Genomic DNA, 121,279 nt, shown 5'->3' on the forward strand with positions numbered 1-121,279 from the left:
CATTTAAAGCTGTTAATGTTTTTTCACAATCCTCCGCTCGCCCATATCTTTCCAGTAGTTGAACAATGTTAAAAGAAACAGCTGTCATTATATATGAAGTCCACTTAAATCTTTTGAAGTTCATTTTCTTGTCATTATTCTTTTCTGTCTTTGAATGTTTCAAAGGAAAGTTTCCTTATTCCATATTTTCTAGAACATGATAATAGTTATTGCTGGAAAAGCTCATGATATAAATATTTATATAATATATGCTGTCGTTTGTTCGGTCAGTGTCATTCTTGCGTCTGCATGTTCCCTCAGGAGGCTTTGAAACCAGACACTGTGTGAAAATACACAAATAAAGCCAAACATATAACTGTGAACACACCCCAAAAACATCTGAACCACACAACAGTGGCATAAGTTATTAGCCGCATGACACAACTGTAATGTAATATACATACAAAACAAATTCTAGCTGCCTTTATTGTCCTGAGGCACCACATTAGACTTCAGAGGTTCTTTACAAGGCCACCTGTTGCAGTTCAAGTGAACACAGGTGCAAGCTTCACCTGCAGTTACATCTAATTGGTTGATTACCTAGTGCCAACATGTGGCCTGTGTTAAAACTTCAGTTGTTCTATGTCATTGCAGTAGGTGCTCTCCGCCTGAGCAACCGGAAGTGCATCTCCAGTATGGCAGGTGAAGCTGGAAAGGGACGCCGGTCACCTCAAATTGTAGCAGTCATATTAGTCCTGAGCTGTTTGGCCCAGAGTGCAACTTGTTTTAGCTTGGGATGGCTGACTGAAAACGCTAAGCAGGGCAAAGTCGCTAGTGAGGCCACAGTGATGGAAGTGAGGACTGGAAGCATTTTCTTCAATGGAAAAGAGCTCAAGTCCCAGTCTGCCTCTGCTGCTGCCACAGGGAATGATGGATTGCTGCACGTTAACATGGATGAATCAGGTGGCTCAGGTGAGAAATTGTTGGCAAATTATTTGCTAATGTGATGTGTTGCACTTTTTTTCACTTTTTTTTTTTTTTTTTTCTTTGTAGTGATGTTGGAGCCGATGTTTCAGCTCAAGAACATCTCGGCCAATGAAGAAGCATGGAGGCGCTTAAATCTTACTCTGCACTGTGTTTCGGACAAGATGAAGTTGAGAGCAATGGGAGCTGGAGCTTCTCACTTAAAGCTAGACATGGGTATTGAAACACAACCAAGCGTGTATGATGCCAATTTATGTTGACGCACTAAGTGTGTGATAATTTGGCATAGACTAATGGGCCCATTCTCCTTCTTGTAGGCAACACCAGTCCCCTGCCTTTGACCCAGGTGCCTGAAACCTGCCGTTTCTCTGTTAAGCAAAATGCACTGGGTCTTGTTTTGGAGGTTCCCTACAATGGATGCAATGTGACACAAGAGGTAGGACTTTAGTCTTCACTGGCTCAAAATGGTTATTATACAGGTTCTGTCAGTATGTTTTTCCTTGATCCACTTGGACATTGTCAAGATGCTTCACATGATTTGCAAAAGTCTGCTCCAGTTCCGGTCCTGGGTTGGCTCCCTGCATGTTTTATGATCGGCTCATCAAAACCAGACAGTCATTTGCATCTAGTGTGTTGTGGTGGGGAAATGTCAAAAACATGCAGGACAAGTACCACTGATGGAAAAACATGACTGAGTCTTCGTTTTGTATCTAATTGCACCAAATTTTATATTGTGGTATAGTTTTATGCTGTCCAAGGAGGGTTGGTGTTGAACATGAATTCTGATCATCAAGATGAATATCATAATCTCAACTGCTTGTGCACTGTTTCAGGATGGCAAGTACTTGTTGCCAATGCACTGGCTGGACACTCTGGTTAAACTCACCTGCCCGATGTCGACAAGTTCTGATCGGACATCTGCTTCGACGACCCTCAAGCCTGATCAGCAGCCATGGCAACTTCCCGTCCCTCACGGGCTTCAGAGCCTGAATCGTCGTAAGCGTCAGGCAAACCAGCCCCTGCCAGTCTACGATCCTCGTCATCCATATTATCACTATTGGTGGTGGTACTACTACAACATGTATATGATGCAACAAACACCAGCTCCTAGCACTGCTACCACTACTGCCACCCCCAGCACAACTACATCTACAGTCACACCCTCTCAAACGATTCCTCCTGCATATCCTTATGTGTACTACCCTTACTATTACCCCTATTATTACTACCCTCCATATACACCAGTGATGACTACTACAGTGCCACCGACTACTACAGTGCCACCAACTATTACAGTACCACCAACTACCACTGACACATCTACCGGTGGAATGACCACATCTGCTCCAACAACTGTTCCCACGACTGTTCCCACAACTGTGCCCACGCCTGCTCCAACAACTGTTCCCACGACTGTTCCCACAACTGTGCCCACGCCTGCTCCAACGACTGTGCCCACGACTGTTCCTATGACCATGACCACGCCCGCTCCAACGCCTGCGCCCACAACTACATCTGCCCCTAAAACAACCAAAGCCTGCACCACAAAGCCCACTGATGGCCAATATCCAGGCACAATGAAACCATTTGTTCCTTTTGAGCAGTCCCAGTTTGTTCCATATGTCGTCTACAAGAAGGATGGTAAGGTGCCATATGACATGAAATCCATGCCTCAAGCTGGCCACAAATCTGGACCCGAAGCTCGAGCACAGCCACCCCCACATCCAGACTTCAGCTACTGGCAGTCTGCACCTTGGTTTCCCCAACAAACAGGTCAAGACTTTCATCAGTTGGTCTGGCAAAATCTGCTCCCTAAACAGACCTAACTCCAGATGGTAAGTTCGGCTTGTGATTCATGTTTGCATCAATATTTCATTTTTAAGAATTGTTTCTCAACCATAACTTGCTTTCTTTCAGGGGCTGGTGTCCTGGTAATCTGAACATTGAATAAACCTGTTTTACTTAGAATTGTCTCATTTATCCCTCATTTGTTACACACCTATTCCCTTTAGTGTCCTATGGCATTAAAGGTAGGGAAAGTAATTGTGAAAGTGTCTCATTCACTAGGTTGTCAAATACTGCTGTTTTTGGTCGGTATTCATCCAGATGTTCTTATCCAAAGTCTCGTATTCAACAACCTGTCAATGAGACTAAACTTTCTCCACAATTGCCGTCTTTTTTTTTTTTTTTTTTTTTTAAATCTCTTGGCACGGCTCGTGTGTGTGTGTGTGTGTGTGTAGTTGTGGGGCAGATCTGGTAAATCCGACTAAAGATCCCATGTGGTGTGTGTGTTTTTTTTTTTTTTTTTTTTTTTTTTTTTTTTTTAAATTCCTTTCCAAGCCACAATTTGCAAGTGTCCTGCATAAATTTGCTTATGCACAAGTAAGACTTATTTATTTATTTATTTATTTATTTATTTATGGGTCCTTTACAAAGTATGGAAGCCGAGAACGGCCATGGATTTTTCTTTTTTTATGCGCTGTTATCTTGTGATAACAACTTGTCTTGTTATCTCAATATAACAAGGTTGTCTTCTCGTGATTACGAAATAATGTGTTCGCCTTGACAAGAGCTGCCATGAACGGCTTCCGTAGCCACTGGCTATGGCTGTAGCCTACCAGTAAGTTGCACTTTACATTGGTTTGTTTACTTGACTGGGTTTGTTTAGGGGCTGCCAGTTAGCAGATGAGAGGCTGACAAACTCCCATTTATTCAGCTGCTTCAGGTAAGGAAACGTAAATGTAGGCTAATGTTAACTTGGTAATGTAATGTAAAACATAATTAAATGTTTATTAATATTACGGAAGCTGTTCGTGGCAGCTCTTGTAGGTTTACAAGATACTGGCGCAATGCTGCAACTAGGCTGTTCATTGGAGTCACATTTAGTCTGCCCCCAAATTAGTTTTTAAAGACACAAATACTATTCTATCAAATTTTAACAGGTGAAAAAAGCAGGTAAGGGTTATTTGTATTATTATTATTATTATTATTATTATTATTATTATTATTATTATTATTATTATTATTATTATTATTTTATTATTATTTTTTTTTTAGGGGGAAAAAAGTTGTTGGGATATTTTCCTTTGCTGAATTTAAGATCGTCTTAGGCTAGAGGGTGACCTATGTATGGTACATGGGTTTGGCAAATTTGGGATATTGAGGCTGTCTTGACTGACCTTAGATTCAACGGACTGTTGAGGTGTAATTCACAATCATTCCAAAAATGTGATATCATGCCGGATGCCTCCATTCAGTGCTACATTTATTGAATTTTGACTAAAATTCACTCTCACCCAGATACTGCTCAGGTTCCCAAGGCTCATCTCTTTCTGCTCGCTCCAGTGAAGCTGCCAAAGGAAGACTGGTTGTCCCTGACAGCCTGGAGATGAGTGAATGTTTATGAATACAAGATGGTGTTGCAGAAAAATCTGTCTGGAATTAATTTGGAATTAATTGGACAGGTCTGATTTTTAGAAAAACAAATTTGGCTACTTTTAAATCTTTGCTGCCTCTATACACATTATTTTCTGAAACATCCCCCTCACTCTATATACTCAGAGTGCCTGCACACACACACACACACACCCTGTTCTGTCTGTTCCTATATACTTCCACATGGTGCTCTCTCCTCTGGGCATGCTGTGACGACACACATGCACACAAATCTACACACATCACTGAAACTAAGCCACACGTGACAACAGCGAAATGTGTAACACCGGTCTTTGAAAGCAAGGATGCGTGTCTGTGATTTTTCCTCGTCATCTATTGCTGCTCTTCGATGTTGGCTGCCTGGAATTATGGAACCCTGAACTCAGGAATATGAACTATTTTGCAGAGGAGCAAGACATCCTAAAATCCAGCCATTTAGCGGTCATCCTTCCGTGTCAGTCCGGCGTGGGAGAGACGGACGTCCTTTAATGCAACAGCCTGCAGCTTTGGTTTCGCTGTAATTTCTGCCTTGGAATTTTTATTTCAGGCATCTTTTTTTCAACTAGGGTGAGTCCTGTAAACAGCATGTGTTTTATAAATGATATTTTCATTGTACCAGTGATGGGAATTTTGGATAAAATAGCATGGTATGCATTTGTAGGTCATCTAAGTTGAGCAGAATTTGTTTTGTTGTGATTTCTGTTGAAACAGACCAATGAAAAAGTAAAATCAGAGACTGAAACATGACAGAATAGGAACAGAGAATCTACAAGAGTAATATTATGACCCAGAATATTGCTTTAATTTCATGTGGAAGTCCATTCTGAATTATATTAATCAATTTTAATCATGTGATCATAGGACACGCTGAAATGTCATGGTGCATTAAAGGGATCGACACAGCCTGCATTCAAACCGTTGCTTTCAGTCTCATATCTGTCTCCCATCTCTGAATATCTTCAGTCCATCTGTGGCCCTATTCCCAGCCAGGGCACTTAGTCCCTCCCCCAACCCTGACATTTTCCTCTACCCACTCCACACAGTTTATCTTTATGGAGGACTATGATGTGGACATGGATGAGGAGGAGGAGGCGGGAGAGGTCTTCATGAGAAAGGCCACGACAGGCCCTTGGTGGGAGGACTGTGGAGATAATGGCAACTGTGACATCCAGGGAGGAGGAAGAGGCTGCATGGTGAACAGCCGCAGTTGGGCCGAGGAGCTCCAGGATATCTTTACACCACAGGCAGAAGACTCTTACAGCGAAGGGCGAACCAGACTGTCCAGCATCTCTGTGAGTTCATTGTCTTTCTCTTTTGTGTGTTCAGGCTGCACAAGCACTGAATTCCTCAATCTGAGTCCCGACGAGTTCATTTAAACTAAAAGAATATGCAGGGGAAATCCAGGTTCATACAAATATTACATTGATTAAAAGATGATGACATAGAACATCATGCTCAGGATGGGAAGCTAAAATATCACAGCGCTATGTTCCAGGTTTCAAGTCCAAAGGGAAACGAAGGAAATCTGAAAAAAAAGTTTTAATTTGACATTGAGCCTTAACTCTAAATAAAACAACATGTTTTATGATCTGTTAGCTTCCATCAGACGACATGTAACATAGCATTAAATCACTTCCTGTACACATTACTGTTTGACAGTATTTCATGATTCAATAGGAAAAGCTTCAATTAAATCTAAAATATCAACACACATCTTGCACACATTCATATAAGCCTGGAGGTAAAACATGCTGGATTTTATCAAACGGTAACGGTAGCTAGGAAGTGGTTAAATGCTAACATAAGCTAATGGGTTATCAAAATGTTGTTTCACCTTGAAACATGGTCCAGTGTCCCTCCAGATTTTCACTGTTCATCATCGTTTTTCGGTGAAATGATAACAATTTGTCAGATACCCTTTGTTTATACGACTTTCAACCGAGAAAACCTTGCTTTCGAGATTCCCACCCTGAATGTGACATCAGAGAAGAATGGCCGCCATGTGATTATGTTCTATGTATGCTTATACACCATTTTTTATGTCTATCTTTGTTGCGCCACGTTACTTTGCTTGAATCAAGCACTGCACGTATGAACAGTGAGGGAGTTGCATGAAGGTATGCACAGTGGCAGGCAGGCGTTCAAAATCCTGTACTGTCACACCAGAATCCCGGCTTTGCATCCAGTGTGTAGTTGAGGCAACAAAAGCTGTTGGGGAAAGGAAATTCAATCTGTAGGATTCACTCTGATGTTAATGTCTGGGAAAGATCATCAATTTGGTCACATGTTCAGTGTAACAGGAACAAATTTTATCTTTAGGATTTGTGCACATGGACACAAATTTTCTATTTTCAAACACATGTAGGCTGTCACAAAACATGAAAAATTGAGCCTGTGTACACGAACCCTATAGAGGAAATATTGTCACTATTTCACAAGTAGCAGTGGGATAATGATGCCGCATGAATCGCCATTAGAGAAATGCAAAAAGGGCAGTGAGGGTGAGGAACATGGCCTCTGACGCTGACGATGGATGAAAGATGACTCAAAAATGTAATGTCGTTTAATGAGCGCGCTGCTGCATTGTGACACAGCACAGTGGGAACTAACTGTGGGTCTGTGCACGCGCTTTTTCTCTGTGTGTGTATTTTTGTTTCTCCTCGCACGTGTGGGCACGTGCACCCTGTGCTGCCTTGTCTCTCTTACAGCTCATCACACTTGAACCTGTGATGTGGAATGAGGCCTGAGGAGATTCCCTTTTGGAGACAAAACAAACAGAGAATGTGAAATTAGAGATTCACAGCTCGGCTCTGGGGCTGACGAGCAGATGCGGACGCCATGTCGGTGCTGCTCAGAATGCTGACATTTATTAGAGGAGCTGTTATTGATCACCCGTTGGCCCCTTTAATGGTTTTGTTTTCCAGTGTTGCAGTGTCATTTATCAGACTGAATGTTTAGCCCTGGCCTATCGCTCACCTGGCCACGCAACCAATCAAATGCCCTTGCTTCTGTAAATCTATAAGGTCTGTCCCGTTATCAAGATTTCTAGCAGCTGCTATTATAAAAAGACGGATGAAGAGGGAAGAAAAAGCCAAGTGAGGAAGATGGAGGAGCAGATAACAGATCAGGAGAGCAGTGGCAGCACTGAGCAGCTCTGACTCTCCCCTCCCCTCCCTCCTCCATTCCTCTCTCCTCCTCCGCTTCCGTCCCTTCCCACTCTTTCCTCTCCCGCTTCCCACATTCCCCCCCCTTCTTCTTCTTCTCTCTGCTGCCTCCAGCCCTCCCCTCACTGTTCTCTCCACCCTCCCTCCCTCGCTCTCCTGCACGGAGCTGCAGTATATGAGAGGGTCTCCTGGGTCTAGCTTCACTGCAGTGTAGAGAAGGGCAGGGCGGCAGTTTTAGTACGATGCGCTGAAGGATGGTGCACCAGGAGAAACGCGTTTACCAGGTGTGTGGATCTCTGTTTGTAATGATTGTGCGGGTGTGGTATACGTAGCGTAATATTTACAGGTATGCATGATGGGTATCCACCCTGCTGTGGGTGAATCAGCCACAATGGATGTGTGATTGTGAGGTGGCGTGGGTGTGTTCATACGTGATCTTTACCTGTGTTTCTACATTTCCTCAGTTTTTACATATGATCGTCTCTCATATAACGTGTCATCGTATCAAATGAATTGTTCAGGTTTTCATAATTGAAATCATTCTACATGAGGTGCGTGGGAGGGTAAAATAGGTTGTGTGTGAATCTGTATGTGTGTGTGTGTGTAGACAGTGTACTGGTAAGGATGTCATGATGTCTGAGGTGGATGAACAGGAGGAAGCGAAGCGCTGGTTGGACGAGTGAAGGCGATCAACTGCGATTTATGTTCTTACATCACAGACTCGTGTAATGATGCGTCACAAAGGAAGATGAGAGGGTGTCAGTGCCGGGACGCTTTTGTGGTTATTTGGAGACAAGAAGCGTTGACACAGAAGAGAAACAGGCCTAATTTTGGAAGCGTTTTTCTATGGCAACACAGGTTCACACACTCGTGTAGGAAGTGGTGGGACATGTAGACACAATGCCATGGAAGCCAGAACAAGAAAATGTGCATCCTTCAAGGGAAAAAAAGAAAGAGAATTAAAACCCTGGATTTTGGCTTAACCTAAAAAAACAAAGACAGCTGAAATGACAAAAAGGGACAAAAAGAGAGATCCAAAGGCAGCTGCAGAAAGAGGGCTGAGATAAAGTGAAACTGATAAATGATTCAGGGGCATAAACTGAAGAAGCAGAAGAAGAACGAGAAGGGGAAGAGAAAAAGGGGACAACATTAGATAAGGACAGTCAAACAACATGAGATTAGAGCAGAATGACAAGGCAGATTTCTAATGTTTTCTCTGTAGGTAATGGCTGCTGTCTGTATTTACAGGCTGTAAATGGACAAGTGAGCAAAGAATGACTGTTACTGATGAGTTACAGCAATTATAGTCATGTGGCTGCAAGTGATTACCAAAGATCTCAAAGATTTGTGAATTGCTGAGGAAAAGTGTCTTCCTTTCAGACTAATCAGAGAGAAAATGTATATGTTTATTTTTAGTATCTCTTCTGGAATGTTTGCAAATTGGTAGTTGGTTAAAATTTTAACTCTATTCATATTTTTTTTTAGCAAAGATTATGTGGAATTTCACAAAATGTATCTTTAAAGGTCGTTTCCCCATTTTCTTCTTGTACTCTGAGCCAGAAATCTGTACGTACATGCACCAAGGGCTCCAGATTACCTTTTGTCTTTAAGGTTTTCACACCTTTAAGGTTTAGTTTGTATGTCATCCATAGCCTGATTCATGCAACATTTTATTCCTTAAACAATGGTTGCTGACAGTATTTTCTGTAAACCTTTGACTCTAATATGTAGACAAAATAAAACAATAATGTTGAACCTGGCTTATTCAAAGCACAGATTTTTGTCATGGAAATGTGTGCAAATGAGCGCACATTTCATGAGGTAATGTCTCGTTTGCATATTTGAACACAACATTTCAGAAAACATGAAAAAATAATTACTTGTCTTCTGGTAAGTTATCAACTGGGGAGGTTTGATGGTGGTATCTATAAGTGCAAGAAACAATAAATATAAAAAATAAACCTCCTTTATACATTCAAGCCTTCGTGTTGAAACTGGAATCCGTGTGGTCGCTGCTCATTAGACGCTGCTTGATTAATCCATCCATCAATTTTTCATCCTGGACAGGTTGTCAGCCTATTACAGGGATAACACATAAACAAATTCATTCATTCACACTTACATATAAAGTACTGAGCAAATGTTACTGATTCTATTTCAGTTGATCTGCATGACTCTGAACTGTGGGAGAAAATCGGACCACCTTAATCTGCCAGGCGATATTCATGATGGAGAAAACATTTTATATCATCATACGCAGAAAACAGAAGATCCTCCTTTTACACTGACGTAGCATCTCCTTCATTTATACTTGATATTTTTGGGCTAGTTGATCTGGAGAGAGAACAGGAAATGAGAGGAGGAGGGTTACATAATACATGATGTCTGTACCTATTATTTGTAGAGAAGAATAAAGAGTCTAAAAGCAGATTTTGAGTGTGAAGTGTGTTACCTAAGCTTTGTTAATGTAGTTACATATAGTTTTTATACAGTAATAATGACAGCGTCATATGTAAAGCCCGTGTCTGGATTATATTCATGTGTGAAAGGCAGGAAATTGGATTTCATGACTCAAATTTTCTCATATAAACCCACGTTCATCCCTCCTCTTCAGCTCCTCTTTCTTCTGTTTTCCCTCTTTCATCCTCGTACCTCTCCACCAGCATCGGTATTCAGTACAATACACGTATTTATAGCTTTAATTTAACCAGCCAATTTAATATTTATTCCCAGTAGTATTCCCTTACTCCATCAATCAAGCAAGAGATGGAAGTACAGCAGCAACAGCGGCGCTAATATTCTTTATATTCACGTATTTTATTCTCTTTTTCTCTCTGATAGGCCCAGAGGAACGAGAGGGAGTGCATCAGGCAGAAACTTGCCCTTGGCAGTTTCTATGACGACGAGCCAGTCATCTACACCAGCTGCAGCAAAAATGGCCTGTCCTCCCGGTGGGTTTGGATCCGGTGTTTGTGTGTGTGTGTGTGTGTGTGTGTGTGTGTGTGTGTGTGTGTGTGTGTGTGTGTGTGATCACGTTAACGGTTTGATCAATGAAGGCTTTTGAAGGCCGGCACCTTTTAGATGTTCTCCCAGAATTTATTCTTAGACGGACGGCAGGTAAAGAGCCAGATGCGGCCTAGATACGATGAATTATTGAGTCACAGAAAACAGTGTTAATCTATTTCAAAGCCTGGATATGAAATTAACGTGTGTACCTGAGTGGGGACTGCAGAGGGAAATTAGCTCACAGCAGATGTTGTGATGCTTGTATAATGAACCTGCTCTGATATACCACATGACTCCCCAATATAAAAAGCATTTAATGATATACCTGCCAATCATACTTGCAAACTGATATATCAATATCAGTCTATTTTGAGGGAATGGGCACTGAGACGAGGCACTCGAGTACGTACATAAAGTTACATCCTTTGGACTGTCGCGGCTAAATCTGACCCGAGTCCTTCACAAAGAAATCCACAGTCCAGCAGCTTTAAACACCTTAAAAAAAATTGTCCACAGACTTGAATAGACAACACAGAGAGACGGGAAAATGGTCTACATTACAATATGCTCACATATGGCCAGTAAAAACAGGCTTCATCCATGTAAATTGCTACAAATTGTTACATAGAGGCCCTTTAAATAAAGGTGTGCCTCAATTGTCAATGATATTTTTTCGGCCCATTTGCTGCCCTTGATATCATCCGTAATTCATCGCCAAGCTGATGACAGACACTTGTATCTCTTCAAAGGCAAGCTCCAGAAAATTACTTTGATGTTACTGCTGTTTTTCTTTTTGGCGAGGTAAAAAAAAAAGCCTTTTAAATATGTAGGATCCCCGATTATTATTTTATATAATTGGAGTGTGGCATTCAGTTTCTGTTTTAGACCTTTTCATGTCTCATGAACATGTGCGTAGTTTGAGATCCTCGGGGGAGAGGTCGTCTGTCTCTGCAAGAGTCCAGGCTGAAAACTAAAGGGGACAAAGCCTAGACCCATCAGGGCCTCGAGGTGCTGGAACAACACGCTCAAGGAAATAAGGCTGTCTGAGTCAGTTTGATGTTAAGTCTCTTCTAAAAACACACCCTGAATCAGGAAGCATATTCTGATTTTCTCTGAGCTGCCTGTAATTATTATTTTATCAGTTTTATTTTTTCTATCATTTTAAAGTTATAATTATTTTATTTCATTCCTGTGTTTAACAGATTTTTCCCCCCTGTGAAGCCCTTTGTTCTTTGTTTTGCACTCTATAAATAATAGAGTTAGAGTAGTTAAAAGAATATGTCAAACCAGTGGAGGAGAAAAAGTGAAAAACTGTCACACAGCTAAAAATAGGGCTGTTTTTCATAGCTTTTGAAAAGTGGCTTGTCTGATTTTTAGCACTCACTTTATCGAAGAACACATGAATCAGAAAGAACAAAATGATCGGACTGGCCTGCTGGTTTCGTTGGTATACTGTAAATGCGAGTGAGACCTTTTTTTGTAAGTCCATTTAGAAAGCATGAGTCATTTATTGCAGAGTGCAGCATGGTGCAATAACAAGGGTTAAGTACAGTAAGTACAGTTATCCTGTTTGTATATTGGACTTGGCAGCAGAGAGGCAGAGAAAGAGAGAATGAGTGACTCACGTAGGTGACGGACATGCAGACTGAAAATGAAAGGTTTCCAAGAAAGCCACAGTATTCTGTTTACAGTCAGTCCAAAGGGAACTGACATTAGACTCAACAGTTACTAAATACTTACTATCCAGAGGCAGAACAAAGAAAACCAAGAATGGAAAGAGGAGGCACACAGGAGGTGGCACAGTGGTTAACCTCTATTGCGTGATAAGTTGCTGAGAGAGAAACTTCAGCTTCATGAGTCAGATGCATTTTTCTCGTGGGATAAAGTTTAGATGTTAAAAATGTCAAAAATTAGATGATTTCCGGTGCAAAATGTGCAACCAAAGATTTTCACATTTTTCACAGTATTATTATTGTTATTATTATTATTATTATTATTATTATTATTGTTAGCGGCTGTGGCTCAGGGGTAGGGGAGCCAGTGTCTTCTTAAGACCTTCCTTTTTAGACTAGCTTGTGGCTGAATTCTATTTATTAATTGTTTTTTATTCTGCTTAAACCAGGCTTTATTCTATTCATATATTCACTTACTATTCATTTATTTATTTTGTTTTATCTTGTTTTACTTTCTTTATAATTTACTTATTTATTTTATCAATTAAAAAGCAAATTTAGACTCCTAAACTTCTTTAGTATTTTCCCATTCTTAGTTGTAGAGTTTTATTATTTTATTCTTATTTTACTGCCTCTAGTGTCTCCTCAGTGAAATACATCAATGATAGCATTTCCTCAGTTCCACAATACCTGTTGTATATGAATGTATGAATTACATTAAGTTGCTTTGGACAAAAAGCATCTGTTAAATGTAAATGTCTCTTTATTATTATTATTATCATTATTATTATTGTTATTGTTATTATTATTATTATTATTATTATTATTATTATTATTATTATTATTATCATCATCATCATCATCATCATTAGTGGTATTATTATTATTAGTAGTAGTAGTAGTAGTAGTATTTATTTTATTATATCTTTTAATTATACCTTTTTATTTCAATTTAACATTTCAATTCTACATTATACTTCAAAATAACCTCTATAAAAGTTCAATAGTTTTAGTTCAAAAGTTTTAGTTTAATTCATTATTTTTTTAATTTAAAATTGATTGAATTTGACTTGCTGTGTCAAGTTTGACTAAATGAAATTTAAAGGGCATCATTTTCCATAAAAACGGATATTTCATGTTTGTGATTTGGGGTTTTCGGATGCCCACAGACACATGTAATGGAAGGAGTTGCATTACACCAGACACAATGTGGTTAACCACAGCCACAGATAGCTACAACACAACTGATTTCCTCTGAGCTTTGACCTCCAGTAACTTTCTGCCACTTTGACTTTCTCATAAGAGGGGGCGTTTAAGTCAGACAATGTCAGACACCAACCCCTCCTTCTTCGTCCTCAGCCATTCTTCTGACTGTTTTAGGAAGTTTGAGGGAGTGCAGTTCTGTCTGTGTTCCAATTGCACCTGAAAGAGGAAGCGATGCCTGATATGAGTCCGTGGCTCTGATTGGTGGACGTGGTCATGGGACCTCCAGAGGAGGTAAAGGGGCACCCTCTAGGCTTTAGTTTTAGGTGGAAATTCCACCGCCACCCTGTCAAGTTTGTGAGATGTTGTGTGATTAATTGTTCTCAGGGGGAGGTGTTACTGTGGGTTGTTAGGTTCTTTCAGTCAGAGTATCGTGATCTGGAATTGGATGAATGGTGTTTTGAGCTCTTGGAAAAGCTGAGGTTTGAGGTTTCACTGCTGTGGAAGGCCTGATGTCATGTTTTTGGCTGTTCTTTGTTAAGTCACAGGCTGTGATGTTGGCACCGATACACTTTGTGGCCAATAGCACAAAGCAAAACTCATATGTTATAAATCGTTCCACAACCGATGGGTACTGATATTCTAACAATATTCTGATGACAGCCCCCACAAGACTTCCCTCAACATTACTGGAACACGGTTGAAAAGACTAACTCCTGTTCAACTACAAGAGCATTAGTGAGTGATTCAGGCTGGGCACTGATACTGAGTCATAAGACAAGTCACTGAGGACAAAGCAGTGTGAAAGTCATTCAAGTTCAAACTCAGACTCCTTATAGACCTAATCTATGTTGAAACAGGACACCATCTTCCTCAAAAGGTTGCCACTAGATTAGAAGCACACAAGTGTATCATGAAGCTTAAATACATGCTGTGGCATTAAGATTTCACTCAATTGGCACAAAGCAACCAAGCCAAACCATAAACTGTACCTGAAAAGTACACAAAGTATCCATACAGTGTTGTTCTTTTAAAGTAAAAACTGAATAACAGGGTGCCACAGTAGCTCAGTTGGTCCCATGGCGACCCATTTACAGAGGCTCTGTCATGTCATCCCCTCTTCTCATCCCCTTTCCTGTAATCTCTCAAGCTGTCCTCTCAATAAAGCCATTAACGAAGGCCAAAAAAAATGAATTGCAATAATAATTTTAAATATATATCAGCTTGTCATTATTGTATGGAGCCTATTAAGGGTCATGGTGAGAATCTTAAATGACTACTTTAGCGTTACCTATTGCGTGGGAACACAAAAACATTGTGCTCGGTAGTTCAAAGGTACTCGCAGAAGAAATTCCGCCACGTCCGAGGAACACAGTCAAGTGCTGATTTATCTGGGCTTCTGGCACATCATGCATAGTACAATGTACCAAGCTGGTAAACTTTTTGAAGACTGTGTTTTTATTTAATTTTTTCTGGAAATTACAATAATCACCTCAATTAAGCGTGCTTTTTACTATGCATTTTTTATATATGCTTGAACCTCGTGTCCAAATAGTTCCTGGCCTTTCCGCTCTCCACTCCTTTATTCATCATTAGACATGCACAATTTATTAAAAAGTGTTTTAGATCATATTTTTGAGGATTAATATAAAGACGTACATTCCTGTCACGTCCTATGTCTTGTGATTTATTTATTATTGCTTGCATTGTTTTTCTTTGTTTGGGTGTAAACAAAATAAGTATACACAAGCAGTAATTTCCCATTCTGTCCATTGGTTTCACTCTGACTCTAAGACACATTAATTGTCTTTAACTGAAGATCAACATTTCCTCTTTCCTCTTTGTGTTCTTCCTCTCAGACTGCAGAGTGGAGTGAACCTGCAGGTGTGTTTTGTGAATGACAGCAGCAGTGACAAAGACAGTGATGCTGAGGACAGCAGGACAGAAACCAGCCTGGACACACCGCTGTCACCTGTGGTACGCACGGCCTACAAAGTGTTTTTGTGTGTTTTATTATCTCACAACTCTCGGTACTCTTTGTTATAACCACGCGTGACAACCACATTGACCGTTACATGATGATATCACTTACACCACTTCCTCTCCAGAGCAAGCAGAGCTCGTCGTTATCGGATCGAGACACAGCGGAGGAGGACTCGGACCCATTGGATGACTGCGGCGGGTTCTGGAGGGTGCAGCGGAGGCTGCAGGAGGAGGCCCGGGTGGCGCTGGCTCTGGCTCGACCAATGGCACGCATGCAGGTGGAGGTGGAAAGGCAAATCCAGCTGCACAGACGCTCACCTGTGGCTGACTTGGTTAGTCAGTGAGAGAGAAAAATCACAGGAAAGGGGATTTGTGTGTGGGGAGCTTTGTTCCTTCTTCCATGAAAAATGAATCTAGGAGACGATCAAGGACAATGAAATATCTGTAGCATGTGTGTGTATGTGTCATCCTACAACATTACAAATGACATAATGGGCTTACACTGCCTGAACAGAAACTCAGTCTGAGCTTGTTTGTGGATGTGTTTTCGAGACCAAGAGAAAACCCCTGATACTTGTGAACAACAAATCAGCAGATCTGTCCCACTGCTGATGGATAACACCCAGACTGATAACATAATCCAGCTGACTTTGATCAATATTGACTTATGTTTTGGTATCTATTCACATACTGAAGCCGTCCTCAGTAATTTCCTGTTCTTTCTGTGTTGACACATGCAGCTTCCCCATCTGCCCCACATCAGCGAGGGTTTGATGAAGAGGAATCTGAGGCGGGGGGACATGAGGGACATGAGTCTAGGACAGCTGCAAGTCATCACGAATGACTTGCACTCACAGATTCAGAGTAAGTAGATCACACACGCGGATATATATGCGTTGACATTTGACGCAAACATCCCTTCAATTATTTAAAAAAAAAAACAACAAACATCAAAATCAAATGGTAGAAGGTGTAAATATCAACAGATTAAAAAGCAACCAATCTTTTTATGAAGCTATAGTATAAATTATGAGCATTTTGCAGATCCTATCTAATCTCAGTTTAGAGGATCATTTAGGAAAAGGAATTCAGCTATTCCACGACTACCTTTACTGAGTAATTTGCTATGTGAGAACTCCTACGCTGTGCTGGCATAGAGCCTGTTCGAAACTCAAAATTTCTGAACCACCACTGTTGATAGGTCTGTATAACAGTAACACAAGCGCATAAACATCATGACTGAAAGGCTACTAAAAACGGTAACTGCTGGAGAAGCTAACACCGACACTAGCCTGTAGGAGAGGCTAACACTGACATTAGCTTCCCTGCTGGAAAAACCAGCATAGACCAGCACAGAAACCAGCAAGACCAGCATGTGTTGTGTTTTGGTGCTGGTCTATACTGGGTTTTCCAGCAGGGGGAGGCTAAGACTAATGTTAGCCTGTTGAAGAAGCTAACACTGACATTACCCTGTTGTAGAAGATGTTGGCCTGTTGGTGAGGCTATCACTGAGGTTAGCCTGTTGGAGAAGATAAACTGATGTTAGCTTGCTGGAGAGGCTAAAGCTGTTGTTAGCCTGTTGGAGAAGATGTCATCTCGTTTGAAAGAGAGACTAACACTGATATTAGCCTGTTTGAGAAGCTAGCACCAACATTAGCCTGTTGGAAAAGCAATCATCAATGTTGCAGAAGCCAGCACTCATGGAAAAGGTAACATTGCCATTAGCCTTTTGGAGAAACTAACTCTGGGATTGGTCTGTTAGCTTTAAAATTGGTTGAGGAAACTTCTGTAACAGAAAGATTTGTCCTATATTTGAAACCTGAGTTAAGATTTTGAGTTAAGATAGGCCAAGCAGTTAATATTTGTCACTCATGAAGGCTCGGGCTCCTAAATTCTCCCCTCTTCTCTGGCTAAATCTAACACAGGTCTAAATGAGGAGCTGGTGCAGCTGCTGCTATTAAGGGACGAGCTGCATGTGGAGCAGGACGCCATGCTGGTGGACATAGAGGACCTCACCAGGTGAACCTCCTGTTTCTCTCACCTCTCTTTTTGTCCTTCTGTCTGACAATATCTGCCAAATTCTTAATTTCTACCACACGTTCTTGGCAATGAGTGGTGCTATGAGCTCTATATAAGACAAGTACTGAACGTTCTGATCTCGCTCTAATGTACTTCTTGTTTTTTTTTTGTTGTTGTGACAGGCACGCTCACACACATCAGCCGCGGCAACACGCTGAGAAAGCCATCTCTAAATAAAACAGCCCCCGTCTCTCTTCAAGTGTGACCATTTGCACGTCATCTTTACCTCCCGCTCCATGGACCACGTCACCAGTGTTACTAATGAAAACTCCATCTGTGCTGACTGTTTCTGGAGAGATTAATACACCACATGCTGTAATATTAACACACAGACACATTCGTATTGTATAGCACCGCGGGACGAAGATCCTGGACACGGTTGAGTTTGTGCAGGCGTTCCATCACGCCATATTTCACAGAATTAAGGGAATCCTCTCAGCTTAATTCCATCCCTAACCCCGATTTACCTCGTCATGATTTTGCACGGTACACTCATGTATGTTAATGCCGGGGTCGGAGAGAGCACCTGCACGCCTTGTTTCCTCCCTGATGATGATGATGACTTTCGAGGGGCCACATCTGACTGAACTAAAGATCAATTTGTGTTTTGTTTGTCTCAATAATAATCACGATCGATCAGTTCATTTATAAACACGCTCGGTTCAACTGTTCATCACCTCTTTCACTAAGAGCACTGTGTCATCACTGTTTAACACTGGAATTCATTATTAAACGTGTGCTGTCTGAGCTGTTGCAATAGAAAATGATCAACTTTGCTGTTTTTCGCAGCCTAGCTTTAGCATTTTAAATGCTGCGGCAGCTTCTCTAAGGTTTGTGTAAGGATCATTTAGGCACAATTGGATGTAGTCAGTAGCCGCTACAGTTTCCACCTGCTTTAAAGATGCGTTTAGAGCTCTACAGGGCAACATTTTGAACTTTATTCACACAAATTCAAATTTGACAGATGCCTTTATCCACAAGATACTGGTTTATAAAATTATTAGTGGAGGCATGTCGACATGAACAGGCCCTAAATAAAAGTATGCAAAGTCCTTTTTTGTTATGCGCAATCAAATAATACTAAATATAAACATGTAAAACAAATATATTGTTAAATCACAGCCTCAACATATATATATCTATTTTATCTGTTCAGAAGATTTATGGACATTGTATGTAAATGTTAAAAGAGACTTTATTAAACGGATGAAGAACTCAGAAGCCTCATCGTCTGGCTGTGTTTAAGTGTTTTCACTCTCACCTTATTAAGAATGTCATTCATCACTGAGATAAGCTTTCTTTTTCTAATGTATGCTTCGTTGAAAAATGTTCTGTATAATTACTGTAGAAAAAAAACAAACAAACAAAAAAAAAAACAGAAAAGAAGAAAAACTCCAGAAATAAATGTTTCAAACATCTGACTGGTTTCTTCTGAGATCATTTGCATTTCATATGTCAGCTAAGTCTTTTCTGCACTGGTGTTACTGAATGATTCATTGAAAGAAAAAACACAAGTGCACCTCGGGAAAGTGCGCCCGCTCTCATTCACATATTTCGGAGTAGCACAGAAGGCCACAGTCGTGTTTCTCTGCTTATTCGCACATTCACACTGACGTTCACACTGTCACACTTACGTAAGTGTGTTTTGTGGATTTCCACAGGCAAGAGAGGAACAACACAAAAATAACACTCAGTAACATGTAACCAGTTGATCCAAATGAACCACTGTCTGATTCTTATTCACATGCTTGCTTTTATCACGAAAAAGTAAAATTCCCACCTCATTATCTGGAAATTATCCAGAAAGCTGTAGACTACTACAAACATGACGTTAAACATAAATAAACTGGTTAAAGCAGTACAATTAATACATCTTAACAAACATCTTTCAACAAGCCAGGGTTACACTTTATATTAACTAATTTATGGTTAATTAAACTTTAGTTAACAGTTATTTCATTATTAACAAAAAATGAAATACTTTATAAACCATTTGTTAAGTGACTGATGTTTATAACACTCAAGGTGCAAGATACATTTAAATGTCAGTTTTTACAAAAAAAAAAAAAAAAACATTAATTGGAAAAAAAACAAAATTTGATTAAATGGTTTGTGGAGGACTCGAAGGCGATTATAGTAGAAGTTAATGAACCTTTACAACTATTTAATAATTGGTTTATAAAGCATTTCAGTGATTGTCAAGAGCAAAATCACTATTAATTAAAGTTCAATCAAATCAAAATATAGAATTTTTCAAAAATTGTTGTAAAGTGTTACCGAAGCCAAATCTTTAAAACATTGGTTGAAAACATTCCCTGTAACATTAAACATTCCCTGTAACATTAAACAAACAGTATTTTAAATAGTTTTTCCTAAAAATTTACTGTTAAAATGAATAGCTCACCATATATATGTTTTTCTCTGCCAAGCACTTTAATGAAATGAAATGGTTTTTTTTGTGTGTGTGTGTGATTAAAAAACACACTGGATGTGGCAGATATTGTACTGATGTTGGAGCGTGTTTTAAAATAGCACATCACATCATGCTTCCACTATTCCTCTTTGTAAATGTCTACAATGAACAGAAAGCAGCATGTAGATGCATTACTCATCAGTGTGTGTGTGTTAATTCCAGTTTCACCTTATGTGGGGGGGGAAAAAAATTTACACAACCTTGACTTTGCACTTTCAATTTACAGTTAAGTGTCAACACGCCGCCGTAGCAGGAGGGAAATCCCTGCATCAGGATAGAGTATAAAACACTTAAGGATGTCTGAGCTCAGTCAGTCACACCAAAGACCCTGAAACAACAGTCTTATCCAAGATGCCTCTCGTCAAGCTCTGTGAGTACAGTCCCCTCTGACTGAACTGGACTGGCTTTGTGCAACATAGCTGAACCTGAAGATTTATAATGACGATTGTATTTACTCTTTTTTTTTTTGTCTGTCAGACTTCTCTCCTGCACTGTTGCTCCTGGTGCTCTTCTGTCCTCTGTGGCAGGTCAGCCAGTCTTTGCCAGTGTTGAGTAACGGACCGATGACGGACTCCTGTGTTTCATCCGCCAGAACGCTTCTACTGAACATCACCGACACACTCGCACAGGTAGAGCCTGCAAAACTAAAACTCAGCTTCTACACTGTCGTCTTAAATCTGTAGTTCATTTTGAAGTTTGTAAAATTCTCTTTCTGCGTCCTCAGAACAACTTGTTCAGTGGAATCGACTGCACAAAGCAGAGCGTGGAGCTGAACATGGAGACCAACACGGCGTCGGTGTGTGCACCAAAGGTAAAAGGCAAAATATTGCACTGAAATAGTTGCAATATTATTACTATTGATTACGATTTAATGTCCAGACACATTGAACTTGTGGCGGTTCTGTCTCAGCTGTGCCTCTGTGTAACTCAAAACTGTGTTTGTGCCCAACAGGAATCAACGTGCTCAGGAACCCTTACGTCTGAATTCAATCAGGTATGTACATACCTGTGTACGATAAAAATACCCTTTATTAGTGCATTATTTGTCTACTTGTATGCTTCTTGTTAGAAAGTCAAATTATTTGGCTTTTAATCTGATACACCTGTAGAATCTACTGCAAGCCCGGTGTACCTGCTCTGCCATAAAGTCTACTTTAATGGTGGCTATAATGTTCAGTTTATTTTCATTAGATGTTTATTTAATGATGTTTTTGAAGGAACAAAAAGTAGGTTAACGTCTCTTCATGATGAAGTCCAGTATAACATTCACTTTGACCTCAATGATGAACATTTAATGAGATTTGTACATTTTAAACAAAATACTGAATATTGTAATGGTCTGCATTTAATACGGGTACAGGTTATCAACTTATGAAGGGGCCACTAAGTGTACACTATATGTAAATCCTGTCTTTACAATCGCTGTTTTTTCCTTCCAGGATTCATGTCTGACAAACATCGGTGAAGATCTGCGTCACTACTATAAATTTCTTGCTGCTCAGCCGGATCCACAGCGCGTGCTCGCTCAGTCTGTTCTGTTAAGCCTCAAAGAACTCATGGTAATTCATTTCACTCAGAATTCATTTCACATTTCACTCTCCTGTGTAATACGATTTGGCTTCCATAAGATCTTCTGACTGTTTTAGTTTTAGATTAGATCGGCTTATATATGTAAAACATCCATTTAAGGGAATAAAGAGGGAGGTTTCTGATACAGTTTTACTTTTTACTTTACTTTGGACCTGAAATCAACTTTTAGATCAACAGCCACATCTCTTGCAACATTGCAATGTTCAAAAAAAAGACAGAATTTAAGTGTGAAAGATGTGACAAATGAATCTTTTTTTCTCTCCACAGAACTGCTTTGCATGGTCTCTGCCAACAGACGTGGCCTCAGACCTGGTAAGAGATCATTTACACTCATAACCAGGATTTAAGACACAATTATGTACTCATGAATTTTCAATTTCCAACTTGTAAATACAAGAAGTGTCTTGAGGAGTACTACTGCCAACGTAAAAAGAAGAAGTAGTATTAAGCCTTATATGGCTCCAGAGGAAGCGGAATGGAAAAAAAAGCAGTATTTTTGGCTCTGCTGTAACAGTCCATAATGGACCGCTTTACAAAACCTGACACCCACATTACCCACAATGCAACTCAGCCACTGATTAACAACACTGGATGCAATTTAAGAGATTCCTTTGGAGCCACAAAAGGCTTTAAACTACTTTTTTTTTCACATATGCAGCCATGCTCCCCATCAGTCATACTGTAATTGTTATACATCATTCATGATTCACTTTTTCACTTTTAGGCTGCTGCAGGTCGTCCAAGCTCCTTCGAAGAGAGGCTGACCCTCTGCAAAGTGCTGAAGGGCTTCCAGGTCCGCACCATCACGATCAACAGAGCCATCGCCTACATGCACTCTGGTGAACACACTAAATGAGTCACTGAGGTCTGACAGATCTTTCAAGAAGCTATTCAAACACCACTATACATCAAATTAAGATAAACTACAGTAACTGTTAACGTTACGTTCAAATCACTAGTTAAACACTCTTTATAAGGAGCATATTTTACTACTTTCATGTAACTTATATTGGACATCAAAATGATGTGTTAAAGTACTTTTTTTAGTCTATTTACAGACTGTGCTTTTTATTTATTGACAACATTTGTTTTATTCTGGACTATTTATTCAGACTATTTATTGTTAAATTATTCCCATGTTTGTAAAAATCAACAAATAAATATTTATTACCGCATGAATCCTGCTGACATGTCATTTGTTTGTTCACTGTTGTTCACTTTTCCCACTTTTATTTCCATAAAATGTGAGACGCTTTAAGTCATATTCTCCTTGATAAAGACAATCTTAAGTGACACTTCATAGTCACAGCTGATCAAGTTCGGTCACTGGATTTTCCCTCCCACCACATAAAAGCGATTACTGCTGTTGGTTAATCTACTGCAACCACAACAATACAATATATGTGATTTAAAATGCACGAGGAAAACTCCAAGGCACCCTCTTCTGTCACGCTATTTTATAGTGGTAATCCACCAATACACACGTGCACCTGGGAAATATGTGTGATTTACAGGAAAAATCATCATTCGAGAAAACAGTTCTAAAGGCCCTGAAATCCTAAACGTGTGATTTCTTCACCACTCAGGTATTTTTCCTTTGGACTACACTATTGACCAGACTGTAATTTCCTGTAACCAGCAGAGCCGTGAGAGAACGTGCAGGATGCAACAAAGTGTTTGTTCACACCTCTTTTGGAAAGTCCAGTGTTAATTGTCAACTCACTATCAGTTGACGATGGATAATGTCGGTAAAAAGTATCAGGGTCGACAGAAATGCAGCAGGTAGTTGAGCATGCCTCTGTTCAACATTAAAGGGAGTTTTTTGTTTTTTTTTTACTCAGCTGAAGACTCTTACGTTTTCATGGTCCCACGAACTGAACTGCTTTGCGTTAACTCGTTCACATCAGTGTTGGTTTCTTTGTTTTGGGGAATTGTGTGTTGAGAGTGCAGGTAAACCATGCTGGCTCCAGAAAACCTTTCTGAAAGTGAAATACAGCGTCTGTGTTCAGTGGAACAGCCAACCTTTGTGGCTGCAGTGGTTGAGCGGAATCTGTGACGTTCTTGCCACAGAAAAACGTGTGTGAAATTTTAGTGAAGAAGTGAATCTGACTCAGACACAGGACAGACAGACAGACAGACAGACAGAGCAGAGTACCTAAATATACATCTATGAAGTCTGTGAAGCATGTACGTGATATCTGTGTGCTCAGGCTTCCTGTGGCTGCTGCTTCTTGGTCACAAAGCCCTACACACAAGCAGAAACACGTGTTAAAATAATAATTTTGACAGTAAATTGAGAGAACTGAGTAAAACCTTTGTACAACAGTATAAACAGGAGTGACAGAAAGATTGTTATGAAGGATGGGATGTCATTTCTTGCATTTTTAACACTATAACACAAAGGTAGCATAAGAAGAACACAGATGTTGCACAAACTGGTATTGTCAAAGCACTAACACTACCTAAAATAGAATTTCCACAAGAGGGATTAATACTAAGTAACACCCCTTTCTTGTTTTCTTGTTAAAATCATGTTTAGTTTCATTAACAGAGACGCTTAATGATGGGTAAAGTTGGATTTACATCTTTCCTACAAAAACCCAAGCGTCCCATAAAGGGTAACTCTGGTCCATATTCAGTTACGGAGAAGATAAATACGTTAGAGTTTGTATTATTACCTCATTAATACTGTAAATATAAAAGAGAGTTTGAATTTCTTCTCCAAAACTACATAACGCCCCTTTAAATGGCACTTTTTTTAAGCCTAATGATTCAATTGATGCTAAAATGTTAATATTTACAGACATATATAACGTTAAACGGAGTACCTTGTTCACAAACTAACACCATGAAGTGAAATTACTGCATTTAATGTAGGTTATATTCATTCAAATCACTCCAACATGAAGCAATGTCTGCAGTTGTGGTGCCACCCAGTGGATCTGTTAGCTAACAGCATAGTTAGCTTAGCCAAAGTGGCATACCATCAAAATGCCTACACATTAAGATGATACCTTAAGTTGTTAATCAGTTACATGGACTGAAAACATCCATGTCGACATGTTTCGAGTCATAATGAACAGACATTGTGAGTGAATCTGGTTATAATCAGTCAAACCTGCGTCCAGGTGCGTTTGATGACTTAAAAATCACCGCATCACTCACAGCTGCGGTGAGATGTTCACAGACTGTAGGACACGTCGCCGCTCCCTCCGACCCGAGAAGAAGAAGCCGAGAATGGACCTACAAACAGCCTCTTTCTGGTGGATTATCGTCCTCATCTCAGTCTCCACACTCACAGAAAGCAGATTAACACATCCCCACACCCCGCAGAGGACTCGTGGGGGCATCCACCCTCAGTTATCCGCCGCTGAACAGCAGCAGAGCGCGCCACCTGTCCGGCGTGTGGTGGTCCGCTGCCACCCGGACTCCATGGAGGTGGTGGTGCAGGCGGACATGTTTGACAGCGGCCTTCAGGTGGACGGCAGACACCTGCGGCTGGGCTCGGACTCTGTGACTGTGGGGGGTGCATGTGGAGCAGTCCCGTCAGGAGAGGAGGAGTTCACCATCCGGGTCCAGCTGAACAACTGTGGCACCAAACTCTTTGTAAGGATTGTATTGATTTTAAAGGAACATTATGTAACTTTTGCAGAAATCAGTTTGATGGTATAGCATCCTGCACTTGGGTGAATGGTGTCTCTACCTCAGCCGATCACTTGTGTCGGCACTGTGTGACTTCAGGATCACGGCGTTGCACACATGTTTATATCAACATACAAGTTTGCAGCACTTACGTCACGTGGGACACACCAGGGATTTGTGTTTGTGCAGAAGTGTCAGTTTCTGCATAAAGTTGCTTTAAGCGATGCAGCTCAAGTCAGTGTTTTGGGATTCAAGCTTTCGTCTGCGGTCGTTCTGACAGAATACCATTCGTTCCTTTCAGTCGACAGAAGAGAAGATCATCTACTCTAATGTTCTGGTCTACTCACCTGAGCCATCGTCTGAGGGTTTGCTCCGGCTGGATTGGACAACTATTCCAGTCGAATGTCACTATGAGAAGTAAGTCCGGGACATTTCTGAAACAGCAGTTTGTGTTGAAATCGGTTCATTGGACTTACACTCAACCTTCTTCGGCAATTTTATACAATTGACGGCCTACTGTTAAATTAAGTAAAAGTAAAGGTACCTCTGTCAAACATGTTTTTAAGTAAAAGTGCCAAAACACTGACATTAAATTATGTTTTCTCTAACTACGCATTGTTTCAGAATAACTGGAATGAATGTGTACATCAGTTTAATGTTGACACTGGTAAAGGTGGTCTGACTTCTACCTCTTGATATGCTTTATCTGCTGGGTAGCTTATTACGTTTTGTCTCAACATAATCAGTTATTTTGTCTATTTTCTGTATTATGATTCTGAATCTACAAAGTAACGCCTAACTAAACTTGTCAAATAAATGTAGTGGGGTAAAAAGTACAATATTTATGTATTTGTCTCCTAATTATTGTGGATAAATTGTATTTAGTTACTTCCCACCACGGCTGGAAATGAATGTGACAGATTACATCCTGAAGATGACATCAAAAGTAAACAAAGCACTAAATGTGATGATCAAACGAAATTCGGGACTTGATGGTGAACTATTGATGATGACTGATTATGTTTTTTAAGGAAATGGTGAATATTCTCTGATTCAACCATCTTAAATTTGAATATTCTGGTCTCTTTACTCCTCTACTACACTAAACTGGTTTACTTTAAAAGCATTTGTCATTTTTCATCATTTTCTAACAGCCCTGTTTGCATTGCTAAGACTATATTCTGTAATATTACACTAACCAGCGCTCTTATTTCCAGGAGGTACGCTGTGGATGTCATTACCCTGAGCCCCGCCTGGGTTCAGTCCGTTTCCACGGTCTCAGCAGAGGATCACATAGACTTCAATCTGCTACTTATGACCGGTATTAAAAAGGACTGATAGAGAATCTTTTTTTCTATTATCATGTCTCGTCAAATATAGCATTTTATATTCCTGATTATTTCTGGAATGTTTTTTGATTTAATCTTTTTAATCTCATTTCCGCAGATGATTGGCAATACCAGAGGGGCTCGTATTCTTACTTCCTGGGTGACCCCGTTCATTTTGAAGTGTCTGTTGTCACCGGGCACCACGCGCCCCTGCGAGTCTATGTTGACCGCTGTGTTGCCACGGCAACCCCCGATGCTGAGGCTACATTAAGATATGACTTTATTGAGCACCACGGGTGAGTCCCATAACCAGATTCTGAGACAGCAGCAAAGTTTTAACTGTTGAAATGATTTAGTTTTTGACATTTGTCCTCTGCTGCCCTCACAGTTGTCTCGTCGACGCCTACCTGACAAACTCCCGCTCCCGTTTCCTACCGAGACTTGCGGAGCACCAGCTGAGGTTTCAGCTTGATGCCTTCAGGTTCTACCAAGAGCCCAGCAATCAGGTTAATTCAGTTTCCTGTCTTATTTTTTTTTTTTTGTTTGTTCTGGTTATTGTCCCAAGTGCACGCCATTAGTTATGGATGATTCTCTTCAGCATACTGCACACGAGACCTGATGGAGGAGCTTCATCACATTTCTTTCTCCCACAGGTCTACATAACCTGTCATGTGAAGGCCGTTCTGGTCGCGTTAACCGTCAACTCTCAGAACAGGGCTTGCTCTTTAATGGAGAACAGGTATTATACTAATAATGCAGCAATTTTGTAATCACTGTCATAGTTTTGTCAGAAAATAAGGAGTAAAGTTCTTTTAGGGTCCATCTAAATATGTAAGACAAATACTGTGACGTGCCATGATGATCTCATTAATTTTCTGCCTCCTCATCCAGATGGAGGTCAGTTGATGGGAACGACCAGGCATGTAGAAGCTGTGATGTGTCCCATCGCGTTGAAGAGCCTCCGTCCACAGACACTCCTAAAACTACCGTCGGCACAGAAGCAAGGCAGCCCGCGATGCAACAGGAGAGTTTACTTCAGAGCAGACCTGCCAATTTTGTCCGTGTTCGTCCAGAAAAACTTCAGCAGTCTTCTGCTGGACTGATGAAGAAGAGAGACGCAGAGGACAAAGCAGGCGAGTGAATTCTAATATTTCTTCTTTTTAAATGTGCACTCAAACTAACTTTATGGGCATATCTTATATTTTTGAGCAAGTTTATAGATGCAGTATGTATTTTTGGTGTTTTTGTTTTCTTTTCCTCATTGGTGTAGATTTTATGAAGCACGGTTGGTAACAATAATAAAAAGGGGACTTTTGCATTAAGCCAGGCTGTCTGTGCAGTAATGCACAAACACTTTCGAAATTGGTGCCACATGACCAGAAGAAGCAAAGGAAGTGCTGCGTTATTCCGTTTTGCTCTAAAGTAAGAAAACCTACAATGACCAGAATGCACCGCACTAAATCAATAAACACCCCCACTGATGGGCGACATACTGCGCTGTGGGTGGTGTTCATCCTCTATTTTGAAACAGGAAACGGTAAGGCTGCCAGCTGGTTACAATCAATATCATATTCCATACATCTGTCTATTTCTCTGCGGGGAGAGAAAATGGACAGAAAGCAGGATTGTGGTTCATAATTGATCAGCACTCTCTTTGGATCGATCCAGCTATACTCTTTGTGTCCATGGATGCATATAAAAAAGCAGGAGTGCATATGATCGTAACCTGATACAACAATCCTCCAGATGAGCTCGAGAGAAGTTTGTTCAGTAGCAGACAATATGTAGTGACACACAACTGGTTCGAAATCAGCAAAGTTCCCATTTAACAACTGGATCACTCAGTTTATTTGTATATGTTAGTGCAGCTGTAAGAAATCCATCCACATTTTTTAAAAAATGCCTGTGTGATTTGTTTTACAGAGCAAGCCATCCAACTGGGACCCATTACGGTCCTGCCATCCAGGAAGACTGACAAGGCAACAGCATCCAAAACAGCACTTTCGCTGTGAACACCTGAGACTCATGAGGATGGGGAGGGGAAAACAGATTTCATTGCAGCCATGTCCAAAACAAAGAACCAACGACCCCTGTGATCGCAGAGGTTAATCTCATCATTCAAAATACCTTAAAGTAAATATCTTACTTTACTCCCACAACCCCCTGAAAACGTTTTAATTTTCTTTGTTACACTCTTATTTTCCAATAAATATTTTACACCAACAAGCTGTTGTTTTTCGTTGTCATTGTTGTTGTTGCACACACGCGCACACACAGAAACATTACAATTACATCAATTATGTGAAATCTGATCTTAACAAAAACCCAGCGTCCGGCGTTCCTTTTTCCTAGAACCCCCCTGTCTTCAGCAAAACAATTTAATTAGCATCTGGTTTTTAAGCACTCAAAGTCATTACACCCCGAGCACGAGAAGGCTGCAGGATGCGTTGTGTGTTTTGTGTTTCAACACAAATACACAAACGATGCATCCTTTTTTGACATCCACTGTGAAGACTCACCCAACACAATACCGACTATTTTGAACCGTGGAGGAGAGCAGCTGCGCTATTAGGGAGCACTTCCCTCCATTACTACCCACAACCTACTTACCCTGTAGTCACATTATTGATTAATCATTGCGAGGGTATATGATGTAATATAAAATGTTGACTTTGCCTGGCACGTACTCAATTAGACACATAATGGCTTATTTTGAGAATTGTGTCATTTTCTTACCATTTCTGTCATAAACTTTATTGGAATAATTTCATGAAAAGTCTTTTCTGGGTGGATAAAATAGCACTGCAGTTTCGTCGAGCCTTTTCCTTGAGAGCTCTGCACTCCCAGCATCATAATCAGCCTAAATGGACGTCAAGCAAACCATCGACGCCTTTTAAAGCAATGCCCCGGCTTGACCCTTAATGTACACCAGTATTAATATTGCAAATGGAAAATCCTCTGCGCTCTTGCCAGCCAGAACATTTGAGTTACCCAGGTTTAGTTGTGTCAGCACCTTGGACAGCGCCCCTCATTGTTCCCTCCTCCTCCTCCTCCTTTGTCCAGAGTCCGGGGGCATCAACTGTCCCCACGTCGACTATTCATCTTACCTCGGTGCTTCAGGCACCACTGGTCGATGTCCTGGGCGCCTGTTTACTTTCATGTGAAATGAATAAACCATTTTGTTTGTAGGACTGTGTTTACGATTCAATAAACCCGCTAAGTGCACGATAAATCAGGGGCAAACTGAAGCACACTTGGGAGTTGATGTCAAGCGTTCATCTGAGCCCCTGCTGCATGTTGACTCCTCTGTAGACGCGTTCTTGTGTGCTGATCGCTTATCTCTGCTCTTTTTTTGTCAGTATTTATTTCAGATGTGGCCAAACTAGCCTGGCACACCTAGAAGCCACCAGAGGCCCCAAAAGACAGTGTACTGTAGTGAGGGTGGCCCAAATTACTTTATTTATTTATTTTGTTGTTGTTGTTGTTGTTGTTGTTGTTGTTTTGAGGAAGGAAAGATATATTCTTTTTAACATTTAAAGACAATTAACATTTTTTTTGGATTCCTCAAAAGTCGTATTTTCAGTAAGTTTATTGATGTAGGGGTGCACCAACAATTCCTGTTCATCATCACTTTATGTAGGTTTAATTTTCAGGGGTCAACCTGAAATGCCGGTCTTGAATTTAGGATGAACAAAACAGAAGTTACAATACCATCCTGCTGTATTACAACGTTGCTCATTATGGTGGTGTTGGAAGATTGGCTGCGGTGTAAAAACTTTTTAAAAATCCCTGCCTTTGAAGGTTTAGTACCCTTCACTATAGTTTCACTAACAAGGAGCCTCCAGAAAACTTTTGGCCCAGGCCCCCCAAAAAGCTAGGACCGGCCCTGGTGCGCGCTGTTGTTGATGATGCCTCTGCGTCAGCGCCCAACGCTTCTCCATCCATCCGAGCGGTCTCCCTTCTGCACCCTCTTGTTTCTTCACCGGGACCATCTCGTTTTTCGAAGCACAGCAGCGATGTTTTTCTACAAGTGCCAGGCGCTGACCCTCCTCACGGCGTGCTTTCTCGTCCGCACTCTGGTCTCCTCCATCCGCAGATGTGGACAGGACATCTGCCGGGACGAGCAGGTCTGCTGCGCGCAGGGCAACGACACCACCGCGGTCACCTGTTGCAAGCAGTTCGTGGACCAGACCTACTACCACATCGCCATGGTGACCCGGAAACTTTCCGGGGTGCTCATCATGCTGCTCCTGTTCGCGGTGGGATACTTTGTTCAGCGGGTGTTGTGCTCCAGGTCCAGGCAGCTCACACCGCCGCACGACGGACACCCGCCCGTCACCACGTCGCAGGACCCGCTGGTGGAGAGCTGCACACCGGACAGCTCGCTGGAGCCGGGTCCCTCTGCTCAGCTGCCCTCGTATGAGGACTGCAAGCGTCTACCGACATATGAGGAAACTGTGCGGGAAGGGAGCAGAGGATGGCCGGGGTCCAACATCGGACAGACTACATGACAAGGACGCTAGTTGGATGAGATGGGCGCTGAAGGATTCTACATTTGAGAGTGTATTTTGTACCACTATAATGGACATTTCAGAAATACAAAAAAACGATGTCTGGTTCCTGAACTGTGCGTCTTTGACCTGTACTGAGGATTGTATCGCTCATTGCTTCATTTGTTCCAACTAAGGACGTGTTTCAGCCGGTCTTCAAGTCATGTGTGGTCACATTTTCTATGCGGTATTCAGCTTTATTTGTTCATCTGTAAATGTGCTTGATGAATCAGGAATTCATCATTTGCAACGAGAACTTTTGGGTTGAAAAGTCGTGAAAAAAAGACTCTTCAGCTGGTGTTTATTATCCTCCAGCAACACCTGTTTTTGGCTTTTTGTGTCTTTATTTAATCATGACAAAAAAAAAAAAAAAGACAGGAGCAAAAACAATTAATGAAAGCTCCAGTTTGTAAGAAAATTGTTTTTTTTTTTGTTTTGTTTGGTTGTTTTTTTTGTCAAATACTGACGTTTCGGGTGGCGACCTACAACCACAGTGCGTCAGTAAGTTTTCTTTGCTTCATCAGAATTTACCACCACAGGCTGGTCGATGAAAAACCGTGACTTCTCAGCAACTTACAGCCTCCTTATCTGAGCTGATGTTGATGCTGTATCAGGGAGACGCCTCCATGAAACCCGGGAGTTAAATGTTAATAGGGGCCGTGGCTGTCCGACATAATCTAGTTCTGTTAATAATTGAAAGAGGATATCATTTCTACGGATTGATTAGGTTTAATGGCAGCAGTGATCGACTTCGTGCTCTCTTGTGTTTCCTGTCGCATCCGTAATATCGCAAGAAACTAGATTAATCAACTCTGTGGATCCATCTGCTGTGTGTGTGCGCAGAGAGGAAATCAACTTAACCCAACGTGTCTGATGTCTCTTTAAATATGATTTATTGTTAAAAACAGTTTTAGATTGGGAGGATTCAAAATTCACATTTGATATAAATAAAACTCAGTGTCTGCTACTCGCTTTAATGTGGTGCACTCTGTCCTTGATGTTGTCTTTCACTGTCGCGGGGTCTGCCGGGAGTTTGACCATTTGGACCACCCGTCTGAAGGCCTCGTCCACTCCGACTCCCGTCGACGCCGAGCAGGGCTGCACGAACCAGTCCCGACCCGCAGCCTTCCTCAGGTTGAACCTCTCCTTGAGCTCCGTGGCGGTCAGCGCTCCGTTCACGTCCTGCTTGTTGGCCAGGAGGATGAGCGGCCTGCCCCGCAGCCGCTCGCTCCTCAGGGTGCTCTCCAGCTCCCTGCGCGCCTCCTCCAGGCGCGCCGTGTCCGAGCTGTCCACGATGAACACCACCGCCGCCGCGTCCTGGTGGAAACCCCTCCAGTGCTCCCGCATCGTCTTCTGCCCGCCGACGTCCCACACGGTCACGTGGATGTTCTTGCCGTTCTTCCTCGCCTCGAGCATTTCCACGTTGAAGCCGATGGTGGGCACGGTGTTGACACTCATGTTGTGCTTCAGCTTGTAGAGGAAGGTCGATTTCCCCGCGTTGTCCAGGCCCAGGAGGAGGACATTGGCCTCCGGTAGTTTGGATCCTCGCAGCCCCATGGCGACATGGAAGAGGAGGGAGACGGGTCAACACAAGTGGGAAAGGCACATCTTCCTCTTACAGTGCTCGTTTGAGTCCGGTGTTTGCTCAGTGTGTGGCCTGGAGTTTAATAGATGAGCCATTAGCTCCATGCTGACTGTAACTCACAGGCCACTGATAAGGCCGCGCAGCAGGGGGCAAAGTTTGTGCCAACCACAGGTAATCCCTTGTTTATTTACCCTCTGTAATTCCAGTTATGTAAAGTTTTTTTTTATTACATTTGATGCGATGGCAGTGTGCCAACCTTACATTTGCCATGCCATGGGGTTATAAAACGTTATCCGAAAAGATTTTACTGGCTTTTTATTCCATTGCACACTCAAACAAACACTGGAGCTCATGCACACAGGTCTGAAAACTCACCGCTCGAGTCTAAAATCATCATCTAAATCTAAATCAAACTCTTCTAAATCATGGAACCTGGAGCCTTGGTTATGTTATTGCACACACGAGACAAACAATCACTTGTCTTAAAATGCTTTTAATTCTAATCACATGTTTAATAATGGATCACACTCGATCCACAACACAATCAGGGATTCACCTGCCAAAGAAAGAAATGCAGTTTTCCTGCAGAACAAGAGTTAATACAGAAAGTCATGTGCATTGAGCCTTTACATTGTTCATTTCCACGTACATTTCCACACAGTCCAAGCGCGACACGTGAGGTGTCCAGTGGATGTTGTTTCCCTTCAGACGCATCACAACTTTCCTCAAACCTCAAACTGAGCCAAACCCTTCAGACGCTCAATACAAAACATTCAGTACAAAAGTGGGTCAGCAGTGACCCTCCAGTCCTTCACATTTAAATTCATATGTAAATACAAAAGATACATTCAGTTTTAAGACGTGTGTGTTTGTGCTGTGGTGTTACAAACATTGATTAAATAAATTCTAAAATAATAATAATAATAATAATAATAATAATAATAATAATAATAATAATAATAATAATAAATAAAAAAATAAAAATAAAAAAGAGCACTGTCAAATAAAAAAGGAAGGAAAAATCAATGAGGGTTGGTCAGCCATCGGAAGGATGCAGTTTTCACCTTGACACAGTGGTCATGGTGCGACGTGTTGTCAAACCACACTCGTTTCTTTAAATAGCAGCGGCATGCGAGCCAACTTAACCCAAGCTCCCCTCTTTCATTCGATCTGCTCCACATTATTCTGAAGAAAACAGGCGTGACGCCTCAAAATCACGTTGAAAACGAGACTTTAACAGCCTGTTTCCAAAGAAAACACATTATCTCAGTGCGCGTGACGCACGGCTCTCTTCATCTCCTCTCGCCATCTTCCTCTCATGCAGTCTGACACCGAGTTACTAATGTCTCTTAAAGACTAAATGAATGAATGTCAGTGATCAGTCCAGCCAACGCTTCCGTGCCGCTGAGATGATTTAAGTCCACCTCGCTTCCACGCCTCGCAGTGTGGATGCGCCATGGAGACGCACCAAACTCAAACCGGCGGCGTCCTGCTGCTCGGAAGACACCAAAGCTTTAAGGACACACATAATGCATCCGGTCACGTCGTGCGCGACTTAATTCCATCAATGAATTCGTTTGCATTTCATCTGAAGATTTCAATGTCTGCATCAGGATCTGCTCCATTTCTCTCCCGGCTTCACCCACACGCCTCCGGTCGGGTTATCCATCACGTACACCAGCCCCACGGAGTCACGGCGGCTTTGGTTCCAGGACTGCGGTGTTGTCCTCTCCAGTGACCGGGTGGAAGAGTGAAGACAGGCCGGCTGACCGGCCACTCGCTTCTGAATGCGCACAACGGAGGCTGGAGTGGAACATGCGTCCGTTTTCTGACACATTTCCATCGAGTTAACGCGCTGGAAGATCACCCGCGCCTCCATGGTGGATTTTGAGCCTTGCTGTCCCATATTGTGAGTTTTGCGATTCAAAATAGTCCTTTAAAGGATCGGAAGGGGAAAAAACAAACAAAATGGAACCGTTAGATTGTTGGTTGTTTCTGTGTTGGCTCGCTGACAAGTTTCTTCCTCTGCTGCCTGCGCGCACTCGTCTCACTTATAAAGTGCCAAAACCAGATAAAATGGGGGCAAACAGTTCCCGCAAACATCAAGTGTGACGCAGACCAGTGCGTGCGCGTTATGGTTATAAGAAGCCTTAATGTTGTAACACCAGTCTTGGCATTTGGATCAGATCTATTCTGAGTCGCTGCACCTGGCGCTGCCTGTCACTTAACTTGGCATCATCGAGGCTTCCGAGCTGTCCGCGCCCCCCTCCTGCAGGCTGCAGCCGGGATGACGGGGCAGTGTTAGGGAACGGAATCCATGGACCCTCTGAGACATCCCAGAAACTCCCAGAAGACGTCACAACCTCACTCTGAGCTCATCGACGCATACTTTGTGTGTGGCTATTGTTCGCAAAACGATTTACACCAAACAGGTTCGTGAGAAGTGATTCAAATTCCTGCAGATGATATAAAGGCCGAATGAAGAGCAGAACATTCGTCAGTGTTTACTCATCGCCTCCGCATCCGTTCTTGTGGCGCCCTTGGGCAAGGCACTCCAAACTTAGCTGCTTCAGGGAGCCAGAAGCAGGTGTGTTAGTGTGAAGGCACCCAGATTAATGGAGAAATAACGGTGATAAATAGATTTACACAGAGGAAAACTAAAGTCTCAGAGCAAAGTACAGAAAATATCATAATAATGGAAGTTCACAGGAGACTTTGTTAAAATAATAATGTAAAGATTAAAATGCAATTTTACTAAAGCATTATGATTTCCCACTTTTCTGTGTAAAACATGCAAAGGCAATAGTTCAATTTGCATGATCATTAAGATGTGATTGCACTGACATTTAATTTACACTGATTTAAGATGCCCATAGTGGACAATAGTTAAATTAAATCAGCAGAGCAGCGCCCCCCAGTGTTTTGGACTCGCACCTACGTTTCCTCACACTGGGGGATAAAATGACAACTGAAAAACAAATTTTTTGAGAAAGTGAACTTGAACATGATAATGGAATTGAACATTTAATTAAAAAAAAAGAAAAGAAAAAGATTTTGCTACTTCAAAGTGGACAATATTCACATATAATAACAAAACTTGCCCCCCGGTCCGTTACATGAACATTTAAATATCAACATGCCCTTTTGGGGACAAAATTAAGATAGAATTTTTTTTTCTTTTATTTCCTTTCCTACGCTTTGTCACAGTTTAGAGGTTCAAGATTTAGGATGACTTTTATTGTCATTAAACAGAAGAATGAAATCTTTAGAAATTGCATCTGGCTCAAGATCCTAAAAACAAGTAAAACAAAAAAAAAGAGAGAGAGATCTGCAAAGTCAGATGTCTCCTTTAAACTGCTCTATAGTGATCAAATTCAATTTGAAGGGACCTTTGATGAAGAGCTGGTGTGTTTTGTAGTGACTGAGCTGCTGTGATGATGGTGCTGCACGGTCAGAATGTAAAGTCAGGTCTGTCGAGATAATAAAGACTGAAGGGAGAAAACACATTTAAGATGAAAGAGTTTGTTTAATACTGATAGTTTACATACAGCGTTTTTACACTTTTTTTTTTTTACACTGAGCATCAGCTCAACATGTGTGAATAATCGTAGACTGCTCCTCAAAAAACAAAGTGATGTGTATCTAATGTCCTGTCAACTTCTGCTCATGTACAGAAGGACGAAAAACAAATGGATATACTGATTTGGCAAATTCCGCCAGACACGTCCAGAAACGTAATAATAAATAAGGCATTAGGTAAACTGTTAAATTAAAAAAAAAAAGGCTTCTGTCGACTGATGCAGAGATCATGAAAACAAAGTGGTAAAAAGTAGTTGAACATAAAAACAGTAGTAAATCAAGTATGGTACCGCAACGTTCCTCGACAGGTTGTTGCCGTCGTCGACACCAGTCGTATTGCTTCACGAGCAGATCACATAACAAGCTACAAGCGTTCAGGCTGCGGCTGTGCAGTTGTGTCGTCCTGTAGTTTCCACGTCCCATTTCGTGCGCTTCCCCGGGTCAAAGGCAGCCACCAGCGCTGTACTCTGTTCATGATTCCGTTCTGGGTAGTGCCAGAGCTCATGCGCCCTGACACGGATGGCATGAATTAACTCTGATGGGACAAGCTCCATAAAAAAGAAACTGCAGAACCATGAGGTGAACCATGAGGGTCGGGAAACTAAATCAGATTTCTACATACGTTAAAACCCTTGTGTGTGTTACTGAGGATATACAGAGTTTACATCAGCTGATATGTTAAGGATTCACCATTCCAAAAAATAAACATCTGAAAAGTGCAGTTTTTCATATGTGTTTGTGTGTGTGTGTTGTCTGTAAAAGTGAAACTCCGCTCGAAAATCTATGATCTGAGTATCACTAACCTTCTACACACTAAACACAACTCAATACTAACTACACTAAACTTGGCTGTAAAACTTTGCAGTGTCAGTTTGGATGACGGTGACAGGATTTCTTTACCTTTCTTTACATTTGAAGAGAGATTAACAAAAACTTCTCAAACTCAAACTCGCCCATCCTTTTCAAAAATCATCATCAACAGATTTTTGGTTTAAATGAGTGATTATCGGGGTAAAGTATCAGCTTGTGATAAAAAATCATCATCTTTGAAGGTGTACATTTAAATTCAAGCTTCTTCCTAACTTTGAAAATACTTCAAGTTGAGAATTTTACAAACTTTCAATGCCTTGCACTACTTTTTCTTCCTCTCTCAAGACTGCTCGCTTTTACATTAAACCGACTGACTACAAATGTTTAACAGCTCCCTCTCTCTCTCTGCAGGAACTGATTGACTGATACTCAAAATATAGATTTTAACTGGAGCGTTGCCTCGTGTTAAATCAAAGGTATGGATCCACTGGAGTCTTTTTTTTTCATATTTGACACGATTTTCCAGGTCAAAGTTGTAACAGATGCATGTACAATACTTGGGATTATCATCAAAATGCAGCAAGCAGGGTGGAGGTTGTTTTTTTTTTTTTTCTTTTCTCCGCGAATGCGTTTTCAGTAGCTTCCTGTAGTTGCACAGTAATTCTGGAGTAGGCACTAGTTGAAGCCTCCTCTGAAGAAGCCTCCAGTGGAGCTGTACCATTCACGTGCATGTACAGTAAACAGTAGTAAATCAGTCACAGTCTAATGTGTGCTGGTTGAGAGAAAATCCCCTGTTTGCTTTGTGTGTCTTGTGTTTTTTTTTCTCTCGTCTCAGTATTTTAATGTATTCATCGGATGAGTATGAATTCTGTGGTTTGTTTGAATGCCCTTATCTCAATCAGAAACCTACAAACCAAACAAAACCTGGCTTTTTCTTTTTTTTTTTTTTTTACATGTTTCTGTGTGTGTGTGTGTGTGTGTGTACTTATCAACAGTACAGTTCTCAATGTCCAAACTTTAACTTCCTCCAGTCCTGCTGTCGTGTCACCCTTGCTGCTCCATCGGAAAAGATGGGGAAAATTACCATCTCTCAACTTGAACCTGACCTAATCCCCGCCCTTGCTACTCCCCCCGGCTCCGCTCTTGAACTTCACCACCATGACGGTGATGTTGTCGGGGCAGCCGCGGTAGAAGGACTGGAGGACGATGCTCTTGGCGCCGAAGTGAGGCTCGTCCAGGCGCTCGCGGACGAACCGGACGGCCTCCTCGTTGCTGAAAGCATCCCACAAGCCGTCGGACGCCAGGATCATGAACTCTGGCTGAAGTTTGTCCAGGTCAAAGGTCATGATGTCAGGGTCGGGGATGACGACGTTGAGGTTCTTCAGCGGGTAGTCTCCAAGAGAGCGGGACATGGCCAGGATCCCCTGGACTCTCCAGGAGCCATTAAAACTGATGAAACCTCCTGGAAGGGAAGAAATGAGGATGAAGCAGTTCAGTCTGACGTTCGATACTCAAAATCATGGGCACATCTTAGGTTTGTATTTCAGACATCACATACTGCCCCTCTGCTTTGTTTAACACAATGCTGTTCCCTGAGTACACCAACAGATGGCATGCAAACCCAACAGCATGAGAGCAGAGCACAGGTACATCCAGTACAAGCTGTTTGTGTCGCGTACAGTACCTGCCCTCTTGATCCTCTTGCGCTCCTTGAGCTGATACGGCTTGTGGTCATGCGACAGCGCAACGGCGTTCCCATCCTTGTCGCACAACACGCCGCGGGAGTCTCCGACGTTGGCCACAGTGAGCTCTCGGTCGGACAGCAGCGCCATAAGACATGTGGTTCCTGCGGTGGGGGGGGGTTTGACAGGGAAAGAGGAACCAGTCTGAGGAAGCATCCTACAAATGTCTGTAACTACCTTGAATCAGATCTTTGGGGTTTACTACATTCACGTGACTTAAATATTCGGATTTGACTCTGACTGTCCCCGCAAAACAAATCAACAATGAAAAACAATAGGCCAAACAGAACGAAAGAGGAAAGGCTGTTTTCTGGAGCTGGACGTATCAAATGCCACCAACTGATCGATCAGGACCGTGGCTCTGAATTTCACAGCAGTGCAGACAGTATCCACCACACCGTACTATACTGCAGTGTGCAGCAGCGTAATGTTACAGCGCAGCAGTCTCACTCAGAGGCTTTTGTGCTGACAGGGGACTGCGCAGGGAGTTGTGAGATTTTTTATTTGACAGCAGAGAGCAGGGCACAGAAACTTGCCAATGTTGAGTTATCGATTAAAACTGGTGTGGAAACATGTCTGGCAACACTGTAGAACATCTGCTTGTACTCTGCAGTTCTGTGGCTTAGATTTCAGGATGAATTTTCACTTTACATCTCCAGGAACACTCAGATTTTGTTCCTATCCTCCCTCTGTTAGGTCAAAAACTGTCCAACCACACACACACACATGTGCACACACACATATATATCCACTTCCCACCGCCCTCCTCCCCCTCCTGACCTGCTTCATCGTGGTTGGCGGAGAGCTTGTCCAGCATCTCACGATCCACAGTCAGGATGCGCTGCTCGAGGATGCTGGCGTACGAGTGAGCGCTCTCTCTCTTCTCTCGCTCAAAGGCCTGCAGCTGCTGCCTCAGGGTTTCTGGCAGGTGGGCCTTCACATAGTCAGCTGCAGCCTGGGAGAGAGGGATTAGACAGAGGAAGGTGGATGAGGCAGAGCGCGGAGCTGGTTTGGTATCGATTTAAAATCAGTTTAGAGGCTCGGAAAATATCAAGATACACTCTTCTCTACAACTGCAACAGCTTGTTTAAAGGCATCATATCACGCTCAATGCTTTCATTGTGGGTGTGTATTAGGAAATGTTTACGTGCTTCAGTGTTCAGTGACAGTCTTGTTACACTGTTCTCCACTTGGTTTTGGTGCCCGTCTGCTCTGATAGGTCAGCTGTCACAGGCCTGAGCAGGCGACTGCCACTGTGTTCCTGCTGTTTTTTGGGGGGGTTTTTGCAAACACTGCAGTGCTGAAGGCGTGGCTGAGGGCGATGACTGTACTGTTGTGACATCACAACCTTAGGAAAGATGTAAAGGCTTGTTTAAAGGCACAGCTTCTGACTACAGGCAGTGTGCATTTATACATGGATTGAATTGACACTTTCACAGTATTTATACGGAACTTACGGAACCTGCTTTAAAATAAACAGACGTGAAATCTCACCCTCTACAATATGGCACCTTTAACTCACCTTTACATTACATTACTGGATTTTTTTGCAGGTCTACATCGCCCTTTAATGACTTTTTTTTTACCATCATGTTTAGGTTTTACATGATTTGCCAACATCTTGCTTCATTTTAGAATAACTTTATTTGATCTACAGTGAACCAAATATTAATGTTGGTCCCACAGAGGTGATGTGACCAGAAATCTGTCTCTCAGTCCACTGTGATCTGTAAGCACTGGGCAGCAGACGCACCAACTGAAGTGACACAAACCTCAGTTGCAAGTTCTGACTGGAGTCCACAGCGACACCGATGTGCCAGATTATCACATCCAGCTTCAATAATTCGAGTCTTAAAAATGGATTAACTGACTACTAAAGGTGTCTCTATATTGACAAACCCACAGAACATTTGTCACCTTTCAGCTCATTGTTCTGGTTTTCTAGCCCGAGGGAGAACACTTTGGTTCACTCTCGTTCTCGGGCTGTGTTTTATATATATATATATATATATATATATATATATATATATATATATATATATATATATATATATATATATATATATATATATGTGTGTGTGTGTGTGTGTGTGTGTGTGTGTCAAAATGTTGTGCTCAGGGCGAGTTCTGTTGCCCCCAAGAGTCTAAAAGAAACCTCAATAAATACTGCTTTATAGAAACAGTTATTTTTGGTGCTGAAAAACAAATCGTGCTATTCATTCGTGTCTCTGCCTGCGCTAAATGTGCGATACATTTAATCACATGTTCTGAGTAATTATCCTCCGTTTGACAGGTTGCAGGCCTGGAATAAACACTAACGTGAAGTTGTTACTACTTATATTCTTCGCTTCCTGTAGTCGCCAGGTAATGTGGCTCTGTATGATTCTAATTTGGAGGAGTGCTTTCTTCGCTTCATACAGCAGGTGCTCTGCGCTGAATTATTGAACAACCTCCTCATCCTGTAACCCACTTGCCCTCTTCCTCCTCCTCCTCCTCCTCCTCCTCCATTTACTTATCTGCTCCTTCATTCTTTTCTCTGCCAAGATTTCCATTATGCTAATGCTGTTGAATCAAATCCCAAAAAAAAAGGGACTATTTTATACCATCTTAATGCACCGGTTACACTGAGTGTACAGACTGCATATATCACCATATATCACACGCTGCATGTGCTTTCTGGGGCACCAACGTGCTACAGGACAAGTATGACACGTCGCGTGACTCGTGGAAATGATCATGCATTTGTTGTATTTGTTTAAATTAATACCAACAATAAATACAGGCAAAAACATGAGCAAGAGGTGCAACAGTGTGCCTTTAAACCTCTCTGCTACATGCAAGACTCAAACCCCCATGTTTCCATCGATCTAATGATCAGGATCACATTTAGATATTCCCAGTAATCAGTGGAGTGAAACCCTCTCTTTCTGCAGCACCCCTCCCTCCCTCCCTCCCTTTTTGCTGGACAAGTGCACACATTCATTTATTTAATTAGAGAGAGGGGCACTCAGTGAAAAAGCTGCAAGTGTAAATTTCGATCTGTTGTAAACAGCTGAAAATGCCAGCACAGTCACAACCTTCATAAACGACTCAAATATTTCACCGTCTGACGATTTTAATGAGTGAATGTGACACGCCGGACCACCTTTATTAAACGTTCATTCATCTCTTAATCTGGTTCTCTTCTTTTTTGCTCTTTTGTTAAATCCTATGTGCCCCTCGAGTCAGTGCGGGACTGTAAATTTCATTTTATGCAGTAAAGTAGTGTGCAAGCCTTTTAAAGTTCCTGCTTCAGCAGCAAAGAGTCTCAGTAAATCATGTTAAAGGAGGAGCAGCAGCTTGTGCTGACATTACTAATTCTGGGCCATAACTCACTGGCTTGATATAAAATACAAAAAAGAGAGACAGAGAGAGAGAGAGAGAGAGAGAGAGAGAGAGAGAGAGAGAGAGACAGAGAGAGAGAGACAGAGAGAGAGAGGGGGGGGGGGGGGGGGAAGCCATTGACGTGTTTGAGAAATATCCTGCATATTTTCAGAGCTAGAACACACAGCACTGCCAGAGATGGCCTGCTATTTGGTTTGGAGTCACAGTGCTTCAGTGTGTGCATGTGTGTGTGTGTACAGTAATGCCAAATTGCGGAAAAATGTAATTTTTTAAAAATGTAAAAAATGTAATAAATCTTCAAGGGTATCCCCACATGTAGCTCTTTTTGCCCCCCTGACAACATCATTAGCATGGAGAGAAGGTAAACACGCCTTTCACCAAAATGAACCTTCACATCAGAATCATCCGTCACTGATTTACTCTCAGCTGCGTCTGAGGACGAGGTCTGTGCGACCCTGTGGCGACCGAGCTCGCTGTCAGAGTGACCCGTTCTTTTCTTCAGTCTAAAGTGTACACTAGGTTGTGATCAGAGGAAAAGACTGATGTAAAGTATGAGTGAGAAAATACAAGAGAAGGCAAATATGTGCACGGATTCAAATTTGCCTTAAGAAAGTGAGGAGAGGGAGGAAGAGTGAGATGTCCGGACGACAGGGAAGATAAATATTTGTTTACGGGACAGGAATAGACCGAGTGATCCAGAACAGCAAACATCCTCGTCTCCCTGACTGAACACAACCCAACGGCAACTCTCGCACCTAATCTTTTTAAAGAGAGAACACAGTGTGTTTTTTATGGCTTCAAATGTTGTAAAATGCAGATGTCACTGCGTGTTGGACAAGGACCCGAGTGTTTGGATGCAACGTGATGGAAACGTTGTGGTGTCGAGAGACAGGGCTCGTTGTTTCAATATGCAACTGATTTGATTTCCATATTTAGGCCAAAGTTTATGGAAACTTCAACCCTAAAAATAAAAAAATAATAAAAAACACATTTTTTCCTCTTGCCTGCAGTGCTTTTCATCCATCCAGGTTGTTTTGGTGCAAGCTGCTGAGTTCTGGAGGTACCGGCAGTAGAGTTGTCTGCCTTTGATTGAACGTAATGGAACTAGACGGCACTCAAAGTCCCTAAAAAAGGAAATTCTAACTCATGAAGATCCACAGACGTTATTGTGAGCATGGTCGATACCTCCAACTCACACCAAGACAATCTAGACGGATAAACAGTACAGTGAAGAGGAAAGATGTGTGGTTTTGATCTGAGGTCGAAAGGCGCATCTTCACGAGACTTTCTGAGTTTAAATCGTGACTCAAACTAACAAGAACTGGACTCAAATTAGACAGAAACACATTGTCCGACTTCAGCTGCAGCTTAGCGTCTTTACTCAAGATGACTACGTCTCCCCTGACCAATGAAAACCTCAAAGAGACTTAAAGCAAGAAAAAAACACCAAAACTTCCCTTCTCTCAAACTACATATATTTTGGTTTTGGGTTGCTGGTCAGACTTGACATACAAGTTGAAGACGTGACCTTAGGATCTGGCAAACTCTCATCGACAAAGTTCAACTATTCTCTGACATTTCACAAGGCAGACCACTGATGGATCACTTGGGAGGATAACTGGCTGTGCAGTCAGAGATTGGAGCCATCACTCAGTTCCTGAAGCATGATTAAACCTCAACTCAGTCTCCCTTCCCAACAGCGACGACACGCCAAATATCCCGACAAGTGTAAAGTGAAGACAGTCGCACCTTGGCACCTCTCGTGTTGTACACCAGCATCTCTACGTGAAAAACACACTGGAGCCACTGGGGAGGACAGATGGCGTCCAGGACACATGGTCTGAAGGCAGCCATGAGAAACCAGTGACCCCTGACATACACAGGGAGTGGAGGCAACACACACACACACACACACACACACACACACACACTCACAAGCTCTTTGTGATGAGTCCCAAGTTAACCCCCTGATTGGCAGCGGGCAAGGAGGAGGAGGTGTTGGCACAAAAGCATACAATGATGGAGAGAGGAGGAGGTGGAGGAGGAGGGAGGAGGGGGGTTGCGTTTAACAATACGATGAGAATTAAGTTAGTTTTCCATCTTATAATTTCATGTTTTTAAAGTGATGTTGGAGCTTTTCTGAGTCGTGCCATCCTCCTAAATCAAACAACCAAAAACAAAACAGAAAACTTCCTGTGTGCTCTGAATCTAAAGGATGCTGCCCTCCTGTGCTGCAGCAGCTTTTTTTTTTTTTTTGGAGTCGGGACAAACGCATTCTGCTTAATATCTGGGCTCACACCCTTCTCCCTCCCTGCCTACCTACCTCTCCACCGTGACCGTCAAAGATCCCGAATATGGACGGGTGGCTCTTGTTGGCGATGTCGGTGAGCACCTCGAAGCGGTCCTCCATGTGATCTCTCCTCCCCTGGATGGAGTACACGGCGACGTTGTTGTTTTTGAACTCCCAGGTTTTGGAGAACTCCGCATCCAGGATACTGAGGCCTCCCAGCCGGTCATTCTGCATCATCTCCGCCACTTTCCCCTTCACCATCTTCACGGCGTCCCGGCTGGACTTGACGATGGTTTTCACCTCGTCGGTGTGGAAGAAGTAGCTCCACAGCGCCAGACTGATGCACAACAGGAACAATGTCTCAGGCCTGAGGAGAAAATAACGCATGATCCGACCCAGAAGAGACAGGAGCGTCATTGTGTCTCCTATCATCACACGCAACCGAGCTGCAGTCTGTCTCTCTCTCTTTTTCTGCACAGTTCACTCCATCCGCTCAGCGGACACTATAAGGAAATCGATTCGCTACAGACGACGCCTGACAAAGACTGCATTTCAACCTTTAAAGTGCATTTCGACCTTTAAGGAGCTCCTCGGCGGGCCTGTCTTTCTCTATTCGGACCGCATTTACGCGCAGTGCGCCGCGGCTGGCTGCCAGACACCGGGCCGGGAGATGCAGGACAAAAGCGGACAGGCCACCTTCATTGACTCCGATGTCTCGGTCCTACTCTCGGCTCTCTGAACAGCTGCAAGACGATCCTCCGAGTCGAGCCGATCTCCCACAGCCCATTGTTGGATGACGGATTTTTTTTTTTGGGTTAGACCAACCCCGGAGAGAGTCATGGGAGTCAGCGGAGGAGGTCGACGGTGTGACTTGGAGGTGTCCTCCGTTTTTGTCTGTTTTTTTTTTCCGTCCCCCCCGTTTCTTCCCTCGGTTATGTCTCTACTCAGTCCCCGCAACAAGATTACATTTCTCACACACACACCCCTCCATTTTTTTTAGAACCGTGTCAAAACACCACGGTGGAGTAAGAATGAAACAGGAAGTGAAATGTGGTCGACCGAATAAAGCGAAACATTAACACGAGCTGTCCACGTGTGCTCCATACATGTTTTTGTACAGGGTTGGTTTTATTTTGAAAGTCTGTAGCGGATGTGGACCGTGATCATAGATGTTGACAGCAGTGGCTCGTTCTTTAAATGAAGTGGGCGCTGACAGGAGTGCGCAGCTGCAAACTGCTGCGATGGATGAACAAAACATGGGACCGATGACGGTGGCTGCGGCATCAAGTGATGATGTCATCGAGCACGATGTGACATCATCGTTATCATTACGTCACTCTTAAAGATGATTCAAATCTCTTGAACACTTCTGCTGTAAAACAGAAAAGATTTTTTTTTTTATTGTGAAGTCGAATTTGTTTAATTTTTGATATTGTGATTAATTATTGTGGATTTTATATTATTATCATTACAATTATTACATTTTCATCTTGAATAATAAATATTTTTATCTCATTGTGTTGATTTATTTTGTTTTACATTACTTATTTTTTTTATATCTATGCACTATTTCGTTGTTATCAGTTCTGTATTCAGTTGTTTGTGCCTCATATATTTACTTACATTGTTGTTGTGTTATTAAACTAAATAGAGCTGAAATTAACATTAATTATAAAATAATCTTATGTCAAGTCTAAATGCAGTTTCACTCTATATTATCTCCCCAATCATCATGGAGCGCTTTATGACAACCAAACTAAATAAACAAATTATCTTTGTTTTCATGACTGAATAAACTAGATATATGTGGCGGACCCTGCCACCTTACTGGCTTCAAACAGTGCACTGGGGACCTTATTTTCCATTGAGATCAGCTTGTTTATTCAGTTATGAAAAATAATAAATTCTGTAATATTACCTCATTCATATTGTTAATAGTGAAATTCCTGCTGACCTTTAATGATTAAACGCCCCAATGCATGCAACTACATTTAAATTCTAATTAAGTGCCCTGACGCCATAATGACTAATTATGGATTATAATACAACCAATCATTACTGTGAGACAGAGCCTTTGTTCAGATGTTGGTTACAACAGTAATTGCACTGACCAAACACTGCCACCTGGTGGCTCCATGGAGAAACAAACCTCTGATCTTTTGCAGTGAGCTCATGCATCCAGGACGTTATGTTGGAACATCAAGATCTCTGTTACAAGAGAAACATGAGACAAACGTGTGTAGTCCATACATACAGATATAAGGATTAGAACAGTCACAATTATTATTGTAAACTTGATTAAACACAGCGATACAGTCCTGCAGAGCACTGAGTGGCTTTAACCTCTGTTTGTTTTGCAGGATTAAGATGTACAGAACTGGAAACCAGTCTTACCCACTTAGAGTTGGTGGTGATCTGAACCGATGATGCAAAGGGATTTCTAAACTTAAACAACAACTGGCAGTTTGTCATAAACAAAAAAAAATGTATTACTTTCTACATATTCACTTACTTGTGTGTTTATTTGATAGGGTCAGTGCACAACTTCTTAGCTGTACGAGAGCTAAAAGCCAAAAGCTATTTTACATCTGCAGTCCCTCGGCAGGAGACAGAGACAACATCTCTGTTAAGAAAATTAATCATCACAGTAAAAAAAAAAAAAAAAAAGAACAGCTGCAGAACAACAATTAATCACTGCACAAAAAACAAAACAATGGATAATGTTTTTCAGTTTTGAAAAGGGAAATGAGGTCTCATGAGGTATGAGATTCAGAGGAACCAAACTCCTACATACCAATAATGCTGTACTGTAACTATTTGATTTTAGTAACGGTAGACTTGAGGAGGACACTTCAGTGATTGAAGATTAAAAGATTTGTCTATGTCTATGACTGGAGCGACACTCGGTGGAGCACATACCTTCCCTAACACCGAAAAGTTCCCTTTTGTGGTCATTCATAGCAACCCCAAAAAACACACCTGATTATTTTCATTAAATCCGTGCATTAGTCCCTTAGAATTAAATTGATTTGCAATGTTAAAAAAAAGTGAGAAAAAATCCTGGATCTGCACCATAAGTTAACATGGTCTAAGTTTTATTGAAACTGAAATTGTTATTTTTTTTGTAATCCTGCTGACAAACCAACCAACCAACAGACAGACACAGATGAAAGCGTAACCTAATTAAACAGTATACACCCAAGATATATTCAGGATGTATCTTTAGCGAGACAATTGCAGATCTCTGTGCTGGTGTTCTCTACCCTTTTCCAGTGCCCTTTTGAGTTGTTTTTCTATTATTTTACATCAGCATGAACGAGGAACCAATCAGAGTTTATGTCAGAGGCTTGAACAACACCCCAACACACACTCTAAGACACGTAGAGCTCGGTTCAATGGGGCCATGCTTCCATGAGGTTTACTGGGTTTACTGGGCTCTTTGGGTTGGTCAGATCAAGGAAATGTCGGATCAATGTTGCCTTGCCATCGTTTTTTTGGGACACCGATATCGCTCCCACTGGATGCATGGTGATCCATTTCTTGCTTTGAGGTTCTGCCAAACGGCGTGGTCACTACGGGGTGTTCTGTTCGGCAGCTCTCATATGAGATGTTATTCATCAGCCAACAATGTGCTAGCCTGTTGTGTGTACACACTGTCTGCGTGTACACATGTTCTGGGAATGCGTATCTTTGTGCGAAACTTTATATTTCTGCTGTTTGTGTACAAAAGCGAGCAACACTTTAGCAGCGTGCGTCCTCTTGGGCCCTGGAATCATATCCCGTATCACAAAGAATAAAGTCTTGCCTTGTATGCAACCTGCTTTATTTCATATCCCTCAGGAGTCATGTAATCTGTTCCTGCCAGCCCACCTACCTCCTAATAACCCTGGTGTTCTCAGTCCCTTGTTCTCTCAATGCTACCGGGGCAATATAAGGAAGGAGGCAGCCTTCATCCGTCACTCGATGGAGGGGATGGAGTGAAGAGTCAACACCATCTACAGCAGCAGGTAAGATGGTGCATACATCTGAAACGCACTGTGTTGCTGCAGAGTAGACTTCTCGTAAGTGCTGCCCCTGTTTTGTTTACTGTCTTCAAACCCTTACAGATTAAGGTGTCACGCCCTCAGTATGGCTTCAGTTCGCGTTGTATTCCTGACCACCCTCCTCGTGGTACTGATGGCCGTGCTGACCTCCGCTGGCAGAACCACACGCTGGCCCAGACCTCAGAGTACCAAGAAGCCTCCTCGAACTGGCAGCAGCGGCGGTGGCGGTGGGGGAGGTGGAGGTGGAAGGTTCGGAAGGACCACCACCACCACGACATCTCCCTCCAGTATGCACACAGATGAGACAACCGAGGTCATGATGGATGCGTACACCCTGTCCCCTACAGACAGCACCACCTACTCCAGCGACACTTACCCTACTGATTTCCACACCGATGCCATTGCGCCCCCCGGGAACACCCTTGGAAACTATACCCTCGACTACAATGAGTGTTTCTTTAACTTTTGTGAGTGCTGTCCACCGGAGAAAGGCCCTGTAGGGCCCATGGGAGAGAGAGGACCACCAGGACCTCCTGGAGAGAGGGGCCCTGTCGGTAAGATGGGTTGTAATTTTCATGTGAATTATCTTTTGGAGGTCTAAATTCTCCCTTTTTCATGGTCTTCTTCGTTTTCCAGGGTTACCGGGAGAGAAGGGAGAAATAGGGCCCAGAGGACCTCCAGGACCTGCAGGACTACCTGGAGCCAACGGACTCAATGGCGACATAGGTACAGCGGGGCTTAGCAGCAGGAGAGTTCTTGAATGTCTCTCTGTTTCTCTCTCTCTGTCCCTCTCTCCTTTGTTGCAAAACGCTGTTTTGTATAAGTACTTTGTGGATGTCCTTTTCTACTACGCTCTATTTATCAAAATTACCACAGGTGAAAGAGGTGATCAAGGACCAGCGGGTGTCCCTGGTACCCCTGGGATCCCGGGAAAACCAGGAGAGAGAGGTATGTAGTTTTTTTTTGGAGAACGTCAATAAAATGTTTTAAATATTAAATTAGTTTCAGTCATACTAAATTTGATTAAAGTCGGCATATTGTGCACATTATCTGGTTCATCATTTTATTTTGGGTTAATACTAGAACAGGTTTACATGCTTTCATGCTAGAAAAAAAGACATCACTATTTTTATACAGTCCAGGGCTGCAGCACTTTGTTCCCCCTCTGTCTGAAACGCTCTGATCAGCTCCTGCTCTGATTGGTCAGCTGACACACGCCTGAGCCAGCAACGGTCATGAGGTCAGCTCAGCTGTGCTTTTAGCTTTCCAGTTAGCGCATGTTGTGTGACATTGTGAGGTAGTGTGATGTCACAGAATTAAAGGTTGGACCACTGATGAGGCGTTTCAGAAGCTGCGTTTTCTGTGGGAGAGAGGAGCTTCTGTTGGTGCAAACTTTTACAAGCACAAGAGCCGATTTAAGACACTGAAGGAAAGAAAAAAACAATCAAAAAGCGTAGTAGGTCTCCTTTAAACTTAAATGTATAAATGCACCCTATAAACTTATGTAAAAAAAAAAAAAAAGCAGCATTCTAGTTAAAACTTGTCTTCTTATGTGAATATAACCTCTGTACTACAGGTGATCCGGGCCCCAAAGGAGAAAAAGGTGACCGTGGCTTCAGCGGTCTGAAAGGTGACCCAGGAGAAAGAGGATGGCCTGGTTTTAATGGGACTAGGGGCATCCCTGGGCGAGAGGGGCCTATGGGTCCTCCTGGGGTTCCTGGGACAAAGGGTCAGAAAGGTGAACAGGGACTGATGGGAGAGTGTTTACAGGGTGAGAAAGGCGATGTGGGTGAGCGTGGTCTGAGAGGTGAGATGGGTCCCCCGGGAGTGAATGGGACTAATGGAGCAAAAGGAGAGAGAGGGGAGCCAGGACTGAAGGGGGATACTGGTGCCAGAGGGCCCCCAGGACCTCCAGGAGGGAGGGGCATGGTGGGCCTGAGGGGGGAGCGGGGAGTTAAAGGTGCGCGTGGGCCTCGGGGGCCTAAAGGTTCGCCAGGTGAGAGTGTGGAGCCAGTCCGCTCTGCCTTCAGCGTGGGCTTGTTCCCGAGCAGGTCCTTCCCTCCGCCCAATGTGCCTGTGAAGTTTGATAAGGTGTTTTACAATGGGGAGGGGCACTGGGACCCAAATCTCAACAAGTTCAACGTCACCTACCCAGGGGTCTACCTGTTCAGCTACAGCATCACTGTGCGTAACAGGCCTGTGCGTGCCGCCCTGGTGGTTAACGGCATACGGAAGCTGCGAACCCGGGATTCTCTGTATGGCCAGGACATCGATCAGGCGTCCAACCTGGCACTGCTGCAGCTGAGTGAAGGCGACCAGGTGTGGCTGGAGACACTGAGAGACTGGAATGGAGTCTACTCCAGCAGTGAGGATGACAGCACCTTCTCCGGCTTCCTGCTTTACCCGGACTCAAAGAACAAACCTACAGCCTTGGAGAACCTGTGACCGCGACCTGTGACCTTTGAATGATCTTGGATCTTCTTGTAGACTCTGTTCAACCTTCAGCCTATTGCACTGCTCTGTCAAATTCATGTGATTCACCTAAACATACTGCTGCGGTATACGCTCACGCTTCGCTCTGCTGTCATGCTAATCAAACCAAATGCTTTGCTTGCCTTGCTGTATCTGGAGACATATGAGGCTTGGTTAAACTGCTGCGCGCAACACTTCAGTTCTTTGTAACAATGCATTAAAAATGGCTACGCTTGAAATGGATGACCCTTGAGTTTTATTTATTTGGAAAGCAGACGTAGAAGCTAATTTGTAAGCCATTAGTCATTGCAATTAGAAGAGATAAGCTCTGCCAGTGAGGCCAATCCACATCAGGGAAACAATTGGAGTAATAATCCATGATTGCATTTATTTCCCACTAGAGGGTGTGAGGTGCCCAAGGTTTGTGAGGAGGCACTGGAGAGACTCTATATAGAGTTATTGTAGCTCTGTATTTATAAAAAGTTTTCATTTTAATTTTGTTTTTTTAATTTTTGTTAGTATTTAGTTTAAGTTTAGTTTTAATTACTTTTGGTGTCATTTTTGTTTCTTATTTTTCACTAAACTATGGGGGTATTTGTCAGGGTAAGATGAAATAAGCTCAGAATAGGTATTAAAATACAAACACATTGTGAAGGCAACTGATACACAACCACATAGATGTCCCAGTCTCCAAAAACATACACACCTATGCCTCCTCGTGTTGGCTCGGCTGAGAAATTGACCAAGACTGAAACTAAATTATTAATTATGAATATTCTTTGGTGTTATTTTAGTCGGCCTAATCTTCTAATTACACAATATTCTTCAATTAGTTTTCCCTTTCTCTAAACACTAGTTTTATGTTCTATATTCCAAATGAAAACAGTTTAAATTCACGGAAAAAACAAATTGATACCGGACGTGTCCATTTCCCCTTATTGACCAACAACAATAGCAGAAAAAAGCCTCTAATGCAGAAACCATTCACACTGCAGGGTGGTACAGGTAATTCTTGTGAACTCTCAATTCACCACAGCTGTTGAAATTCATGAATTTGGTCGGTAATGTGAATTTGGTTATTTCCCAGACCTTTAAAGCAGCACAGCGCAGAGACAGCGGCAGGATTCTGATTATGAGCACAGATTGAAAGGTAGCACAGAAACACAGACCCATTTGGGCTTTTTTTTTTTTTTTTTAAAAAAAAAAAAATTGCCCACAAGTAAGAAGTAATGCCCCCCTGACGTAACACAACAACGGACTGACTGCTTAACACCGCTGAACAGGGAGGATAACCTCTCTGCAGCAGAGAAGAGATGAGTGTACTGTAAATTATCCTCTGGTGTTGCAGCACTGTATGAAAAATTGCACTGACTTTTATAAAAAGCTATATCTCATCAGACTCTAAACAGTCAAGTCTTTTCTCAGCAATCCATCAATGAGATACATTGCATTTTGTAAAAAAAGAAAGAATCCTGAGAGGTTACTGAGACATTTTTATGTTGTGCTTTAAAAAAAGGGAGTCGGGAGGTTGACATTAAATTAAGATCTTTCATTGCGTAGCATCATATTTATTACTATTACATAAGAGGATATACACAAAACACAAATCATTGAAAAACACACAAAAAAGCCTGTTTTTGAGTAACTTTGCCTAAAATCTTCAGTGATTTAATCACTGAAAGTCAATTTTTTTTCTTGCACATACATTTTACCCCCTAAGAAGTATGTTGTTTCTTATATTAATGTTGTCATATTTTTAGCTGCTTGGACATTGTTTTTATTAAATTGAATCTTGGTTCACATTAAATCATCTTATCTACATGTTAAGGTGAGTTTTTAGGTGTTCTTCAGCACAAACATTCTCAGGACATAATAAAATTCCCATGTGTGATTAATGAATAAGAAGAGTGCTTAAATCTGCAATGTTAGTTGACCTCTACATTTATAACCAAAAGTTTATTTTATTAAAATAGGTGATGTTTAATGTTTGCCTCTGAAATCTAATCCTACCTTTATCCTCTTAAGTTCAGACAAAATCACATCTCTTTAAATTTAATATCATATGTCAAATTATTCGCCACGTCTTTCTTACACATTGATTTCTAAATGACATTAAATCAATGAACATTTGTGAATTTCATAGCCATTCAACAATACAATACACCAATAGTTGCTAATGTATGCACATGTCTCATTCATGTGTATAAAAATATAAATATCGCAGTTTTTCTTTGTTGAATTTGCTCCGCAGATCATGCATATTTCCTCTGTTTTCCTCAAGGAGACACACCGTTTAGAGTGTACACTTAAAGAAGATATAGCCAGTGGCACATAACATATAATTACTATAACATCAAATACTGTGACATGATAAACATGAGGGAATTACCTTTTTAATCACGTCCAAATACACATCATCAAAGACCGGTTTTTACGTTCACCCGTGTCTCTAGATTAATTAAAAAAGCAGACTGTCAGCGACTTTAAAGTGAAAAAGACAGAAATAAACCGAGATTGTTATTAAATATGATATATATATGAATTTGCCTGTAATAAAAAATGCTAAAAAAAAAAATGCTATTCTGAAGCGACTTTTGCGACTGATTTCATCATTTTGAACGAGACTGGAAGGATGTTATTTCTCAGCTTAGTTAGGGTCTCTTAAGCTAAAATCTCAGGAGGAGAGGCTTTATTGATTTAGAAATTTAAAAAAAAAACGTTCTAGGAAGACTGAAAGTTAACGTTGATTAAGTGCATGTGTAATATTGAGGAGAAACATAATATACTGTGGAAAAGCCCTGAATGACATCTCCATCTACTGGTGAGGGACATAAATTTACCTCAAATTTCCACCTTATTTATGCTGCTGTTGGTGGTGATGGTGGTGTGTGTGTGTGTGTGTGTGTGTGTGTGTGTGTGTGTGTGTGTGTGTTAAAATGTTATTTTGCTTGTTTGTTTATAGGCCTATCTGTGTATGTGTGTCCATGTGTGTGTGCATTTATGTATTTTCTACTACTCTGTGTGAAAATATAAATAACTACCTTGGCGGTGTGTGCAGTGTAATCTGTTCCCAGCAGGCTGGATTCCCACTGTGAGAAAGACAGTATATTGTTCCTGCAGCGCCACAGATAACAACTCATTAGCATACTGAATCATTTGGCTGCAAGAGCCACTCTGCCACCCATCTGCACTGAGCTGATAAACACACACACACACACACACACGCACACACGCCAGCTCACACACACACACACACACAGATCTATGCAGAGCGAGTGCACACACACACTCACATAAGCCCGGGCTCACAAACACACAAACACACACGCACACGTACGAGCACAAGCCTCCTCTCATTCCCTCCCTTTCAATCCCTCATATACACTCCCTGTATCCCTCTTTTTGTGACTCTGTGTGTTGTTGTTTTTTTTTTTTTTTTGGAGAGCGAGGAACACTGAAGCAGGTAAAAATGTTTGGCAGGCATTAACCCCGAGAGCCCCCCAGTCAGTCCCGGCACAGCCAGAGCGGAGGGCCTAGGAGAGGTCTCCGAACACCTGGATGTCTCTGATGCTCTCTGGAAGCAATTATAGTTTTGAGAAAAATATCTAAGAGCTGTAGTAGTAGTAGTAGTGGTAGTAGTAGCAGCAGTGGCACCGGTGGTGGCAAAGTCTGCTGTGAGCACTGGAATACAGGGACTGTGGAAAAGCTACAACAGCTCTGCTAACTTCTTATCAGCGACCGCATAACTTTTCGGTGGCGTAGGTGAATAACTTTCGGGGCTGTGGGACCCTCGACCAGTATGGCTGAGCTGTTTCACAGTTTGTTCAGACACGACAGCGGGCAAACGAGTGCAGCGGAGGCTGTCGAAACCACTTTCACAATGGCAGGATATCCTGCAGGTCACCGAGCCACGTTAACCTCTAACAGGAAGTTGTCACTTGTTGGGAGGAAGTGAGGATACCAGCGTTTCATTTGGGGGGGGAGTTTCATGAGGAGGTTGTGGTTTAGACTATACAATCTGTACAGATAAGGCGGGGAACAGTTGCCTCCAGGAATTTGAGGTTATGTAATTGCAAGTAAGTGTGTCAAAGGTATAAGATTTGTCATATGTAATATGAAAAAGTGATGCAAAAATGTCTCGTGTCTCAGTTTCTTGTACAGTGAAGGAATTGAATAGACCCACAACAGGCTTACAAGGCTTTTCCTCTGCGTGTTTTATTCAGGGGTTTTGTATAAAATTCATCAATTTTAACATTGGATATATTTATAGATACAGCTATCATACAACAAATATGTCATTACCAAACGTACAATGTCCCTTTACTGCAATTCATAAAATTACCATAGTTACCAAAGGTACCAATATAGGCTACTAGGTCCTGCTGAAAAAGCAGAATAACCAACAACAGTGAGCAATACTTAACTTCATTTGTCAGAAAACTGCTGGTGTTGTTATGATATTAACAGTGTGTGTGTGTGTGTGTGTGTGCGTGCATGCGTGCGTGAGCGTGTATGTGTATATGTGAAATGCGGCAATGAAGGGATTTTTTATTTTGTGTACCTTACTAAACTACAACTGCATTACAGTTAAAAAAAAAAACAAAAACAAAAAAAACACTGAAACATTCATATCAAAAAGACTGCATGAGTCATTCCATGTTTATCATACGACCCATATTTTTGTACACGTTAGGAAACACTGCATGTCTTTGTACCTCCACAGCAATTTCAAATATTCATTCCAGGCAGTGAAATCGTTCAAACTCGTCTGTCGCCGTATTTTGGTGTGTCGCTTTCTCATCACCAACAGTGTAACAGAATTAAATGGTACCACATTTTGATGTACTGTACGTTCGGTCGCTTGCCTTCGCCCTCCCGAGTTCATCTCGTCTCTTCCCTCCTCTCGTCTCCTAAAAGACCGCTTTTGCTTGTAAACCCATTTGACAAACACGCTACGGTACATCTGAAAACCACATGACTTGAACTCGAGTCACTGTTGTTAATATTGTGCAGTGGAAATATGATGCTATTTACAATACATATGCAACTGCACGGGCACAATGGAGTCCAATCGGGTCATATACGGCCTCCGACTGAGGCAGAAGCTTGTTTCTGGGTCTTTATTCTAACACACCAGATCTGCTGGGCATAAATCTCTTGGGTTTTATTCATTAATGTTTTAGAGGCATTTACTCGCTGCACTCTAGGATCTATTCTGGCTGCACCACAGTGTAATCAATAGTATCATTAACGAAGCATTGATTTAAACTTCCTTTTGTGCATCAAAAATCTTTTTTTAAGTGTCTCTTGATTGATTTTTTTGTTTGGTTTTGTCCCGTTTCATTCACTCATTCTTTATTTCTTTTGTTTTTTGTATACGTGTTTAATTTTTTTAGAGTATCCAGTCTTTGGGCTTAGAAAAAGTCATGATCTGCAGGTCGGCCAAAGACATGAGACATGCAGAATTTACAAGTCTTTTTGTCGGATCAAATTCAACTCAATCACCAACCAAAAACCATCATCAGTGCCGTCTCGTGTGTCAGGTGGAGACAGGAACGTACTCATGATCCGGTTTGGGCACCACTATCTCACTACTCGGAGCTTCATTCCTCATCCTACACTGACAACTCAAAGCTAACAGGTCCTGAGCATATCCACCTCTCTTTTAGTCCCTCTCACCCTTCCCTTTCAGTCTCAGGCATTGTGTCCGTGGTCTTTTGGCATCAGCATCATCGGCGACTGGAGCCGTCTATAGGGCGTCCATTGCGCCTCAGATCCCTAGCAGCTAGATGAAGAGGGGGCCCGCGTGAAGCCGTAAGAGTCCTTGGAGCTGGAGGTGAGTCCTGGTCCTCCATAAAGCTCTCGGGACTGCCCTCGGCATCGCCATCAGGCAGGCTTCCACAGCTGGAGCCTGGTGACATTGTCTCTAAGAGATCGTCCCTGGCCAGGCCGACCACTGTGTCCTGATGTGGTCCACCCTGCGGGCCCCCCTCATGGGCCCCGACCAGCAGCCCGGTTTCCCCATCAGTTGTGCTGCCAACATTCCTCCCTCCGTCCTGGTCCTCCAGGAGGTTGGAGAGGAAGCTGATGTACTTCATGGCAAGCCGCAGGATCTCGTTCTTGCTCAGCTTCTTGTCCGGGGGGTGAGTGGGGATGAGCTTGCGAAGCTCCGCAAACGCCCCGTTTACGTTCTGCTGCCGCCAACGCTCACGACTGTTTGTGAAGATACGGCGTACAATCTTTGGCTGGCCAGCTAGCAGAGGAACACGGAGGAGAAGAGACAGACATAAAGAGAGAGTAAGGACAGGAGGCGTTGACAGGACATGGTAACACAAACATCATGAAATGCAGGGAACAGATAATGCAGTAAAGCACTACAAATACAGTAATATAAATGGAGGAAGTACTGTCAGGAGAACAGATGCACATTGTGAGGTTTTGATAAAAAACAATGTGCTTGTCAGTAAAATTTAAAAAAAGCTGAAAAATCCTACGAATTAAAGTTGCTAAATTGTCCTCCGTACAACAATGGATTGTTAGATGATGGAGTAGAAGCTGAAGGCTTGCAAAAATGAGTACGAAATGCTGTGTGCCAAATACTATGCAAATGCAAGACAAGAAAAATGGTTAGGTTGTCATACCAAACCCTGTGATAGGGTGTGAGGGAGCCTGTGTGCTCCCTGTTCCATATTCTATGTACGTTTTTTTTTTTTTTTTTTTAATTTAGGTTTGATAAAATGCCCCGCTGCAGGTACACACATCCTCCCACCCCCAACAATGGTGTCTTCCAGGCTATTGTCGCCCCTGGAACACACCCAGTCTATCTTAATCCTTCAGCCCACTCTGCAGTAAAACCTTGGCATGGAGGCAGCAGCACCCCCATCCTCCACCCCTGTATATGGCACCGAGTGGGCAGCGGTGGCAAGGATGTTTCAAATGAAATAAACCCCAAATCCTCCTGAAAAGCGCTTACTTTGACGGCATGCAGGTACATGTATTTGACACTCTGATTAGCGTGCATTCGTTTATGCCGTGAATTATGATGCATTTTTTCCTCTGGGTTAGACACTTGGGCTGAATTTTTTTCTCTTTTTGCAAGGCGCCTTCTGCCACACTCAGATTAGGTACAGTGTGGGTCCATGTCAGTGGATGAGTGGTGATGGAGATGAGGTGGGGACGTTCAGGGGAACTAAATTGGCAAAAGGAGGACACAGCAGAAGTGCGTCTTACCATACTTATAAAGATCTAAAATGCGCCTACCCTCGTCGAGTTCAACCTCATAAGGCGCCGGGCGGCGCTTTACCCTGTTGCTGGGGTACATGCTGTACTGCTCCGACTCCCCTCCGAGACTTCAGCAACAGAAAAGCAGACAAATGGTGCACAGGTACGTTAGAAAACAGGAGTTACCGCTTTTACTTCAATGCACATAAACCTTACCAGCTTCCACTCTTTGCAGGAGGAGCGCGCGCGCGCACACACACACACACACACACACACACACACACACACACACACACTCATAAACACACATGCACACACACACACACACACACACACACACACACATACTCATAAACACACACGCACGCACACACACACACACACACACACTCATAAACACACGCACATTTATTGGCTAAACAGGCACACACAGGCTTAATAACTTCAACATGTTCACTCAAGCAAGCATCCTTTCACTCCTATCTCTGCAGGGCCACAGGCCTGAGGCGCAGCATCACATCTCTAACTTTCCACAGTGACGGCCACGATGATTAAAATGAAACCTGCATTCACGAATTACACGATTTCCCCCCCCCCCCCATTTTCTTTCACTCTGCCTCTTCCTTTACCTGTTGATGGCGGCGAGAGGCTGCGCCAGGTTGTAGAGCATCGCCCGGGCCGGGACAGGGAACGCGTTTGGGCTCAGCTGGACCATTCGAGCGTCGTCTCGTTGCGGCGGCGGCAGCGGCAGCGGTGGAGGTCTGCGAAGTTCCGTGATCGGCACCAAATGGCTCTCAGTCCTCTGCTCCACCGCTTTTATAGCGTCCCTCCTGGAGAGCTCGATCACCGGCACTTCCCTTTTCAGGTCAAGGGCGTTGTGAGAGGCAGTTTCCTTGGCAACGCCGTTGATGATGATGCTGATGCTGGTCCCGTTGCTCGAGTTCTGCAGAGGAACGTCATCCGTCTCCTCAACCCCCTTGAAGCGCCCTCCCCTCATCCTCTCCCTCTCCCTCTGCTTCTCCTTCTCCTCCCCCTCCTCCTCGTCGTCGTCGTCCTCCTCCTCCTCCCCTTGCTCCACCACCACCCCCCTCCTCGGCTCCTCGTGCTCCTTGCACCCGTTCAGTCTGGAGATGATGGAGGAGTCCTCTCGCTTTCCAGGACCGGACTCTGCATCGGGACTCCCGGGACAAAGCTCCGGCTGCCGTTTTTCCATCATTTTGATAGCGTCACCACTCGCTCGAGTCCTCTACGTCCTACAATAAGATTTCCTTTAGATTAAATAAAACACTGATCAGGAGAAAATGTGGCAGATAAATAACCAAGCTTTTGCTCCCCGTGCAGTTAATACGATGGCATTAAGATTAATTTATCCTTTTTATTATTATAATTATTATCGTTATTGCTGACTTCCAACAAAACAGTATAAGAAAGAGAAGTGATATCCTGTTAGTTGCTCGCTGGCAACATTAATTATTCTTCTCAATTATCACATTTTCTTTAATATCTTAATAAGACAAACGATTGCATTAATGTTATGTGACAAATAAATATAAAGCGTATTTAATTCTCGAGCATTTTCTTCATTATGATGAGCTGTTGAAGGTTTGAGACTCGTCTTGCTGTTGGAATCAAACAATCCTTACTGTTTTCCTCTCAAGGTTGATTTTACACTCATAAACATTTTTATTACAATTTGACTTTGAGCTTTGTCTTGTGTTTTTTTCTGCATCCATGCGTGTGGATCTCTTATCTGCGGCTCGCTCGGCCTCCAGCACGGTACATGGCGTTAAAAGCTCGCATCTAAAGGCAAGTACATTTGAGCTCTGCGTAAAAAAAAAAACGCGCTCGAACAAAACTGGAAGCGATATATATTTTTTTGTTTGTTTAATTCGGTTGTGGAATGATCTTTAAATCGTAGATGCCAGCGCCACGGCACGGAGAGAGCTTTCATCCCTTCGTCGAAATAAAATTCCTCCATCTTTTTTTTTTTTTTTTCCTGCCTTCAGCATATCCAGAAATAACCGCGTAAAGCTTCGAAATCGCTTGGACCTGATCGCTTTCGTCGACACGGATTGTCAGAGCAGGTTGTGTGATTTTTTGTTGTTGTTGTTGTGTATGTGTGTGTGTTTCTTTCTTGTTGTTGTCTTGTGGTTGTGTAGGCCACAGAGCTGTTGTTGTCAGAGCCGAACATCAACGCCTTGTCACATTCGATCCAGCGCACAACAGCGTTAGGTTGTTTTTTCAGCGCGTAATTAATTCAGTAAATGCCCCCCCAAAAAAATATGATTTACGAAACGAACAAACAGAACGCCGATTTTAACACAACAAAACAAAACAAAACCAAAAAAAGCGCACTTGTATTTGTGGGAATTCTCCAACAAGGCCTCGCATCCGTTATTACCTCCCGGAGGCGACAGTCTTTAACCCATCCGATCGGACAATAGCGGTAAAATGACGGCTAAATATCTCGCGCCGTAACACCAATAAGATAGAAATCCAATTACAGCGTTTAAAGAACAACTGACATGCTGCTTTTTTAAAAAATAAAGACATGTATTTTTTTCTCGCACTTACCGCTCCAGCCGTGTTGTTGATGTTACTGTGTAAGTGGAGCCATTTTGTGAGTGGGTCATCCATGTCTGAGGTTTTTTTTTTTTTTTTTCTCTCTCTGCCAGTTGTGGAGCAGTGTGTATATGTGTGTGTGTGAGTGTGTGTGTGTGTGTGTGTAGCTGAGTTATTCCTCGCCGCATCCAGCGCGCTCCTCAGTATGGGGAGCGGAACACAGGCCGCAATGTGGCCGAGTGAGATAAGCGCACGGCAGCGGCCTCTTCATTCCCGATAAGCCCCTAAACCCATTATTTATGAAATGATTCATTATTATTTGGCTGTCGTGGGCTATATAGGCTTGTGGAGGGCAAAGCATTAAAAAAAAGGCAAACAGGCACAGCGCAACGGCCTGTAACAACGTGAGGTGGTGTTACTGTAGCCCGAGCTGAGGTGTTTTAAATTATTTTTTATTTTTTTTATTTTTTGATGGAAGAAACAAAAGCGCAGGTTAAGCTTGTGACCTATTTATATTACCGACAAAGGGTTTTTTTCTTTTCCTTTCTTTTGTCACTAAGCCCATTTATCCAGCATTAAGATAACCAACGACAGCAGAGGGTTGTCTATCTTTTTCATTTTTATTTTCTATCTTTAAAAAAGAAAAGAGTATATCCATTCCTTCATATCCATTTCTGCGCCTTGAGGCAGGATGTAGCCCACTGATAGGCCAACACAGAAAAAGAAAAAAAAAAACGATGAAGGGGTGTAATTGCGATAACGACCCCTTAATTGAATGGGGACACGAGTATTTATCGATCCAGGGGAATAAATAATGAAATAAATAGATAGATAAATAAACGCCGTGTTGCGTGTCAGTGTGTGTGTGTGTGTGTGTGTGTGTGTGTGTGTGTGTGTGTGTGTGTGTGTGTGTGTGTGTGTGTCGGGCGGCGGTTCCCTCGGGGTCCCAACGCAAAAGGAGTCGTGGCTGCGGGAGATAAACGCGTATCGGCTCCTGGTCGCATCAGATAAATGGAGCCTGCGCGCTATCAGGACCCGTCCAGGCCTGTCTGAATGGCAGCAGGTACATCCTAATAACGGATCCTCCACACGGCTTACAGTCAAATACACTTATGAACTTCAAAATAATCGCATCATTGTTGTAAAAGATAGATAGATAGATAGATAGATAGATAGATAGATAGATAGATAGATAGATAGATAGATAGATAGATAGATAGATAGATAGATAGATAGATGTTTAATAAGGTTAGGAGTCCTACTATTAGTCACGACCCTCACACAGACCTGTTGGAGCTGCTCAGTCACGACCGTCATCCTATACATCCTGTGCACACACAGCAGCCTGACATAATCCCTTTAAGAGTTTATGGAGGAAGGAAACTGCAGCTGTGCCAAGAGTTTTTTTTTTAATTATTATTATTATTTTTTATTATCAGTATTGGTGAGGAGCACTCAGCACTTACACTCTGGGTCCAAATTAATGATGCAAAATGTGCACATCTAAGATATTTAAGTTTTAAGGTTTTATTTATTTTTTATTCTTTTATTACCAGGATACAGGATTTTGGGGGTCAATCAGGGATTAAAAAGCGTAAATATTGTGGGAAATAAGCACATTTTTCTCCAATGATCCCTGAAAACAAACATTAAGACAAATATATAAAAGAGGCAGGCATGTTTTACAGTTTAACAATAAACCTTATTGTCCAAAATCATATCAGTGTCCTGAATCAGTGAACTTAACAGGTAATTCAATTATCATAAATTACCCCAAGCATATTTTTCTGCATTATGTTCTGCAAAAAAGTTCTGACATCGGCCAATAAAATCAGACAAACTGACACATCAGCGTAGCTTTTAACGTCAAATTAAGAATAAATATCATATCAGTTCAAACCATATTATGAGTCTACAAATTGTTCATGCATCTAAGTGAGCAGATACAGAACAGTGTGACAGAATTTGTAATCTCCTTGTAGTTAATATGTTACATTCAGCCATAAAGGTTTGACAAAATAAAAGACTTTTATTTAGATGCAAACCAGCGTCAATCTCATGGAGCAGTGGGTGATACAGCACGAGTGACGTGAAAATGATCGTGCAAGAGCAGCAGGGAAATATGATCCGAAGAAGAAAAATAAGTGAAAAAATATGATTGGTTGTTTGTTTGTTCCCGTTTAGATGAGTTGCAATGCAAGAGAGGGCACTTTGAAAAAAAAAAAAAAGAGAGAGAGAAAAAAAAAAGAAGCTTTGTGTGCGTGTGCAGGTTGCTCTTCATTTTGAGGGTCTCGTGGGACAAGATGACATTTGTGGCACATCCTTACACATGTCAATCATCTGAAGTAATCAACAGGATTAAGGGGAACAGATCTGTGCAACATTTAAACACCGTGTGACAACATACAGTTCTGGTCACTGAGCATTTAGGGTGTTAAACTCTCTACTGTGTGCTGCTAACAGCAAAAAAATCACATTCAGAACAAACGAGAAGTGCTGTTGTCTTTTTTTTTTTTTTTTTTGATTGTCGGATAGCAAAGTTAATATAAATGCAGTTTGCTTTTTAAGACGGGCCTACCTCATGAATGAAAATCATCTCTATTCATCCATTTGTGACCATAAAGAACAAACATACGTAGTCATGCTGGATTTGAATCAGTAGTTCTAGTGTTTACCTCGTATTAAAATCAAAATATACTCTCTAGCCAGCACAGTCCTCTTCTACTGGATATGTTTGGTTTTTGATGTGTCATTTGGTTATTTTGTGATTTGATGAATGAAATCCAAGTCCCTTGCAGTGTCACATTGTTTTGCTAGGATATGAACCTCTAACCTTGTCATCCTTTGCAGCCATTTTGATATGCGAGTTTAACATGAAATATACACTGAGTATCTCACGTCTACCACAGGTTTTGGTCCATCGGCAGTGTTTCAAAGTGGCGAGTTTACAATCCAGAGACGGGCACCGTGCCACCGACTCCTTGTCAGCGCTGGCTGCGTCGTGCCGGCATGATCCGAAGGGAGGCGGTGCTTTCCCGGGTCATGAGCCGCGTCACCTGGTCCATCCCGAGGCCGGCCACCGCCTCTCCATTCACCTGTAGAATCTCATCGCCGATGCCAAGGAGACCTGTGTAGGGGCCTTCTCCACTGCCATCGCCCACTTTCTCTACATACACACCTGGGGGGGAAACAATTGTCACAATCAGTATAATTGAATAGAACAAAATCAGACAGATATTAATTTAAATATGTAATATGATGTCTGCAGAACTGTCCCTACATTTTGACATTTTGGATGATGTATCTGATCATGATTGATTACCAATTTTAACAGTAAAGCCAAAGGCAAAATTAATATCTGAACAAAGGCATTTCATTTCTTATTTCTTAATCATATTCTCTTGTCAGGACCACACAACATTACAGCCGAACTGATACTGGACTTTAAGGAGCTGATACTGAAATTAGGGGGAAAATAGAATCTGACGTTGATTTTCCCACTGATATTTTTATATAAACACATTTTTTTTTTTCTTTTTCTGCACAGATCCCTCAAATTACAAATCACTTGTGATAAAGATATGTACATAATAGGGGCAGGATATAACACTGTTGGACAAAAACCTCTGCTGCTCAGTACAAAACTAGTAAACTTTTAAAAAATTACACCAAGTATCTTTTTCTGCTTTTCCAAAACATGTTTTCATATGGTGCATATTGTACAATATATTTGTGATATATATGTTGGTGATACATCAGTCGGCCTCTAGACAATAAGGCTGGCAGTTATCTAAGGGTGTAAAACATCCACCAAAACTGCAAAACCAAACCCCTTCAAACAGTACCATGAGAATTTAGATTAAAAAAAGTTACCCGTGTCTGGTCGACCTTTGCCCCTTGAGATGACGAAACCAAAGGGACCATTTGGGGGTCTGGTGAGCTCCAGGAGGAGGGTCCCGTCAGAGAAAGCCTGGGTAACCCGGCCCACCGGACGTACGATTCTGGAGGGAAGTACTTCTTCAACACTCAGAGCTCTGTGTAGCTCGAGCTGAGGGCTTTCAGGGCTGTAACAACAGAAATCAGCTCTAGTCATAAGTAAAATATCTTAGTAAAATATCTTACTACATGTTCTTTTCTCTATTTCTTTTTTAAACTTACCTGGGTGCCAGACCATATGGTATCTGCACCTCTCCCAGTATCGTTGAACGCTCAGTTCTTCTCTCTAAACTCTGCACAGAGGAAGCTTTTCGCAGTTGGGCCAGTGGCAGCACCTAGTGGCAGATAAATGGCACTGTAACAAATAGTGTTTTTCATCCCGGCAAAATTCACCAGATCAGCTTTTGGAAGTGGAACTTTTTGGCTGTGACACACCTCCAAAACTAACAAGTGTGTGCTTGGCAGCACTCACACATTATGCTAATAGAGGCTGTGATTGGCTGGAATACAAAGTTGTTTACGTCTGTTTTCGTGTACTCTTGCAGCTGCCAAGAGGACAGCAAGGCCGGCTTCCAGAGAAAGTGGAAGGAAACACGGACAACCTGGAATGCATTATTTGTGCTCCCAGTGTCGGGCAGAGAGGCTGGTAATACTTCAAAGCCGCGGTGGGTCCACTGTGGCAAATAAGCAGCGAGAGGCACTTCAAAGCCGAACTGGAAGTTTAAAGAAATGTAAATAAGATGTTTTCTCCCCACGGCCTCCCTTTTTTTTAAAGGAACAAAATCACATCTATGTGATGTGGAGAAATAAAACAAAAGACAATGACTGAGGGGTGCATGAGTCCTGAACAAAACACCACTCGCTGCTCTCTCTCTCTCACCGTGTTCAGGGTTTGCAGTGAGGGCGTCCTCTGAATGCGGATGGTAGGTTGTGGTCTGCGTGTAGGGCTCGGAGAAGCAGAGCTGACCCGGGGGGCGGTGGGTATACTGAGCTGCTCCATGCTGCTGGAGCGGCCTCCTTTCACCAGTCTACCAACGCTGTTCAGACCGATGGAGGAAAAGAAGCGACGTAGGAAGAGCTTCGGCCGTCCATCCAGCTTTCTGTGGATGCAAAGCAATGAATATTGTTCAGCCCAGTCGCCAGGATGGACTAATGCTGGCACACATGTGATCATGTCATAGGCTATGCGTCATATTCACATTTCTACAATACGTGTCAAATCACATTCACATTCTTATGATCTGATGAGAGGTGAGGGGGATGGTTGTGGAGGTGTCAGAAGTGTGAGTGCTAAACCATAGACTGTAGTTCAAGTCTACGTGCAATATTTGCGACTGTGAAGCGACTGTGGGACGATTTCAAGTGTTGTTTGTGCTGACAACACTGCATGTTTTTAAAGAGATCTCATGACATCTCTAGCCGAGTTCATGGTCACCAAATCAAGGATTTTAAGTAAAAAAAAAATGTTCTTTTGCTGTTCTGGTGCTGGTGCCTAAACCTAACCAGAGCATAAGCACAGTGTTGTAATGACATACAATCATATAATGTTACCTAAAGAAACATGAAACAACATAAACATAAAGAAACGTTAAACTTCAATATATGATATTCTTTTTTTGATATTCTCAAAACAATGATAAAAACTGAACAAAGTGACAATCAACACACCAAGAGCTGTTACAACGCTTATTTTGCTAATGATTGTATCACTCTGGCCTCAATGAATAGGGTGTTTCATTACCAGAAGAGGGCAGGATTGCCTTGATGATCACAGAATATTTTGAACAATAACATCCTGCAGAGTGTAGGTCAGGGTTTTAATCTCCTAACTGCTACCAGTCTGGCACGCTCAAGTTGCCTTTGGGAACAGCGTTGGTGGGGGCGAGGGATTTATTTTCTAAGCCATCATAAGAGCGCTGTTATCTTGGCTTACCTGGACCCGTCAGAGTTTTCCTCCCATATGGCCTCGGCTTTCAAATGTTCTGCTCTCAGCAGCTCCGCTCTGAGGTCCTCTGCCCGGGACATAGCCAGGCCTCGCAGAGCAGGACGACACTCAGAACCAGAACCGAGGTCTCCACTCAGACCTGCTGGTGAAAAGGCTGATGTCAGAGAACCACTTAAAATATTCTCTTCTGTTGTGTGTGACAAGTAATCAAGTGGTGCTTGTACTGTGATTTGTTTATATTGTATATGTGTTATATATACATATTATATGTATAATTTACATATATTTCTTTTGCATTATATGTATTTTTTTATACAGGGGGTGCCCATGAAAAAGAGCTGAAACTTATCTTTTAGCTTTTAAAGACTTGCTATTTTACTTTGTATTGTTTTATTGTAAACCAGGAGTCTTACGGGTTTTGGACTATTAGTTAGAAAAAAAAAAAGCAATTTGAAGAAATCAGTTTGTATTCTGGGAAAATGTGATGAGCATTCTTCACAGTAATTTTGTCATTTTATTTTACATTTCACTAGTAATTTGTGAAGATAACTGACAGATCACCACTTACCTGTTCCATCTGGAGTGGCATCCCAGAGCTCAGCAGCTGGCAGGTCAGTTGCTATTCGGGCTGGGGAGTACCTCAGAGTGGAGGGCCTGATACAGGGCACTGGGTTACTTGTTGCAGGGGTCCCTTGGTTCAAAGCCACCGGAGACTCCCTTCTTGCTTCTGGAGTGTCCAAAAGGACCTGGGATCCTCCCTCACCTCCCTGATTTGAAGTCATCTGAAACTGAACTGTGGATTGACCTGCAGCAGAGCGGTTTCTTGAACTTGACTTTAGGGCTGACTTTATAGGCAGAGCTGGGGCAGGTGGTTGTCCACCCGAGGCCTCGAGTAAACGTGGCTCCAGATCGATGGGGCTGCCTGGGGCGAAGGAAACAGCTCTGCTCAAATTGACCCTGTTCCTGGGATTAGAGTTTCGCCTCTGAGCCCAGGATGGACCGTAAGGACCGTGGCCAGACTCCAGCCGACTCTCTCCTTTCCTGCTCCTTCTCCTGAGTTTCCCAAACCCTGATGACTTCCACCCTGTGCTGCTCTCTTTATTTTCCCCCAGCACGTAAGCTCCAGCAAAAGTGACAGTCAGAGGAGCTTTGGGGCGAGTACTTGGCTCTGGCTTGTTTGGAGGCACCCAGTGAGGAACAGCTTTTCCTCGTGGATCCTCAGGGTTGCCTGGATGCTGTGGCTCGGTGCTCTGTGGGTCTGTGGTCGATGAGACAGGCTGAGGTTCCCTGACCACAGAGCCACATGCCTCACATTTCTTCACCAGCACTATTATCTCTTTAATGACCGTTGTGGGTTCACCACTGACAACCACATCTTCTTGCTTCTGTGGTGGTGGCATGGAGACACTTCGATGGCCTTTACTCCTCTCTGAACCACTGCTGCTAGAATCTGTATTACTGTCTTTACTCTTTGACTTGGGCATCCCAGACCTGCCTCGCTGTTTCATTCTATCCAAGTACCGGGACTCTGCTTCTTTCTCTGACTCATCCTCAAAGCGTACCCGTGTGGGCGAACAACCATAGCGTTTGGATCGACCACCTTGTTCTCCGGGGGAAGTGTCTTTTTGATTGGGGACAAGGAGTGGACCAGATACAGTTGGAGCTGTAAGATCTTCTTTGGTTTGAACAGCTTTCTGTACTTGTGTTGGATGGGGAGACTCAGTTTGCTGCTTCTTTCTGCAAGAAATAACACAGAAGTGCATATTAAAGACATTTTATCTAGTCTCTAATACCCCCTACTGACCAAAGCAAACCAAGATCTCGTTCAGGGCTGGTGCTAGTGTTGTGACGGAATTCAACCTGCAAAGCTTTGCCACCACAGAGACATTCAGTCATTGTATATGTCACCAATTTCCGAGCCTTGCTAGGGTCGACTCTTTACAAGTATCGCTCCTGGCTTTGTATGCCCACACTGGCATCCAAACATGACTGGTCCTCTGACCATTGCTGCTGGTGTCCATAGACAAAGTCTTCTGTTTATTCTCCTGTCAGGGAGCTCTGTTTTTTAAAATGGCTGACATGAGCGGTTTTAGTTGTCCCTTGGTCACAATAATGCTGCATCCAGCCCCTGACATAAGTGTTTCTTCATCTTAGCATAGCAAAGTGTTTGTGCTGATCTGCAATCAGTTGGAATCAGAGAGCTACTTCTTTGGCTCCAGAGTAGGAACTGGCTCCGAACAAGCACCTGAACTGCCTTGGTCAAAACGGGTATAAGAAGGTAAAGGGCCATCTACACCAAGAATGAGGATTGTAACAATAGTTATAATGATGTCAGCATCCACTCTAATGAAGAGTAACGTCCTGTAAACAGAGTGTCAAGCATGCGCTGCACACTCCATCTGTGTCAGCAGCTTAGGAAAATGGATATTGATGACCTGTTACTGCTGAACCCACCCTTAACTCCAACCCTAACCTTTACCCAGAAACAAAAAGAATACCATAAAGAGGACGTTGGTAAAGGCAGATCAAACTTCAGAAAACCCATCAGCACCAAAGATCCTGATATCATTTTATGTAAGTGTTTAATATTTGTGAACATCACACCTTGTAAATTCAGAAGGGTTATGATTGGCTGTCAGTGTTTCTCTCACACTTGTTTTACATGACTCATTAATAGTAATTGTTATAGTTATGGCTTTTGGTGTGGACATCTCTTTACACATGTTCATTCATTTGTAAGCTAGTAGCTCCTGAAAGTGAGGGAAAGACATGAAAGCAAGAATGAGCATGAAGGTGAAACTGAATGTCAGGCATCTCTCAGAAATAGACCAGGTAGATAAAAGTGTGTATTGCGTATGCTGATGGGGGCATTTCAGATGGCAGCTGTTTTCATTTTATGACATAATAAACTGCAGTGACACATACAGTACATGTAGCTGCTGCAGGTACAATTCACAACCCTAACCCTATCAAGGTTAGCTGTGCATAGTTGATGCTTTCTGCTGATAAAAGAGGATTTCATCTGTAACAAATATTACATAAACACCAGACATTTTCTCAACATTGTCAGCTCTGTCTTTGTAATTACAAATCATAGCCTGGTTCCAAAGTGCAAAAGAAGGATAGGCAAAGCAGAGGAAAAGGTAAAGAAGACACACGGTTGGGAAATTGAGGGATAAACAGGAAACTAAAAGAAAGAGAAAAAGAGGCAGTTGGATCACTGAAGCAATTTCCAGAGAAGGTATTAACTTGTGTGCAAATGGAGCTTGTTACCACAGCATTGAGTCATACCCACGCCTGTCTATGCAAAACTGGCACAAGTGGGGCATTTGCAGTCTCTAATGTCTAGCTTGTGAAGATGTCACAGCCCTCAGAAGTAGCTGTAGCCAACTTACGAGGTTGATCTCTGATCAGAGTGGGAGCGTCTGCTGGGGCGATCGCCTTTAATGTGATTGGAACGAGCCTTGAGTCGCGCTCGCTCCAGGAGAAGCTTGGCTTGTTCGTGTCTTGGGCTCAGCGGAAGCTCGTCAGTTATTACAAGAAGTGACCTGATATTCAAGACAAAGAGAATAAAAGGTCATTTTTGACATGAAGACCACACGGGAATGGATAGAGTTGAAAAGACTAGGCTGTGTCTGACTGGATGAAATGTTTTATTCACTGAAGTCTATAACTGTGCAAAGATTATTGCGTGTTGTGACATATCCAGCAACATCATATTCCCCACAGAGTGACTTAACATAGAGTGAATCAAGCTGTGTCTTCCTAAGCTGCCTTATGTAATATCAGATAGATGGACTGGGGTGTGGAAGTGGAAGTGGAAGTGAGCGGCAGAGAGAAACGTCATCCATCTATCCATCTATCCTCACGCCCAGCTAAGCTGCTCTGCATTGTGCTTCATCGTCTGTACTTGTCTTTATCCCCTGGCCCAGTGATAAAGATAGCATGATACACCAGCCATGTGGATTATCCTTGTAATGGACTGAGAGTGATTCATTCTCTCCTGTGTATCAAGAGGAAAACACATTATGTTTCAATAGATTACAGTTTGTCATGTCAGTGTTTGACAAACAACACATAATTAGCAGCCTGTTTCAGTTGCCAATATCCAGCTGTTTTATCCTGCATGTTTATGATGATGATGATTTATGATGATGATGATTCCATATTATGTAACTAAATACTATTAGTCTGCCACATCTTGGAGGCAAATATTGCATTTTATACTAGAGTTACTGGTTACACTTCCTGTTCACTAAAAAACATTACATTTCAAAATTTTGATTTTAGATCTGAATTTTTCCGATACATTTGAAGATCACATGTTATTTTTATGGGTTGAGATATTATTTTCCTTCTTGAACTAAATAAAAAACTGTTGCAGCCCATTGCTGTAGATTAAATTAGCTGACAGTACATAAAGTACTTAAAATCAGCATAACCATAAACATCTACCGCAGTAAAATGCAACATACACATTGATGCCGTCTCATTCTCATTCCCACACTGTCAACTACTGCCACTTTGGGTTGGCATTTTTATTAAATTCCAAAACTGAAATTTGGGGGATGTGCTGATACGGATATGAGGGAATAAAACTGTATACAAAATATCGGCTGATAAATCCATATGGCAAATATGGATTTATCAGCCGATATTTTGTATAGACAGAAAACATGTTTGTTTTTTGTTTTTTTTGCAATGATCCCTTAACTGTGGGGATCAAACTAGACAAATGCAGGATTTTTTTGCAGTTAAACATTAAACTTCATCGTCCAAAAATTAAACATTACTGGGTGTTAATAACTATAAATAACCCCAAGTATCTTTTTCTGCATTATGTTCTGTTCGGTTGGGCTCTTGTCAATATTTCATGATCTGCAGATGAGATTCAACAGCCAGAAAGACTCTCCTTTAAAATACGACTGCTCAAAAAATGGTCCAAAGTCTGTCTGGAGCCTCCAACATTTTATCCCTATTGTTAAATATCCCATTTTGCAAATCCCTTGCAAATGAGAGCTTAATTTCTGAATTGTATTTGAATAAAATTTCAGCTTCATTAATATTCATCATCTTCTACATATGTTCCCTGATGAATATATCCTATTTCATGCCCGCATCGCCTCTTGAAAATGATTCAACCTTGTTGTCAGTGTGTTTGTTTTGCTTGTGCAGGGTTCTGCAGCTTCTTTGACACTCAAGCTACTTCAAACTGTGAAAAAAAGAAGAGACTCTAAATTCCCATGTACACAGCAGTAAGACTGGAATTTATGAGAGGTAAGGCTATAAATAGAGCATAGGAGTTGTATGTCGCCGCCCCTGTCAGGCGCTTACAGAAGGATTGCATTGCTCACCTCAGATAGGGTTCAAGTTCCTGGGCGAGAATGGCTGAGTCTGAGCTGTCCGACACCCCATGAGCACCTGCGACTGGTGTAAAAACAGAAAAGGTACAAATTTCAGCGTATCTGATATGAATTAAAACTCTTGTGTGAAAGCTTTAAAAAATGCTCCAGAGGATTCATACAAACACAACAAAGACTTCCTGTATTTGTTTCCCTCTATAATTAGCTAATGTGGTGAATAATTCACATGTTTTATTTTTTATTAAAGGCTAAGTTCTTATTTAATGTGCTTAGTTTGGTCCAACAAAGCTGCCAAGAGAGCCATCAGCCAGAATTACAAGGACATGTGGGTATTAAAATAAATGGGTCTTTGTATGATCATAAGGATTTTCATAAACCTTTATACCATCAGATTCAGTGACAGTGTAATAGGTTATCCACGCTGATCCTTAATGTCAATCAAAAAACACAGGTTATGCAACTACTGACAGATAACGGCTGATTTCCCAGAGACGAGAAGGAGAAAATCACTTGATAATAATGGATTATCCCATGTGTCTTGCAATACTTTACTCTATTCATATTGACACATGCAGAGAGGAGACATATGCAGTGTTATACTCTGGGAAAATACTTAATCTGACACAGCACATGCATAAGAAAACAGCCATTAGCACACAGACAGAGATACAAAAGCAGGGACACTTCCCCCCACCGCTCTGACTGCTAATAATAGCAACACCCGCATGCACATCTGCACATCTGACATCTGTTCAAAACCGGGAATCAGCCAGGTTGCATTTTGCTTTTCTATTTAACATAACAAGGAGACAGAGGAAGCCTCGTTTGAGGAACTTCGAATGGTTGCAGAAGCTGGACGACAGCCAAAATATGAACATCATGAAAAGCTTTATGACAGCGCTCACCACACCAACAGTGGTGCTGCAAATCACAATCGAAAGACTGTGATTGAGCCAAAGGATAAACCGAAGCCATTAAACCTCTTTCTGTTCCCTGAAGTTAATGAATGCCTGTTTTTGTTTGTTTTCCAACTCACACAACAGAATGTAACAGAGCAGAGTCAGATAAACGTCTTTAACAGTCTTTAACAACACTTTGTCCTTCAGTATTACACAATCTTTTCATCGACAAACTAAAAATAAACCACCTCAAGACGGGGAGGAGGGAACGCACATTTATGTACTGCTCTGTCGTGGGAGTGAGGTGGTCGAGGTGGATGGAGGGCGTACAAAGTCCATAACTTTTGAACCAGATTCCAGGATTCGCCTCAAGGCTGCGGTTGGGTTTAGGCAACCAAAACACTTTGGTTATTTTGTGAGGCAGCTATATTTGCAAGATTAGGCTATTACGTATTGCCAGGCTTCAAGCTACGCAATTGTGCCGAAACACAAAATGATCAGCGTACTGTTGAGTAACACCTGGTGAATATAGCAACAACCAGTGAGGGACACGACAACGGTGGCTCCTCAAGGGGTTAGCTAGCTGCTATAGCATCGGTTATATCAGAACTAAAGAGTATATATCATTGAAAGAAGAGCAAAGAACAGCACTGGAGGCTTTTAATGACGGAAAGAGGTTTTTCTCGACTGGCTTCAGGAGAATTTTGATCAACCAGCTTGCTCCTACAGTGGATTGTTTTGGCTGAAGTTTGCCCATGAAAGATGACGATAGACAGACAGTCCCATCACCTATGATGACCTATTTTTCTGAAAAGGCCATTCCCATTTCCAAACAGTTTCCAAGGAAGACTTCCCAGATGGATGTCGCGCCTCAGATTTGCACTTTGGTTGAGGTTGGGAATAGATAAAGCTTGTGAAACCTTCAGGAAATGCAATCTATCAGACTTACTTTAGTTCAGGTTAGGGAAGGATTGTCAGTTCAACTCTCTTTCCTACAAACTTATTGGTGACTCGATACCAAGTTGATCTCTCAAACACTTAAGTCAAACTTTTGCCTGTTTATGTCTTCACCCATCACCCTCAAGAGACCTACCTTTAGAGTCCACTCTGTCTGTTGTGTCTTCATGGTAGCCACCACTTTCCTCTCCGCTCTGGTCTCTCTCCTCCCTGCAGTTCTGTTGTCTTTCCCTTAACTTGGCGTAAGCCCTCTGCTTCACCTTCAGTCGCTCGTCAGCAGACAGCACCCCGCTTTGTGAAGACACGCTCTCCCAACTGTCTGAACTGCACATCCCCTTGCCGTCTGTCTCCTTCTGCTCGCACCTTTCCAAGAAGGACTCCACGCTGTCGGAGTATTTGAATAAAGATGATTCATCGCACTCATCCACTGCAGTACCCACGTCGCTCCTGGTGCCAGTTTCGGCTGGTTTAGGCTTCCTCTGAGGCCCCGCCAGTGCTTCTGTTCTAGTGTAGTCCTTCAAAGGTACAGTGGAGGGGATGTTGTTGGGGCCGACACCATTAAGGAGCAATGTCTCAGGGCGTGCCACCCTCCAGAAGCCCTTGGGTGGTGCCCAGTGTCTAGTTGACGTGGAGGAGGAATTGGAGGATGTTGTAGCAGCAGAGGTGGTAGCAGGTGACGAGGAGGAGAGCACAGGTAGAGGAGGAGGATGAGGAAAAGGAGGGGATGGGTCATCCTTACTGCTGCTCGAGTTATCGGACAGAAGACTCTCCAAACTAGTACCCTCCCCGAGCCCACAAGGCTGACCATAATTTCGTTCTGAACTCTCCCCCTCAGTTTCCTCTACCTCCTGGAACACCTGCTCTCCTTTAGCGTCAGCTGGAGGACTGTGGATCTCCAACCTAACTTGCACCTCCACCTCCTCCTCTTCATCACTGCTGCTCAAGATCCTCGCTGCACCTGATCGCCAGGATGATGACAGCAGAGACAGCTGACCCTTCGCTCTGGGCCGCTGTCTGAGGAAGACCTCGGAGGAAATCCCAGCCGGACTGCTCACTAAAACCTCCGCGTCAAACCTTTCTTTCTCTCTGTCTCTCCCTCTTGTCCTCCTCTGTGTGAGCGACTTCACCTTTGTCTGCAGCGCGTGCACCGCCGAGCTCTGAGCAGGAGGAAGTTGGGTGCCCAGAGAGGGTGTGGGGAGAATGGGCTGGACAGGGCCGGTGATGAGTCCCCAGTTGATGGGAAGGCCAGCGGGCACAGGGGAACTGGATTGTGTTTGGTTATTATCAACCACCTTCTCTTCCTCCATTGGCTGGTCATGCACATGAAAGTCCAGACAGATCCTAAAGATAATAAACAGAAGTTTGTTTGTTTTTTTAAAAAATCTTTTATATGCATGCATGAAAACTGTTCTACATTTCTATTACCAGCTACTTTTTTTATCTGATCTGCCTGGTGAGGAGATATGTAATGTGGATTCAGTCACGTTGCCTTATCCACTGATTACTTTGCAGCCCACAGGATAATCCGTCAGAATGAGTATAAGCAACTGCTGCCTGCAACTGAGCCCCAGGCACAAATAAACAATATTATAAACATTGTGTTAACCAGAATACAGATTGGAAATAAACTTTCACTGTGAATCGCTCACTTATTCACTAAGCAAGCACAGAAAAATGAATTATTAAGCCATAAGATGTCAAAAAATCTTAACATCATGTGATATAATGTAGATAATTTGCACAGCACCTTGCAAAAAAAGGCAATTTGAGAAATTATAATGAACGTTATGAACAAAGTCAGCTTCACAACATCCACTTGAGCCAGATTTAGTTACATAAACAGGCAAAAGACACACACAGTGAATACTGCACCTGGATGTTTAGTGACGATGGTTTCCTTTCAAAGCACAACTCCAGCGTTGCTCATCGTGAGAAAGTTGCCATCAATTCAGGCGCAAAATGTACAAGTTCCGATGTATTCGCAAAGCTGCAGGAAACGTGCAGATGTTGCGGCGCGCATCCTCAAGTCGGTCGCCCGTGCAAGAAAAGAAAAAGCGGAACAACTTCCCCTGCTTTTTTGATTTTTTTTCCCCCTAAACAAAAACAACAAAAAACAACGAGGGAGCCCGATGACGTCTCTCGGTGCGGCTCCAGATTCCCTTTGCGCTGCGCTCTCACTCTCTGGTCCACACAGCTCTCCGTCTAGGCAGCGTCAGGCGATCCAGCGGCCTCTCAATCATGATTGGTCCGGTAATCCCTTCAGAAATCAGTGGGATTAGACAAAAATGGAATACGAAAAAAAAAGGAAAAAAAATGCCTGCTTTAATTTTGCCCTTGCCTCGAGAACCCGTTACCGAGAGGAGCTCTCTGTTGCGTAAGTGCAGAGCGCACACGCCGAGTCCCCCCCCTCCTGCACACAGGAGCCTAACAAGCCAATGAGACAAAAATGAAACTAAAATGTCTTTAACGGGTTCCCTGCTGAAAGAGGCATCCCCAGTCTCGGATCACGCCCTGAGATATCCCGATGATAATCCCAGGATAAGGATGATGGTGTTTTGGATATGAATATAGGGCAAATCTCGCATCGTGAAAACAACTGTCGTCTTATTTGTCAATACAGCTGATCCCTCCCTCTGTGTCAACTCATCCCAGCTCACTCTCTCTTTCTGTCTGTCTCTCTCTCTCTCTGTCTGTTTTCTTAGACGCATGTGCGCGCACATACACACACGCACGCACCCACACGTGTGCGATTGTGCACAGCAGCCTAATTGGGACACTGCTCTGCTTGCCAGTAGTCACAAGTCAATCCCCCAGATGTGATCAGACTCCGGCAGATGCTGCTCAGTTTTGTGTTTGTGGCTGTGCATACGGCTCATTGACAGAAGAGGGCGCCATTCACAATCACTCACACACACGCGCGCGCACATTCGCACGCACATCTCGCCCAGCTAGCTGTAACCGGCTAGCGAGTCTGTTTTCGAGTTGACACCCTCCCCAAACCTCGGCAGCAGCTAAGCTGCACAGTCGACATGGCAAGAAAATATCGCAACAATTTCCTAAAGAAAGATGAAAATCTTCCAAGTCTTTTGGAATGAGTGAGTAGCATCGACAACAATGTTATGTTTGTTCCGACGGAAACTACGAGTGGAAGTTGCATTATTTTGTTTAAGTCACGTTTAATGACGCATAGCTATGGTTAGCTAGTTGCTGCTAGCGTGGACGGCGGCTAGCTCGCTCGCTAGCGAGCTAACTGCTACTAGAGGGAGGAGTACGGTTTGTTCGCTAGGCTGCTAGCCTTCTGTGCTCAGTCCGACGACAAGAGTTAGCTTCGTCTCGGAAAACGTGTCCAAAACACAATTCTGCCATGAGCCTGGAAATTTGGACGCAAGTAAAATTGGCGTCAGTGCGTCTGGTGAAAAGAAACATATGTTCAAGGCGGTTGGGTTGCTGGGTAGTTTCGGATGCTAGCGTTACATAATCTCGCCGTTGAGAGTCAAATGGCTCCACTTTACAGTGTCACTGTGCTTCTTCTGGAGCTACCGTTTCTTAAACCAATACATGAGATGGTAGCTAATGTCCTCGGCAGTGTTATGAGTTATTTATCAAGGCCACTCCAAGAATTATAGTTGTTTCATTACCAACCAGTGGATAGTTTTCGACTATAAAGCAACAGTTTTTTTTCCTTTTTTAAATCAGACGACGTTTGCTCGCTAGCTAACCTAGCAAACTAGCCACCCATAGCTTAGCTTGCTAAAAGTACGCTAACGTTACCTACAGTTATCGAGTTAGCTAACGTATCGCCGTATTTCTGTTACGACATTACACATGCACGGAGAATCAAAAGAATCAATGTGATAACAGTCGTGACAACAATTCTTTGATACCAGAAATGTATTTAATGCTGGAAGCATAATTTTGCCCAACTCTGTTAGCAAACGTTAGCTTCACGATAAGTTAGATAGCGCAGAGGGACTTGGTTGTTAGCCTCTTCAGGACCCTTTGTCCATAGTCATAGTGGTTACCAGCTCTTGTAAGTAGGCCACACAGCAGTTGTTTTGATCCCTCTACGTCGCTTGTTTCCTCTATATCTTACTAATATGTGCCGTGTCACGTCTGATTTCATATTTAATTTGTTTCGTGTTGCGGTTAAACATTGCGTACCGGCGTGTAGTCGCGGCTAAATAGACTTCAGATAGTAGATTTGTGATGTTTAACGTAGTGAAGGATCAGTTGTCCTGCGGAAATCCTACTTTGCAATCCCTTTGCCTAAAATGCCAATCTCAGCTGCAGATGCACCCATACACAACAAAGCCATGTTTATATATTAACTTAAATTCTGTTGTAATGTAAGAGGTAGGCATGTAAAACTGCATTGTGTCCTCAAATTTGCTGATTGCTTGCTCATTATTAATTCCCCCTTTTTCTTTCTTTCCCTCTTTTCTTCCAGTATTCATCACGCGATGTGATCCAAAATCCACAATGTGTGAGAACATTTAAGAACGATTGAGTTCGGAAGAAAACATTTTGATTCCAGTGGAATCTTCCATATATAAATATATATATTATTTGATTTCTTTTCTCTGTGTTAAAACTTACACACATTTACACACACGTGTCCCATCAACATATAACCATGCCAGTCCAAGCACCACAATGGACAGAGTTCCTGCTGTGCCCGATCTGCACACAGACATTTGAGGAGACTGTTCGCCGGCCCATCAGCTTGGGCTGTGGACACACGGTCTGCAAGATGTGCCTGAACAAGTTGCACCGTAAGGCCTGTCCGTTTGACCAGACAGCCATCAGCACAGACATCGAGCAGCTACCTGTCAACACGGCCCTGTTGCAGCTGGTGGGAGGCCAGGTAAGACTGGTGTCTTTCTGTATTTGTATACTTTCATTAGATAACGACATCTATGCAAAGTCCTTCTTGTCGCGAGGTCATGGAGAAGGTTAACAGCTCATGGGTGTGTTTTGAATAATTGAACATTTTAATGTACCATTCTTGTGTTGACAGTGTGGTGCTTTCTGTAATTACTGTTTATGGACTTTATTCGAATGTTTGGCACAGGATGTTGCATGATGTGCATAGTTAGGAGATTCTTTCTATGAGTCATGCTTCAGTCGTTGAGCAATGACTTTAATTCTGTTGTTTATTGAGCCCTGGAACGATCAGTACGGCTGTATTTCTCTGAGGTGGTGTTTGACCAACAGGGTGAGGCCCAGCTAATGGCGTGTTGGGTTTGTTGGTCAAGTTTCCAGTCATACAGTGTATGATAATGGATAACGTCAGTGCATTGATGATGAGCTGGTTGAGTGTCTGATATAGTCATGGCTGTGATGTCTTGCTTCATAGCTGAGTGCATTGAAAATCTCTGTCAATACAGATCAGCAGGGTTAAGATGGTATACTTATTTAGTTTGTTTTCATGAATGATTTTTTTATTTTTTTATTTGCACAGTCTCAGCATGAAAATAGAAACATAATGGAGGCTCCAGACTAACTTTTCACACCAGTTGCATTGGTGAGCCCAATAGTACAATTTAATGTAGTTACTCATCACATTATGTGCATAATCCTTTAACAGGATCAAAGGTAAATTCAAATAGCGGCACACTCAATAAGAAATTACAGTGACCTCAACAGTTTAGAAAAATAAATCACTAAATTTCTGGTGCACTGGAGCGACCAATGAAAATGTTAAATCACACTTGACAGGTTTTTGCACGCTGCAGCTCTGATAATTAGAAAAATGCTTCTTTGAGGTGTCTTGGCTGTATGTTAAATTGCGATCAATAGCATTGTGAGCTGAGATGTGTTAAGTTCAGTGTTGACCTCCAAAAATGTGGCATAAGCCTTTTGTACAATGTAATAGTTGTCCATTGTTGTCAGATGTGTTTTTTGTGTGTGTGTCAGTCCAATTTCATTGTTCCAGCTATTGCGACATGATATTTTTTCTCATTATTTTGACCCCCTGTGTTCTCCTGCAGGTTCCTAAGGCTCAGCCAGTTGCCTTGATTACCAGTCCGGAGGACTCGCAGCATTATGAGGAGGCCAGGCAGTGTGTGGAGGAGCTGGCCCTCTACCTCAAACCTCTCAGCAACACAAGAGGTACAACGCACACTTTTGTAGCTTGTTATGCCTTTATTACCATCTGTTGACACTCTTGCTGCCTTTAAATGAAACTCTGAAGGTTGTTTTTAAAACGGGAAGTCTACTCTTGGTGGTTCCATGTGTTCTAATGTGTGAGAATACGGGTGTGAGGTGAACAGTAATAGTCGTGGCCTTGTTCCTTTTTCAAAAAGTGCTGCATGGGTTAGTGCTTTCTGCGTGTCCGTGTTATACAATGAACAAGAATGGGATGGAAAACAACAGTTATAAATGCAGTAGTCAGTAATTTCCATAAGGACAAACATTTAAAAAAAAAAATAAGCTTGAAGTAATGAACCTGGAGTTCAGTCAGAATTTCCACTCATGAAGTTGTGATTATATCACATCACCAGGTCATAAGCAATTTACATTTTTAACTATGTCATCAGTTGAAAATATCAAAACTAGAATGTTTAATACTATACCATGATGTAATGCATAGGCTGAAAAAAGATAATATTAGATGTTTGATTAGGCTTTGAATAGTTCTTGTGGTTTGAGTTGGACCGTGGCAGATCAGATGTCATTAAAAATAGAAAAGCAGAACTACTATATTAAACATGGACACATGTTACAGAGACACATCTCATCACTAGTGCTCCTGAATGGCTGTTTTGTAACATAATAATGTTTTGATGGAGCCACTTTTCCCACTTTACTACATTTTCGTTTCAAATTAATAAAACTCATAACAAAGGGAAGCTCAAATTATATTTTCAAAGAGAGAGGGTTAAAATGAGCTCTTGCTAAAGACACCTGAAATTCAATGATAACAGGACTCTGAAACAGAATGTTTTAGACTAACCTTAGTGTCTAATGGCAGAATTGATTTAAAATTTCATTAATTGTAAATGTGTAAACGGTACAGGTGCAAATTAAGAAATTAAAGCACAATGCGCTTGTGTGGCAGTATGAAAAGGTTTGATAATAGCGCTGTCCTTGATATCTCTTTGTTTGGGTTCAGATTTTAAGCCATTCCCTTCATCCGTCATTGACCATGTTAATTGAATGCAGTTGATTGGTAAAAATATTGGTAATTGTTTATGATTACCATTAAACGTTTTATGCAAAATATACTTTTAATTGAAAACAGTGTAAATGGGCTAATTTCTCACTAAAACTGAGTAAATTATGTGTTTTAATTTTTGTTTATTTAAACACAAGGAAGTTAAATCAAACAAGATAATAGTGTCACTTAGAATTGCTGCTGAATTTTCTGCTCCGCTTGTCATAAAAATGACCGAATGAATCTGCTAAAACTGCAAGCTTTATTGGACTGCAAGCATCAAGTGACACATGCAGTGTTCTTTAAACACAGCCTAACACATTTTAGTATCAACAAAGAGGCTTATATCTTTCAAATAACTATGATCTTCTGACAAATCTTCTTGAAATATGGGCATTATCTATGCAGTCAGACATGAGCTGTTTATTCAGTTTAGTTCCCTGTTGATAAAAAATGTATCAGATAAACTGGCAACTGGGTGTATATCCTGTTGGTTTACCGGTTGTCATCTCTAATCTCTCACCAGGTGTGGGTCTGAGCAGCACAGCCCAGAGCATGCTAAGTCGGCCCATGCAGAGGAAACTGGTAACTCTGGTCCACTGCCAGCTGGTGGAGGAGGAGGGCCGTGTTAGAGCCATGAGAGCTGCCCGCTCTCTGGGCGAGCGAACTGTCACCGAACTCATCTTGCAGCACCAGAATCCACAGCAGCTCTCCTCCAATCTGTGGGCTGCTGTCCGTGCACGAGGATGTCAGTTTCTCGGGCCGGGTATGTAGTTTTCCTTACCTTACCAGCAGAGTGAGAACTTTCTATCAACTGTCATTGATGGTTTTTATGTCCGTCCTCTCCCAGCCATGCAGGAGGAAGCTCTAAAGTTGGTCCTTCTAGCTCTAGAGGACGGTTCTGCTCTATCCAGGAAGGTGTTGGTTCTCTTTGTAGTCCAGAGACTTGAGCCTCGCTTCCCACAGGCCTCTAAAACTAGCATAGGCCATGTGGTTCAACTCCTCTACAGGGCCTCCTGCTTCAAGGTATGTCACTGGCTGAATTTTTTTTTTTTTTAAGTTTGTCAGTTATTAAGAAGTTTTGAAACTCATTAAAAGCTCTCTGCAGAAGAACAGGACAAAACTAACAAAAAAATACACTCTTTACCTCTTTCTGTGTCTGCATAGGTTACCAAACGTGATGAGGATTCATCCCTGATGCAGCTTAAAGAGGAGTTCCGAACCTACGAGGCTCTGCGTCGCGAGCACGACTCTCAGATAGTTCAGATTGCCATGGAGGGTGGGCTGCGCATCGCACCTGACCAGTGGTCCTCTCTGTTATATGGAGATCAATCTCACAAGTCACACATGCAGTCTATCATAGATAAGGTGAGTATGAGATGTAACTGTATTTTGTTTGTTTTCACATCATGGTGTATTTCTTAGATGATTTGTGTGTTCTGTGATACTTGTATTAAAGCATGTTCTTTTCTTCTGGCACAGCTGCAGACCCCAGCATCTTTTGCTCAGAGTGTTCAGGAGCTGACGATTGCGCTGCAGAGGACCGGAGACCCAGCCAACCTCAACAGACTGCGGCCTCACCTGGAGCTGCTGGCAAACATTGATCCAAGTCCTGGTGAGAAACAACTTCAGGAATCTTTATTTTGTATTGACATGACGCAGTGTCACAAGCTGGAATTCACACAATGACCTTTGCATCTTTCACTTCTTTCTCTAACAGCTTTCCTAATATTCTAGTATATCTTGTCAAAATGAATTGTCCAGAGTGTAGATGTCCTATACATTACCGTGTAACTGACCCTAAAATATATTAGTTTAATTTGCGGGGCCAAGTGTCCTCCAATGGTCTGCCTTTTAAATGTAGTTTTTAAGTGTAACTCATTGAAAAATGGGGCGTCCACATGTTTTATAACAGAGTAAAGTTAGAAAAGTTGGCTGCGATTCATGAATGTTGGAGTTCCATCATGTTTTGACCATCGCATGAATTCAAATGCCAAATTTTCCCAGACCTGACTGTCATTAAGTTTGAGGGCCAACCAGCTGAGGAGCTTTTGAGAAAGGCACTTTAATTAATTCCTATTATAGAATCACTGTTTTGAATCATGTTTGATTTTAAAAAAACTTAGACAAAAGTCTTTTTATCTCATATCTACATATGTTTCTCCCCAGATGCTCCCCCTCCTACGTGGGAGCAGCTCGAGAAAGGGCTGGTTGCAGTGAAAACAGTGGTGCATGGTCTGGTGGACTTCATTCAGAACCACAGCAAGAAAGGAGCTGACCCTCAACAGGTCAGTTTATGCAATGGACCACAGAAAAAACAGGGCCCAGTCCCTTTGCGTTCTTGAGTTAATCCATCCCCTGACTGAAGGTCACAGTCTGACCACTACCATCATTAATACATCAATGATAAGACTTGTAGAGATGCACTTTGAAGCTGTGAAGGTCTGTGGTGAAATAGATGTTATCTGTACTGTCCTGTCATGTTTGATATCAGCACGCCAGTGTGTTAAGCTTGGTTTGTTGTTGTGCTAGGCAACATCCTTGAATAGGGTTTAACCATATTGACACAAGAGGTATATGTTTTCTGTATTAATAATACTTGTCTCTCTTTTAGCCTCCTCAACACAGCAAGTACAAGACATACATGTGTCGTGACATGAAGCAGAAGGGAGGCTGTCCTCGCGGAGCCAGCTGCACCTTTGCTCACTCTCAGGAAGAACTGGAGAAGTGAGTTCTGACAAATGCCACCATGTAGCATTCTCCCCTTAATAAAACTGTTTTCACACCACCTAGCATCTCTTAAACATGTTGTGCTGTGTTTCATGTTTCGTCAGGTATCGTAAGATGAATAAGCGCCTGGCAGCTCGCCTCCCTGGCTCAGGAGGGCTCATGCCAGATGACGGCCTTCCTCTTGATGTAGCAGTGACCAGGAAGCCTTCACCCCTCACCAATGGCGCACCCTCTTTGCCCCAGTTGATTGCCCGTGGCACCGACACAGTCCCATATGAGCTGTTGCGTAAACCCATGAAGATGGACGGAGGGAGTCCCAGTGCCCCAGGATCACCACCTGATCCGTGAGTATAGCATTCTTTGTGCATTCAAGTCTGTGACAGCCAAATTACAGGCAGGAACATGTGCTATGTAGTCTGCAGTTTCTGCTGTTTCTTTTCTCTAGGTTGTGGTTCAGACTCCTGAAATTTAGACCTGTAAATAAGTTATCTACACTCTTTTATAATTGCATTCCCATACGTGGAGTAAAAATCTAATACTTCAAATGAAATTAGTGATATTCATCCAAAAAAGAAGAATTTTGTACTGAAAGAATAACCAAGCTTTAGTTTTAGAAATGTCTTGTTTTGCCCAAATCCGAAATATATTAGATTTACTGTCATAGAGGAGTCATAAAGAAACCAGAACGTTTTTTTGTTTAAAAAAAAAAACCAAGCAAAATAGTTGGCGATTTATTTCATAGTTGCCAACTAATAAAATATTTATTTGCTGCTCTACTTTTGGTAATGTTTTAGTGTTACGTTTTGTCTGTAGCTGTCGACAGCTCTAGTGGATGCAACCACTAAAGAGTACAAAGTTGGGGTAAGGTTGTGTCTACCAAGGATAGGGCAAATGTCATTGTCGGTTTTGTAGAATCATATTTGAATAATGGGTTTATGGGAAAAACTGCAGGTTGGCTATGACTCATGATTGCTGACATTTGTCCCTGTAGCATGGACCAGATGCCCAAACCCGGTATGCCACTGCCACCTCATGCCATGGCCCACCCAAGGATGCCAGCGGACCACCTCTCTGGGGTAAAGCACATGCCAGTGGTGGCCAGAGGTTCACCAGTGTACCCCCAGCCACAGCTCTCTGATATGTGCTACGACGCTCGCCCACCACCCTCTGTTTCTCAGTATGAACCCTCACAATATTCCACAGGTATGGGTCGAGGAAATTGTGCTTCTGCGCTTGTGACTGGTGTAAAGTTGCCATCTTTTTATTTTGTGCCTAGAGATGTTTTAGGAAAGTGATGTTAATAAAAGTCGGGCGTTATTTTTTTCAGGGTACCCCTACCAGCAGCCACAGTATGTTCCCCGGGATTACATGCGTAATCCTCCTCCACCCAGTGAGTCAGGGCCCCCTTATCAGGACCCCTACCCTGGCTACGGCCCTCCAGAACGCCCATACCAGGCCCCTCACGCCGGTCCACCCTTCTCTTACCCACATCCTCCACACCATGATCGGGGTCGCCATGGGACCTATTCTGGCCCACCACCCCCTCCACAGGCTTACCAATCTCAGAGGGATGGCCTGGTCAGAATGAGCCCTGCCCCTCTGGACGTCCCTGCACCGTCAACAGCACAGGCCAATTCACTTTACCACCAGGAGCATAGTGCACGGGATAGATACCCTCCAGATGGCTACTATCCACCAGGTGCCCAGCCTCCACCCATGAGGACCTATGTCAGGGTGAGTCATTTCAGGGGTTTTCCTTTAAATGTATGTACAACCATCCCATTTATATACCAATAAAAAAAAATGCCAGCTGTTCAGCTCTAATATTTGAGTGTGTGTGTTTTAGGGACCATCATATGGTGGGTCACAGCCCAGCCTTGACTACCTGCACCGACGTCGCCAGGAGCTGTTATCGCAGCTGGAGGAAAGGAAGGTCATCTCTCCTCCACCATTTGCTGCCTCCCCCACTCTTTCCCATTCCTTCCCCAGTGACTATCCTCCAGAGGTTAGCACTATGTGAATTACATACATCTCTGTGACTGGTTTCCAGTATCAGGAACAGCAACGCACATTGTGGTGTAATCGTTAAAAAGAGGTACTGGAAGTAATAGTAACACTACTTTCTCTTTGTATATTCTGTGTTTGCAGTATGGGGAGGAGAGCTCAAAAACCATGATGAAATGCAGAGAGCCTGACTACGCAGGGCAATACTCCCCCTGGTCTTGTGAAACCATTGGCTCCTACATTGGCACAAAGGACGCCAAACCCAAAGATGTTATGGTTCCTGGCACCATGGAGATGATGGTGAGTTCAGATCTGTTAGTAACACTGTCAGTATTTTTTCCAAAGGGAAGGGAAAATGATGCGTTCTGATCCTGTTTGTCTAAGTAACCTGCTCTGATAGCTACATGTTTTGTTTTGTTGAACCCTCTTTATTCCTCAAACAAAAACAGTGTTTATTTTACAGTAGAGAAGCAGGTGGAAATAGGGAAATTTATGCATGTAGCCTCAGCCTCTCTAACCGCTTCTTTTATATCCCTCGTTCTCCCATTGTCAGAATGTGGAAGCTAAGGATCTGAGAGAACCATCGCTGGAGGCTCCTAGGAGGGGTACAGAAGTCAAGGATGATGACCCGATTATCCCGTTTGGCCCCCAGCCCACTGTATCACGCTTCGGTGCCATTTCTCGCACCTCAAAGACTGGCTACCAGACCACCTGCCCAGTGCAGGCTATGGCCTCCACTCCCCAGAACCCAAACTCTAAACATATGGCTATGCCAGGTATGAGATTGCAACAAGGTATTAATGACTAATTAACAGAGATTATAGAGATTATATGTTTAATTGTTACAGTTTGTAATCATAAACATCCATTTGACCATCTGTCTTACAGAATACACATACGGAGGCCATGTAGGATGGGGTGGAGCTTCATACCCCTCCCACCAGACTGCCTCTGCCTCTCAGGGACACTTAAGTGAGCGGTAAGTTGTGCATGATTTTTTCCTATTTGATGATAATCAAGCTTTTAGGAAGCTATCAGAAATACATGAATACAAGTGAAAATTTGTGGCTTGAGATGATTTTAAATCAGTTTTCACTGTATTTCACCCTTGCAGCCTACCTATGGCAGCCCCAGACAGAGAACAGTTAAAGATTGAGCTGCAGCAGGTCAACCAACAGATCAACCAACAGACCCAGATGCGAAGCATGGAGGTATGTTCAATCCACGTACATGCTTCTTAGGTGGTCCCATTTCCCGAGTTGGAAAGTCTTTACTCCATTCGTCATGATCTAATGCGGCAGTCGTAATGTTGAAACAAAATGGATGCTACAGTGAAGATGGCAACTAATCATTTTCAAAATGACGTGAGCATATACACAGATTAAAAAAACATTTCTTACCATCAACCAAACATTTGGTCTGTCGTGTTCTGCCTAAATAACTTCAAAGCCAACTACCAAAATTTCCGACTTGTTGTCCCAACTTGAGAGGGTGTTCATAAGAATTTTCCCTGTCAGGAACTCATTTTTCTGGTTGTTCCTACACCACATGATATTAATGTCTAGCAAGGGGACCTTCAAAGGTCTAGAAAGTACATACATTGATGAAATATTGCTACTTAATACATTCTACTTTTATAAACATTCTACATTTTCTTTTATTTAGAAATCAAATGGCTCTATACCTAATGTTTTCTATAACCTTGCTCTCATTTCTCATGATAATTATATCAGCGGTTAACAGTCATCCTGTCTAGTCACTTTCAAAATACAGTCATCACTGTGCCGTACTCCTTCAGATATTTGTCAGAAATGCACACTCAGCCTTCTTCACTTCCTGTCTCACTGTTCCAGGCTGCCAGTAACTCTCTGCTGCTGCAGAGGGAGGCCAGCGCATTGGCAGGACAGCCTGTGCAGTCCAGCCAGAGCCAGGCGGCAGCAGTAGCCCAGCAGCAGCAGCAGGCCAAGTGGCCAGCAGGGGGAGCAAATACAGTAGCTGTATCCAGTGAACAGCTAAGCCTGGAGCTCCACCAGGTGGAGAGAGAGATTGGCAAGAGGACCCGTGAGATGGCTTTGGTAAGGGTGATGCTTGGATACATTTGGGATAAGGTGGAATTATTGATTTAAAGAGAGTCTGTTGATGGAGGGGATACTTCCACATTCCACTGTGTCCTGAACAAAATGGATGTTCAGTGTATGTATTATAACACCATCTGTGGACATCATGGAAGCCTCTTATTAGACTTTAAAACACTATCAGTTGTAGTAATCTAGGCTATGGCTCTGATAAGATCCACATTTTAATAAAAACAAAATATGTAGCTGGGTGTCTCTCCAGAAAACTAAGTCTGCTTTGTCCATCCCCAAACCAGGAAAACCAAGTAGCCCATGATGTTCAGCAGTACAAGATGAAACCTGCAGAGAATGGACAACCAGAGCACAAGACACAGCTGGAGGAAATCTCGCTGGCTCTTGGGTGATTATACACGTTTGACTATATGTGCATAATTTAGAGCTGCAACAACCAACTGTTCTGCAGAGCCATTTGTTTAAGATTTTCTGATTTCTGCCTCTTAAATAAGAGGATTTGCTGTATTTTTTCACCATTTATGATAGATGATGGAGAATCTTAGGATTTTTAACTGTTGGTTGGTTAAAGAAGCAATTTAAGTAATGTCACTATGATCTATGAATTTGTTACAAGATTTTTTCCACGTCTTTCTTTCTTTTTTTTTTTTTAACCATTTTACAGAATTATCAGTTAATCTTGACATAAATCGGCCTATTAAGTGACAATGAAAAATGTCATAAATTGCAGCCATAACGGGTTAAGGAGTTATCATTCTCACTTGTATTTTTCCTCTTTCCTGAATCCAGCGAGGTGTCAAATGGCTCCAGCAGTCTGCAAGAAAGTGCAGTGGGCGGGTCCATGCTGTCACTGACCAATAAGACGTCTGCGTTGAGCATGTGCTCTGATCCTGGTGCCACTGGTTCAGAGATGCAGAAGAATGGCGTTGTCCATTCCTGCTCTTAGGCAGTACACACACACACACACACACACACACACACACACACAAGATGCTCAATTGAAAAGCATGCACAGGCACACACACACACACCCATTCTATTTAGAAGATGAGCAGTATCTGCCGTGATATGAATTTTCTTTCTTTTTGTTCTGTGAATGAGCTTTTTTTAATGACTTTCCTTGCCTGGAAACCAGGGCATATGATAACATTTCTTGTGTGTGTTTAATTTTTTTTTTCATTCTTTTTTTGTACTGGGATTATAGATTAACAAGGCTCACAATAGATATATTAGGAAGAGAAATGGTGGTGACGTTGACAGTGGTATTATAATTACATTCAGCATGGATAGGCCTATTCCATCTTTCATTAACACACAAACATTAAGTATTTGCCTGATCCTCCTCATATCAGATTGTTTTCGGCATACATATAAATGAACGGTTAGATACAAAGGAGCAGGTCAGTAAGCACTATCTCAACACATCGCATGCACTCTGAGGAACCTCTGTTGTTACAATTTGACTATCTATGAAGACGATGTAGGAAGTGTGTCGCTTGGTACTCACCCCCAGAATCGTAAAAAAGAAAAAAAAAAGTGGTTGCCCAGATCTAGATGGTCTGAGGAGGGAAAAGCATTAGTATTCCACCAGTATTCATCTGAAACAGAAATGCGAGGTGTTTTTTAGAAATCACTTTAGCACCACATGCACGTCCTCACCTGCCACGAGAAGTATGATTTTATTAGTGCATTTTATGAACACATCATATATCTGTTTCATACTTGAAAAGCAGTATATTATATTTAATTGAAGCATTCTGTTTTAAGGATTGCAACAAGTCTTTTTGATAATGACCTTTCCACATGTTTTCTATAAGGGAATCTACCGTGCTTCTCTCGGTCGTGGTGTGACCTCGTGGTTCGGTCGGCTTTCGCCTGTTCTCCGTAGGGCTGCATTCAGTCCAAGCAGATTAGGTTATGAAATCCTTCACAGCATGCTCAAAAAATGGCTGAGTTTTCTGGTTATATGCAAACGATCAGGCTGAGAGAGTAGCTCTTTCAGCCTCAGGAGTCAGGTGAATGAGTGTAAACCTGTCTGTCAGGGTAAATAAGGATTTCCCTCCTCAGAGCTTCTCATCTGGCCACACAAAAGGCCTCCCCATTGGGATTATCTTGTCATTTGTTCTCCTAACTTCTATGAAGTTGCCTTCCCTTGTGGTTTTTTTTTTTTTTTGGTCTAATTTTTTTCATGCTTTTGTGTTGTTATGATTTGGGGGGTGTGGCCTACCCAGTGAAGGCTTTATAGAGTTGCGCGCATGTCCTCCTCTCTGTCATGAAATGGTTGAATTCCAAGCAAAACCCAGACTTATCTTTTGTGCTCGTAGAAAGGAAACTGTTGTAGCGTTTTTAGCTTCACACAGTACTTTTGAAATCATGTTTACAGCTGAGGAGATTAGCGTTGGTCTCTGGGGGGGGGGGGACACACCAGACAGTCAAATATAGCTATCCACACAAAAAGCAGATGTGATTATATTTAAACATCTTTATTGGAGAGTTGTACAACATTCTGTTCTCACTTTCACATTTTCTTTCTCACACCTCAATGTCATCATCACCACCATTGCCACTATTATTGCTCTTTCTCCATCATGTCAATTGTTTACTGCTGATGCTCGACATGGAGCTCTTTGCCTTTTGTAAACAGTTAGCATGATGGGCTACAGTTTTATAGCTCTGCTGAGAGCGAGTGAGTCCTTGTGTTTGAACGGTTGAAGGATAGAGGAGACGCTCCAGGGCAAGTCGCTTAACGCTGAGCTGTCGTTCAGGTCAGACGAGGGGTTCTGTGAAACTGACAGTTTGACAAATCCCTGATAACTGATGAGTCAAATAAATAAAGACACAAATGTTTTGTGGATTATTTGATGGGCATCTTTTCCAGTTAGTCAGCACCATGAATAGTGGATGTTTGGGTTTTTCTTTTTTTTTTTCCTTCAAATTTTCCTACCACACTTCAGGCCTCTGGCTGCTCCTCGCTACATTTATTGTTTAGGTACACAGCTCACTTATACATATGAGTATGTATACATACATTAATATACTAAAGCACTATTAATGTGCCACCTCTTATTTTACTCGCTCAGCATTTATATTAAATGATCTCTACTAGAATCAGCATTTTTTTTTTTGTTTGTTTTGTTTGATTTGTTCTCTGTCCACTGGTTGCCAACACAGACTTTATCCTTTCCCAGACGAAGGACTTCTGTGCGCATTGATGTGTGTTCACTTAATCTTTTGTGTTCAAACAAAGATGTTCTTTATAGACTATGCTTCCGAAGAAGACAAAAATTCTGTAACTTTGGAAAATTTATGGAGACGTTTTGTGTGTGCTAGATTGTATTGTAGAAAATGTACCCTATTTTTTTCCCTCAAAGTGTGCTGTACTGGGTGATAGTGTTGAGGTATTAGAAAAGTGTTTGGGGTTTTTTCCCCACCCCTGCCCTACAAGAGGATATTCAGGAAGTCTCTGATGAAAGGTTGGCCTTAAATCCTCTTGCAATGCTCCTTTACCTTGTCTGCTTTAGGCGCATGAGATAATCTCAAAAATAGTAATTTACACTGAATTGGCATGACTTAGAGTCATACAAAGAGACTCTAGTAGATTTCCCCTATTTTGAACATTTCTTATGAAACTACAATAATGCAAATCTGTTATGATTTGACGCAAAATGTGTATTTTTTATTTTTAAAGGAAAAGTTGACCTAGCTTTTTTTTTTTCTTTCTCTTGTTTTTTTGTTTCTGCAATAGTTGAGTGAATTTACTGACCTACAAGTCTTACAGTCTTTAAAGCATCATCTGACCTGATGTGTAGTCAACAGCTATAAGAGTATCTGAGTGACATTCACACAATAACTTTTGTTCTGCAGTTATAATTCCATGAATTGGCGACATTTGATGGTGTTAATTCAGTGCGTTGTTTTTTCACTTCTCTCAGTGCGAGTCAACCAAAACTATCACAATGTTGATTCTACCTGCTGGGTCCCCCCTGCAGGTCCGAATGAGCCTAAAAACGCCTTTAGCTTAGCAGAACTGACATATGACAATGATGAATGGGGTGGTTTACTTTGTAGTAAATAGCAAAGATGTTCATTTCAATCTCTTGTGTGTTTTTGTTTCTGAGTGGAACTGCTGCCTCAACGCCTCATTTACATAATTAACCCCTCCACTCCCACCCTTGACCACTGAACTCTGTTACTGCTGTTTGAGGCTCACATTTTATTCCCTGACTTTCTGGGGAAATTCGCAAATGGCTATTTTATATGATTACTCCCTTGTAAAATATCTCTTAAATTAAGGTACAGGTTTGATTTCAGCAAGAAAAAAGAAGTTTTTATATGTATATTATACTCCATTAAGGAATGTCTAGAATTATCTTCCTCCAATGTGGATGTAGCCATTATTACGCCATTTTATGACTTTGTAAGAGAATTCACTGTGTGAAAATTGGTTTGCATTTTTGTATAATACAATCTGCTTTTTTTTTTCGTTTGATACGAGAGGGAGGTCAAACTGGAAGTTTGAAGAGAGAAAAAAATGAACCTGTGAAATTGAGAAAACAAAGTGTAACTTATGTACAACAGTGATTCTAAGCTGAGGGGAAAAGATTAAATGATATTGCTAACTCAGAATTGTTGTGTCATTGTTTTCTATTTTAATCAGAGTTTAAGAGCGACTTCAGCTGTAGTTGTGCAATTACCAGAATGTGTCTGAGGGATGCTCCTGTCCCGTCTCTGGCAGCACAAGCTCAAATCCTCACTGCAAGTTTTATTTCAGCAGAGGCAAATATTTTGTAGTAAGACATTTATTTTTAAATACGTATAAAGTAAGGCACTTCAAAACTAATTCACTCTCTGGGTTATCTGGCATATTGTTACTCCACGTCTGTTGGATCCCATGTCACATGTCTTTCATCATGCAAACTCCCCAAAGTGGCCATGTCCAACTCCTCCAGCTGGAACCCAAACACCTACATACAGGTAGAAGAGGAGGGAGAGGGTGAAATGAAGAAATGCATTTAATTCAGTCTATCTCTCAAAAGGTCTAATATGTCAGGAATGTAGATGAAAATACTGAGTTAAACTTATTCAAACTAAAAATATCAACAGAATGTGAAGAAATACGAGTTTTGATATCAGTGATATCTACTGATGTTAGCGTGCTCGTCCTCTTGCATGATACCAGTCCAAGCCACCAGCTACATGTCTAAGCTAACAGATTTCTTACATATTGCACCTTTAATACAAATGTAAATCCTGTTGTAAAACATTTCGCACCGTAATGACTTTTTTTTACAATCTAATGCATTATCAATAACTAGACAGTCCGTAGCAATTCCAACTCACTTGACAGTTTTCTTTTATCCTCTTCTCTTTGACGGATTTCGGTATTGTGACAACTCCATTCTGAGGAAAAGAAGGAGGACCATAGCATTAATTATATCAGTTGAGACATATGTTTCATGTGCTCAGCTCAACTTAGGGCAAAATCTGATCACTTATAACAACCTGAATACTCCAGCGGATGCAAATCTGAGCCGGTGTGCGTCTGTACTTTTCTGCTATCTGGAGAACAGTCGGGTTGCTTAAGACCTGACCCTTGGCCAGAGGACTGTACCCTTCAAACACGATTCCCTCCTGCTGACAGTACTCCTTCAGCTTATTGGGCTGCTGGAAAGGATGGTACTCCACCTGATGAGGACATTTTTAAGATGTATAACAGGCAAGTTACCGTATGTATGCAGCTTAGCACTTACTTGTATTCTCATTAGTCATTTTGTATGCATAAATCAGAGTCTAAAATGATTCTCAGTCAGAGAATGTGTATGGGGCAAGTTAGTTCTCAAACAGCAGACTAATATAGGGTTTATGGAAGGAAGCTACTTAGAAAATACTGCCGTAGGTGTGGATATAGGGACCCTCGTGAAGGAGCTGTCTCACCCTCACCCCCACAACTATCTTCATTGTTATTTTCATACCTGAAACAAAAATATCATTCCTGAATTCCCCTAAGAACCAAATAAATACATTGTATGAAAAAAATAAAACAAAACAAAACAAAAACACAACTCAATGCCCTACCTGGTTCACATGTGGCACAACACCGCAGTCTTCCTTTAACTGTTCGAGGTGGTGGACCAGAAAGTTGCTCACTCCAATAGCGCGGCACACCCCTTCAGTGACAGAGATACTTACGCTGCATGAAATATCCCACGCTCAGCATTTTATGAATTTTAGGAACATTATATTATCAACTATTCATAACATACACATTTTGTATATTTATATTTGATGCAGTCATGACCTGGATTGCTGCTGAACAAGGTTTTGCTCTATTGCAAAATGTAATGACAATGAAGTATCTATCTACATTCTGTACCTTCTTCGTAAAGTTCCTCCAAAGCTCTCCAGGTCTCAGCTCTCACCTCCCTGTTGGAGCAGCCGGGTCGCATTGACCCCGGCCAGTGCATCAGAAACAGATCTGAAAAAGGGGGCAGGTGATTTTTTTAATGAAAGACTACAAAAGAGGAGGGGAATACTGTTAATGATGCACAGTAGAAGCATTATTAGACAGAGCAAAACAACAACAAAGAAGACTAGTTTCATACCAAAATATTTAACCCCCATCTGTGAGCAGGAGTCGATGCAGGCCTTCTTTGCAGCTTCGTACCCGTAGTCCCCTGGCCAGAGTTTGTCAGTGACCCAGAGATCCATTCGAGGTATTCCACTTTCTCTGAGAGCTTGACCCAGTTTCTCCTCACAGCCATAGCGCTTTGCTGTGTCAATGTGGCGCACGCCACACTCAGTAAGAGCATACACAATGGCATCATGAGAGTATCCACCAAAATGTGATGTGCCTGTTAAAGAGACAAATCTTAGGACGTCTTGATTCAAATGTCTTTTGTCGATGTTGCTGTTTTTGGTATATTCAGAAACAGTATTGTTAAAGCCATGTACGAACACAAATCAACAGTGTATTCCTTGTTGAGAGAGAAAACACTGCACATGTATGTTTCACATATTCAGATGTTACTTCTTTTGAAAAACATAAATATTTTGATAAAAAAGAAACAGGGAGGAAGACATTCAGAATTTCCTTTCTAAGTCTGAATGTTACAACTGGTTTTACACTGATTATTTAATTATACAGTCATTTTTTTTCATTCATCCATTAATTAACAAAACAAATCATGTGATGTAAATGAAAACACATGGATACAAAATAATGGTAATCACAGGTAGAGCACCACACAATATGTTGAGTTTTATATTTGTTTCATTGTCAGGATACACATCCAGGATTTACCAAAATAAAACATACCTAATCCAAATATTGGAATCTGCAGACCATTGGAAAGTGGGACTGTGGGACAATACAGCACTGACGTGTCAGACATGTTCACCTGAGCAGTGCTGGGCAACCTGTGATGAAAATTAAGAGTCATTAACTTGTTACTTTTTTACTGACTTATTGATCTGCTAACTTTAACAAACATCTGGGTCCTAGCTTGCTATTACACATCTGCAATCAGAAAGACTACCCACATCCTTCCAAAGCACTCATTTTTCATACTATATACTCCTTACAAACACCAACGACACGTACCTAAACCTTGCCTCCACAGTGTGGACTTCCCTGTTTAAACTGTTCGTGACGTAATTTGTGTGTTTAAGAGTTTTTATTTAAACCTTTTTTTTAGACACATTAGCGTCTCTGTGGTGGGAAGAGATAGGTCTCCGACAGGAAAACCAAATGACGCGACAGGCAGGCCTCTGGGTAATCCGTTGGTTCAGCCCACAAAGATGGCGTCTGCTTTCAAAGGGTACAAAAATTGCGCTCAAGTGAGTGAATGTTGATGTACGACACCGTTACGTATAAAAACGCAAACTTGAAGGCTCGAGTGAATCTCGTTTTATTTATGATCTTTCAAATAATTGAGGGCTTTGAACAGAACCGTCCACTATTTTCAAGTTATGGCCGCCACGCGTACTACGTTTCGGCTAATGTTAGCTTGTAAGCTCTTAGCTTTTAGGCTCTTTGGTTAAAGTCAGTTAACATGGCGACCATGTAAAGCTGGCGGGTTGCCTGTCTGACGTGCAAACAAAATGAGGTGAGTGTTTAGTGACGGAAAGAAAGAAAACCATCACTTCTGCTGCTTCAAATAAAAACAAATAGCACCTCCGTGTGGCGGTAAAGTCAACGTATTTCGTCACGTAGGAAGTAATAGAGGAGTGGAGCACAAAATGTCTTGGTTTCATACAGCATGAAAGTTTTACTCGTCGGCTAATATTTACTGTGATTTGTTTACACAGCGTGGCTAATGAGCTAGCTAGGGATTCTGGACCTTCGAGACAAACTATTCTGGGAATCACTTTCTTAATAAAATAAACCTACTGGTTTCTGTCGTCCATCTCCAGATGTTTACCTTCTGTTACCAGCAAGTCTTTTAACGTTGCTGGTTAAACTGTGAATGTGCACCAAGAAGATCTTCCTGACAGAACCAGGGTGTTGAGAAAGCTTCACCTGAACATGAATGAATGCAGTAAAAGAGTCTCCACAAAAATAATGTATGGTAGATATAGATATTGTCGATTAATATTCCCAGCTGCTCTCTCTTATTCAGTTTCACTCAGTGTTGGCAGCAGGAGGACGGTTAGCTGCCGCTGGATTCAGATTTAGGGACCATCCATAAATTACCCAGTTGTTTGTTTCAAAAGACAAACATTTCTTCATGCTGACCTGATGACTTGTGAAAATAATGATTTAAAAAACGTAAACTAAACTGATTTCATGTAGCACACTTATTTTGATTGCTAGTGTGTTTTGTATTTATTTTGCAAAAATAAGACAATGGCTATGTTTTTTTTCAATAGCTCCCCTGTCATGTGACCCAGTGACTCCAAACCAATGCCGAATTGTATCACTACACAGGCCACCTAGGACACACCTCTTTGTATTGGATATTACTGCCTCTTCTATTCTATATGAATGTTTCTTTTCAGTAGCTTCCATGTCATGTGACCTGGTCCTGTATGTTAGCTTGCTCTCAGAACTGACAAACGATCCTTTTACCCAACTGCAGTTGTCAATATGGCCAGATTTATTGTAACTTTTCATTCTTGTCTATTGCCTTTTCTGTGCTGAGTTGACGTCTTTACTGTCCAAAATTGAAGACAATATCTTGTCTCAAAGCACGATATCAATATAATATTGATATATTACCCTTTCCAACTAGCCTCAGGGGAGTCTGTTGTAAAAGCTAATGTTCAACTTGGAGTGACAACATCTGGAGTACATTGTAATAGGATGTGCTGCACCTTCTGTGACACAGGCTCCCCCGCTGCTGCATAGGGCTCAGACGAACCTATTTGGTTTGGCCAATTCTGCTGCTTCTCCTGGTGAGTGCAGCCCTGACAGCTCTGCTGCCCCCAGCCGAGGACCAAGGAGGTCGTGGTGTCCTGGGAGTGCTTCGCCGGTCCACGTCACAGCAGGACAATCCTGCACAGGGCCGCCACGGCGATAGCACAGAGGAGGAGCAGAGATTCACCATCATCATCCAAACTTACAACCGAACAGACGTTTTGCTCAAACTCCTGAACCACTACCAGGCAGTGCCTCACCTTCAGCGGATTATCATTGTCTGGAACAACGTGGGGGAGCAGACACCCCTGAAGTTATGGAACTCTTTGGGGCCTCATCCCGTCCCTGTGGTCTTCAAGGAGCAGACCAATAATCGAATGCGTAACAGACTACAACCATTCCCTGAGATTGATACTGATGGTCAGTTTGTCTGCAACTTTCACGTTGTATGTGTCTGCGTCAGCATCTTTATTTGGTGTCTTTTTACTTATTTTTGCTTTGATCCTCAGCTGTGCTGATGCTGGATGACGACACCCTCGTCAGTGCTCCTGACCTCAGTTTTGCTTTCTCAGTCTGGAAGGTAGTAGGTTCAACGAAAATACAGATGAGAGTGGTAACTTTAACACTTAACTGCAACATACACAGTGATGCTGACCAGAGCCGTTCGATGTTTGGTTCCACAGCAATTTCCAGACCAGATTGTTGGGTTTGTCCCGCGGAAACATGTCTCAACGCCAGGAGGAGTGTACAGTTATGGCAGCTTTGAACTGCAGGACCCAGAAACATCTGGAGGGGACAAGTAAGTTGTGCCTCTCTTTTAAAGCTCCACATATGCTGCATCTTTTTGGCCACTTGTTTGATTATGTATACTTATATCCTGGTCCGCTTGATGCAGATACTCGATGGTGTTAATTGGTGCTGCCTTCTTCCACCGCCGCTACCTGCAGCTCTTCCAGGACCAACCTCAAGAGGTGCACGCGCTGGTGGACGAGACGCAGAATTGTGACGACATTGCCACAAACTTTGCCGTCGCCCTGTATTTGAGGAAACACTTCACAAGCAGCATTAAGAAACCGTCTGGGGTCTTTGTCAAGCCCGTGGACCTCCGCAACCTGGAAAAGGATGCTAGCAGTGGGTATCAGGGTATGTGGCACCGTCCAGAACACCTCCTTCAGAGATCCTACTGTCTGAACAGGCTGACACAGATCTATGGCTTTATGCCACTCTGCTTCTCCAACCTGATGGTCTCCCAGTTTGGCTTCCCCAGCTATGCAAACCACAAGACTCGAGGCTGAAGACCCGCCACACTGCTGACTGTTTTGGATTGAAAGAGGTAGCCATCTGGTAAATGTGTTTGTGAAAAATGTCGGTCTGTCATGGATTCTCATCCTTTAGACAAGGAGACAGCAAATACTCTTGATTTTCTACACATGGTCCAGAATGACATATTTATTAACGTTATCTGTATATTGTTGCCAAAGATGCCTTTCCCTCGGCATGTACAACTCTGTGAATTATAGTGCAGTTACTTTATAGCCAGCAGGTGTCAGTTTGGGATCAACATTGACAGTTTGCCTGGTTTGTAAACATGAAACACTAATGCTGTCTGATTGTCTTTTTTACTACATTTAGTATTGTTTATGGAATGTGTCAGTTGGTGAGCTTGGCGTACATTCCCTACACATTTTTAATAAATGTTAGCTGCTAATATTCTTAAGTAATTTTGGCCAAAAATAATCAGAGAATAAAACAGAATCAATATTGAAGTATTATGTCCATTTCTCTCTGATCTTTACTTTTATGTGAAGTAATATGCATGCATAGACAATCTTTTTTTTTTTTTTTTTTTTTTACAATGTTTGAATAAACATTGGGTTTGTAGGACTGTATCATGTGATTGAGTTGAATAAAGCAAAAACTTTTTCACGAAATACAATTTGTGGATGAATTCACTTAATAAAGAAGTTAAAGGAAAAGTTTGCCAGAAATTTAAAATTCAGTCATTTTCAACTCAACGCCATGATGACTGAAAATGTTTCCAGTCCACACAACATTAGTGATGCAGCATTCTCCTAAGCAGCTGAAGTAGATGGGGACTTGTTTTAAAATGTAGAGGAAAAAAACAAATAATAAAATGGTTCCATACAGTTCATCTGGCATAATTCAAGCCCCAAGTCAGTCAAGTTTTTGCAACCACTCCCGATGGGATCGTAGCTGCTACAGTAATTTCAGCTGCGAAAGGGTGTAAATAACATGTCAGTCGACTATAGTCAAAATTAGTGAGCGATATTAAGTTATTTTAGTGTTTAATTAACTTGTTTATTCAGTGACATATCTGAATTTTTATTCAGTGTTTTTGTTTTGTGAGTATTTCTGTCCCCCAAAAACAATGCGACACATTTTATTGGACCTTTATTGCATAACTATGCACATTGCTCATACTGTATGCATCCATATCCCAATATCCCAAACCAGACCAAGATCCCTCTGCAGTATCTATGGCGCCTTATCAAAGGCGTTCCCACTCATCAGAAATGAAAAGATAAATTCTTATCAGAATACGGACTGATCCCCTTTTATTAAATAATTGTGCAATTGTGTCACGACTGTTGCAATAGATTTTTAATAGCAACATAAGACCAGCCCACAGGACTGTTTACAGTTGAGTTCAGTATATTATTTACTCATTGATTTGTATCAGCATTAAAACATATGGGAGGTTATTACTGCCACCACAGAAAAAGAAAATTCATCAGTACAATGTAATAACATAAAATGTTTAATGTTACATCTTAACATTTATCAAGATAAACAGTATATCATTATAACAAGTTATTTTCTATATTGTGATAAGATGGTGTGTCGTAAAATAATGTGAAAACATCTTGTTATCTTGTAATAACTGAACCCTTCACACTACATCATACCGAATATTTTTTTCTTTTTCTGGCATGGCAGTTATACATGGCTGTAAAAAAAAACAGACCAGATTATGCTGAATACAAACCTTGAATGAAAAACTATACTTTCTTAATAAACAATAACACCCTGCTTATTATAGGTGTAAAAAAAAGTGTCCTTGCATATTCTGAGGTAACTCTGGAGTCCAGTTCTTACAAAAAGGACCTGAGAAACCTTGCAGAGTCTCACTGTGGTCCAGGTCCACTAGGCCCACCTCCTGGTCTGGATCCACTGCCACCTGGAGAACGCATGTCGTGCCACATCTTCACAAGAGGCTCCCTTTTCCTCCAGATCATCTTGTGGCCATATGCTACATACCATCTGTGGGGCAAGATGCATGGAGAAGGTTAAATGAGTGCAGGACAGCGAGCCACCAAACCATGTGTAAGCCCATTAACATGCTATTTAAAGATTTATATCACTGTAAGCGAGAGTATTCATCAGCTGAACACATGAACAAAATTCTATACTTTTTCACATCAGTTCTTAAAATTTGGGCCAAACCCTAGATGTTTTTTTCTCCTGGCTACATCTCATGTACTATAATGATACAGTAAGGACACTATATAGTTTTAGCGAAGAAATTCACACTCAAAACTTTAATATTTACAATATCAAATAGGTCAAATACAAACTCATTCTTTCCTTATCTCAGAGGAAAACAAGGTCCACAGTACACTGTTTAAAGCTAGAAAGGTGACAGGGTCTGCCACATATAAACAGTATAAGTAAGTAAATAATAAGTAAAACAGTGTGAAATTGTGTTTTCCTTTAAGGTCAGTTTGTTTATTCAGTTACTCATTAGTTTAATTTATCATAAAAAATAACAGTCAGTGATGATCTTTCTCTTCTGATTAAAATTTCTTCCCCAAAACTATACCGTCCACCTTCAAGGACATTCTTCTCCGATACAAAACATCTCTACTTACTAATACAACACCATAGTTTATACTTTATACTTTATTTTCAGTTTTCCAACACTTTTTTTTTCTTACAAAAGCAATAATCGATTATTCTTTTCAGTGCAAGAGAAACATTGGACACTCACACTCCAAAGAGGGCTCCGCCAAGGTGAGCTGCGTGATCAAACATCCGCCACCCCAGAATAAGCCCTGCTGCATCTATGGCGATGAGCGCTTTCAGAGCCTAAAGATAGACCAATGACAGGAACTTGAAGTTACACGCAGTGTGAATCGCACTAAATCAACGGCAACAATCCGTCTACCATGCATTCAGACATGCATACTTACACATTCACTCACACACACTGGACTTTGTCCGTTTTGTTCATGCACAGTTTTACATCTCTTGCCTGCAGCAAAAACACAACATGTGAATTTCAACAACATCCTCTTCATTGAGAGAATTACCAAACTGTTTTTAATTCACATTACTTAACATCAGAGGTGTGCAGGACAGGACAATAACACTCTTTTTTTCCCAAACACACACGGTGCACACCCAAGACCAGAAGTGTAAACGCAAACATGCACACAAATACAAACCTCATGTACACACACAGAGACACACTTACATTTCCCGCGGTGAATGTGATCATCGGGAGGAAGATTATGCCTAGTTTGGCCTCTGGCACCTTTGTGCAGACTGCGGCCAGCACTGCCATGACGGCACCTGACTGTGGGTAAAATTAAAGACAGGTAAAATGATTAGGATTATTGTTCTTAATTTGTGTTAAACTGTACAAAGTATGAAGCAAATATCTTACTGCTCCTAATGATGGATAGAGACGTCCGGTGGCTGTTTTACACATGTAGCTAACCATAGTGGAAATGACACCTGAAGATACACAAGTACACAAAATATAAAACAAAGGTTGCGTTGTTTTTAGACATTTAATTGCCAAAATGTTACATATTATATCTGTAAAAGGGGTTCTGGTTTGTTTGGGTTTTTTAATACTTATATTCTATTAAATGAGATAACACTCCAGTCCTATTCTTTATTTAACTTACCGGCAGACATGTAGACTGCAAGAAACTGCTCCTTCCCTAAGAGAGAGACAATTCCTGAAGAGAATGTCCATAGGACATACATGTTGGCCACCATGTGGATGATGGAGTAGTGGCTGAAGGACGACAGCACCATGGGAAGGTATCGGGTTTCTGATGAGGAAGTGAAAAATGGACTGAAAATTACACATGCCCTTGGATACGCCCCCCAAACATTGTCCTCATTGTGCTTCTGTAAGCACTTTGTATTATGTATTTATTTTTTTCAAAAAATGGGCATACTCACTGGAGGCTGGGTTGGATGTAAAGTACTTAATCATGCTCCTTTGCATGGCAGGGATCCGCCAACAACACAGGACTACAGCATTTACCGCAATGATTCCTGGAGAACGGTAAGAGGGAGAGCTGCTTACTACGAAGAAACGTGAGATACTGTTAAACACGAACAGAACAACAACATGAGACTGCGACATGTGTTACCAGTGACAGTCCTCTGTCCTTCTGTGAGGTTGCTCCAGAAGTCATCCACCATGGACATCACGAGTATGAGCTGGCGTTGGAAGCCTGACAGCTGGTTCCACCAGTTGTGCCAGTACGCCATGTCCTGGGAGCCCTGGTGGTGAGTGGATGGATGTAAGCGGCGTATATATCTGACATTGGCTGGCAGGCAGCAGTTTACATCATTAAAACCTCACCTGTAACAGTTTTTCTTCCTCCTCTTCATCTTTTGCAGACTGAACTCTCGACTTCAGGGTCTCATATTGCAGAATGGCAGCAGCGCCAAAGGAGCAGCCTGTAAACTGACATGGAGTCAGACCACAACCAACGGGCATCATGCTGTCCCAAACCTCACTACTGCATGCATCTACTCGCTCCTATTCCAGCAGAGAAATGGGAGGACCTACCCCTACTGTGAACATCAGCGGTTTGAAAAGTGACGGTCTGGGGATTCTGGGAGGAGGTGGGGGACCCGGAGCGCCAGCCTCAGAGGGTGGAGGGTTTGTTTCTTGGGTGACATTTCCTTTCTTTGTGTCCGGCCTTTTGGCATCCCGACGGAAACCGCACCTCTGTTGGTTGCAAGGGTTTAGTCTGTTGAAAAAAAAACATGTTGACAGAGTAGGAAATATTAAAACCTAATTTGTAGATAGACAGGTTAGGTACACTTGTCTGATACAAACCAACAGAAACAAAAAATTGTGATGCTCAGATTGTCATGGGGTGTTTCATTTGAACTTTATCCACCATTTTTGATGAATTCAAGGAATAATGCGTGGATCATGAGGAAAACCAGTTCAGGGTGCTAAGGCTTGATTGAATTAAAGGGGACTGTTGGGCCTCGGAGAAGGTATACACTCTACTGAGTGCCATTCTAGTTTTCTTTAGAATCTGTATTGATGTTTGGAAGGCCAGGCTGATGTATTCAAAATTCAACCAATGAATAACAGGACAAAAATGACAGTTATTGGAATTCCAGAACCTGCCTGACACTTGATTTCTGGGGCCGTTACCTATACCGCTATAAACCGAGGTAAAGAGATTATGATCTCGATATATTGGCCAATAAACACACGTTTTGTGTAGTGATCTCTCAAATGTGGTATCCACACCCAACACTCAAGACCAATAGGGGTTTGAGTGACTGCTGCTACCTGGCTAGTTAGCTCAGTTAGTAATGCAGTTAGCCAGCCAGACAGGGAGCTTGACATACAGGGTTAACACAGCTAGCACAGGAGCTTTGGACCAGTATAAGCTGTGAAGATAGTGACTAATCAATTGATCTCACGGCTTCAGCATAATTGCTAGGTTTTATTGTCTTATATTGAAAAATGTGACAAGCACCATTTATATTTATAGACCATTTAACTCAAGCATATTCTGTGTAATCTGTATGCTAACTATAGCTATTCTAAGTGAGAAGCATGCAGTGAACTAAAACCCACGAGCTTAACGTTACTTCACAGTGTGTACCATGCTCTTGCTTCAAAACCATGGTTACTTATTTATTAGGCTGAAGATTTGAGAGTAAATGATAACGAAGTAGGAAAAGAGGGGCATTAATGAAGCTGCTACAGTAACGTTAGCTTCGATCATCAGTAACATTACCGAGTTAGCGGATAGTTGACTAACACGCACGTCATGCAGTTTGTTACTGTAAACAAATGAAACATAACAGCCGTGGGTCTCTACAATGACAGTTAGGTAATCACACACTGCTGCTCGACACACACACACAGAGACACACACACAGACACACACACACTAGGTTACTTCTAATGTTCTTATTTACTCGTGTTGCTCTTATTCGCTCACCTGGGGCTTTTTGAGGTAGTGTTGGTGGATCTGATGAACTCTGTTTTGGCCCATTTCATTACACATCCTCTCCACGCCATGTTTGTGATGACCTCCTGGCTGAAGCCCAGCCCACTGGAGCGGCTGCTGCTGCTGTGGCGTTCACTGACACCTCTACAAGCTCCGACTTTTTACTTCCGCACAAGAACTCTTGGTGTGACGATTGCACCGCTTTTTCCACCAAAATTAGCGTGTTAACACGTATTTTTTTCTTTCTTTCTTTCTTTTCTTTTCTTTTCTTTTCTTTTTTTTTTTTTAAAGGTTTAACCCGCTAAACATCGCCTGTTTATCCCACTCCTACTTCCCGCAGACAGGGCAGTACGTCTGTGATTTTTTCCTGAAGCGTCACGTTGTGCGTCAATGACGTCACGAATTACGAATGCACCCTAAACAGAAAACAAACTGTACACACATTCCAAACTTGTGTTTTTATTTGCTCACTCCTCAGCTCTCCCTTACCCAATAAAGATTAATATTTACACATATTTTTTTTTTGAATGTTTGTAATTTTAAAAATATACATACACTATACAAACAAAAAAACATCTACTGGACATTAGGGTCGATGCACTTTCCTTTGTTAGTGCAATTTAGGCTGCTCTCATGTCAGAACCATGTGCAGGTCCCAACACACACATAATTTGATAAAATGTTAGAAACGTTTTCTTATTTATGGCTGATCAGAATATTACATCACAGACCTCCTCATGCAATTCCCAGGGATCTTGACTGACTCGTAATTAGAATCAAAATTAGAACTGCCCCGCCCCTTTCTGTGACATCACCCCCATGAAGTCATCATTCACATTTAATTTCATTAATTTTATGGTAAAAGTACAGAACAGAAATCAATAACACGAGCTGAGGTGTCCAAATTAGCTGAATTGACCTGATTACAATATTAAAGTAATGATTACATTCAATTAGTGTTGGAATAACAACAAATATGAAATATCAATAATAAAGTACTCTTTTTTTCATCCTATTGACAGTTGTTCATCTGAGTTGGTTCTGTTAATATTTGTTTTATTCTTATTTTAGCGTCTTTTGACAAAACAGACTGAGAGGTGACGGTTAACAGTATGCCATGAAGGATCTCGGACCAGGACTTTTGAGGCCAATACCAATATTGAGATTTGTTTGTTTATATCAGCCGTTTTTTTTTAAACATTAACAAACAGTCTTGATACAAATACCTTGGATTTTATCCAGGCTAGTAGCATGACCATGAATGGCAATGTTAGTCTGTCAGCTGGTCGAGTGTCCCTTTTTCCCACAAATCCACGGTGGCAACCCTAATCACAAGTACAGGACAAAGTAAGATCACACAGAATAAACCACCTAAATAACTTATAACCAACATTACCCATACTGTATTAATATTCTCCCCCCCACACTTGTGCTATTCATAAATATGTACACAAGGTTAACAGTTGAAATGTAATCCATAGATACTGGATGTTATTTTCCATCTGCCTCTGGAAGCCACTGGAAACCAATGACTCAGTTTCCTTGTGCACTTCAGTGAAAAGTTGAGTCTCATTCTGAAATCATAGTCGAGGGAACTTGAATGCAGCAGAGGGAGTAGCGTGTCTCTCTCCTGCACAGGCACAAGAACAGCTTTGTGTTTTTCCGAATGTGGCTCTTCACTTCCCTCTAGTGGTGCATTCACAGAGCTGTCGGATGTGGGAGGACTGGCCAGTAAAGTCAGAGTGGTGGAGGTAACTGAGGAGGCATTTCCTAAAACTAATGGCTCTTTTTGTTTTATATTGACATTGTGCTTTTAACTCCACTACGCTTAGTTTCTACATAATGTGACTATGCACTTTAAGATTTTAATATCCACAAATGACTGATTATCATCAAATTATGGTGCATGGGCCTTCTACACTGTTCTTGTTAGAAAAAAAGCTCAGGTGTAAACAATAAAATGATGATGACTGACTGAAAGGGCGGCTGTGGCTCAGGGGTAGAGCCCGGTCTTGTCAACGGAAAGTCGCTGGTTTGATTCCCCTGGTCTGAAGTGGAAACTGGATTCCATGTAACTGACTGTGCTTTTCCTCTAATGACATATCAAAATGTCTGCTGTATAAAAGGTTATATATTAAACTTCCACACATTATGCAGAGGAGTTAAAATGACACATTCATGAATTTATAATGACAATACAACTTCATTTTTCTTCTCAGTTATCGTTTTCAGGACCTTTACTTACGAGGAAGTAGTTGTATTGCTATTTTTTAGATCCAAATACTCCTCCCACCACTGCAGAAAGATTTCCAAAAACAGAATTAAAAAAAGGAATGTTAATATATGATATATTCCTGAAAATATGACTAATATCACAGTAAGTGATTCCCTTTCTTCTTGCTATTCATATTAAAACATTTGGCATGCTGAACTTTGTTTTCATTAAAACCACAGGGAAAGTAGTGGCAGCCTTGGGTGGCAGCAGAACAGTATTGATGACACTAGGTGTTGCTATTGGCATCTGGACAAGTTCCACAAACTTCTCATAAGCCCGGGTCCAGAAATAGGTGAAGATGGTAAGAATTTACAGGGAGGAGGCTGCACTGCAGTGTCCGCAGAGTAACTAGGGCTCTCCTCCAGTGCAAAACCTGCGCCTGACTCGCCAGGCTGCTTCAGACAATACTGCACAGAGAAATGCTGTAATAGAGCGAGGAACGGAATGAAAGAAGTTTAGGGGTAGGCGTGCAATTAATCTTAAGTGAGACAGGCAATGCATCCCGTGGGGACATTATAATACAATCTCACACTTCTGCGGCGGAAATTATATAGTTTTACAGAAAAGTGGGGGTGCAGGAGGTTTCAGGGCTCGGATACAGTGTGCAAAGTAAGGAGAGCAATATGCCTTTGCCACTGTATGGACCCAAGGACACACTGCCAAGTTAGATGATATCCTATGGGTGCAGGTCTGGGGCAGGGGAGGACAGGGAGATGTGGGAGAGGAGGGGAGGGATGAAGAGAGCAGCGAGGGGAAGGGAGGGATGACAGGGCGGATTGAGACGGGGGGGGGAACTGGGGAGAGTAGACAAAATAAAGGTGAGAATCATAAATATTTAAGCGGCCCACGGAAGTTAACTTAGGGGAAAACTCTGTTTTGGCTTTTGGCAAAGAAAATGGCCGTACAATGCCGCAGCCTCGAACACAACAGCTGAATCTGTAGAGGACTATAGGTTCCTTTTCTGATCAATGCAGTGCGTTTCCCCCCCAGCAGAAGTGTCCTCTTTCAGTTTCTCTCATCGATTTGCTGTGAACCGACGCCAGCCGGGGATTCAGCCTGTGTCGGCAACAGGGCAGCAGGGCCCTCAGTCATGTGACAGGAAGTCTGAAACCAGAACAACTTGTCATTCGTGTAGGACACTCATTCATCTTCCTGCGAATACGTCCAGATAGAGTGAAAAATAAAAGCACACTCTTGACGTATGGCTCCCGTATTGTAGTGCTTTTTTTTTGTTTGTTTTGTTTTTTTTCTAGATGGACAGACGTGGTGCTGAACGTCATTTGGCCTTGAGGCTTCTATTTCAGGCCAAAGGTTTGAAGCATCTAATACCAGCAGCACGGTTCTTTTTATACCATCAGAGGAACTCTAGCCGTTATCATAGCGTCCCATCAGAGTGCTGACGAGGAGCTTTCTAAGACACGGATCAATGAGCCAGTTAGATAATACCACACTGTGACTTGTTTTCTGTTTTTTTTTTTTCTTTTTTTCCTGCATAGATTTTGCGTCTCAATGGTCAGTGTGTGACTGTGGTGTTCTTTAAAGGAGACGTCCGCCCCAAAATGAAAACTCAGTCATTTTAACTGTGATGCCAATAGAGAGACGAGTGAAGTTTTTGCAGTCTACAAACACAAACAGCATCCTCTTAAACAGCTTAAGTAGATGGGGGCTTGTTTTAAAATGAAAAAATATATTAATAACTGGAAAACAATCAAAAATCCATACAGCTTAATTGACATGATCCCAGTCGAGAAGCCCTAAAATCAAGATAATTGATTTGAAAAGACATTAAATGCACCCTCAGTGTGGTGGCCAAGGTTGTGCAACAGCTGTAGACGGGTTTCGCACTAATGCTATTAGCTTAGCAGCTAAAGTGAAGTTTTTGGCCCTAAAAAGAATGTAAAAAATGTATTTTCAACACAATTTGGGATCTTAGGCCTTCCAGAGACTTGTATTAAGTTGTTAAAGCTGCATCAATCCATCCTATGTTCTTATTTCTCAGTTCTTTTTAATGTTTAAATCAAACTTCAGCTGTTTAGGAGAATCCCGCAATGCTGTTTTGCTGTGAAGCTCCAGAAATCCTCAGTAGGAAGGTGATAAGATAGTGACTGCATTCTCTTTCTTTTTTCTTTTTTTGGAGTGAACTTATCCTTTCAGAAGCATCTGATTTACACCATGGAACGCCATGAGATTTTTATTCAACTCCAGTGCTGCACAGTCCTGGTGTTTGATCTACCCAAAACACCAAAGTGGATGATGCACATCATGACAAATAAAAAAAAAAAAAAAAGTGATTATGTAAAGCTTTGTTTGTTTTGTTAATTTGGAGTACAACAAAATGAGAGAGGCACTTGTATGAATATGAGAGCAGCACACTGTTATGCACACACTGTAACCTTGTGTCCATATCTGCCCTGGCAGTTCAACACTGACTTGATTACACAACAACTTCCTCCAGAGCTTTTTCTTTTTTGCACCAACCTATTACAACAACCACAGCCTGCTCATTCTGAATGCACACCGCTGTCTTTGTATATAGTGTACACAGTGTTTTATTTTTTTCATAATTCTGCTGCAGTATAATCAAATAACAGGCACATTAAAGAGTCAGATGTTCGGGACACGACTATTGATCCGTCGATTCGTTCATTAAATATGGATGTCTCTCAGCAAAATATCATCTGGCTTTGCTTAACAGTAAAGCAACACTGTGGTCAGCAGGTGTGTGAGGACGGAGCTCATCTGAGAGCGGACATGATTGCAGAGTGTAAGCAGAGTTGATTGGAAATAATAAAGTGTACATATATTAAACAATGTGTGTTGGAGTTTGGTGAATTTAAATGACATTATACTCCAGGCATAACAAGTGCATGTGCATAAAGTATGTATCTAACTTGCTTTTTTGTCTCAAACTCTTGGAATAAAGGCTAGATTGATTATTCAATTTGTTATAATTCTCATTTCTGTCATGATGTTGGTATCTAGTTTTATTATTTCCAGTTTTATTTTGTAAGGTACATCCTCATGTATCTTCGCCTTGTTTTCCTTATCTTGTGACTTTCCTGTTTTGCTGTTTGCGATTATGCATTTTCTTGTTTTTTTTTAATATCTATATTTCTTTTCATTAAAGTTTCATCTTGTTCCACCATTTACCTGCCTGGTGTCTGCATTTGCTGCATTAATAACAATTCAGTTGGTCATTTTACAGAACGTGTTTTAGGAAGGAAGTGTGTTGTTGGTGTGCATCTTAAATGTTATTAATGTTATTCTGCATGTGGCTTGTAGGAGCTTTTGTTGTCTTGCAAGGATTGGCTTATAGTCTGCACGGCACAATAATAAGAAATGTATTTCATTCATTCAATACTGAGGTTATATTTGCATGCAAAGATTTCATTGTTTGTTGTATGATCAACACTACAGCCACCAGATTGTTACAGCACCCAAGGAGATTTTGATTCAGCCCATATTTTTAAAAGAAACCCTGATGTCGACTCACCAACAATACAAAACTGTACGGATGCTGGTTTGCCAAAAAATGAAAAATCTCTTGTTTTGCTGAAATGTTTCAGTAGACAGTACAGAGAGAGAAAAAAGCTCCTACTGTACTCCTGCAAGACACAATGCTCACCCTGCAACCGCTCTCCCCTGCAACACAGACACACACACATACACACACACACACACTCACACACACACACACACCTCCCACACCTCCCACAGTCTTTACCTGAGCCCTCAGTGCACCTTGCTCAGAAACTCTTGCAATCACCAAGGGGGCAGGTCCTGAAGGCTCACTGAGAAAGAAGAGCTCCGCATCCGTCCGGTGTCGCTGCCAGGGGAGGTGGTGTCCCAGAAGGAGCTCATTTGTTATTTTTTTGAAACAAGCAATTTGCCTCCCTCAGCTCCTTCAGCTCCTTCCTCAGCTCGGCTGTCCCATCTGAAGAGACGAGCGCATCCCTCTCCAGCCTCCGTCCGCAGCACCTCCAACTTCTGCACCGCGAGGGGACATGGGTGATAAAAACGCCGGTAAGGAAACTTCCACGTGCTTGTGAATGAATGAACTTATGAGCTCGTTTTATTAATTTTGTTTTGTGGTGTTTCTATCGTTATCATAATTACTGGACGCAGCGCTGCGTGTTCGTGTGAAACCCTTTGCGCACAGACGGCACCGAAAACATGAACTTTGTCATGTTATTGCATGCGGCGCCACACGCAGTGAAGCAGGGGTGCATTTCGGGAAGTTGAGGATGGGGATGCGGATGATGCTGTGGCCACGGACCAGCAGCACATGCTCCAGTGCTGCAGCGGGACGCAGCTGCTGTATCCCGGCTTCGTCCCCGCCACCTCCTCCTCCTCCTTAAGCACTTAAAACCTCTCCAGCACTTTGAGATGCATCAACACTTTTAGTGCAAAATGTGCTGAACTGCATTTGAGATACAACTTGTGCAAATATTAGGTCTGCATTGCATTGTTTTCTCCCCCCCTGTGTTGCGCATGGTAAACGGCTTTATTCTCCCTGCCGATGCTTTTCCTTCACTCTCCCGGTGCTGTCAGCTGGTTTAGACAAAAAACTGCTGGCTCTCCACTTTCTTTCTTTCTTTTTTTTTCTCTCTCTCTCTCTGGGTGAGATGAATGTGCTGCTATTCCCTGTGCAGCGGCGGCAGTGTGGCCTCAGCCATCAGCATGCGTGTTGTTGACAAAGCTTTTCAACTCTGCCAGCAATGGGCTGCACTGGAGCTGCTATTAAGAGCCTGCAGCAAACACTGAGTGGTGACACGCACACAGTGTGAAATGTGTAACTCACCCTGAAACACCATGTGTCTTGTTGTGGGTGTGTTGTTTTGCTGGGTAATTTAAGGGTGCATCCCTTAAAGCACTAAAAAAAAAACAAAAAAAAAAAACAAAAAAAAAAAAACAGGCTCATCCCCCTTCTTCAGATATATTTGGATAAAGGGACAGGGCGCCCTTGCTTAAGTAGGGTAACCTTCTCGGTTATGGTCACCCTGATCCGTGAAGTATAATCCAGAAGTCACACTGTACATGTTGGGGGTGGCCGCTCCCGTCTGGTGTGAACCTTTCACCTTTGTTAAATCCACTTTGGTATCTGCAGATTTTTATTTCACAGCCACATTCATTGATCCCGCAGAGACATAGTGAAGCGCCCACTACCACAAATATAAATATATGCTTTACTGCAATCCATAATGTCCTCCATAGCACATCGCTTTAATCCCATCGGTCTCTATGGGTTATTTTCTTTCGTCAACATTTTTATGACGCATTGTGCACTTAAACTGTGGACACATTAAACATAACTCCCCCTGCAGCTGTGACAGTGCTAATCAGTTGAATCGGTTATGTTGGTCATAAGATCAGTGAGGGATATCTACAGTAAAAAAGACAATTCTGGCTCAGTACAGTGAAACAGTCTGACACCACGTTATGAAGCGTCTTTGCTCTGTTTCTTTCTGTGTTTGTGTCTCTCTGGCTCATGTATTATGGCAGTAAGGCTTATTTATTTACTTACTGATTTCATATTTGTTTCCTGATATAATCATTCTATTCTGAGGTGCACTACATGTGGTCCTATATATGAATTGATGGACTGTAGTAAAGTTGTACTATGCAGGACTTTTTGGTTGCTAATTTAAAAATGGCTCCTCCTCCTCAGCAGGTGTGCAGGTAAACTTGCTAAAATAGGTGAATAACTCCCTTGCCATTGCTGGTAGGTGGGTTTGTCTTTCTGTTTTTTTTTTTTTTTGTGTGTGTGCGTGTTTTTGGTATGTCACGTTCAATGTCACCAACGCACTGGAAAACAGAGGCCAGTAACAACACGTGGTTACTTCTTTGTATCTTTAGCATCAGTCTTTTAAGATCCACACGGATGAATGAGGTTGCTTGAATCGAGTCGCGTGGAGGAATTTTTGTTTGTCGTTTAACGTCGCATCGTGGTGTAAAATTTCCATCATTGCCGATCTGACATGGAGCCGTGACTTATGCCACTCCTGCTACTAGTCATTTGAAGCGGGAATGAACTTGGATTGTAAATTATGCCACTGGAGACTAAAGCCAGATGTGAGCGGGTGTTTTGCCCATTGTTTTGCCCATTGCAGAGGAGGTAGAACTGAGAAGGCGTGGCAAACAGTAGGCAGTGACTCAGAGAAAGAAAATGACTGAAGGAAGGTCAGCCCGCATTGCCGGATTATGTCTGAATTTAGAGAACACGTCATCCTCTCCGCTGTTTGCCTCTCTGCTCTATATGTGTGTGAGTGTGTAGCCCCTCCCTCGGTCAAACAGACACACAGAGTAACTGCTCATGACTCAGACAGAGCAGAGCAGAGAGACAAACGAGCGATTTAAGCTGGTCACTATGTTTTTATAGATATTGGACCTCACACCCTGTGCAGTGTTAGTGGACTGTGGCAACTACAGGCCAAAGGTTGATACCCAGAAATGTCCCAAGCACAGCAACATACTAAGGAAATACAGAGGGCAGGCTCTGTACTGATACATACACCACTACACACCTCATAAGTGATGAATGAAAGGGATTAATCTGCATAGAATACCTTTAAAATATATATATATTTCGATTGAGTGGTTTGTGGGGCTCTTGGGATTTCAGTCTAAAAATCAATTAGTTAATCTTAATATCCGGTGTCTTTAAGTAACGTTTTCATTTTGATTTGAATAAAGTGTGCAATATAAATACATTCAAAATTATTGATTGAGCTACATTTATGTCTTCAAGGAACACCTGGTCATGAAACTTGGCTTGTACGTTTGCGCATTTTAGCATTTGAACACCAAAATTAGCACATATATGCAGGTTTTCTTAAACGTGGGTAAACAAATGGGTGATTTGCTCCTTTAACTTTGCTGGGAGAGGAGTATAAAAATAGGGGTACAGTAGAAAGCAACAGACCTTTACTCTTGTTAAATTACTCCAGACAAGAAAACTTGTTTTACAAAAAAGCTCATCAACGTTCTGAAAAAGACCTGTGTTCTTTGTCCTTTGTTCCATTGCTACCGATGGAAGTAACTAACGAGTGAGACAACCTGCTTCTTTCTGGAGACAGTGACAATGTCATGGTGGCTACTTTTTCATACTTTTAACTTCAGTCTCTTTTTCAAAATCAGCAGCAACTGAGTGATGCTCGAGTGTCGCATGAACGAAGAAAAAAGTTTTTTACGCACTAGCATTCTTAACTTCAAAATGTGCCACACTATCTGCACCAGAAATGGGGCAAAAATGTTCCATGACTGCCAAACGGACCTGAAGCCGATAAACACCCGTCACTGGCTACTGCAGAGTCATTTGACCCGGGAAGACAAAGGACAGATGTTAGTGGTTGTTTTGTAGTGATACTGTGGAAGCATGTTTTCATATTTGTCTGTTGTAGCCCGTCTCTGTCTCTTCTGTTTTAGTCACTGCACATGGGTCTAATTTCCCCTGTGAGGGTTCATAAAGTTTTATAACGTGATATAAATCAGGATTACCAACTGGCCTAGCGTGTAACTGCTGTGGGACCCCAAAAACCCAGGTTCACCGCGGCAATTCAGTGCGTGATAGCTGATTAAACCTGACACAACAAAAGCCTTAAAAAGGGTCCTGCCCCACCCGACCTTGAGCTTCTGTCTTGACGAGGGCCCCTGTGTCAAAAACTGGTTAGTTCTGTTATTGTGTTTACATGGTGCACATTATTACACTAATTCCAGTGAGACCAAACCTGGGGTTGTGAAGTGTTAGATTCATGGGAATACTGAACACAATCCACTGAGAGAGGGAGGTTAACGGGGTGTTAACTGGGGTCCCCCGGAGTCGGCCATGACAGGCCCCTCATGTTGTCTTCAAAGGCAGATTTCTTTCACTGTTTCCCATGTTGTGTTGGGTTTCAGCATGGCCCAGGTGATGTCCTTATTCATTCCTCTTTAAGAAAGCAGGAAAAGCTCTTTACAAACATGTACACACAGCCGTTTAGCGTGACTGCTGATTCATTTTTCACATCCCCTCTGCCCGCTCTCACTCTCCCCATCCTTTAAATCCCCTCTTTCTCCGTCATGCACACGACAGCAATCTTAACCTCTCACTTCTCATATCCCCACATATTTGCAGTCTTGACTGCGGCGTGATTTAAAAACTCTCCTTTTGTTCCCGTCCTGCCTTGTCCTTACCCTCTCTTCTCAATGGACATGACACATCACTTCGCATTGTTGGCTGTTATTTGCTGAGCTGGTTGCTACCAAAAATGTCCACACATTGCCCATGAAAATACACACATGTAGAAAACCCCTGTCGGTACACTGGACTACACACTAGGTCCGCTGAACGATACACTCTTCCTGTTTCAATGTGCGAAGTGAAAAATATAGTTGTATCTTCATATTGTGATCCTGATATATTATCTGTGTCACCTATCTTGTTGTTGTCTTGTACCTCATTGAGCCCCTAACCTCAAGTTTTCACACTTGTCATTTTGAAAGAGATTTTTGGCAGCTTTACTTAGTGCAACCTCTCACAGCTTTTGCAGTGGCGCTGCATTTAGCAGTCACAGACATTGCCGTAGCTTTGCTGAACACGAGAATGCTTTCTGACATTTCAGCGAATGTGGGTTACCATCAGCAGGGACTCAGAGCGGTTGCACAAAACAGTGCATATTTATCTGACTGCCTTTCATCAAATCAAAGGTCTATTCTTCCTCTTGTTCTTGTAGTACTTCATAGTCTTCTGCTTCTTCTTCTGCTTCTTACTCTTCTTATTCTTGTTTTTCTGCTTCTTCTTGTTCTTCTGTAGCTGACAACCGTTGGTTTTAATCGTTTTAGCTCTGACCAGATGTCAACCTGTTTACAGTGTCAGTTTTTTTAATGTGTTTTGTCTAACTTTGAGTCAGTCACATGAGTCAACATATAACTAGAATGGATCTCAGTAGAGAACATACCTCCACCAAGGCCACCAGTCCTCTTTTGGTCTCACTCATGGAGACCAGCCACCTAAATGTGCCTGATTTTAGTTATTGATGGATCATCCCAACTTTGTGGAAATTACTAAAGTTGTGTGTTTTTAGATTTTTTTTTTATAATCCTGCTGAGAAACCAATAAACAAACAGACAGGGGTGAAAATGTAACCTACGTAACCTAAGTAGTGTTGTCTTTGTGTTTTTGTCTTATATATTGGTGCAAGGCCATGTGGTACTGAAAGGTGTGCAATGCAGTAACAAACAATAATGCTCCTTTTGACTGGCAGTCGTGACGTTTACTGTGATGGATTCTGTGTCTCAAGCGAGTATGTTTTTTTTTTACTGTGCACAATCAGAAATCGTTTAAGCAGTCATGATGCAAATGTTTATACAATTTTGATAAACGGGCTAAAACATCATGAACACAAGTATTGTAAGATATATATATATCCATATAAAACGTGTGCAACTGTAGAATTAAGACCCAAATAATAATAATTTGATATCACTTTGAATTAGTTCTCTCATCAGAATATTTTTCATGACATGATATCAGGTTTTAAATGAGTGAGTGGCCTTGTGTGGGCAGCTATAAAGCTATTAACACATACAAACAACTGAGTCATCCATCCAGTCGTTTTGCACTCAGACCTGTCTGAGCAGTTTGTTAACAATAAAGCGTGTGATACATTTAAAGTTACATTCAAAATTTAAATTTAAAGTTCGATTAAGCATTTTCCCACAGTGTTCGACTCACACTGCTGTATATATTGCGTGCAGTACAGTCAAGTCCCAGATGTATTGTGCATTGTTTTATACATATTTCTGCGTTTATGATGGCTGATTAATGCTCGGCTGCACAGCATGAATTTATAATGATGAAGCCATCAAAGCATTTGTTAGGTTGAGCAGTTTGAGGTTAAATATTCTTAAAATACAGTAGTTTTGCTGCCTGCAACAAACCTCTGACGCAGGGACAATAAATTAATAAACACGACTTGCTAACAAACATCAATGACAAATGGTAAATCTACGTTTGATGTATATTTAGTTATCAGTTACTGTTAACACACAAGTAAATGCTTTATAAACTAATCATTAAGTAATTGTGAAAGTTGTATCAGTTGAAACTTTATAGTTGTGATAAAAGAACTACACAAAAGTATCATAAACATCGATAAATAATTGTTTAATAAACGGTTTATAACGTATTTAATCGTTTTTTTAATACTATAAAGATACTATTCATTAACGATGGTAATTATAAAGTGTTACAGATGAGAAATAATAGAACATCTATTTTTATTATTCTTGCAACTCTTGACTCACATAATGACAACACATATCTACAAGCATACGTTGCGATTGCAGTCACAAAGCCGGTATCACCTTACAAGGTGAGCATTTTAACCTCACTCGTGTTGACTCCTGTAGGAAGGTGAATGAGAGCAGGCTTGTCCGGCATCTTTCCACAGTGTCATCACAGACAGACCCTGAGTTTGCTCAACGGACACGTAGGACATAGGTCTTTTTCTGGACAAGGTAGTTATGACACAGGTGGAGTGACTGAAGACGGGTCATCCACCACGTGGCACGAGTGCGATCGAATGAGGAAGGATGAGTTTAACATCTAGAATCAGTACTCCCACTCACGTTTGCTGTTTCAGGCTTTTTAACTGACCACCGTAGTGCAGATGAGAAAAGAGAGGAGCAGATACAAATTTTGATTTCTTTATGCTTAAAGCAATGAGTGTGTTTTTTGTTTTGTTTTGTTTTGTTTTGTTTTGGGTTTTTTTCACCTTACAGATGAAGGTAGGACTCTAGGACCCTGACAGAAAACCCTACAATCAGTGCCTCATTTTTAAAAATTGAAACTCATTTAATTTGTTCTATTGATATCAGTTAATAATGTTATAAAAATACAATTGAGCACCAGACAAAGATAGGAAAGTGAAAAGTCAGTGCTGCATGCAAATGCGACGCCATCCGACAGTCGCCCTTGTTAACCTGTGGCCTCCCCTCTCCATCTCCTGGTAGCGGAGGGAGTCCAGGGGCAGAGGGGTTGTTTAGTCGAATATCTTACTCTGGTCTGCCAGACTCGTAGATCCTTTATCTGACTGGGACTCTTACAAGATACAATCTCAGGCCCTCGACCATGAATCTGAAATATAACTGTGCTGCTGTGTATTGATAAATCCACGGAGCTGTCCGTTGTGCAGGAGTAGCAGACAGATTTGTTGTTGCACCCTTTTTCTATCAATCCCACTCCTCTGTCAGTTTGGTCTTGGATGATAGAACATTCTCCAAACTATGCACTGTAAAAATACTCAGTTACATCCTGCCTATAGAGCAGTGTCACCATGACCCAAGTGAGAAGTAACAACAAGTAGAGGATCATAATACTTCTGTGATTATGCTGCCGTGTCTGTGCTGCTGAACAGACACACTCCCAGTAGTTTAATGGAGATCACAGGAACAGTTTTTATTTCAGATTTTTATTTTTGGTGTAATTTGTGAGCACAGCGAGTCTATGCGTACAGCTGATGTTTCCTTTTTCTCAACAGATGTACAGATTATTTAGACTGTTTATATTTGGTATGGCAAAAATGTATCATATATTTGAGACCTGGAGAGAATATTCTACCATCATCTTCTAGATAATAGTGCTATAACCACTCTGCCGGTGTACAGTATGTTACATATTAATAAGTTAGAGACAAACGTGTACTTGTCGGCTTTTGTAATTAGCTTATTTCATCATGTGGGAATTAAAGAAATGCACAAATCATCCATTACAGTTAAACATACTTTTTACCAGTATACTTTGTGAATCGTAGGTGCTTCTTAAGCACTTTACATGTGCAATCGTTTCTCCATCTGACTCCAGCTTTATAAAACCCACTCTATATGAAGGCTATAAAGTAAGGCTGCCTGATCTGGTCAAAAAAAAGATATTGTGATTGTATTTTAGAGAGAAATTATCATTTTTGCACCACAATGCTCATGTGTTCTTACATCCACAACAATTTTCTCTGCAGCTCCACAGCACTTCATTATAAAGATGTTTTTTTCACACAGTTGACCTTTACTAAAAAAAATATGAATATAACATAATTATTCATTCTTGCATTTAATTACCATACTGTGAGGTGAAATTAATTTACAGCCTGTGTGTTTGTCTTATGTTTTGGTCATAAATCTGTCTTGTACATTTATACACTGCTGTTGTTGATTTTATTGCTTTTTGTGGCCTTTCCTTTCCTCCCCTCTGTGTACAGTGGTGATCGGCCTCTCACTAGGACAGTGTAGTGGGAGCTGAAAATACAGCACCATCACCATATCTGTGACTCTGGGTCCGATGCCAGCTTCCTCCCCCTCCCTTGCTCCCTCCCTCCCTTCACCCATCCTCTCTTTACTCCTCGCTGACCTTACCTCATTTACATGGATGCTGTTGTTGAGGCATTTTGCTGACCTAAAATGTCCTTTCATGCACATTGTATATATTACACATTGTGAGGCCATGTTCCCAGGGTAGTTGATGGCATATGATTTGTTGTTTTTTTATGGTGCAAGGTTATATAAGGACCAGAAAGAGGGAATGTTGATAGATACACAGTGAAATACTGTAAAAATGCAGCAGTGTGTTTAAGTAACGCTGCAGTAGTGGTTGTGCAGAGTGTGTTCTGTCCACTGCACAGCTTGCACGAGCAATGTTTTTGTCTTTTGTCTTTTGTGAACTTTACAAACTTGTGATATCTCATTCTCTCTCTCACTCTCTCTCTCTCTCTCTCTCTCTCTCTCTCTCTCTCTCTCTCTCTCTCTCTGCTTCATGGTCATATCTCTGTCCCTCTGCGTCTTATTTTAGTCTGAGTGTTTTGTGTTATGGCGCCCTCTAGAGTGGAGAAGGCCACACTGTTTGGCTTTTATGATATAGCTTATTGCCTTGATAAAAAAAAAAAAAAAAGAACATTTAAAGACTTCTGTATCCTCCAAACTGCACTTCATTGTCTTGTTTTTCTGACCTGTGGCTGATCTGCTGTTATTTTGTGATGCTGATGTGTTGTTTGTTATAGAAGTGGACCACAGTGGAACTAAGTATTTGTATTTATTGTGCTGTCATTCTCTGACTGCTGTTTTTAACCATCAAATAAATTCACTAATGAATCTTCTTAATTATTTATTTTCTGTTTTAAAATATGAAGCACTTTTTAGCCTTTACTTTGAAACATACTAACTCAGGAATGTCTGTAAGTTTTTTTGAAGTAGTTACTTTAATCAAGTATTTCCATTTTATCCAACTTTATACTTCTACCTCACTTAAAATCAAAGGAAATACTTTTTTTTCCTTTAAATTATCATTCATTAGAATGATGTTTTTTGGGTTACTTTAAAAGATGTTACATTCGAAACACATGATGAAGTTATGTAGTAGAAAGCCTGTATCGGTCCCAGAGACAGCTGAATGTGTTCTGATCAACTGCCTCCAGTGAGAGGCAAGTTGCATGGTGGGTAATGTAGAGGTCAGGTTTTGAAAAAGGAAGAAAATGCCTACATAACCCACAATGCAACCTGACTCACTTGCTGAGTGACGTTCACACAGTTTTCACATATGCTGTAGTTCTCCTAAAGACCTACAAACATACTTTCATGTGTGAAACTGATGAGGTTAATGTCAATGGATGACCTTTACTTGTAGTGTTTCAAGAGCCTGATATTTGTATTTTTAGTTAGTAAATGATCTGAATACTTTTCACTGAAAACCTGTGAATGTAACTGTGAAGTGTCAACTAGTGAGAGACTGGGGCCAGAGAACCTAATCAACTTTATTTACTTCCGTTGATCACTCACATCACATGAATACTGTTTGGCATTTTGAATAGACCTAGATGGAGGCAGTGATCTTTTTTCTTTTCTTTTCTTTTCTTTTCTTTTCTTTTCTTTTCTTTTCTTTTCTTTTTTATACACAACCAAACCTGACCACGACATGCTTCAGTTCAGAGGAGGATAAGGATGTTACGGAAACTCATTTCTGCCATTAAAAGATAAAATATTATTAAAGAAATGTTTATATTTTCATTCTGATAAAAAAAGTGAAATTATAAGAATAAAGTCATAATTATCTATCTCATAATTTTGATTATTTTTCACAATATTGTGATAACTTCTCATAATTTGGACTTTTTATCTCTAAATTTAGACTTTTTAACTAATAACTTTGACTGAACCTCACATAAGTTTGACTTTTATCTCCAAAATTTGATATTTCTATCTCATAATATAGACTTTTCACCTCATAATTTACATTTATGTCATTATTGTGACTTACGCGGCTGGGACTTCTACAAGTCTGTCTTCTCTTCTTGTGTCTCCGCCCTAAAGGTTAGTTATTCCCTCACAAAGTTAGGAGAATTGTGTGCAGCCTCACACGCTGAGGTGACCACCTGAGCCGTCATAACGCAGCGTGACTGAGCCAATAAACTTTCAGGTATATATATATATATATATATATATATATATATATATATATATATATATATATATATATATATATATATATATAGTAAAAACACCTTTGTCTTTAAAGCGGTGG

General features: G+C 41.8%; 13 protein-coding genes and 1 long non-coding RNA gene across 27 annotated transcripts; 8 read left to right on the forward strand and 6 right to left on the reverse strand.

Annotated features, from left to right (window-relative positions):
• Positions 1 to 605: 605 nt before the first annotated feature.
• Positions 606 to 2,931, forward strand: LOC119011555 (tyrosine-protein phosphatase non-receptor type 23-like). The gene is made up of 5 exons (XM_037084771.1): positions 606 to 951; positions 1,033 to 1,179; positions 1,281 to 1,399; positions 1,797 to 2,798; positions 2,881 to 2,931. The coding sequence occupies exons 1-4, from the start codon at positions 675 to 677 to the stop codon at positions 2,787 to 2,789; spliced, it is 1,536 nt and encodes a 511-aa protein (XP_036940666.1). The 5' UTR covers positions 606 to 674; the 3' UTR covers positions 2,790 to 2,798; positions 2,881 to 2,931.
• A 4,761-nt stretch (positions 2,932 to 7,692) lies between these two features.
• zgc:153615 (uncharacterized protein LOC777747 homolog) lies at positions 7,693 to 18,924 on the forward strand. Its single transcript, XM_037084772.1, has 7 exons — positions 7,693 to 7,846; positions 10,404 to 10,513; positions 15,304 to 15,421; positions 15,553 to 15,759; positions 16,168 to 16,291; positions 17,353 to 17,446; positions 17,629 to 18,924. The coding sequence occupies exons 1-7, from the start codon at positions 7,817 to 7,819 to the stop codon at positions 17,681 to 17,683; spliced, it is 738 nt and encodes a 245-aa protein (XP_036940667.1). The 5' UTR covers positions 7,693 to 7,816; the 3' UTR covers positions 17,684 to 18,924.
• A 1,406-nt stretch (positions 18,925 to 20,330) lies between these two features.
• Positions 20,331 to 23,215, forward strand: LOC119011350. The gene is made up of 7 exons (XM_037084394.1): positions 20,331 to 20,349; positions 20,457 to 20,608; positions 20,704 to 20,790; positions 20,932 to 20,973; positions 21,419 to 21,538; positions 21,837 to 21,881; positions 22,294 to 23,215. The coding sequence occupies exons 1-7, from the start codon at positions 20,331 to 20,333 to the stop codon at positions 22,423 to 22,425; spliced, it is 597 nt and encodes a 198-aa protein (XP_036940289.1). The 3' UTR covers positions 22,426 to 23,215.
• A 1,514-nt stretch (positions 23,216 to 24,729) lies between these two features.
• Positions 24,730 to 28,765, forward strand: LOC119011770 (zona pellucida sperm-binding protein 3-like). The gene is made up of 8 exons (XM_037085119.1): positions 24,730 to 25,175; positions 25,513 to 25,628; positions 26,429 to 26,532; positions 26,658 to 26,835; positions 26,928 to 27,045; positions 27,193 to 27,278; positions 27,431 to 27,672; positions 28,463 to 28,765. The coding sequence occupies exons 1-8, from the start codon at positions 24,747 to 24,749 to the stop codon at positions 28,549 to 28,551; spliced, it is 1,362 nt and encodes a 453-aa protein (XP_036941014.1). The 5' UTR covers positions 24,730 to 24,746; the 3' UTR covers positions 28,552 to 28,765.
• Positions 28,766 to 31,965: 3,200 nt separating this feature from the next.
• arl14 (ADP-ribosylation factor-like 14) lies at positions 31,966 to 32,817 on the reverse strand. The gene has a single exon (XM_037085120.1). It carries the CDS (start codon positions 32,644 to 32,646, stop codon positions 32,044 to 32,046), a length of 603 nt encoding a protein of 200 aa, XP_036941015.1. The 5' UTR covers positions 32,647 to 32,817; the 3' UTR covers positions 31,966 to 32,043.
• Positions 32,818 to 36,180: 3,363 nt separating this feature from the next.
• ppm1la (protein phosphatase, Mg2+/Mn2+ dependent, 1La) lies at positions 36,181 to 45,922 on the reverse strand. The gene is made up of 4 exons (XM_037084982.1): positions 44,513 to 45,922; positions 39,586 to 39,760; positions 38,748 to 38,909; positions 36,181 to 38,525 (listed from the first exon to the last, which is right to left on the reverse strand). The coding sequence occupies exons 1-4, from the start codon at positions 44,909 to 44,911 to the stop codon at positions 38,170 to 38,172; spliced, it is 1,092 nt and encodes a 363-aa protein (XP_036940877.1). The 5' UTR covers positions 44,912 to 45,922; the 3' UTR covers positions 36,181 to 38,169.
• Positions 45,923 to 48,607: 2,685 nt separating this feature from the next.
• otol1a (otolin 1a) lies at positions 48,608 to 51,099 on the forward strand. The gene is made up of 4 exons (XM_037083958.1): positions 48,608 to 49,076; positions 49,159 to 49,248; positions 49,399 to 49,470; positions 50,099 to 51,099. Exons 1-4 carry the CDS (start codon positions 48,608 to 48,610, stop codon positions 50,965 to 50,967), a joined length of 1,500 nt encoding a protein of 499 aa, XP_036939853.1. The 3' UTR covers positions 50,968 to 51,099.
• A 4,086-nt stretch (positions 51,100 to 55,185) lies between these two features.
• tal1 (T-cell acute lymphocytic leukemia 1) lies at positions 55,186 to 60,923 on the reverse strand. 3 transcript variants are annotated; one of them, XM_037083961.1, is made up of 4 exons: positions 60,790 to 60,923; positions 58,845 to 59,468; positions 58,255 to 58,343; positions 55,186 to 57,247 (listed from the first exon to the last, which is right to left on the reverse strand). In XM_037083961.1, exons 2-4 carry the CDS (start codon positions 59,429 to 59,431, stop codon positions 56,724 to 56,726), a joined length of 1,200 nt encoding a protein of 399 aa, XP_036939856.1. In that variant the 5' UTR covers positions 59,432 to 59,468; positions 60,790 to 60,923; the 3' UTR covers positions 55,186 to 56,723. The 3 variants fall into 3 exon arrangements, with proteins under 3 accessions (XP_036939856.1, XP_036939854.1, XP_036939855.1); XM_037083959.1 differs by having other exon boundaries at positions 58,225 to 58,343; XM_037083960.1 differs by having other exon boundaries at positions 58,225 to 58,343; positions 58,845 to 59,483; positions 60,790 to 60,921.
• On the forward strand, positions 59,503 to 63,815 carry LOC119011119. Its single transcript, XR_005072125.1, has 3 exons — positions 59,503 to 60,299; positions 60,891 to 61,840; positions 63,687 to 63,815. It is a non-coding gene; the product is annotated as an uncharacterized LOC119011119 (long non-coding RNA).
• Positions 63,725 to 75,878, reverse strand: si:ch211-13f8.1. 6 transcript variants are annotated; one of them, XM_037083952.1, is made up of 12 exons: positions 75,750 to 75,878; positions 75,303 to 75,437; positions 74,014 to 75,218; positions 72,013 to 72,085; positions 70,054 to 70,206; positions 67,227 to 68,395; positions 66,647 to 66,800; positions 65,594 to 65,813; positions 65,235 to 65,426; positions 64,936 to 65,048; positions 64,651 to 64,841; positions 63,725 to 63,955 (listed from the first exon to the last, which is right to left on the reverse strand). In XM_037083952.1, exons 3-12 carry the CDS (start codon positions 75,182 to 75,184, stop codon positions 63,762 to 63,764), a joined length of 3,630 nt encoding a protein of 1,209 aa, XP_036939847.1. In that variant the 5' UTR covers positions 75,185 to 75,218; positions 75,303 to 75,437; positions 75,750 to 75,878; the 3' UTR covers positions 63,725 to 63,761. The 6 variants fall into 6 exon arrangements, 5 of the variants coding, with proteins under 5 accessions (XP_036939847.1, XP_036939849.1, XP_036939850.1 ...); XM_037083954.1 differs by lacking the exon at positions 75,303 to 75,437 and having other exon boundaries at positions 66,647 to 66,797; positions 75,750 to 75,869; XM_037083955.1 differs by lacking the exon at positions 75,303 to 75,437 and having other exon boundaries at positions 65,316 to 65,426; positions 75,750 to 75,869.
• Positions 75,879 to 76,836: 958 nt separating this feature from the next.
• Positions 76,837 to 92,477, forward strand: rc3h1b (ring finger and CCCH-type domains 1b). The gene is made up of 20 exons (XM_037083957.1): positions 76,837 to 76,972; positions 78,325 to 78,741; positions 79,868 to 79,988; positions 81,560 to 81,799; positions 81,884 to 82,059; positions 82,201 to 82,401; positions 82,516 to 82,648; positions 83,203 to 83,321; positions 83,648 to 83,760; positions 83,868 to 84,107; positions 84,755 to 84,966; positions 85,091 to 85,497; positions 85,610 to 85,768; positions 85,912 to 86,067; positions 86,321 to 86,543; positions 86,656 to 86,746; positions 86,882 to 86,978; positions 87,621 to 87,842; positions 88,139 to 88,242; positions 88,644 to 92,477. The coding sequence occupies exons 2-20, from the start codon at positions 78,511 to 78,513 to the stop codon at positions 88,798 to 88,800; spliced, it is 3,402 nt and encodes a 1,133-aa protein (XP_036939852.1). The 5' UTR covers positions 76,837 to 76,972; positions 78,325 to 78,510; the 3' UTR covers positions 88,801 to 92,477.
• zgc:110366 (uncharacterized protein LOC550476 homolog) lies at positions 88,659 to 96,927 on the reverse strand. Of its 5 annotated transcripts, XR_005072124.1 has the most exons (9): positions 96,244 to 96,926; positions 95,170 to 95,270; positions 94,457 to 94,705; positions 94,228 to 94,329; positions 93,930 to 94,021; positions 93,357 to 93,539; positions 93,195 to 93,254; positions 92,549 to 92,818; positions 88,659 to 88,795 (listed from the first exon to the last, which is right to left on the reverse strand). XR_005072124.1 is itself a non-coding variant. In XM_037083967.1 (8 exons), the coding sequence occupies exons 1-8, from the start codon at positions 96,378 to 96,380 to the stop codon at positions 92,723 to 92,725; spliced, it is 891 nt and encodes a 296-aa protein (XP_036939862.1). In that variant the 5' UTR covers positions 96,381 to 96,927; the 3' UTR covers positions 90,013 to 92,722. The 5 variants fall into 5 exon arrangements, 4 of the variants coding, with proteins under 4 accessions (XP_036939862.1, XP_036939861.1, XP_036939864.1 ...); XM_037083967.1 differs by lacking the exon at positions 88,659 to 88,795 and having other exon boundaries at positions 90,013 to 92,818; positions 96,373 to 96,927; XM_037083966.1 differs by lacking the exon at positions 88,659 to 88,795 and having other exon boundaries at positions 90,013 to 92,818.
• extl2 (exostosin-like glycosyltransferase 2) lies at positions 95,558 to 98,972 on the forward strand. Of its 2 annotated transcripts, none has more exons than XM_037083964.1 (5): positions 95,558 to 95,690; positions 97,181 to 97,629; positions 97,719 to 97,789; positions 97,893 to 98,008; positions 98,105 to 98,972. In XM_037083964.1, exons 1-5 carry the CDS (start codon positions 95,602 to 95,604, stop codon positions 98,502 to 98,504), a joined length of 1,125 nt encoding a protein of 374 aa, XP_036939859.1. In that variant the 5' UTR covers positions 95,558 to 95,601; the 3' UTR covers positions 98,505 to 98,972. The 2 variants fall into 2 exon arrangements, with proteins under 2 accessions (XP_036939859.1, XP_036939860.1); XM_037083965.1 differs by lacking the exon at positions 95,558 to 95,690 and adding an exon at positions 95,734 to 95,959.
• Positions 98,973 to 99,809: 837 nt separating this feature from the next.
• parla (presenilin associated, rhomboid-like a) lies at positions 99,810 to 105,231 on the reverse strand. 2 transcript variants are annotated; one of them, XR_005072123.1, is made up of 11 exons: positions 104,451 to 105,231; positions 103,046 to 103,229; positions 102,836 to 102,940; positions 102,621 to 102,753; positions 102,427 to 102,522; positions 102,144 to 102,293; positions 101,897 to 101,967; positions 101,705 to 101,806; positions 101,421 to 101,482; positions 101,219 to 101,316; positions 100,447 to 100,491 (listed from the first exon to the last, which is right to left on the reverse strand). XR_005072123.1 is itself a non-coding variant. In XM_037083963.1 (10 exons), exons 1-10 carry the CDS (start codon positions 104,528 to 104,530, stop codon positions 100,356 to 100,358), a joined length of 1,155 nt encoding a protein of 384 aa, XP_036939858.1. In that variant the 5' UTR covers positions 104,531 to 105,224; the 3' UTR covers positions 99,810 to 100,355. The 2 variants fall into 2 exon arrangements, 1 of the variants encoding a protein (XP_036939858.1); XM_037083963.1 differs by lacking the exon at positions 101,421 to 101,482 and having other exon boundaries at positions 99,810 to 100,491; positions 104,451 to 105,224.
• Between the last annotated feature and the right edge of the window lie 16,048 nt (positions 105,232 to 121,279).

Source organism: Acanthopagrus latus, chromosome 21, assembly GCF_904848185.1.
Source record: "Acanthopagrus latus isolate v.2019 chromosome 21, fAcaLat1.1, whole genome shotgun sequence".
Taxonomy (NCBI): domain Eukaryota; kingdom Metazoa; phylum Chordata; class Actinopteri; order Spariformes; family Sparidae; genus Acanthopagrus; species Acanthopagrus latus.

What these genes read in the sequence shown, in the direction of transcription:
- LOC119011555 (XM_037084771.1), top strand. Translation starts at nt 675, where the DNA reads ATGGCAGGTGAAGCTGGAAAGGGACGCCGGTCACCTCAAATTGTAGCA. An exon ending in GGATGAATCAGGTGGCTCAG is followed by an intron (nt 952 to 1,032) that starts GTGAGAAATTGT and finishes TTTTCTTTGTAG; the next exon opens with TGATGTTGGAGCCGATGTTT. An exon ending in GATGCAATGTGACACAAGAG is followed by an intron (nt 1,400 to 1,796) that starts GTAGGACTTTAG and finishes GCACTGTTTCAG; the next exon opens with GATGGCAAGTACTTGTTGCC.
- zgc:153615 (XM_037084772.1), top strand. Translation starts at nt 7,817, where the DNA reads ATGGTGCACCAGGAGAAACGCGTTTACCAG. An exon ending in AGGAGAAACGCGTTTACCAG is followed by an intron (nt 7,847 to 10,403) that starts GTGTGTGGATCT and finishes TCTCTCTGATAG; the next exon opens with GCCCAGAGGAACGAGAGGGA. An exon ending in AAAAATGGCCTGTCCTCCCG is followed by an intron (nt 10,514 to 15,303) that starts GTGGGTTTGGAT and finishes TCTTCCTCTCAG; the next exon opens with ACTGCAGAGTGGAGTGAACC.
- LOC119011350 (XM_037084394.1), top strand. An exon ending in TCACCGACACACTCGCACAG is followed by an intron (nt 20,609 to 20,703) that starts GTAGAGCCTGCA and finishes CTGCGTCCTCAG; the next exon opens with AACAACTTGTTCAGTGGAAT. An exon ending in CAGACGTGGCCTCAGACCTG is followed by an intron (nt 21,882 to 22,293) that starts GTAAGAGATCAT and finishes TTTCACTTTTAG; the next exon opens with GCTGCTGCAGGTCGTCCAAG.
- LOC119011770 (XM_037085119.1), top strand. Translation starts at nt 24,747, where the DNA reads ATGTTCACAGACTGTAGGACACGTCGCCGCTCCCTCCGACCCGAGAAG. An exon ending in CAATCTGCTACTTATGACCG is followed by an intron (nt 26,533 to 26,657) that starts GTATTAAAAAGG and finishes TCATTTCCGCAG; the next exon opens with ATGATTGGCAATACCAGAGG. An exon ending in GACTTTATTGAGCACCACGG is followed by an intron (nt 26,836 to 26,927) that starts GTGAGTCCCATA and finishes CTGCCCTCACAG; the next exon opens with TTGTCTCGTCGACGCCTACC.
- arl14 (XM_037085120.1), bottom strand. Translation starts at nt 32,646, where the DNA reads ATGGGGCTGCGAGGATCCAAACTACCGGAGGCCAATGTCCTCCTCCTG.
- ppm1la (XM_037084982.1), bottom strand. Translation starts at nt 44,911, where the DNA reads ATGATAGGAGACACAATGACGCTCCTGTCTCTTCTGGGTCGGATCATG. An exon ending in TTGACGGTCACGGTGGAGAG is followed by an intron (nt 39,761 to 44,512) that starts GTAGGTAGGCAG and finishes CCTCTCTCCCAG; the next exon opens with GCTGCAGCTGACTATGTGAA. An exon ending in CGCCAACCACGATGAAGCAG is followed by an intron (nt 38,910 to 39,585) that starts GTCAGGAGGGGG and finishes CCCCCACCGCAG; the next exon opens with GAACCACATGTCTTATGGCG.
- otol1a (XM_037083958.1), top strand. Translation starts at nt 48,608, where the DNA reads ATGGCTTCAGTTCGCGTTGTATTCCTGACCACCCTCCTCGTGGTACTG. An exon ending in TGGAGAGAGGGGCCCTGTCG is followed by an intron (nt 49,077 to 49,158) that starts GTAAGATGGGTT and finishes TTCGTTTTCCAG; the next exon opens with GGTTACCGGGAGAGAAGGGA. An exon ending in CGGACTCAATGGCGACATAG is followed by an intron (nt 49,249 to 49,398) that starts GTACAGCGGGGC and finishes AAATTACCACAG; the next exon opens with GTGAAAGAGGTGATCAAGGA.
- tal1 (XM_037083959.1), bottom strand. Translation starts at nt 59,431, where the DNA reads ATGATGGAAAAACGGCAGCCGGAGCTTTGTCCCGGGAGTCCCGATGCA. An exon ending in CCTCTCGCCGCCATCAACAG is followed by an intron (nt 58,344 to 58,844) that starts GTAAAGGAAGAG and finishes CTGTTGCTGAAG; the next exon opens with TCTCGGAGGGGAGTCGGAGC. An exon ending in TTTAGATCTTTATAAGTATG is followed by an intron (nt 57,248 to 58,224) that starts GTAAGACGCACT and finishes TTCCTCTGCTAG; the next exon opens with CTGGCCAGCCAAAGATTGTA.
- si:ch211-13f8.1 (XM_037083952.1), bottom strand. Translation starts at nt 75,184, where the DNA reads ATGGAGGAAGAGAAGGTGGTTGATAATAACCAAACACAATCCAGTTCC. An exon ending in TCTGATCAGAGATCAACCTC is followed by an intron (nt 68,396 to 70,053) that starts GTAAGTTGGCTA and finishes TATTTCTTGCAG; the next exon opens with AAAGAAGCAGCAAACTGAGT. An exon ending in GAAAACTCTGACGGGTCCAG is followed by an intron (nt 65,814 to 66,646) that starts GTAAGCCAAGAT and finishes TTGCATCCACAG; the next exon opens with AAAGCTGGATGGACGGCCGA.
- rc3h1b (XM_037083957.1), top strand. Translation starts at nt 78,511, where the DNA reads ATGCCAGTCCAAGCACCACAATGGACAGAGTTCCTGCTGTGCCCGATC. An exon ending in TCTCAGGAAGAACTGGAGAA is followed by an intron (nt 83,761 to 83,867) that starts GTGAGTTCTGAC and finishes ATGTTTCGTCAG; the next exon opens with GTATCGTAAGATGAATAAGC. An exon ending in ACCCTCACAATATTCCACAG is followed by an intron (nt 84,967 to 85,090) that starts GTATGGGTCGAG and finishes TATTTTTTTCAG; the next exon opens with GGTACCCCTACCAGCAGCCA.
- extl2 (XM_037083964.1), top strand. Translation starts at nt 95,602, where the DNA reads ATGACGCGACAGGCAGGCCTCTGGGTAATCCGTTGGTTCAGCCCACAA. An exon ending in CCCTGAGATTGATACTGATG is followed by an intron (nt 97,630 to 97,718) that starts GTCAGTTTGTCT and finishes TTTGATCCTCAG; the next exon opens with CTGTGCTGATGCTGGATGAC. An exon ending in GAAACATCTGGAGGGGACAA is followed by an intron (nt 98,009 to 98,104) that starts GTAAGTTGTGCC and finishes CGCTTGATGCAG; the next exon opens with ATACTCGATGGTGTTAATTG.
- zgc:110366 (XM_037083966.1), bottom strand. An exon ending in GATGGGGGTTAAATATTTTG is followed by an intron (nt 94,330 to 94,456) that starts GTATGAAACTAG and finishes CCCCTTTTTCAG; the next exon opens with ATCTGTTTCTGATGCACTGG. An exon ending in TTGTGCCACATGTGAACCAG is followed by an intron (nt 93,540 to 93,929) that starts GTAGGGCATTGA and finishes TGTCCTCATCAG; the next exon opens with GTGGAGTACCATCCTTTCCA.
- parla (XM_037083963.1), bottom strand. Translation starts at nt 104,530, where the DNA reads ATGGCGTGGAGAGGATGTGTAATGAAATGGGCCAAAACAGAGTTCATC. An exon ending in TACATCCAACCCAGCCTCCA is followed by an intron (nt 102,294 to 102,426) that starts GTGAGTATGCCC and finishes CTTCCTCATCAG; the next exon opens with AAACCCGATACCTTCCCATG. An exon ending in TCTATCCATCATTAGGAGCA is followed by an intron (nt 101,807 to 101,896) that starts GTAAGATATTTG and finishes TTTTACCCACAG; the next exon opens with TCAGGTGCCGTCATGGCAGT.